Genomic DNA, 141,656 nt, shown 5'->3' with positions numbered 1-141,656 from the left:
TGCCAGGCCCACCTAATGATGCGCCCTTGGCAACTAAGGAAACTGAGGCGCAGAAAGAAATGAGTTCCAAACACAGTGGTGCAGTCTATCCGGATCTGTGCTGTCTGACATGGCAACAACAAGACACGAGTAGCTATTGAGCACCCAGAATCCAGTTATTCCAAAATGACCTGTGCTGTCCTTAGAAAATATGTGCTGGGTTTCACAAGTTTGGTATTTTTTTTTAAAAGTAAAATATTTCATTGATAATTTCCTATTTGATTATATGTTGGAATTATAATATTTTGGATATATTATGTTAAACATAATTTTAAAGTTTAAATATATTATTAAGATGAATTTCGCTGCTTTTTACTTCTTTTTTTTTGGAGACAGGCTGGAGTTCAGTGGCACAATCTCAGCTCACTGTGCAGCCTCTGCCTCCCAGGCTCTAGCCATCCTCCTACCTCAGCCCCCTGCGTAGCTGGGACTACAAGCACACACCTGTATGCTTGGCTAATTTTTTAATTTTTTGTAGAGACAAGGTCTCACTATATTGCCCAGACTGGTCTCGAACCCTTGGGCTCAAGTGATGCTCCCACCTTGGCCTTCCAAAATGCTGAGATTATAGGCATAAGCCACCATGCTTGATCTCTTTTTACTTTTTTAAATGTGACTACTAAAAAATTTTAAGTTTTATATGTGTCTAACTCCATTTTATAGAAGGGGAAACAGGACACAGAGAAGGATCGGCTTCGTGGGTGCAATCCATACAGTCATGCAGGGCCCCAGGCTCAGAAGGGCTCCACAATTGGTTGAAGGCTCTACTGTTGTCACCTTGAAATTTTTAGTAACTTTTCAACAAAGGGCTGCACAGTTGCATTTTGCACTGGTGCAGTGCACAGAGGGAGGCAAACTGACCACGCTGACTAGGCGAGAGCGGGGTAGAGTCAGGTCTACATGCAGCAGCCAAGACGCTAAGCCTCGGTTCCATCACTGCAGTCTTGGTTTTGCCACTGAGAGCAGTCACAGGTGGAGCTGTCGGGCACCAGAGCCCCTGCCCCCACCCCCTTCAGCACATTCTTGGTACCTGGATGACCATGGTCCTCTTTCTGGAAAGCCTGAAATGGGCTGTCCTTCAGAATGCACGTGAACATTTCCTGGCCTTTCTATTTGACTTTCCCAAACTGGGCACAGCTCCTCCTCTGTTCCAGAAGGCTCCATCCAGCCTTCCAGTGGATTCCTGACTCATTCCTGGGGCAAAGAAAAGTAAAGAGGCCTAATTGGGAGCAGTTTATGATAGGTGGGTATATTATTAAGGTACTTAAGAGGTTATTAACACCTTTTATGAACCTCATTGTTTAAAAGCCTGCCATGCTTAATCATTTTAGCACCATTAAATCAGTATTAACAACAACTCCACAGCCTGAGCTCCGAAATGTCACCATTTGATAACACTCATAAAAGGCAATGTCTTGGAAAATCTGGGCAGAATAGGTGAGCTCTCAGCTCCCATGCAAATATGTGTCCTGAGCTTGGGAGGCCTCAAATTAAAAGAGGGTGCCCGTCCTACCCCAGGGCTCAGAATCTGTCACCACCCAACCTCTCACCTATTATCTAGAGCAGTTCTTGCCCTGTGACCTCTCTGGCAAATCACAATGAGCCCGAACTTGGAAGAACGCCCCTAAGAGATAGGAGAGGGGTGTTGAGAGGGCTTTGGATCCGAATTATGCTAAGCAAGTCACGTTTGATCTTTTTCTTGCTTATCAAACAATAAAGACAAAAACAAATATGCGTTTGCCTTTCTCCCTCATAATCTGGAATCAAAGAGGTCTGGGTTCAAATCCCAGCTTTGCTACTCAAAAGCTGTGTGACCTTGGGCAAGTGGCTTCGCCTCTCTATGCCTTCATTTTCTCCCTTGTGAAAAGGGCATCAGTCCTGTAAAATTGAGAGAATCTGTGCCTTCAGCATAGTGTCTGGAATCTAGTTCACGCTCAATAAGGTATATTACCTATTAAATTCCAGAGGTAGCATGATTAGCAGATTGGGGTGTATCCTTTCAGACGTTTGTTCACCTACAAGATACATCTGTGTGCATGTTTCTATGATTTTGTTGCCTTCCATTGTTGTTTACAAAACTGAAGCCACCCTATTGGCATTCCTGTCCCTCCCCTCTCCCCTTCTGGTCTTTTCCCACATAGCAGTCAGTCAAGGGGAACCTTCCACCTTGGTGTTTATTGATGCTGTCCAAGAGTCAGCAAAACTTTTCTGAAAAGGGTCAAAAGTAAATATTTTCGGCTTTGTGGGCCATATGGTCTCTATCGCAGCTATTCATCGCTGTCATTGTAGCTTGAAAGCAGACCTAGACAATGTGTAAACAAATGGGTGTGACTGGGTGTCAATAAAACTTTATGTATGAACACAGGCTGTGGGCCGGACTTGGCTTGAGGACCGTCATTAGTCAGCCCTGCTCTAGCCCCGCCCTCACGGATAGCTCCTGGGTATCCACTGTGACTTGTGTTGTCAACTACTCAGTCCCCACTAAGTGGGCATTTAGGTTTTTTCCAAAGTTTGACTTTTCAAACAATGGTTGTCAATCTCTGATATGGTTTGGCTGTGTCCCCACCCAAATCTCATCTTGAATTTTAGCTCTTACAATTCCCATGTGTTGTGGGAGGAACCTGATAGGAGGTAATTGAATCATGGGGGCAGGTCTTTCCCATGCTATTCTCGTGATAGTGACTAAGTCTCATGAGATCTGATGGTTTTATAAAGGGGAGTTTCCCTGCACAATCTCTCTTCTCTTGTCTGCCACCATGTGAGACCTGCCTTTCACCTTCCACCATGATTGTGAGGCCTCCCCAGCCACGTGGAACTGGGAGTCCATTTAACCTTTCTTTTGTAAATTTCCCAGTCTCAGGTATGTCTTATCAGCAGTGTGAAAACGGACTAATACTATCTCTTACTCAGATCTCTGGGCATTTGTGCCAGGGAGACACATTTCTCCCACGAGGCTTGCTAGGTAATGGAGGAGGTGCCCCTGAGAGTTTTCTAGTCGGGTTTTAAATGCACAAATCATAAGCTTCTGCAAAGCAGCGGCTGGGAGGGACATCAAGGGATCAATTGCTGCTGCTTTGTCGTTTTTGGGACAAAGGCAGAAGCCATTCTAGAAACATGGCTTCTCGCCTAGGCTATTGCCAGAGATGGTGGGGAGTGAGGAAATAGGAACCATGTTTCATGAGTGGAACCTCAGCCTTGGGCTGACAGACACAGGCCTCCTCCTGGAGCTCTCGCTCACATAACTCTTAACAGGCTCTGGCAATCCTACGAGGTAGGGACTGGCATCGTGTGCATTGTTAGATAAAGGACAGAGGTTGTTAGATAAAGGGACAGAGAGGTGACATCAGAACACACTAGGTCATGGCTGTTGGGTCATATCTCCATGGGATTTATTTTACTTTATGTTTTAAGTGGTTACCAAAATTTAAACATAAGGACATTTCACACAAAAATCAGCATTTCAGCTTCTCTTGAATATTCAGAAAGCCAGTGAGCATGACTCACATGCCTCATGAAGGGCCCAGGCTCAGGCGTCTGACCACCTGCATCAAAAGCACTGCTCTGCGCTTACCAGCCCCATGGACTTGGCAAACCACTTATCTCTCTGTGCCTCAGTTTCCTCTGCAATCAAGTGGGTTGCCAAGAGAACAACTTTCCTCCTTCCTCCAGTGGCCCCAGAACGGGTCTCCTTCCAGTTTCTCAAACTCACCAAGGTCTCGCCCACCCCAGGGCCCTTGCACATGCCAGAATGTTCCCCACACCCAGCTCCTCTCCAGAGGTAACTCCTCATTTTGTCTTCCTCATCTTAGCTCAGTGGTCAGGTTCTCAGGGAGGATCATGCAGACCTGCCAATCTCTCCTGTTACTCTCTTGTCCATATCCTTCCCAGTGGCACCAGAGTCTGCAGTTACCACACACGTTTGCTGTTTATTGCCTATCTCATCCCCCACCTCCCCTTTCTCTCACAGAATGCTCACTCAGCCACTCAACATCTCATCCTTCTGTGAGGAGGCAGAGCCGGGATTTGAATCCCGTCTCTCTGACCCCAGCGATTCTTTCTTCTCCATCATTGCCCCCCAGCATTGTGGTAGGGATGAAGGCTCTAGAGCTTCACCGCCAGGCTTGGATCCCAGATCCACCTCCTCCAAGCCATGACACTGACCTCTCTGTGTTTCATCTTCTTCATCTGTAAATGAGATGACAGTGCCTAACTCAGGAGCTTATGTAAGGATGAGGTGAGTTAGCAAAGGGTTCCGAACAGTGCCTTGTGCAGGAAAAACACACAATTAGCCAGCATTACGTTATCCGTATTCTCCGCTTGCCAGCAGGTACCAAGGTCCCCACCCCAAGGCACCTTCCCAACTGGCCCTCTGTCTTCACCCAGGAGCCGGCTGGCGCCCGTCCTGAGCCCTAGTCACTTTCCATCTCATTGGCTCCTTCCAGCAGCTCCAGGAACGACATCCAATTGTTATTCCCATTTTAGAGAGGAAGAGACTGAGGCACCAGGAGGTTAAGGAACGTGCCCCAGATAAAAACAGTTGTAAAAACAGAGGGGCAGGGCCCAGACTCACCCCCAAGCCCTTGGCTCCAGAACCCACACTTAGAATCATTATGAAGACAGCCACCTGTGCGCAACCTTTGACGCAGTGATTCCACACTCGGGAACTGATCCCAAGGCGAGGATCAGGCAAGTACCCAGCGGGTAAGGTACAGTGGAGCATTGTCCTCAGTAGCATTGTTTACACAGTCATGAAAATCCAGAAACAGCCTAAATGTCCATCCACAGGGGATTGCTCAAATAACGTGGGCTGTATTCAAACTCAAATGCTCTGCTACCATGAAAGATGATAAATCTATATTCATTAGCATGGAAAGCTGTGATAGTTAAGTGGAAAAAAAGCAATCTACTAAACAGCATTCGTAGTGTGATTCTATTTTTGCTTCAATATAAATTTAAATATATATATATATACATATACATATACATATACATATATATATACACCCATGTGTGCAAATATGCATAGAAATGAGACTGGAAGAAAATGCATCAAAACGTTAAAAGTAGTGTTTCTGGGCAGTAAGATTCTGGATCCTTTCCACTTTCTTTCTCCTTATACTTTTCTGTTTTCTCTATTTTTTGCCATGAGCATGTATTGCTTTTATAATTGGGGGCGGGTGGAGATGTAAAAAACAATTTAGCTATTTTCATTTTGAGAAATGTGCAACTTGCTTTCTGTACTTCAAGATAAATCATGGGCGCCTCTCTAGATCCACAGATAGAAACCAAACCCTTTTTTATTGCTGCTGCACAATATTCTGGAGCTTGGAGGTATTGCTATTTATTCGACCATCTCCCTAGTAATGGAGCATCAAGTTGACCAAGGTTAGGTCAGAAAGGTTTCGGGGATGGTTCCCCCATTTATTGAGACAAGGGGGTGCTTTAGAGGTGAGTGGGGAGTGAGCAGGGAAAGAGAAGATGGGTGGGCAGTAAACCTGGCCCAGTAGGAAGCTACTTATTCAGCGGCAGTCCTCACCCCAGGAATCTGGTGGGTTTTTTTGTTGTTCTTGTTTGAGATGGAGTCTCGCTCGGTCGCCCAGGCTGGAGTGCAGTGGCGCAATCTCGGCTCAGCGCAACCTCCACCTCCGAGGTTCAAGTGATTCTCCTGCCTCAGCCTCCCATGTAGCTGGGGCTACAGGCGCATGCCACCACGCCTGGCTAATTTTTTATATTTTTAGTAGAGACAGGGTTCCACCATATTGGCCAGGCTGGTCTTGAGCTCCTGACCTCGTGATCTGCCGGCCTTGGCCTCCCAAAGTGCTGGGATTACAGGCGTGAGCCACTGCGCCCAGTCGGAATCTGTGTTTTAACAAGCCCTCCAGCTGATTCCAAGGCACACTCAGGCTTAAGAACCACTGACTTCAATAACTGCTTGACGACTGTCTGTCCCTTCCATTACAACAGTTCTTTTACCCAGCTGCACATTCAGATCACTTGGTGTATTAGTTATACCCAAGACTTAGCAGCTTAAACCAATGAGCATTTGTTATCTCACAGCATCTGTGGGTCAGGAAATCAAGAGTGGCTCAGTTTGATGGAGCTGGCTCAGAGTCTCCCCTGACATTGCAGTCAAGATGGCAGCCAGGGCTGTGGCCATTGAAGACTTGACCACATGGAGGATCTGCTTCCAAGAGGACTCACTGTGTGGCTGTTGGCTGAAGGCCTCAGCTCCTCACTGGATGTTGGCAGCAGGCCTTAGGTCCTGCCATGGGCACGTTCCCAGCCTTCATTCCTTGCCTCTCCGTAGGCTACTTGAGCGCTCTTGCAAGATGACATCTGGTTCCCCCAGAGCAAGTGATCCAAGAGAGAGCAAGATAGAAGCCCCCGTGCCTTTTAGGACTTAAGTCTCAGAAGAAACACACCGTCACTTCCAGCATATTCTACTCTTCAGAAGTGAGCATGAAGTCCAGCTCACACTCCAAGGGCTGGCAGTGGGGGGAGTCAGCTTTACCCCTTAGAGGGAGGAGTATCAAAGAACCTATGGATTTATTTCAAGACCATCACTGCTGGGGTAGCCTAATAAATATCAACACCTCCAATTCCACTGTAACTCCCATGGACCAGTAGCATCAGGGAGTTGCTCAGAGATGCAGAACCTCAGGCCCCACCCTAGACCTGCTGAATCTTCATGTGATTTTGAGCAAGATGCTCCCGCTGGTTCAGAAGCTTGCCAAAGTTGGAAAATGGCTACTCCAGACCAATGAAGGGCATCTATGAGGCAGGGCCTGGACCTTAGAACATCTCAGAGTTCCACAGTCCAATTCCACAGATCAGCCACGCCAGACTTAGCCCTCAACACCCAGTGTTTACTGCTGTGTCCTTGTGCCGAGGGAGGGCCTGGCACACAGGAAGCACTTGGCATGAAGTCATTTTGACTGCCCACCTTCACTGACACCAAAAATAAAACCAACTTCGAAATGTGTTTATTTCTGTTGTTAAGAAAAATCACCCAGCACATCATCCACCAGTGTTTCCACTTTGCATTGGCTTTGCCTGCTGCTGGGGTCTAATGACAGCTGTGAAACTCACTAAAGGCTGACCGTGGGCAGTTCCTGGGCACTGCCTGGGGCAGAGCTTGTGGGGCTCTTGTGTCTACTGAGTGCTCCCTGTCCCTGAGCTGAGCATTCTTCCTGAATTGTCACAATCAACAAACCATCTTAGGAGATGGGCACTGTTACTCTCCAGCTTCCAGATGGGACAACAGAGATGCAGAGAGGCAAAACCTGCCCAAGTGAGGCAGAGAAGTCTGGCTCAGAAGCCCAAACTCTTAAGGGGGCCTTGAAGGATAACATCTGGTGTCCACTCAGAAAAGGAAATTATATCCCTGGCATGAGTAACTGCGTGGGCAAAAGTGAAGTGGTGGGAAACAAAACTGTGTAGGACAGACTTTGAGGTGTCCCTAGGATCCCTAGCTCCCGGTGGCCATACTCATATAATCCCCACCCCTGGATTGTGGGTGGGATTTGTGGCTTGCTGCAAACCTCCACAACACGGCAAAACTGATGGGTGTCACTCCAATGATGACGTCATGTCATGAGACACCCCCCCCCCCCCCAACCATCCACCAGCACTCACTCTGGAATCTTACTCTCTTTATTAGCTTTGAAAAAGTAAACTACCATGAGTCCTCCAGCCATAAAGGAATAAATTCCGGCAACAGCCTGCAAGAGCTTAGAAGCTGATTCCTTTCCAATCCCACACCTTGATTTCAGATAAGACCACAGCCCTAGTCAATACCTTGATTTCAGCCTGGGGAGGGCCTGAAGCAGAGAGCTCAGCCACGCTGTGCCCAGATTCCTGGCCCACAGAGGCTGCAGAATAATCCACGTGTTGTATTATGCTGCTGAGTTTATGGTAATCTGTTACAGGGCAGTAGATAACTAATACAAACTCATTAGTTTGTTCATCCAACTCAGCTCCACCTGATAGAAATGCACCAGATTTAGCAAATAAAAATACAGGATGCCCAGTTAAGTTTGTTTGTTCGTTAAACAGTGAATCATCAATCAACAGTATAAGTATGTCCCATGCAATATTTGGCACATATTTATGCTAATAAATTATTCATTGTTTATTAGAAATTCAAATTTAACTTGGTGTCTTGTATTTTATCTGGCCACCCTATGTTAGACCTTATGGAAAAAATGTTCTCTGAGGTCAGAAGCCTGAGCATATCCCAACTTTCTGCTGAAAAGATCTTGGGCAGCAAACCCAGGGGGCTCCCTGGAAACAACTTTCCAGGGTCAAGTTGGTAAAGACAAAGCCAATTTCCAAGTACTTCTTTTGCAACCCCTAAGGTTCAGCACCATATCCCTGTCTCTAAATCGAAGCTTTCCTACATCTCAAGTCTCCTGGGCCAGAACGTACCCCAAATCCTCCAGGACTCCCAGCAGAGAACAGTGGAGGGCTGGACCCACTTCTCCTTGATGCTGTCCCATCTAACAGGAATAAGCCCACTCCTTTGGAAGAGCTTAGTCGAGGGCCTATGATTCTGCAGTTCTTGGCACCCCATTATAAAGGTAAGTAAGATACAGTCTTATCCCTTAAGGGGATTATGGCCCAGTAGGGGACAAGGAGGCAGAAGATAGGCAAAAAGGAAGGAAAAGAAGGAAGGAAGAAAGCATGGAGGGAGGAAAGGAAGGAAGAAGGGAGGGAAGAAGAAAAGGGATTAGACAGAAATGATGCCATCTGCTCAGCACCAATGTTAAGGTGAAGTACGAGGGCTTGTGGGAGGAGCACACACACCTAGCCTGGAAGATGGGCAGAAGCTTCCTGGAAGAAGCGATGGGCAAACTGAGGCCTGCAGGATGAGAAGGACTTAGCTAGGTTAGTTATGAGGCAATATTCCATGCAGCAGGGTAGCACTCATAAAAGCTGAGAGAAAGGGAGAAACAAGAGACAAAGGGACATTCCAGATGTCGTTCAGACATCTGTGCCAGACACCTGTTAAGTGCTGCCCACATGGGTCAGTGTGGCCAGAGGGCTGAGAGCAAGGGCGTTTAGGCAGGATCCGAAATCACCCGGATGCCAGGGCTCAGAGCCCACAGCCTGTGTGAAATTTGCTGGACAGGGCTTTGTTCCAAGAGCAGCAGGAAAACATTTTCTTGCATGCTTTGGTGCAGGTGAGACGTGACCTGTGGTTCTGAACAGTTTAAGAAGTAGAATGAATGGGAACAAACAACTAAAAATATTCCCTGGGAGGAGGGGAGAGGGGATCAGCGCAGGCGCTCAGGTTTCTGCCGTGAGCAAGTAATACCACAGAGGGAGCTGCTGTGGGGAGGAAGACACTGCGTTCAAGGTGACCATAGGACTTTCAAACAAATGTGGCCGGGGGGGAGTTGGAACTGTGGGTCCGGGACTCAAGGGTGGGTTTGGGCTGGAGAAGAGTTTGGAGGAGTCATCAACCCACAGACATGCCAAGGCTACTGGACCTCTTGCCTACCATCATCCCTTTCCCTTCCAGTAAGAGCACCTGGATTTTCTTCTCACCCCACCCCCATCAGCATGCTCAGTCCCTGTGGTCCAGGTGGGTTTGACGGTTTATCTTGCTTCGGGGGCGGAGTGTGACCTAAGCTTGGCTCCATCCCCACAGCCACAGTGATTCGTTCAGGGATGAGCATGTGACACAAGCCAGGCCAGTGAGCACCAGCCATGGTATTTTTGCTGTAATTATTACAAAGAAAGAGGCTTCGTGTGTGTGTCCCTAAGGAGAGGGTGTAGTGGGTGTGTGTGTGTGTCCCTAAGGAGAGGGTGTAGTGGGTGTGTGTGTGTGTCAATAAGATGGGCTTATTTGTTTACTGCAGGAGGACAGAGCCTTACATGGTCTTGGCTAACACAGCTCTCCCACCTCCTCCCCACGGTGTTCTCAGAACCTGACCTGCGGTTCCGAACAGTTTAAGAAGTAGAAATGAATGAGAATGGACAACCAAAAATATTCCCTGGGAGGAGGGGAGAGGGGATCAGTGCTGGTACCCGGGTTCACTGTAGAATATGCCACAAATCCAATGTCCTGAGATTAGAAGGAGCTGTCTAGAACAGCCCAGGCTGTATATATCCTCATTCCTCATAGATCAGGGTGTCCCTCGATGCTGGAACTCAGCAATCACAGTGTCACCCAGGGTGTGAAACCTGAGGCAGGGTGCTTTCAGGGTCCCTAGGCTGTAGTCCAAGGTGGAGCATGCACAGATGAAACGCCTTCCGCCTTCAGCAGCTTTCCTGAGCCGTGAGCAGCTGGCTTGCTAGGTCCTAGGTTTCTGCCTGTTCTTGCTGCCTATCTGTGAGTGATGTCTGCTCTGCCTGACTTCTTGTGTGAGTGTTCTGTCTCACCAGGCTCAACCTCGTGGTAAAGAACCTTTGAATTTATTTTCTGCTGCTCAAGAATACCAGCTCTTCGAAGAAAAGGACTTTGGTTGTTTCATTCCATGCTCTATCGCCAGCTTCCAAAACACTGCTCAGCACACAGTAGGTGCTCACCATTTGTTGGATAAATAAATAAACAATGAGATCAGGCTGTGAAGTCAGGGCAATCTAGGCTGGGATTCTGCCCCCCACCCTCCTTCCAGCCACGTGACCTTGGATGACCAAGTGATACGGTTTAGCTGTGTCCCCACCCAAATCTCATCTAGAATTGTAGCTCTCATAATTCCCACATGTTGTGGGAAGGACACGGCAGGAGATAATTGGATCATGTGGACGGTTTCCCCCATACTGTTCTCGTGGTAGTGAACAAGTCTTACGAGATCCGATGGTTTTATAAGGGGAAACCCCTTTTGCTTGCTCATTTTCTCTCTTGACACTGCCATATAAGGAGTGCCTTTCGCCTTCCACGATGATTGTGAGGCCTCCCCAGCCACGTGGCCCTGTGAGTCCATTAAACCTCTTTTTCTTTATAAATTACCCAGTCTGGGGAATGTCTTTATCGGCAGTGTGAAAATTGACTCATCCACCAAGTTAATGGCACTTCGACTTCGTGTTTGCATCTGACTATGGGGCAATACGGAGACCCACCCACAGGCTATTCAGGTAACACAAGAGCCTGAGAAGGAGGGGAGGAGATCTGGTGTTCGGTTGAGTGGGAGGGGGTTGGGGGATGTGGAAGGGAGTTGAGTGGGCTGGGGAGGGGGCCCCCAGCCCAGAGCAGGCCTCCTTGTCTGATGAAAAGCTACTTTCCTGCAGGACTGCCAGGGAGGAGAAGCACACTGGGCTTTAGATGGGACCTTGAAAAGTCCATTTTAGGAGTGTCAGGTGGCTCCTTAAGAGGCCCGGGCTCCCCATGGGGCAGACCCAGGGGGACTTCCCTCAGAGGAGCTTTCATTATGCGTAAGTCAAGCACAGACCCTGTTCTGGAGTGCACACATCCCAAAGGGCATGACTGTCTGGGCTCGAAGGGATGAGGTTGCCTTTGCTGTGAACAGAAGAACAGCTACAAGGAGACAAAGCCCTGCCCACAAGGTGGCCCAAGACCCTCGAGCCCTCTGGAGCCCACCTGCCTGGGCATGAATCCTGGTTTTGCCACTTAAACACTGTGTGACCTCAAACAAGTCACTTCACCTGTTTATGCTGTGGTTTCTTCACCTGCAAATTGATGCCTGTTACTAGCACTCACAGCAGAGGGTTGCTGTTAGAGTTGACCCAGGAAGCATGAGTAGAGTGCTAGGCACTGCGGGAGGCCCTAGGCAGGCAACAAATGTGGACCTTCCATGAGTCATGCAACGCCTAGGAGCCAGAGCCACAGCGGGGAACCAAACAGCCAAGGCCCCTGCTCCAGGGACCGACGGGGGTTAGGGAGGAGTAGGATGGGGATGCAGAAATGTTCGAACAGGTAAGTGAACAAGGTCATGCTGGATAATGCAGTGGCAGACAAGTGACAATGCACTGGCAGACAAGTGGAAAACATGAACAGAGGGAGAGCAGGTGTGCAAAAGCCAGGGCCATCTGCCAAAGCTGAAGGGGAAGAAGGCTTGTTCCTTGAGATGGGGCAGCAGGGAGGCCAGTGTATCCAGAGAAGGATGAGAGGGCGGTGGGCAGAGAGGCAGTGGCTCCCCCACGTCCACGTCCTAATCTGCAGAACCTGTGAATATGCAACTTTACAAGGCAAAGGGACCAGGCAGATGTAATGAAGTGAAGGACCTGGAGGTAGGAAATTATCCTGGACTAGACAGGGCCCCAGCGCAAGCACAGGGGTCCTTATAAGACAGCTGAAGGAGAACAACAGTGAGAGAGGAGATTGGAGGGTGGAAGCCCCAGAGGAAGGGGCCTGCAGCAGAGGAATGCAGGTGACCTCTAGAGCCTGAAAAAGGGCAAGGACACAGATTATCCCCTAGAGCCCCTCAAAGTGATGGGTCCTGCTGCCTGTTGTAGACATCTGAGCTCCTGAACTTAGAAAAATGTGTGCTGCTTTAAACCATGAAGTTCACGGCAATCTGTCACAGCAGCCAGAAGAAACTCATGCGGGCAGTCAGGGGTGGGACGAGGCAGGGCCTCATGGGCTTCAGGCCCATGAGAAGACAGGGCAACAACATAACCTAAATTGCCATTTTGAACGCTCACTCTGGCTTCCATGTGGAGAGTGGATTGGGGAGGGGTAAACAGGGACCTGTTCAAAGGCTGCTGAAGTCACCCAGGTGCAAATGGCAGCTTCTGGGGCTAGGATAGTGGTGGACAGCTGGAGAGTGAATGGTCTTACAAGGAATTTAAGAGGAAGAATATCTAGTAAAGCTGACCCTATGCACACCCTAGGACCCAGCACCTCCACTCCTGGGCACAGCCCAACAGAAATGAAAACACAGGCACAAAAGCTATGGCAGCAATGTCCGCAGGCGCATTATCTGAAATGGCCAACTACTGGAAACAGCCCAAGTGTCCCGCAACAGGGGACTGGAGAAACAAACTGTGGTGTATTCACACGGTGGAATATTACTCAGCTGTAAAAAGGAACACACTACCGGTGTACATAACACCGAGAATGAATCTCACAGTCCTAACGTAGAGTGGAGGAAGCCAGGCACAAAAGAATAATGTATTGTGTGATCCATTCAGATGAAGTTCAAGAACCCTCAGTGTGATCTGTGTGTCAGAACACAGAGGGGAATGGAAGGCAGGGACAGGGAGGGGCTCAGGGGGGATTCTGGGGTCTGGCCATGTCTTGTTTCTTAATCTGGGTGCTATAGTTACACGGATGAGGGTGTGCACTTCATGAAAATTCACTCATCTGGTCACATATCATTTTTTTCAGTACATATAATTTAATACATTCGTATCATTAGTCAAGGTTAAATCAGTCTGCTTACAATATCCATCACCTTAAATATTTGTCTTTTTTTATGCTAGAAACATTCAAATTATTCTCTTCTAGCTGTTTTGAAATATACAGTAGAGTATTGTGAACTCCAGTCCCCTTCTGACCCATCAAACACTAGATCTTATTTTTCTATCAAACTATCATGAATGTTTTATGCACTTTGCTGTATGCATGTTATACTTCAATGCATAATTGCATTGTAAAAAAGAGGTAGATTTATCAACAAGTGAATGGATAAACAAACCGGGGTATATCCATGCCACAGACTACTACTCAGAAATAAAAATCTATGAACTGCTGATACACACAACAACGTGCACACATCTCAAAATAATTATGTGAAGGAAAGAAGCCAGACCCAAAAAAGTACATACTGTATGATTCCATTTATATATAAAACTCGAGGAAATACAAAGTCATTTATAGTGACTGAGAAGATCAGTGGTTGCTTGGGGGAGAAGGGGCGGGAGAGAGAGCTCACCGGGAGTGACAGAGATATTCAGCATGTGGATGGTGTTGAGGGTTCACAGTGCATACATAGATCAAAAGTTACCAAATGGTACAGTTGATTGTATGCCAAAGATGCCTCAATAGAGCTATTTTTAAAACAGAAGTAGAGCTCCAGGATTTGCCAATGGATGAGACGTGGGGGGTGCGGGGAAGGAGGGAGGTGTCAGAGGGACCCAGGAGCCTGGGAGCTTGTGGAAGGCAGGGCCTGGATCTGTTTTAGCACCACTGTTCCCAGTTCTTAGCACAGAACTAGGCACAAGGAATTCTGTGCAGTAGATGCTAGTTTCCTGATACGGTTTGGCTCTGTGTCCCCACCCAAATCCCATGTTGAATTGTGAGCCAGTGTTGGAGTGAGTGTTGGAGGCGGGACCTGGTGGGAGATGACTGGATCATGGGGATGCCTTTCCCCTTTGCTGTTCTCGTGATAGTGAGTTCTCACAAGATCTGGGTGTTTGAAAGTGTGTGGCACTGCCCCCTTCACACCCGTGCTCTCTCTCCTGCTGCCATGTGGAAAAGGTGCCTGCTTCCCCTTTGCCCTTCCACTGTGATTGTAAGTTTCCTGAGGCCTCCCCAACTATGCATCCTGTACAGCCTGCAGAACTGTAAGCCAATTAAATCTCTTTTCTTCATAAATTAGCCAGTCTCAGGTAGTTCTTTATAGCAATGCAAGAACGGACTAATACACTCCCTGTGAGAAAGGGTTTCTTTCTAAACACGTACTTAGATTGTAGGGTCTGTCCTCTGCTGCCCATTCTTAGGGTGCCTCTGTGTTTCCCTGGTCAAGTCACCCACGGGAGATCCAGGACAAAGAGCAGAAGAAAGTAGGGAGAAGAACAGGGAGGCTGAAAGAGGCCCAGGTGCATCACTGAGGCCCCCACAGCATGTCCTGACCTTCACTGAGCATGTCACACGCTTCCCCTCCTGTCTCGGCTGTGTTAGAGCCTGGACATGCTGACAGGGTCAGAACTAATATCATACCCATTGTACAGGTGAGGAAACTGAGGCATTGTGGTGAAGAACCCAGGCTCTAGCGCAGTGGTTCCCAACTGGGAACAATGTTGCCCCCTAGTTAGGATTGGCAGATTTATCAAATAAAATACAGGACACCCAGTTAAACTTGAATTTCAATAAACAATGAATTTTTTTTTAGTATAAGTATGTCCCAAATATTGCATAGGACATTCTTATGCTATATTTATATGTATGTTTGGGACATACTTATACTAAAAAATAATTCCCTGTTTATCTGAAATTCAGATTTAACTGGGTGTCCTGTATTTTATCAGGCAACTCAAACCCCAGCAGACATGTGGTGATACCTGGAGACATTTTTGATTGTCGCAACAGGGGGTGAGGGGTAAGGTATGGGGGATGGGGGAGACGGCTACTAGGACCTGGGAGGTAGAGGCCAGAGACACTGCTGCAGGTCTGATTTCGGACAGCCCCACAGGACAGTGTTCCCTGGCTCCAAATGCCAATAGTGCCAACATTGAGAAACCATGACCCAGAGCTAGACCTCAGGGCTTGACATTTGGGATGTGCCACTGAAGGGTGAGAAGGAGGCAGGAGGGGGAGGCCTGGGTAGATCCTGCCTCACCCGCAAGCCCCGGGAGGCTCACCAATGAGAGGAACAGCGAGCGCATGCACACAGGAACAGGCACATGGTCCAATGCCCTGCACGCGTGTGCCTGACGCTTGCATTTGTCAGGAAAGTGTGTAAAATGATACACAGGCATCTAAAAATAATTAAATAAATAACTAGAGAGGCCCAAATTAGCCATCTGATGGTTTTAGCATGGAGATTTGGTACAGCTTGCTCCAAGCATCCTGGTTTCCTAGGATACGTTGGCCACGCATTAGCTGTCTCAGGCCAAAAATAAAAGATTTGTGAGAAAGAAGCCACAGGACGGTGCCGCCACCACTGCTGCGGTGCTCCTCACTTAAGAAACCAGACGCCCCAGCCTCCCAGGAGAGAGACGGCTTAGCTCTCTCTTCCTCCCATTGGCAGGAGCGCACAGGGACTCAGAGAGTGGCCTCTGGAGCCCGACGGGTCTGACTTCAAACCCTGGCCTGGCAGTAACTAGGCAGCTGTGGGAATGTGATTTACCCTCCTCAAGCCTCAGAAAAGTTCTTCAGCAAAAGGAAAGACACTCCCCCCATTATAGAGTGGCACAGAGTTGTTGGGCGCAGAGGGAGCATTCAATACCTGGGAGCTGCTTCTAACACCACCAACATAGATGTGCATGACAGCCAGTGCTCAGCACATGGTACCAGGTGCCACGAAACATGTAGAGATGCTGCTGGCCCATAGAGGAGACACAGCCCTGCATCTACACCCTCCTGAGCCCACCTGCCGGGAGCAGAGGGAGACAGAGAACCTGAGACGGGCCATGCTCAGTTACCTGCCCACTCCCCCATGTTTGTTCCTGCCTGGCCCCACAAGCCTGAGAGTCTGCAAGTTTGGGCTCAGGGATCTCTGGAAGGAGCCTGGCGCTGCTCTCCCCATGGTGCTCTGATGCCCTGTTCATGCTTGGAAGGTACTAACAACCAAAAAGAGGAGTCCTAATTAACAGCCAGCACTTAGGGAGTGTTCTCAGCCCGGGCTGCCAGTTAGAATCTTCCTTCCCAGCTGCACTCTTGACCAGTTAAGTCAGAATCTCTGAGGCTGAAGCCTGTGCATCAGGAGTTTTAAAGCTCTCAGGTGATTCCGACACATTGCCAAAGTTGAGACCAATTGGTCTAGATCAGGGGTTGGCAAACCTTTACCTTTTTTCTCGAGACAGGGACTTGCTCTGTTGCCCAGGCTGAAATGCCGTCATATAACCATAGCTCATTGTGGCCTCAAACTCCTGAACTTAAGCAGTCCTCCCACCTCAGCCTCCCAAGTAGTTGGGACTACGGGTGTGTACCACCACACCTGGCTAATTTATTTTATTTTATTTTTTTGTAAAGATGGACTCTGGCTTTGTTGCCCAGGCTGGTCTTGAACTTCTGGCTTCAAGCAATCCTCCCATCTTGGCTTGCCAAAGCATTGAGATGACAGGTGTGAGCCACTGTGCCCAGCCACAAACTTTTTCTTAAAGGGCTAGAGAGTGAATATCTTAGGCTGGGTGGGCTGAAAGGTCTCTGTCACAACTAGTCACCTTTACGCTTGTAGCTCAAATGCCACTATAGACCATATGTGAACAAATGAGTCTGTTTGCACTCCCCAAAATAATTTATTTATGAGCACAGAACTTTGAATTGCATACAGTTTTCATGTGCCACAGAATATTATTCTTTTGCCTTTTTCCAACCATTTAAAAATGTAAAGGCCACTCGTAGCTGGCAGGTAGTACAAAGACAGGCACCAGGCTGGATGTGGCTCACAGGCTGTACTTTGCCACCCTTGAGAACCATATTCAATTTTTGACTCAAGTTATGTTAATTAAGCATCTGCTATGCACCAGGCACAGTGCATAGTGGTGTGTATCCTGGGGATACAGCCGGAAGCATATCAAAATCTCTTGACTTACAAAGCATGTGCGTGCACTGTTGGGACTGTATTATTTCACCTCTCAACACCAGCAATTCTGTTATTTGCCTTTCCCGGAAGTGCCTGGCAGCTGCCAACCGAAGACTGAACCCAGAGGAGAAGTTGGATTCTAGAAATTGCTGTCTGAAGTTCCCCTCACCTTCCAGGATGGTCCTGTCTCTCCCCACTGACTGTTTGCCCAACCCTGTGTGCAGGTGCTGGGGAGGGACTCACAGGGACTGGGGGTTTGCCTCCTTCCTACAAGGGACAGGAAGCAGAGCCGAGTGGCTGCCTGGTGCCTTGCACTGCTCCAAGGGCTTTACTCCATGACAGCATTTGTATGTTTCCACCCATTTTACAGAGGAGCCAACTGAGCCCAGAGAGGTGAAGTGATTTGCCCAAGGACCTCTGCTAAGTGGTCCTGGCTTTCAGGAAACCAGACCTACTGACGCAGCTGAGATGATCAAGTTTCAAGAGTGAAGCTGTGGTCAGACGCAGGGATCCTCCAAGCAACTTCCCCCAACCCCTGGCCTTGGCTGGACTTGCCTCTTCCACCTTTGCAAGCCACTGGATCACTTCCCCCAGCCTGGAGGTATTTTCCCCGGTGCCAATCCCAGTGTTCCCTTATATTCCTACTTACTTTCAGCATTGGGACATTCCACCGACAAACTGTGAGTGTACATCAACATTTTCTTTAGTTTTTGTTGTTGTTACCAGAAATCAAAGTCCTCTGCTTCTTCATTTATCACTGTAGTCTTCCACCCCACAAGCATTTTTTCCCCCACAAACGTGCTTGCCTCTCCCTCTTAATTTCTCTTCTCTGGGTTGATTTATGACATTTCTAAGCCTGCCCTCAGGCATGGGGGACCCTGGGGTTGCATTAGGGCAAAACCTGCATTTACCGTGTGCTGGGAAATGAGATCGGAATCCTCACTTCTTCCTGGATTCTCAGTAATGTGCCAGGGCAGGTTCTTGTAATACCTTGCTTTCCTGATAAGGCTAAGAAAGGCGAAACCCCCTACCTTTAGTTTATGGAGCTGATCAGGTGGCAGAGCTGTGCGATCACCCACCTGGGCTCACGTTCCAGGTACCTGGATGCTGTGACCTTGAGAAGTGGCTCCCACATGTCCAGAATTCACCAACTGGCATGACTTTTCAGAAGGGGATGGCAAGAGACCACCATAGGTTAGTAATAATAACATTTTAAAGTTACTTTCTGCAATCAAAATCATTTCATGGGAGAATCTTTAACATCAACATAACAGAAATAACACTTCTTTTTGCAAAAAGTTCACAACATCTTCCGCTTGGCCTAATTTCACAGCTGCCTGATGGAAACGTCATCCCAGACCAGAAGTGGTCCTCAGCACTGAGCGGGGCAGTCACCAGGCAGACTGGCTCCTTTGAATCTCAGTGCTCTCCTCTGCAAAACGCGATAAAATTAACGGCCGCCTAGAGTTGTTCAGTGATTGAGTCAACAAATATGCAAGTAACACTTCCCAAGCACCCATGACGTGCTGGCTGTGGGAAGTTGCTGGGAGCGTGGAATGAAGTACATGAAGCTCTTTATCCAGGGCCCGGCTCCGGGCCAGGCTCATAAGCAGCTGCTCCCACGGCCAGGCTATCAGTGTCCCTGGGGTTGTTACTGTGGGCATTGTTGGTGTTGCTCCAGTCAATTCTCCTCCCACCCCAGGTGGGTCTTCCGGGAAACTCCCAAATCTGGGTTCTTCCATTAATGGAGAGGAGCTTCAGTTTCAAACTCCAACAGCCTGAATTAGAATCCTGACTTCACCAAGTGAGCAACTGACAGCTGGCTGAGGTGGCTCATGCCTGTAATCCCAGCACTTTGGGAGGCTGAGGCGGGTGGATCACTTGAGGTCAGGAATTTGAGACCAGCCTGGCCAACATGGCAAAACTCTGTCTCTACTAAAAATACAAAAATTAGCCAGATGTGGTGGTGCACGCCTATAGTCCCAGCTACTGGGGAGGCTGAGGCACAAGAATCACTTGAACCTGGGAGGTGGAGGCTGCAGTGAGCAGAGCTCATGCCACTGCACTCCAGCCTGGGCAACAGAGCCAGACACTGTCTCAAAAAAAATAAGAAAAAAGAAAAAAAAAGGGAGCAAGTGATCCTCTCTGGGCATCCACTTCCACGTCTGTAAAAAGGGACAGTACTGAGACCTACCTCATAGGGTTCTCATGAGAACTGTGTGAAGTAATTTAGGTGAATGCCTGAGCAGTGCTCAGCGTGTAGGAGGAATGCAAGATGAACTCAGTATTTAGTATTATTTTGAGACAGGGTCTCACTTTGTCGCCCAGGCTGGAGTGTGGTAGTATAAACACGGCTCACTGCAGCCTCCACCTCCTGGGCTCAAGCAATCCTCCTGTCTCAGCCTCCCAAGTAGCTGGGACTACAGGCACATGCCAACATGCCCAGCTAATTTTTGTATTTCGTGTAGAGATGGCGTTTCACCATGTTGCCCAGGCTGGTTTCAAACTCCTGGGCTCAAGCAATCTGCCCACCTCGGTCTCCGAAAGTGCTAGGATTACAGGCAGGAACCACTGCGCCTGGACTGAATTCCATATTATTGTGTTGTTGCTGCTGCTGAGATATGCCAGCCCATCAGACTGCAGATCCCATTCTCTTTCCATTCTCTGTGTCTCCATGGATGCTGTCTGCCCTTCTCTCTCTCTCCTTCCGAAGTCCACTTGACCAAATGACTTCAAGACCCGCAGAACAGAGTAACAGCTTGTCCTTGGCCATGAGCACAGGGATGCCAGCTGGCCACATGGGCCGACTCAGTGCTGTTTCTCCACTGGCCAACTGAGACCTTCCCCGAAAGGAACCAGACCCTCCAGGAAGCAAAGGCAGCCCTGTCCACCTGCCCTTATGGTACCAAAAAAAGCCCTTATATATAAAACCAAGAAAGCACTTTGGCTGTTGGCTGCATCCTAAATGCTGAAACCTGGCTTCTGACGGCTGAGGCTGTTCCCTGCCGGAGAGGCACATACAGACCCCCTGACCTTGGACAGCTGTGTCCCGTCTCCCCACACTAGCTGCCTGGTCACTTTGAACTCTGGGATGCCACTAAAAGGGGCCAAAGCAAATGGCACTATGAACCAACGGCGTAATGACCCACCCTGGCCAGAGACCACTGCCCCGTGGGATGCGTCTCCTTGGAGGCCAGCTTCCCTCCTCTTTGTGGGGAGGTCTGCAGTCATCTGACAGTCAGTGTCTCCATGGAGCTTTCTCTGTGCTAGGCTGGAAGCTGGGGTTACACGTCAAACAAACCAGACAGATCCCTATTGTCAAAGGGTTTACAGTTTAGTGAGACAAAGACAATGAGACGGCTGCACACGCTCAACCCAGGTTCTTACTGGTGACCCAAGGGAAAGAAATAGGGTAGTGGGGTAGGACATAACGAGATGAGGGGAAGGCTTCCAGGAGGAGGTGACATTCAGGCTGAGCCCTGAATGACGAGACCATGCCAGGCAGGGGAACAGCAAAGGCAAAGGCCCTGGCGTGAGAAGCAGTGGCCAGGTGCAAGACTGCTGCTAGGGGCACCAAGCAAGAGAACAGGAGGAAATGAGGCTGGCCAGGGGGCAGGGCCGGTCAGCTAGCCTGAGTGCCCTGGGCCAGGGGTGTGGACTCAGTGGGGAGGCCTCCAAGGGCTGCAGCTGTCTCTGGAGGGCCAATACTTGGCCTGGTTCCCCTGGAGGCACGATGTTGAAAGGAGGCCTTGTCTGTCTCCCAGACTTGGCATGAGCCAACGCTGATCTGCTTCTCAGTGGGAGAAAGGTGATCTTGTCCAGTGGTCACAGGTTTGGAATTTTAAATTGCTTTGCTGGGCTTTGGGTGAGGAGAAAGGGATAAGATTTACAATTCAGTCCAGAGTGGGCATTTTTTGTTTCTATCTGTTTTCTTGACAACTTTTGCTGTCAGAAGGATAAGCAAAGTGTCAGGGGGACCTCAGCATCAGTTCCTGCACCAGAACACATGCTCCCTTAAGTCAGCGATTGTGTCTGCTTTGGTCACAACCAAATCATCAGGGACTGAACACTGAATGAATGAATGAATGAATGAATGAGTAAATGAGGTAAATGAGTGAGTGAATGAATAGTAGAATTCTGGGGGGCGCTGTGGCCATACTGGCATTGTTTGAAGAAAACTAACATAGTATTTCCTAGATTGCTGAAGCAATCAACGTGCGTTGATTCAACAACTTTTCCGAGACAGGGAGCCCCAAGTGCTCGTTTCCACTGTAATGTGTGTCCCCATTTCAGAAACCAAAGAGGGTGACTCCTGCAAAAAGGGATGGTGCTGGGCCAGGCTCGCTGGCTCACGCCTGTAGTCCCAGCACTTTGGGAGGCCGAGGAGGGTGGATCATGAGGTCAGGAGATCGAGACAATCCTGGCTAACATGGTGAAACCCCGTCTCTACTAAAAATACAAAAAATTAGCCGGGCGCAGTGGTGGGCGCCTGTAGTCCCAGCTACTCGGGAGGCTGAGGCAGGAGAATGGCATGAACCTGGGAGGCGGAGGTTGCAGTGAGCCAAAATCGCGCCACTGCACTCCAGCCTGGGTGACAGAGCAAGACTGTCTCAAAAACAAAACAAAACAAAACAAAACAAAACAAAAGGGATGGTGCTGGGTTGCACACCCCCAAATTTCATATCCACGTGGGACCTCAGATGTGACCATATTTGGAAAAAGAGTCTTTTCGAATGTCGTGAGTTCACAAGGGTCATACTGGATTTGAGTGCACCCTAAATCCAGCGACTGGTGTCCCTGTGAGAAGCCCAAGTGAAGACACAGAGAGTCACACACGGAGAGGAAGACCGTGCACAGACAGAGGCAGAGATCTGCCTGCCGATCTCTCTGACACATCCACATGCCACACATCGCCAGAGGAGCCAGCAGCCACCAGGCCAGGAGAGAAACACTGGAGATTCTCCCTGGAGCCCCTAGAGGGGCCGACCCCACTGGCATCGTGATTCTGGACTTCTGGCCTCTTGGACTGCAACAGAAGGAGCTGCTGTCGTTTTAAGTCCCCCCAAAGGCAGGGACTGGGTATTTTTGGCCCACCTTTGCATCTCCCTCACAATTGCCCAAGTCAACGTGGCCCAAATGTGCCACTGAGGGCAGAGAGTGTTGAAATGGGCACCATGCACCCTAGACATCGGAAAGACCAATCTCCAAACCTTCTGCATGAGTTTCCTGGGCTGCTGTGACAAATTCCCAGAAACTGGTGGCTTCAAGCAGCATTGATCCTCCCACAGTTCTAGAGGACAAAAGTTCAAAATCAGTTATTGCAAGACCAAAATTAAAGTGTCAGCAGGGCCAGGCTCCCTCCAGAGGCCCCACCGGGGTCCTACCTGCCTCTGCCAGCTCCTGATGGCTGCCCGTGTGCCCGTGTCCCTTGGCTCACGGCTGCATCACTCCAGTCTCTGCCTCCTCTGGGTCACTGCCTCTAGTCTCTGCCTCCTCCCAGGTTTCTTTCTCCCCCTGCCTGGTCTCTGCTTCCAGTCTCTGCCTCCCTCCTACCCCAGTCTCTACCTCTCCCTCTCCATCCTTGTCTCTGTCTCTGCCTTCCTCTGCCTGCTCTCTGCCTCTACCCCGTCTCTGCTTGTCTTCCCACGGCCTTCTCCTCTGTGTGTGTTGAATCTCTCCGCACATGTTGAATCTCCCTCTGCCTCCCTCTCATTTTACAGATAAGGAAACTGAGGCTTGGAGGTCGTAGCTTATCTGTAAAATGGTGTGATAACACCAACCTCCAAGAGTTGCTGAGGAGTTGACATGGAGCCGCTCCAGCTCCAAAGCCCCCAGCATAGCGCCTCCCTGTAGTGAGTGCGCCACAGGGGCTGGGGTTGTTATTGTTGTGTTTCTGAGATGCATTTTTTTCATATTTTAATCTTTCAGGCAGGAGGCTGCAACCTACAATCACTGTGTAAATTTAACATGGCCAAACATCTGTTCTGCTCCCTCCTCTCCTCCCAAAAGTTGTTTTTAAATAGAGCATGTGACGCTGTGAAGAGCAGATACTTTCCTGTTCCACGCTTTTGTTGGGAGAAGACATGAGTGAAAGACGCGATGACTGGGAGGGGCTTGTCTAAGAGGAAGCCCCGGCTTTCTCTGCAGTGGGGTCTGTCCTCTTCTGGGTGCTCATCAGTCACTCAGATGAAGTCACAGAACCCATGCTTGTCAGATTTGCAAGTATCTCCAAGGGTAAGGGGCACCCAGGGGCTGAGGGTGAAGGCCACAGGCTAAGAAGTTCTGCCGGTGGTCAGTGAGGAGCAGCAAATTCGGGTCTTGGCACTCAGCCTCCTTAGGTCAGCTGCAAAATCCAAGGGTGATGCTGATCAGAATGGCTACATTAATAAGAGCAGCAAACCGAGTGCTGGGGAGGATGTGGAATACCAGGAAGTCTCCGTCCACTGCGGGTGGCAATGAATGGGCGTCGGTACGACCATCTTGGAAGACTGATCAGGAATATCTACTAAAGCTAAACACAAGCCCACCCTCTGCCAGCATTACCACTCCTGGCAAAGGACCCCAGAGAAAGGAGAACAAGTGTGCAGGGAGCAAGCCAAGAGACAACGGTAAGAATGTCCACAGCGGCCCCACCTGCAAGAGCCAATAGCTGGGAACAACCCATGCCCATGACAAGAGAAGGGACAAACCACGGTGTCTGCACACAAAGGAGAACTGCAGAGCCATGAAAAAGAACAAAGCAGCAAGGGTGAACCTAGCATGCCTAACCGTGAGTGAAGAAGTCAGACCCAAAAGAATACATACCGCAGGATTCCGTTTACAGAATGTCAAGCCCGGGTGCCTTGATTCAGGCCTATAATCCCAGCATTTGGAAGGACATGGTGGGAGCTTGAACCCAGGAGTTCAAGACCAGCCTGGGCAACATAGCAAGACCTCGTCTCTACAAAAAATTAAAAAATTAGTTGGGCGTGGTGGCACGCACCTGTAGTCCCAGCTACTTGAGAGGCTGGGGTGGGAGGATCACTTGAGCCCAGGGGAGATGGAGGCTAAAGTAAGCCATGATCACACCACTGTACTCTAGCCTGGGTGACAAAGTGAGACCCTGTCTCTAAAAATACAAAAATAGAAATAAAACAATAGAAAGTCAAGAATGAACTAAAGAAATCTACCATCAAAGAAGTCAGAATCGTGGTTATCTCTTCAGCAGGGACGCAAGTGGGCAGTAACTAGAAACGAGGTGGGCAGTAACTAGACATGAGGTGGGCAGTAACTGGAAACAAGGTGGGCAGTAACTGGAAACTTTCTGGAGTGACGGGAATGCTCTCGATCTTGATCTGGGAGGTGGTGACCCAGGTATATTCAACGTGAAAAGTCATCAAACAATCGACTTTGGATTTGTGTGCTTTGCTCTCAATATATGTGCTGTCAACAACAACAAAAAAGCGCTACTCTGCCCAAGCATTCAACCTACATCAACGCACTTACCCCTCACCATAACCGGATGAAGAGGGAGCTGTTATCCCCATTTCGCAGAGGAGAAATCCTGAAATCTCCACGGCTCCCTGGAGGGTGGCAGGCTGGGTCCTGTGAGCCAGATTCCCACCGTGAGCTGTAGAGATAGAGGCTACACCTACAGGTGGCCTTCCCTGGGTCCAGCTAGAACCTGGCCTTGCCCTGCTCAGCTCCGGAAAGACCCCGTCTTGTGGTACTGGAGGATGCTGCCAGACCATGGGCCCCCAGTGAGAACAGGGCCAGCTTCAAGGGATACAATGTGAAGCCACATGGGGCTCTGCCCTCAAAAGGGGCTCTGAGTTCTGCTGTCACCATCCTGAAGTTCTTGCTAATTTTTGAACATGGAGCCTGGCATTTTTAGTTTGCACTGGGCTCCGCAAATGATGTAGGAGAGCTTGAATAGAACACTGTGATGTTTAGCATGGTCCTTAGGTACTGAAGGGCCGTTCTATGGAAAGAGAAGCACGTTTATGCTATTAGGAAAATGAATTATGGAAGTCATAAAGCAGGCAGACCTCAGCCTGATGTGTATGGAAGGACTTCCTGCCAGTGACAATGGCTCTAAATGAGCTGCCTCCAAAGGAAGAGTGTCACTCTGTGCCAAGCGTTCAGCCTGCATCAACTCACTTACCCTTCACCATAACCGGATGAAGAGGGAGCTATTATCCCCATTTCGCAGAGGAGAAAAACTGAGACTCCACAGATTGTATTAGCTTGCCCTGCGTCACTCATCCGGTTAGCAGTGATGCTGGGACTTGAAACCAAATCTGACTTACTCGGAGTTGGCATCCACCACCAGAGTCCTCAGAGATTCAAGCTGCAGGCTGCACATCCGGGGCCCGTGGAGAGGCTTGTAGCCTCAGAGCCGCAGGGCTTCAGAGCTCAAGGTGGTGATTCCAGGATTTCAAACACAGACAGAAGGCAAAGCAAAGAAAACCAGGGCAATCACTGTGTGCCAACCACAGAGGGCCCCCCTGAGGGCTGCTAGCATGGGGAGACCAGGGAACAAAACTGCTCAGGGCATTCAGGAGCTGGTGGGAGACATGAGTAAAGCTGACATGTGTGACGCTAGGGAGGCGTGGGGACCGAGGCAATTCATGTTTAAAAAGTGTTTGAATATCATTGCAGGCAAAACCAAAACCCCTCCTGCAGGCTGCACGCAGGTCACCATTAGTGGTAGCTGGTTTAGACTGACAGCCCCATGAGGGCAGGGAGGGTGTCCAGCACTGCCCAGCACTGCCCCGCACCGCCCCCCACCAGCTCAGCACAGGGCCTGGCAAGCAGGTAGCCTGTTTACGGGACATGTGGCCCCAATGGCTGTCTGTCTCACTGCCCCCCTTCCCGCCCAGTGCCACCCCATAAGGCTGGGCCATGCCATAGGGGGCAGGACCCCAGCTCACCTGGCTCTGCCTCACCCACCTGATTCCTATCCCCTCCTCTCCCACTTCCCACTAACACAGGCCTAACTTAGAACGTTCTTGGAAAAAAAAGGCTGAGTACTAGACAAGTACTGGGATAGCGCAGGGGTTAAGAACAAGGGTCCCAGGAGTAGACAGACCTGGATTTGAATCAAGCCCCACCACCTCCTAGCCACGCGACCTTAGAAAAGTTACCTCGCCTCTCTCTGCCTTGGTTTCCACATCAGCAAAATAGGAATAATAATGGTGCCTAATTTGTGGGGTTTTTTTTGTGAATATTGTTATATAAGACTTGTAATTTTGTTAATATTAAATTGCACGTAATACATGTGAAATGCCCAGAACACCACTTTACACATAATAGGCATTTCATCAGTGCTGTCTGTTCTTCTTTGCTGCTGCTGCTGTTGGAGACAGAATCTCGTTCTGTTGCCCAGGCTGGAGTGCAGTGGCACAATCACAGCTCACTGCAGCCTCAAACTCCTGGGCTCAAGCCATCCTCCTGCCTCAGCCTCCCAATTAACTGGGAATACTGGCATGCACCAAGACACCTGGCTAATATATTTCTGTCTTTCTTTCTTTTTCTTTTATTTTTTTCTTTTTTTTAAGAGATGAGGTCCCACTACCGTTGCCCAGGGGTCTCAAACTCCTGGGCTTAAGCAATAATCCTGCCTCAGACTCCCAAAGTGCTAAGATTACAGGTGTGAGCCACCGCAGCTGGCCTGCTATTGTTCTTTACTGCATGAACAATTGCCATTTATCAAACACCTCCTATGTGTTAAGCTCTGTGCTGAGAACTAGTCTTTGCAATAATTATTCAAAAAGTACCTATTGGAATATAAACTGGGGCAGACCTTCCTCAAGGCACATGGGTACCTCCCCGTAGAGTTCACACCCTCTTAGAGGAGATACAATAAAAGCCAGGATGGGGCAGAGCAGTGGGGAAGAAAGGGAGGTAATGTTGAGCCACCTGCCCATGGTTACAGAGGCAGCAGGCCTGGGACTCCCAACACTTCCCTCCTGCCTTATACCTGATCTAAGAAGGCCCTGCCGGGCACACAGTAGATGCTCAGCAAATGTCTGCTGAAGGGCTGGAGCCTCACAAAACCCTACTGATGCAAACAGGCTCAGCGAGGCTGAGTGACTTGTCCAAGATCCTAAGAGGTGGTGGAAGAATCGCCTTTCACAGAAAAGAACAAGCGCTTCGGAGCCGCAGCTGCAGCCCTGGCGGACCCAAAGCCTTTAAACACCGAGGCCCCGCGCCCCGCCCCGCAGCCACCACGTGGATTTAAAACCCAAGCAGCCGCCGGGCTCCGGCCCCTCTCCCACCATTGGCCGAGGCCGCCAGCACTTGTATCCAATAGATGTGCTTCTCCAGGAATCCAAACTTGGGATTGGCCCGTTCGCTGTGTCATTTCGGGCTGCCCATGACGTCAGCCTGTCTGGCACCCCCCCCTCCCCCCCCCCGCCCCCCGCCTCTTCGATGTCTTGACTGCTGTTAAAGGAGCCGCAGGAGGTAGGACTTGAGAGTTGCTTCAGAGGCACTATCAAGTAAAAATTTTAAAAAATTTTTCTAAATGAATGCTCATCGTAGAAAATATAGCAAACAATATGAGAATACATTGCATTTAATCCATTACACAAAGCTGACCACTGTTAATATTTTGGCAAATATCATTTCAATCCTTTTTCTAATAATATTTTTGTACAAAGTTGAGATCGGTTCTGCAGCCTATTTTTAAATTTAGTTTATATGGGACTTTATATTATCAGATAATTTTTGAAAACATGGTTTTGAACAGTTTTATGATCACTGGCTTTTATTTACGCATCTTCTATTTGTTTTTAATTTCATTGCACTTTTGCTTTTACAAATGAAGATAGGATCAACGTTCTTCTCCTTAGAACTCTGTTCACTTCTCTGATTATTTCCTTAAGATACGTGGTAGAAATTGACTTACCAGTTGCAGATACACATACTTTAAGGGACTAGTCTACATTGCAAATTGTTTTGCGTTCATTCATTCAGCAGATATTTATTGGGCGTGACCACATGCCAGTCACTGCTAGGGGCTGTGGACACGGAGAATAAGACAGATGTAGCCTGTGCTGCCTTCAAAGATGCAATGCCAGTTTCATTGCCTTTGAAGCCAGCTCTTGGACACCGATTCCCAAGCCCCAAACTGACGACAGATTCACCCGGCCTGAGGGCTCCCTGTGCAGATGGGACAGGACCCTGTCTCCAACCCTGGCACGGAGATGTAGGTGAAGGGCACAGAGTGTTTTCCCGGGGACTGTTGGGCACCATCGTGCCCTGTTCCTCTGGGTTCCCACAGTGCCTGCCTGGCGTTCTGGATGCCTTGCAGACATCTCAGCATTTGTCCCTAGACCAGACACTGGGGACACACAGGACACAGTCTGGCTGGGGAGAGACACTGAACGAAGCCACTCACAAATTCACATACACAAAATTATAATTTGGGATAAGTTCTCCAAAGGGAAGAAGAGAGATTTAGTAGGGTCTGTTTGTATTTTGTCCGGGACGGGGAGCCTCTGGAATGCACAGCGCACAGTGTTAATCAGTCTCCCCTCCTATCCGTGGGGGTATGTTCTGAGACTCCCAGTGGATGCCTGAAACCTCAGATAGCACCGAACCCTATATACTCTATTTTTTCATACACATGGATACTACAATAAGGTTTAATTTATAAATTAGGCCTAGTAACAGATTGACAACAACAGTTAACAATAAAATAGAACAATTATAACAATATAGTGTAATAAAAATTGTGTGGATGTGGTCCCTCCCTCTCTCACACACTCTCAAAATATCTTACTGTACTGTACCCAGTATTTTTGGACCTCGGCTGACCATGGGTAACTGAAACCCTGGAAAGGGAAGCCATGCATGGGGTGGGTGGAGAGGGGGACTACTGTAGTTAACTTTTTCAAGAACTTGCTCCAAGCCAGGCCCTGTGCTGAGTGCCCTGCATGAGTTCCCCATGTAATCTTCCAGTGGCCCTATGAATGGATACCTGTCAGAGCTCCACTTTTAAGATGAAGAAACTAAGGCCCGGAGTGGTTCATTCACTTTCTCCAGCAACGTCACACAGAAGTGGTAACATATACTTGCCTGACCCCACGGTTTTCAGCATGTAGAATTCAGGTTTTGGGGAAATGGGCAGATGAGTGGGTAAGCCCATCAGAGGGGATACCGTGGAGGCAGAGCTGGCCTGCACTAGTCACCGTGCAGCCCCACGGCTTGTTGCAGCGCCTGGCACAAGGTGTGGAATTGTCTCTGTGCCAGGTGAGGTGCCCGGCATTAGCACTGCACCGAGCCTGGCAGACACGGTCATGTCCGAGTCCTCTGTGATCAGCATGGCTGTTGCTGTCACACCCAGACCACTCTACCTGCTTCCCCTCAAACCCAGCAGCAGAACACCAAGGGCCAGCCTCCCCTAAACTGCTCTGGTGTCATTGAGAAGCACAGTTTTATATTATTAATTACTCCTAACAACAGTACAATGTGTCATTCTTGACAACAGAGATGCAGAACACTTTTGGTTGAGTATTTCTGGTCCATGAAATCAGCTTGAATGACTAATAGTTCTTTCTGAAAGTGTTTCAGACATGAGTTAAACATCTGGAATCTTCCATTCCCCTCTCAAGCTCAACCTGTGGTAGAAAAGTCTGTATATTAAGCTATTTAAGGTAACCAAAGACCCTGCGGGGCCCGGGCCGCTGTCAGGCACTGGATGGATCCCAGCTCAGCTCTGCCTTTCACTGGCACCTTGAATCTTCTTCAAGTTATGGCCCTCTCTGGGCCTCAGTTTACCTATCTTTCAGAAGACAAAATTGGCTCTAATGTTCCTGTCTGTCCTCTCCTTCTGCCCACCCTTGTCTCCCTGCCTGGCTTCCAAAGCCCTCTCTTCTCGGGAAGAATCCAGTTCCCTGCTAGAATTGAAAAATTGGACAGAAGAGAATGGGATGGCACCCCGGGGTGGAGGTGGGGGTGTCGTCTGCAGCCAATTTAGCCGAGCATCTTTGGATTGCTGTTGGAGAACTCAACCATCTGACATTTGTCCAGCAGTGAAGCTCCTGTATATTTGTACAGCATCGAAGGTCCTGTATCAGCGCCTAAACACACACAACGCAACCAAGAAAATGCGCACACACATGCGCAGATGCACGCACAACACACACGTACCCTCATAGCACAAATACTCACATGGGTACCCCACACATATGTACAATACAACATGCACCCTCAAACCCTCAACACAGACGACACATACCACACACACAGGCACACCCCACAGCATGAATATGCACATGTACGTCCCGCATATACATGCAACACACACCCACAAGCTCACAGTGGAGACCACACATGCACAACACGTCTTTCTGGCTGAGACTTCTGGTTCTGGTCGATACCATGCAAACACTCCTTGCTCTTCTCGGTAGGTGCTAGCCCAGGTGACTGGCTTCTGGATACTCAGCTGCAAGAGGATACTTGGAGGTGGAGAGGGTGAGTGAGCAGGAAGACTTGTTAGCCAGTCATGAAGGCGGCCAAAAATGGGATTTGGATGTGTTTGTGGGTAGATTTCCCTCCTGCATTTAGTCCACAGAGGTTTGCCAAGCACCCACTGCAGGCCAGACTCCAATCAAGGCACTGGATGCCAGACTGGCCTGCCCCCTGGAGCAGTGGAGGGGATGGTGAACTCACAGACACCGAGTCCAGGGGCAGCTGGGCCCTGTGCTGAGGCCGCCCCACACTGCCTCTCCCTCACTGTGAAATCCCGCTCCTCCCTGTTCAGTGGTGGAGGGGATGCAGGTTCAGTAAGCTGAAGCAGCTGCCAAGGCTGCCCACGCCAGACCCAGAGCAGGTGCTGCAGTGGCCTCTCTCACCAACCCAGCCGCTCCAGCCTCACTCCGCTGCAGAGTCAGCTGCCCCTCATGGTCGGAGATGAGGTTTTATGAACAAACACCACCAGCGGCGAGGCAAATGGTGGATCACTGGGAGCCTCCGTGGAGCCAAGGGGGACAGCGCCAACCGAGTCCAGTGGGACGGCCAGGGGGACAGCGCCAACCGAGTCCAGTGGGACGGCCAGGGGGACAGCGCCAACCGAGTCCAGTGGGACGGCCAGGGGGACAGCGCCAACCGAGTCCAGTGGGACGGCCAGGGGGACAGCGCCAACCGAGTCCAGTGGGACGGCCAGGGAGGACCCAGTGAGAGGCAGTGAGGAGGGAGACGGGGTGCAGAAGGCATCATTTGCTGAGGCCAGCCCATGGGCTTTGGGGCCCAAGTACCTGATTCACATCCCAGCTCCACCTCATCCTTGGGTCCCTGAGCCTCAGTGTCCCCATCTGTCAAATGGGAATAATATTAGCTTGGACCTCAGAGGGTTGTCGTGGGGATCCAGTGAGCTCATTTCTGGCTCACCGTAGGATCCCAATGCATATTTGTGGAATGACTAAGTGGAAGAATGTGAAGTGGTTAGAAGAGGGCCCGGCACGGCACATGGGCAGTGCCCAATAAACATTGGCTCTTACTAGTGTTTAAAAGTAAAACAAGACAAAAAAAATGAAATCCAAAGTTGCTAACTTGTGAAAGTTGACAGCCCCAATTAACCCCAACCTGAGGAAGAAAATGACCCTGCTGGACGGCGTTTCCAAGGTGCTAAGTTGGGAGGGGAGGTCACTGAGCTGCTTAAGGTTTCCCAAGACTAATTCTGCAGAGGCAGCTCCGTCCAGGCAGGCCAGGGGGTGGCAGGCAGACAGGGGCATGGCTGGCCCTGAGGAGGGCCTCTGCCTTGTCCCCTCGACCGGCTCCCCAAGCAGGACCTTTGTTGGCTCAGCCAGGCACTTTCCACAGTAGCCAGCCACCCTCGGCCAGTGGGCACAGTCAGAACACTGCCAGCCACCCTTGGCTGTGGCCAAAACCCACACTGACTTCCACGGGGTCCCAACTGGCTGCCAGTGTGGACCTGGCATCTGAGCAGGACTGGTTACAGGTTTGCAGGCCCCCGTGTTCAGAAATTGCTAACTATTAGGAATTTCAAGATGTCAACAGTAGAGAATTAAACTAAATAAAAAACTAAAATAAAATAATACAGTAAACCCCCGACCCTTCAGAGCATGGGGCCCTGGCGAGTGCAGGGGGGTCACACTCCCACGAAGCTGGCTCTGCACACAAGTCTGGCATAGCACAGATGCACGGCGCCGCTGGGAGCAAAGCCCCTTAACCTGCTGAAACAAGATGTTTCCTCTGGAAAATCCCCCCTGCTGAGGATTCAACCCATGGGCAGGGCGGATGGTGGCACACGCTGTCTGGAGTCCCAGAAAGGCCTGTCTCTGCAGTCACCTGTTTCACAATCCATTTGCTTCACACACCCATTTCACAACCCCATGGCCACAGCCAGGCTGGGAAGCGTGTCCCAAACTCCAAACCTGCTGGGACCATGAGAGTCTCCCAGTTCCTGATGCCCCCACTGGCCTGGCACCCCCTCTCCACTGTCCTCTACATGCCCAGCCCACATCTCCCCAGAGAGGAGGCCCAACCCTTTGGGCTCAAGTCGCCTCCAAACCCTCTCCCTTTATATTCTTCCCAGGTCTCGTCTCTCTCTGAAATTATCACCTGGACTCATCTTTTTACACATGTGATGTCAGCCTCACCTGTGAGCCTCAGTATGGCTGGGGCTGCACCTGTGGGTGGTTGGTAACTACAGGTGGAATGAGATGCCACCTCCTTAGGGAGGGCTTCCTTGATCTCACCCTAACTCTGGCCTTTGGCCTGTCATTCATCACCATGTCTGAAATGACCTCCTGACCTCATTGAGCTATGAGTTTGCACGTGTGTGTGTGTCTTTAGTCCCTTTGTCCCCCACAATGTCACACGAGGTCAGGGAGTTTGTTTTCTTCCCAGCCCTGTGCCCAGTACCCAGCACAGAGCTTCACACTGAATAGGAGCAGAATGTTTGTTGAATGAGTGAACAAAACCTTTTTTTTTTTTTTGCCTCTGACTTGTGGCCTTCTTCCCAGGGACTCGGGCCTGCCCAATCGTAGTGCCCCCTCCCCACTCCCACTCCCAGCAGTGAGCCCTTCCTCCTCAGCTCATTAACACCTTGGCTCTGCCCACTTCTCCTGGGTAGAATCGGGGAGTTGTGAACCTTCTCTGCCTGTGCCTGACAGTGGGCTCTGCCCTTCATGCCCAAATTGCCAGCATCACAGTCCCTGGCACATCTAGGGTTATCAGATTTCGCAAAGAAAAATACAAGCTATCCAGTTAAATTGAGATATACTTATACTAAACATTATTCATAGTTTATCTGAAATTCAAACTGAACCGGGTGTCCTGCATTTAATTCTCGCAGTCCTGGGCACACACGAAGCCTCCTATGAGTGCTGGCAGTCCAGCCTATGCTCCTTCCAAAGCAATTCTCCTTTCCTACTGCCCCGTCAGGGGCCCTGTCTGTGCTGGAATCATCATTCTCTTCATCTGCAAAATGGAAAATAAAATGATAGTGGTTCCTCCCTCCCAGGGTTGCCAAGATGATTAAATAACATAACAACTAAGATGTATCCGGTCCCCTCTCCTCTACTTGCAAGGCATCGATCCCTTCATTCCTCGCTATCACACCACGTGAAGGTGCCATGAAGCCACCCCATTTTGCAGAAGAGGAAACTGAGGTTGGAGAGGTGAAAGCACTCAGCCGAGGTCACACAGCTATGTCCCACTCATCTTTGGGTGACCCTCAGGTTCGGACCCTGAGGTCTGAACACTGCATTAAGCTCTCCAGACAGAATCAACTTTGGAACTAGCACCAGAGACCACTAAGTCAATCCCAGGTGACACCATCAGCACTCAATAAACGGTAGCCACTGCCGGTGTCGCAGACGGATGAATGGGAGGTCAAGCGTTGTGGGTAGGTTTGGTTTCTTTAAGCCACTGAATTAACTGGTTATCTTTGCCTGCTGGCAGTGCAGCCTCCATTGTGTAAACGCCATCTCACTTCCAAGACAATCAAGGTGTGACTTCTCCCAGCCAGACTAGCCAGGTCTCCCGAGACTTCCCGGAGGGCAGGGGCTGCGTCTGGCGTGGCTGAATTCTCCGGCTCAGGGTTGCGGCTCAGCCAGAGTTTGTTGATTGAATGAATGAAGAAATGGCTGAAAGCAGGGGTGGTAATGATGACCTCCTTCACCCTAGGAAGTGAATGGGACCCAGGTCATCTCCAGGCCCACTCAGTATTTGCAGTGGTACCCCAAGGGACGCTTGGGGACCCCTCAGCTTTTCTCTTAAGTTGCAGGGGCCAAACTGCAGCAATATCTTCCCTGATAAAAGACACGCTGGTGGTATTGCCCCTTCTTCAAGGCGGGGGCTGAGGGCGCCCAGTTCACAGCAGGGTGCCATCTGGGGTAGACCCTGGGTATTGCCCCACTCCTGCGCCGGGGCCTGGGTCCTGACCTAGTGCTGGCTGTGGCTCCAAGAGTGAGCTTCTCCTCCCAAACAGAAGACGGTCAGTGCCTCTGAACCTCCCCCTGGGCTGGGCACGCTTGGACTCCTCCAAAGAGCCTGGACCAGCCTGAGCCACATCCCTGGGCTTGACTTCTCCAGAACAAGCCTCCTGGTCTTTCTGGGGGAGCTCTGGCAGCACCACGGTGCCTATGCAGGGAGAGCGGGAACCCACGACCTGCACCGGCTTTCCCTGAGTTCTTCAGGATGAATTCGCTCTGGTCTAGGTAAGTTCTCCCCGGAGGCCACCTTCACTTCCCAAATTCCAGCTTTTCCTTCTCTATCCAAACTGTTACAAACACAGTAACAATAATTTTTAAAAGCTTTTTTTTTTTTCTCTGAACACACACTAAGTCCCTGCTAATTACTGAAACTCCAGGCGTTACAAGAATATGTGGGTATTTAAAGAATCAGGACTATGTGGGAGAGGGGGAGGCAGCTACCCCAGGGTCCTGGGTTGGAACACAGGCTCCACCACTGTGTGAATTTCAACAAGCGACTTCCTTGACAAGCTTCCCGCTCTGTAAAATGGGGAGAGTAATATTCGGCCACACTGAGTCGGTGTCAGGTTGAGTTAATATTTGGAGAGTTTCTGGCACAGGTAGGTGCTCCTTAAGTGCCTGTTAAATAAGTGAAGCTTTGAGAAAGTGTCTAAAAGGCGACACACTAAATTCTTAAGAGGCTGGAGGTGGGCCAGGGAGGGGAGGTCTCTTATGTAATATTTTAATATCTTTTTAAACCAGAAGGATGTGTTCTTGTAGCACTCCTGTAATTAAAACTTAATGAAATAAAAGTACAACCCTCCCGCTCATACCCCTTTTGAACTCCGGAGCCGCGCCCCCCAGCCGGTGGCCCCTCGGGCAGCAGACAATGGGTGTGGATTCGCCCCAGGTCCCGCCGGCTGGGGCGGCGACAATATACCAGTCCCCGACAGCTATTTACATGACAAGGGCTTCCGGGCGTGTCTACGCGAGTTCCCGTCTTTCCTGGTCGTCCTCCCTGGGTTCGGGTGAAAGCGCTTGGGGGTTCAGTGGGCCATGATCCCCGAGCTGCTGGAGAACTGAAGGCGGACAGTCTCCTGCGAAATCAGGCAATGGGTGATCTATCTTGGGGGCTTCCTCCCCCTTTCTCCAATTTCTCTTCCCTGAGCCCCCAGGGACCTTGTGCTCCTCACAAGATAGGCTAGCCCCAAGAGCCTGGGTCAAGGACCCCCGGGACGGGGGCGAGGGGAGGGCGCACCAGCAACCCGCCCGGGTGCGGCTGGCACCGAGTTCGGCTCCCCCGCCCCGGGCGTGCGCCGGGCAGGCGGTCCAAGCTGACCGCCGTTGGGGAGACGGCACAGCGCCCCTCCTCCGTTGCGCGGGTGCCGGGTCTACGTGGGCCGCCTAGCTCTGGCCCTTTAAGAGCCCGCCCCGTTTCCAGTCACCCCGCCCCCCGGCTCGGGGAGGGGGTGCGGGGGAACCTCGGCGGGGATTGGCGCAGCGCGCGCCCCCTCCCCGGCCCCCGCGCGGTGGGAACCGGCAGCCCCGTCTAGCGCTGACGTCAGACCGTCTGCCTGCCTCCGACCGCGGTCTCGGAGCGAAACCCGATCTCCTTGGACTTGAATGAGGAGGAGGCGGCGGCGGCGGCGGCGGCGGCGGAGGCGCTCGGCTGGGGAAAGCTAGCGGCAGAGGCTCAGCCCCGGCGGCAGCGCGCGCCCCGCTGCCAGCCCATTTTCCGGACGCCACCCGCGGGCACTGCCGACGCCCCCGGGGCTGCCGAGGGGCGGCCGGGGGGGCGCAGAGGAGCGCGGTCCCGCGCACTGAGCCCCGCGGCGCCCCGGGAACTTGGCGGCGACCCGAGCCCGGCGAGCCGGGGCGCGCCTCCCCCGCCGCGCGCCTCCTGCATGCGGGGCCCCAGCTCCGGGCGCCGGCCGGAGCCCCCCCCGGCCGCCCCCGCGCCCCCCGCGCCCCGCGCCGCGCCGCCGCGCCGTCCATGCACCGCTTGATGGGGGTCAACAGCACCGCCGCCGCCGCCGCCGGGCAGCCCAATGTCTCCTGCACGTGCAACTGCAAACGCTCTTTGTTCCAGAGCATGGAGATCAGTGAGTGACCCCACGCCCCCCTCCCCGGAGACTCCGTCGGGCTCGGACCCTATGTCGGGGCACAGCTGCGGGCGGTGGTCCGGGCCCTGCGCGCCCCCTCGGACCGAACGCCTTGCGCCCGGCAGCGCCCGCCGCGCCCCGGGCGCGCCCTCCCGGCTCGCGGCAGCTGGCGGCCGGCCCGGCTTTGTCCCGCGGCGCTGCGATCCTGGCACGGCCCCCGCTGTCCGCGCCCCGCCCGCCCGGACTCGGACCCGGGGCTCAGCGGCGGCGCACGGCGCGGGAGGGCTGGGGCGGGCGGATCCGTGAAGTTTCCATTTTATTTCCCTAAGGGCAGTCGCGATGGAGCAATTAGGCCGGCTCTTTATCAACTTTGGGCGGGGGTGGAGGGGCGTGTGAGACACTGTCTGGTCTGCGAGGTGTCTGGGGCTCCGGGCGTGTGTCTGGAGTGTTCGCGGCGCTGTGTCTCGGGCTCTGAGTGGATGTCCGTGCGTCTGTGGAGTGTGCGTGGCTGCGTGGCTCTGTCTGGGTCTTCGGCGTCTCTCGGGGTGTCTGGGGGTCTGAGTCGCGGTCTTGCCCAAGAGTGCGTGTCACCGAGTCTTCCTGCCTCTCTCTCTCTGTTTTTCCCGTGTCCGCGCCGGGGTGCCTTTCTTGAGCGTGTGAGTCTTTCTGCGGGTCTGGTCTGGTTGGGCCGGATCTGGGGACCGTGTGTGTCCAGGTGTCTGAATCCAGGGCTCAGCGCTGGCGCGTCTGGCCCAGCGTGGATCTTGAATGTGTGTGTGTCATTGTGCCAGTGTCTGTGTCCCCGACGCACCTATAAATAGCCTCTGTCTGGACAGCTTGGTTCAGTCTGGCTGAGACCATGGTTACAAAGGAGTCAAAGTTTGGGGCTGTTTGTGTTTGGGACTGCCTGGCCCTAAAAGGGGTCAGTGGACCAACGGTGGGGAGTGGGGTTTTGAACCTTGTGGCTAACGCAGCCGCCTGGGCACCCAAAAGTTCAGATAAGTAAGTCTCTACCTCCTGCACGCACAGCCCACCTAGGTGGACATTTGGTTGAGTGGAGAATTGAACCACTACCTGCCGGGTTCTGGCTTCTAGCTTCTAGCCTACACCTTGTCCCCCAGCCCACCTTTTCGGGGACCTTTTGCTTCCCTGAGCTTTAGTTTCCCCATCCCCACCCTGAAGAAGCACGCCAGGGGAAGGGGCACACAGCCCTTCCCTGCCGGGGCCAGGCTGCCCCTACCTGGGGCCCGGAGCTGAGAAGCAGCCGCTGTGGAATGAAGGCAGTGTCTGGGCGGCACATAAGCAAGTGTCCGCAGGCGGCTGCCAGTTTGTGGCCCCTGAGCCTATACAGTGAGCTTCAAGTGGTAAAAATAACCAGGCTGGCCGGGCTTTGGTGGTGGGTCCTTCCATTCATCCACCTCTCCACACTCCCTCCCAACCTGGAATGGAAAGCTCTCCCCCTACCCCACCCTAGCTGGCCTGTGCCAGACCAGCGAGGTGCCAGGAGGACCTGCCCAGAGCCAGCGTTTGCGGAACCGACTTGCCTTCCCAGAGGCCCTTTGTGAACTCAGGAGGCTAATGAAATGCACGAGGATGTTATTAAAATACGTTCGCACACGTTTGGAGAGTCTTGCCTTAGATGGATTGCTGCTTCAGTGCCCTCGTTGCCTCACTTTTTGCCTTTCGCTCTGTAAAGCTGCCTTGAGGACCTCCTGCTCGAGGGGCACACATCCTTGTGTCACCCTTATTCCAAGGGCTGGGCACAGTGCATCATTTTGCTCTTGTCTCTCTTTATGGTTCAGGACTTAAAGAAAAAAAAAAAAAAGCATTGTTCTTATTTCTGTCCTTTCTTAAGCTCATCAGTCCATAATGTTTTTGACCTGACATCAAGGCCTGTTGTTAAATGCCTTGTCACCGCCCTCTGCACTTTGCCCCACCGCCCCCAGCAGCCTTTGAGTGATTGGGACCCTTGGGGTTAATACCTGGAACCCTAGCCTGTTCCAGCTGGCCCCTGGGTGCCCCAGTTAGTCCTGTGTTCTGTGTATACACAGCCCCCTACTTATTGGAAGAAAGCTGCAGGGCACGGAGGGAACCAACCAGTCTTTAAAATGCAGGTATACTGTAACAGTTTGTTTTCATCAGATTTCCCCGAGAGACTAGGGTGAGGAAGTGGTAAGGCCTGGTGTCTCCTGGAGTTTCTTTACACCAAAAGATAGGAAGGAAGGAGGGAAGGAAAAAAGAAAGGAAAGAAGCTATTACTTGGTTTTTCTTTTAACTAGTAGTGGCTGCTGTTTTTCATCTAGTACATGCTGGGAGTTGTTTGCAACTAGAACTTGATGGATGGTTTGGAGTTGGGCTTTGAGGCAGTGTCCACGTGGCTCCTATCCTGTAAGATACCTTCTTTTGGCAGAAGGAAATTGACCTTGCTAGGTCCTTAAGCCACGATGGGCCTCACTGTCTTCATCTGAAGAATGAGACCGTGGTGGATGAAATCTAGAATTCTATAGTCTTTCGAGATAAGGTCTTTCCCCTGCTGAGCCTGGCTGGAGGTCTCCAGGCTAGACCGGGCTTCCCACCCACTGCCGGTTCCCCTGTGTGGTCTTCAGCTACCCCAAATTTCAGACCTGAGAGGAGCCTACGCAAGCTCGGGGTTCACATCCCTGGCTTATAGATGAGGAAAGTCCACCGTGGAACGTTTTGCCCAAGGTCCAAAACCCACACCAGCCCCAGGCCACGGTGGTTTCTCTTGGACTGCACACCCACGCCTCTTGAATTTGGAACTTGGGCCCCAAAGCAGGTCCTCCTTGAAATTGGGGGCTGGGGGAAATTGTCAGAGCCCCTTTGTACCCCAGGAGCGGTGTCTGCTCTCAGGATGCTGAATGGAGTGGGCTTGACTGTAACAGGACACTCCTGGGGCCTCATTTTTTCTGAGAGTCGAGGGATGAGGCTGCTGTCTGATGGGAATTCAGTGTTCCCAAAACATACCCATGGGAAAACCCTTTCTTTTAAAAAGCCAAGGGTCCTGGGATTAAAAGCAGGCAGCACGAGTGACAGCCTCGCAGATGACAGCCTGGAGCTTGACGCGGCTACTTTTGAGGAAAGGACTCCTGGCACCTGGTTTTCCTGGCAACCTCATCTACCTCATTTCAGTTCTGCTGCGTCTCAGAGATTACCCCCGGTCTTTCTCCTCTGGCTATTGCCTCAAACTTCTGGGGCCCAGATGGATGCTAAGTTAGCTCTCGGGAAAGACCGAACCTGGGGCCATCCGGCGTCTGCTCACGCGGGAGGCGTTTCCTGAGGGTCCTGGGAGGTGCCCCTGCCTTGGGCCCATCTCTGGTGGTATCTACGGTGGCAGCTGTCTTTTTAACATCACCCACTGGCCAGAGTCACCGAGCCTCTGATTCTTCTTCTCCAACCTGTTCCAAACAAATATGAGAAAATATCAGAAACTCACAGGACACCCAGGTTTCCCTGGGCTTGCCTGGCACATGCTATTTGACACTTGCTTGAATCAAGTGAGGGTGTAGAGACAGTGCCTTGGCACTGTGACATTCTGAGCGCGGTAATTCTTTGTTGGGAGGCAGGAAAGGCCGTCTTGTGCTCTGTAAGGTGTTAGTAGCACCCCTGGCCTACACCCACTAGATACCAGCACCCCTCTCCCAGGTTTGACAGCCAGAAATGTCTTCAGACATGGTCCAATGCCCCTTACTGAGACCACTGTTTAGTCAGTTAGTGGTTTCTCCTAAGGGGCTTGAGGGCCAGAGGGCAGCATCTGCGTTGCCAGGAGACCCTTAATTCCCGCCAGACATCCGTCCCTGTGAAGGCCTGTGGCCACTCTGCAGCCACTCATCCACTCAGCTTTTACTGAGTGCCTGTTGTGTGCCATGACGGAAAGATAGGGGCTTGCTCTTGAGATGAAGTTTTCCCGTTTTCATCTTGGATTTACGTTTCTAAGGAGAGACCCTGGCGTTAGTGAAAGCTGATGTTTTGGATTGGGGTTAAAATATAGATGTCTAACACCAGCTGTTCTCCCCTGTGGGCCTGCTAAACCCTGAGACTTTTCACCCAGAGGTTTTCTGACTGTCTGGGTTTTAGGTTGTGGTGCAATAAGGGAGTTATTAAGGGAGCTGAGTTCTGTGACCCGAATCTTAGGTCAGACAGTTGGCCGCAGCTTCCCAGGAGGTCTGGGTTAAGCCAGCTACACTGCCCAGTGTGACCCAGGGTCGAGGTGAGTTTAGCGTTTGTCAAAGCACAAAATAACTAATTGTTCCTGTACAAACACACACGCGCCTGTGAGTGGGTGCTTGCATGCGCACACGTGCAGACACACACACGTGCGCACACACATTCATACATAGGCACACACAGCTTCTACCCCATCTGTCTTTCCTGCCCTCTTCTCTTTGGGTTGGGAATGGTTAAAACTTCTGGGCATGTAAGAAGAAAAGGAGGAAGAGTGCACGTTCTCCCCTGTAAGAGGTGCGAAGGTACGCACTCTCTCCGTAAAAGAAGGAAGGTGGACCCATGTGTGCTGCTGCCCAGGAGAAGGGAGGCCGTTGGGAGGTCTGTGGAGGTTGGAAGTGTCTACAGCAGAGTTGTAGACAGGAGCCCCAAGGCAGCCTCCATGCTGCGAGATGCACCCGCCACCAAATTGCCCCAGAGCCACGGGGTCAGGTGTGCCCACAGGCCTGCCCCCACCATCTCCACTCCCATCTTGGACCAGGGCCAGGGGGTTTAAATGTTTATAGTCCGGTCAATAGTTTAAAAGCCAGAAAATGTTTGGAGGAGGGTGCTGGTGGCAGGGTCCAAACCTGAGGATCGGTGTGGCCTTCTCTCTTCAGGTGTTAGCATCCAGAGACCAAGTTTGCAGGCACCCTGGTGTCTGGGATCCTGCCCAAAGAGAAGGAACTCTTACACGGTGAATTTCGGAGGCTGTGCTGCTGCCAGCCTCGGGTTCTGTACGGTGCACATGCTGAGAGAAGGAGATTGAAGCCTAGGGCCCATTTTTTGCTTTTTACAAAGTGTTGCGTAACACACGCATGGTCGGGGCACGTGCGGGAGCTGTGCGGGAGGCGGACCTGCTCTTCATGCACCCTCTGGAGTGACAAGGATGGTACCATGCTGTGCCCGGGGCTCCCGAAGCTGGGGGAGCGTGGTTCAGGGAAGCAAACTCAGTTGTCTTTGGGGTGGGCTCCACGGAACCAGGGGCAAGAGTCCAGTTTAAAGGCACTGTGGCCGCTGCTCAGCCCACCATTGCCACATGGGCCCTGAGTGGCCAGATCTTTCCATTCCAGGGCAGCCGAATGGTTAAATGTTGACATAAAACTCCTGGGTTTTAAGTGCTGGCAGTTCCTTTTGTCTCCCCTGTCACCAAGAAGCCCCACAGAACCTGCTGGCAGACCCCATCTGTTCCATCAAGTGACCCGCCCTGCTGTGGGTGGGTTAGGCGTGAGACCGAGGGCCAGAGGGATGGAGGCGTCAAAACTTGCTGGCTGCGTCCCCTTTGTGTCCCCCTTCACTGTCACCTGATGGTTCTGTAAAGTGGGGTGATAATAGCCGCTGTGCTGAGGGTGCCGAGAGATTCTGGCTGTGTGTGGCCTGGTGTCTGGAGCAGCTGTGTGTTCGTAGAGGTGAGCGATGATGGTGGGGAGGATTGGACTTGATGGTCCATTCTGCCTGGTTCCCTAGCGGTCACTCTCTAACAGAGTGCCTAGTGATGAGAAGGCCTTCACCAGAAAAAGGTTGCCCATCCTCGGACTGGCTGGGAAGGTTGGAATCCACAGGCCCATCTGGGGCCCATGGCTTTGAATATGGAGGTAATTGATTATCTGTGTCATACTCCTTGTCCTTGCCAGGCCCACCGCAGACCTGGCTGGCAACGACCCCAGCATGCCCGTTGCTGGCCCAGGAGGCCCCAGACGGTCTCTTTGGGTCTGCCAGCAGGGTTCCCTTAATCCACTGCCAGGCTTGGTGGACAGAGGCTGGAAGAGGGGGTACAAGGCAAGGCATAAAACTGGGGCCGTGAGGTCAACACCGCCCTGACGTCCAGATGCCCCACTGGCTCCAATTCCTAAGACAGCCTAACCTGGGAGCAGAAAGCCCAGAAGCTTCTGATGGTTTGGGGCTCCCCTTTTTGAGAATCAATTGAAATTTTTAACAGGTGAGCGTATGTGGGGGCAAACCATTAAAAGAAAGGCCCTGATGTCCCCCACCCCCATCAACAGGTGCAGCAGGGTGAGGGCCGGGGAGGGGCCGGTCTTCAGTTTCACTTCTGCTCCACGCACTCCTTCCTGCCTTCTCCCCAGGGTGGGCTGCACCCCTCTGTGAAGCTGTGACAGTGCCGAGTACTGACAGTCAACCTCATTTTCCCGTTGGGTGACACTACAAAGCCAAACCTTGACACCTCAGGGGTCTCGTCAGGGTCTTGTCAGGCAGGCACTGGCAGAACTGTTTGTCACCAAACCGGGAAAAATCCCAGAATGACTTACCAGCCAGGGCAGGAGCTTCAGCACCCTGGGGTGGGCCTGGAAGAGCTTGGGGCGTCCCCAGACTATCCGAGAGCCACAGAATGGCTTCTCTTTTCTGTTCCTGGGTTACTGATGGATTTTTTTTTGCTTCTGCTCTTTCTCCTAGTTGAATGTGAAGAGATTATTATGTGCCAGGTATTAGTGACGCATTTTTCTCAGTGTTCAAAACAACCCTGAGAGAGCTATTGCACCAATTTGCAGATACAAAAATGGGATCAGAGTGTGTAAGATACTTTCTCGAGGTCACACAGCCAGGAACTGATGCTCCATTGGGATTCAAACGCAAGCTCCCTGACCTTGCAGTCCACACTCCCAGGCTTTCTTTTCCACCACACCGACCTCCTGAGCCCTAGGGCTTTCTTTGCAAGATTGGCCATTGCAGTGGTATTTTAGACTCCCAAGACTGCAAGCCCATATTGGACCATTTGTTAGGGAAGAACACATACGAATTGGCCACCTCTCAGAGCAATTGGGTCCATTCTACTCTGGCAAGACACGGCTGACATTCATTGGAAATGTCTCCCCAAAACACACGTGCCTTGTCAGGCTGCATGAGGAGCTGGTATCTCTGTCTCCAGCTCTCTGTGCATCTCTGACATACCAACACCAACAGATGTCGTGGCAGGGGTTTGGGGAGTAGCTGGGGAATGTTCCCAGGGAATCAAATGTAGACTTGATAGGGGACATCACTAGACACAGCCTCCGCAGGGGCTCAGCGTTCAGCACCATTTGCCATGCACCTCTGACCTCCTGTGCTGTTCCCAGGGCCGCAGAACGTCAGGGAACGACACAGACAAATTCCTGCCCTCTGCGAGCTGCCGCTCTTGTAGGCAGACAGGTGAAAAAACACGAGTCATTTCAGAAGGGAAGCTGAGAGGCCATACTCAGACACACCTTCAGGGGCTCGCCTAGGGAGACCCCCAGCCTGGTGTCCTGTTTGGGGCCCAGGAGCACCCTGGCCTTCCTCGTGTCACATCTGTCATGGCAGTAATCGAATCTTTGTGTCATTAGCTGTGCCATGTCTGCTTTCCCTCCAGGCACCAAGCACCGAGGGGTTGTTGTTGGTTGTGTCCCCAAACCTGGTAGGAGTCTCATGTGCGTTGGATGAAGGGAGGAAGTGGGCAGGTGAACTTTCAAGAGATTCCGAATTCTTGTGGTCAAGATACAGGTTTTGAAGACCTTCATTCTGGGGGTGAGCGTGGTATCCTCCCGAGTCTCCAGTTGACCCTCTGTGAAGTGGAAGGAAGAATGACATCTGTTCTATGGGGTTGTCAAGACCGTTACCTGAAAAGCACCTCTGGCACAAAATGTGATTTTGAATGCTCCAAAGTTTCCACTATTTGGGACACTATTTGTGCCCGAGTTTCATACCTGCCTTCTCTTCTAGAGCTAAGGGGCAGGTACAGAAGTCAATGCAGACCCACCTCCCCTGCACCCGCTCCAGTTGCCCTGGGTGGTCAGGGTTTCACAGTGATGGCTTTAGTCCTAGAAAGGCCATCAAATGGCAAAAATGCATTGCCAGGGCTTGCTGCAGGCCCCCAGAAGGAGAATTCCTAGGGTGATTCTTCTTGGCACACACTTGCTGCAGACTGGGAGTGTTTGGGGGTTATTGTCCTCACGGAGGAAGGTGGAATTTGCTCAGAGGTGATGTTGAGATGCCACATGTTGAACTGAGCTAAGCAGCTATTGTGACTCAACTTTGGTGGTATCAGGTGGTGATCAGCTATTCCTAATGCTCCAGCACATTCTAATATGTACCTGTTGTTAATGGGAATGGGGATAGGAAGAAAGGTGGCTTGGAATCAGTGCCTGCCATAAACTAATAAGGATGTCAGAAAGATTCGAAGTATAGTCTGATTTTCTTCTTCTTCTTCTTCTTTTTTTTTTTGATGTCTTCTTTTTTCTTTTCTTTTCTTTTTTTCTGAAATGGGGTCTTGCTCTGTCACCCAGGCTGGAGTGCAGTGGTGCGATCTCAGCTCACTGCAACCTCTACCTCCCGGGTTCAAGTGGTTCTCCTGCCTCAGTCTCCCAAGTAACTGGGACTACAGGCATGAGTCATCACACCTGGCCAATTTTTTGTATTTTTAGTAGAGACAGGGTTTTGCCATGTTGGCCAGGCTGGTCTCAAACTCCTGACCTCGGGTGATCTGCCCGCCTCGGCCTCCCAAAGTGCTGAGATTACAGGTGTGAGCCACCATGCCCGGCCCCTTTTTTTGATGTCTTTTAACTAAAATCATTTGTTATTGTTTCAGTGGGCTTGGGAAATGGCTCTACTGGCAGAAAAGAGAATTTTAATTATTGGTAACAAGTTGAAAATTCCCAGAGGCTCCGGGATCTGGATGGTGGATAAAGGTTGATTGTGACCTCCATGAACCAACTCTTCACCATCAGCAAGAAACACCTCCCCATCCTCCTTAGCAGTGGTGCTAGCCTCCCCTCGGGCTGGACGGCCACAGCTAGAACCACCTAGCAGTCACGCAGGTTCGAGATGTCACTTTGCCTTTTAAGTCTTAAGAAGCTGTCCTATATCATTTGCCCCCACTATAGGCTTTTGGGGTTTCAGGGGAGGTGGCTGTACCTAGTGCTTATTTGTGTTGATACAAGTTGCACGATCTTGGCACCAAATAGATCAATAAACATTTTGACAGTTGGTGGAAGTGGAGTTATTGTGTGCCTCAGTTTCCCTGTTCCCTTGAACATGTTCTGTAAAGCATGGGCCTGTGGAGGGGTCTGTCAGTAGCAGCTGTCAGCCTCTATTGTCATTGACAGGTTGTCATGGATTCCCAGTATGCAGGTCGCATCAGCATCAGGAGTGGAAGAGTCTCTGCTGGTCCTTAAGGTCTCCAGGAGGGGCCAGTTCCATCACTGGCTTTGGTAGCATGAAAGTGACAAATCTAGCCATGAATTTGCCTGAGTGTCAGTGGTTAAGAATATAAAAAGGTGTGTTTTTATATTTAGAGCCACATATCTTCAAGTGTATACAATATACATTTGTATTTTATGTATGATATATGTAAAACATGGACTGTCGAAACATGTGAGTTCCAACCGCTGAGGCCGGGAGGCTTCTCTGAGGTCCCTTGTTGGAGTCCACCATGGGCATCCCACCTCCCACAGGTGTGTCACTGGGTGAGCTCAGGTGAGCCTGACCTTCTCCCAGCTTTGCCCTGGGTTCCCCCAGGCAGGTGAAATCAGATTTTCCAAGCTGTGTCCTCAGCAGCAAGAGAGTGGGAAGCTGAATCAGTTTTTCAGAAATTTTGAGCAATGCAAACTGCTCTTTCCCCCAGGAGGTTTTCAGCACCAGTGGTCTCAGTTGCCTAGTTACCCCTCTGCTCATCTAGACCAAATCCCGAGAGACTGCCGTGCACCCCACATGCCTTGCTTGGCCTGTGGGGCAGTCCTGGCACCTTGTAGTTGCGCAGGGAGAGAGACTGTGGAGGGGTCCTGGGGCTCTTTAACATAGCTCAGCCCCTTTCTAGATGTGGAGTCTTTGGTCAGCTCCTTACTCTCCCTGATCTTGGTTGCCTCATTTATAAACTAGGATTTATGATTACTGCACGGAGGTGATTAAATAAATTGTCTTTTAAGCACCTGTCACAGGGCTAATTCCTAATAGATGCTCAATAAATGGCCACGAGGGTGTTGGTGCCGATGGTAAGTAGGGATTGGCGGTAAGCGGGACGGCTGACCGAGAGTGTGAGCTGGGCGGAGCTCAGGTTGGCTCCCTCTTGCATCAAGCTGCCCACTAGGCTTGCACATCCTTGATGTGGGCAACACCCACAGACTGCACAAGCTGTCCCATAATCTTGTTGTCAGATGCCCAGACAACAAGATTCGGTTCGAGCCCTGTGGGGTGATTCATCCCAGAGACCATACTTCCTTTAGGGAGGCTCAGAATTTGCATTGGGCCACAGCAAACACCCTTCTTCATTCCCCTGAGTTATACAGCAGGTAACAGAGCTTCGATCTGAAACACCTCGTGGATGTCAGTTGAGAGATGGCGTGAGAGTTTGGTTGTGGTCAGTGATGTGCTTCAGACTCCCAGAGAAGGGAGAATCTCGATGTCCTCTTATGGCTGCTACATTTAAGGAATAAAAGATAAAAGTTAATACAGAGACTTGCCAAGTCTGTGCGTGTGTGTATCTATATGTACATGCTGACTTCTTAGGATTTCTGCAAGGTCCGGAACAGCTTTCCAGAAGAAGGTGGAAAGTGAAGCCGGGGAGCTTTGCATAGGTCTGGGAACCCTGCGGGAACTTGGTGCCCGCCCCGCCAGTTCCGTAGATTCCCCTCACCGGGCTGAGCTGATGTCTGTAGCTGGCCAGGGCTCTAACTGCCTTCCTAAAAACAATTTAGTCGGTAATAATTCTATAAACCTCTGAATCAACTTTGCGCAAACACCCTGAGTAATTTCTTTGTTCTTTTCTTTCTACTTTGTAATTGGTGTCTGTAAAAGCCAAAGGTTTGGTCTTGCGGAAGGTGTGATTCATTTATTGGTGTCTGTGCCTCCTCGTTATTGAGTCATTCCAGATGCCATCGTGGTGAGCCAGGGCTGATTCATATGGGGCTGAGCTTAGAAGCCAATAGGGTCACGGCCATAGGAGGAAACTGGTTTTCTAATCTATTTATGATATGGGAGAAAGAGGCAGGTGTATTGAGATGATGGAGAGGGTGTCAATTACATGGGTGAATATAACCAATGAAATAACACCACCAGCCTTTAAACACCACTCCATTTGCTGCTGTTGATCTTTAGGATAGATCGCAGCTCAATGCACTCCTATCTCGGGTGTATCTCTCCCTGTGTTTATGGATCTTGATCTCTGAGCAGGCTGACACGGGAGGGATGCCCCCGCCCCAGACCTGGAGGGACGTTTCAAGTCATAAGCCACAGATGCAGAGAATGTTGCCTCTTTAAAAAATGTATCAGCTGGACCTACCATGAAACAAATGTTTAAATGTTTAGGCTCACGTGTAAGGGAGCCTCTGCCCCATTCCCCACTCATTTCTCTAACAATCACAATTATTAGATGTTTGCGGTTGTTAGTTCTTTGCATTATTCTCCAAACTGTGTGAACTTACACATGGTGCCACTTATTTTGCCTAATTTTATTAGCTGCTTTGGCCCTAAATTGTCACTGTGCTCCCGTCTAGAGGGTAATCAGAGTTGCTTGCCACGTGGCCCAGAGGTGTAATTATGAGTCCAAATTCCAACTGTCCGTATAAATCTAGGCTCTGCCTGCAAGGGGAATATTTCTTCCTGCAGTACTTTCCTCTGGTTGGCTCCCCATCTGCATAGCTGCACTGCATCCTCCACTCTGCGTCGGGGAACAAGGGTCTGTCTCAGGTAGTTTTGAATCTCCAGCTCCTAGCTTAGGGCCAAGTGCAAAGCATGTCATTGGTGTCTGTCTAGCTGCTGGTTGGAAGGCTATGAGAAAGTTCACTGGAGGAGAAATTTGCCAGTAACCCTGTAGAATCCAGCCAGTATTTATTGGGCTGCCTAGTAGTATAGATGAGGGATGTTGAGTGCACGGCATTGGATCCAGCATCCCCACTTGCTGCCCATAACAGACATTGCACCCTCCATCCTTGCTGGGCTCAGATCCTCACCGAGGTGGTTCTCCCAATGTCTGCTCCCAGTCGGGGTTCAGAGAGGGCTTGAGTGACGACACCTGTTGGCCATCGGGTTGTGGATGATCCTTATGGGGAAAACTGGAAGTTGTGCAGGCAAATGGCTGACTGAAAGACTAGTGGGGCTGCAGAAATCCTTGTGCATGCAGCCACCAGGACCAACTCCCATCTGCTCCTCCTTGTCCCAAGGCAGTTCCTTCCTTGAGTTCTAAGGACGTTCCCCATCTGTGGACGGCTCAGCCCCACACTTCAGCTACCATGCAGCAGGACCTCCCACACTTCAGTGAAGCAGCATCCAAGGGTGACTCCAAGAGCAAGGCTCCCCGAAGAGCATGACTGCCCAGATTAAGCATTACTCCTTGGTTCCTTGACAATATGTCATTTTTCTTTTTTAAAAATCAGGGGTGTAAACGGAAATGTGCACAGAGGCCTCCATTTTCTCTTGCCAGCCTCTCTCCACAAAAGTCTTGAGCTCTGCTCTGAGCACTTTGCAGCATTCCCTTTCACTCTAGTGAGAATGAGCTCTGGATCCTTTTCCCAGAATAGACTCAGCGGAGTTGAGGGTGGGGTTCAGGAACAAAGACAAGAAAGGGGAGAATCTGGGAGGCAGACAGTATTTAGGGAATGAACCTAACACCCAACAGCTTTGTCTCCTTGATTGTTTTTCTGGGTTCTTGCCTGTGACATCGTGGCTTTTTGAACCCTAGCGATTCCTACTGACAGTGGCAGGTGCTCACTGAGCACTTGGCACACCCTGTCTCATTAATCCTCATGGCAACCCCATCGCGTGGAGGAGGCGGAGCTAAGTACCTGCCAGGGATTGCCCAGCACAGCGCAGAGCAGGATTTGAACTTGGGCTGCAGTGTCTTGGCCTGGGGTGGGAGGGAGACTCACAGAGAAGCAGGACTATTGGCCAGCCCATGCTCGAAGGGGAGAATTCTAGACACAAGGTTTTCCTGGCATTCCTGGAGCCCCAGGGGCGCCCAGGCTCATACCTCATTCTTCCTGAAGCCTGTGCCTCGTTCGTCTAGGCAGGGACGAGCCCACCTTCCCCTGAGCCTCAGAACCGCCTGTCACTTGGTTTAAGGGATGGGCTGATTGGGGGTCTCTGCTCCTTCCTCCTCTCCTCCCATCCTCCACACACTTCCCTCCTTGGAAGGGTGCCAGCAGCGATCCCTGGGGCTCAGAGCAGGAGGGAGCAGAAATTGTCAGTAACAGGTTGCAGCTGAAGGGAGAAAGTGGTCCCTGTGACCAGTGGGGTGCTTGGGCAGGATCTGAGCTCCCCAGGAGGGGTGAGGAGAGAGTCCAGAGAACATCTGGACTGGAGGGACCCTCTCTAGCCTTCTTCAAAATGCAGTGGTTCTCAGTCCTGGCCACACATTAACACCACCTGAGGGGCTGTGGCGGCACCCCAGACCCACTACCTCTGGGATGAGGCCGGGCCATCTGGGTTTCCTAAAACTCCCCAGGTAATTCCAGGGTGTGGCAGAGTTAAGCCTGCTAAGCTGCCCTCAGCCCCAAGCTTGCAGATGGGTAAGTTGAGGTCTGGTGAGGGGGAGGAGGAAACTCAGGCCACTTTTCAGCCACAAAATCCTTCTGGTGCTAATCAGAGGAGTACTGCTACACCAGGCACAGGGGCTCACGCCTGTAATTCTAGTACTTTGGGAGACGGGTTTTCACCATGTTGGCCAGGCTGGTCTCGAACTTCTGACCTCAAGTGATCTTCCCGCTTCAGCCTCCCAAAGATTACAGGTGTGAGCCACTGCACCCAGCCAGGCCTGCAGTTTTAAGCAGAGCAGACGGATTGTGAAAGGGCCAAGCTGGGCTGGGGGTCCGATTCTCTAGCGGTGAAATGCCAGGTGCCTCAGTGGGGAAAACATTTTGTAACCTGAATCTGGGCCCATAACGGGTACCAGAGACCTGGGCGTCTGTCCCAGCCCCAGCCCCAGCCAGGGGGCCCAGGGTGGTGGCAGAGCCTTGGAGACTGGACAGACTCCAGCAGCTCTGGGGCTGGGTTGGCCCATCAGCAGCTGATGCCAGCCCTGCTGGGCTCCAGCCCAGAGCCACCGCCTGCCCTCCTCACCTGGCCTGCATTCCTTTGCAGGGAACGAGGATGTGGGTGACCCCAGACAGGTATGAATCATGTCTTGGGGAGGTGGTTACTCAGAGGCGCCGAACGCCAAGGCTGCCTTCCTCCCAGACAGCGTGGACCTTAGTGTGGAGCTTCGTGTCCTGGGCTTGGGGCATGGCTGCTGAGGTGGGTGTTTGAAGGGCCTCATTGGAGTGAGATGGGCTGACAGGCAGTGGTCCCTCTCCCCTTGACTCTAGCATGCTCTGAAGAAGAAGAAGAAAAGAGCAGTGTGGCTGTGGCACCGGGATGCCAGGTCACAGTCACGGCAGCCTCACTTACCAGCTTTGTGGCTCTCAGGCCTGTTTTTCATCTAGAGATAGAAGTGCTGGGAAGCAGTCCTGACTTCCTCCTGTTGTGAGGGCAACGTGGACCCCCCTCCCCTTATTTCCTGAGTGCCTACCGTGTGCCAGGCACAGTGCCACATGCAATCCTGCGAGAGCTACTAGATCTGTTTTACAGATAAGGAGACTGAGGCTCAGAGGGCAGAAGTCAATTGCCCAAGAGTGCATGACTCGTAATTGGCTCCGCTGGATGTCCAGCCTATTGCACCCACCTGTGTCCTAGCCACCCTCCCATGTCAGTTCCAAGAAATCTATAAACCCAAAGCAAACGGTAGCACATGAGAAAATTGGAGATGGCACGTGGATGGGCATTTAAAATTTAGTAGTTCCGTACTCACGTGAATGTATGTTAGGAAAAATATAACAAGCACATTGTCGATTTCATGAGTATTATTGCTTAATATCGGGTTAAGTAATAAGTAAACCAATTGAATATTTTATTTCAGTTGAAAAGAAAAATACTGAAGAATTTTAATTCCTTTAATGGGGTACTTGAGTATGGCAAAAATCGGGAAGGCTGAGAGTGTCATTTGGGAGCTGTCTCCCAAACCCCTCGTGGGTCTTTAATCAGCAGTAGTTACAGATCCGCAGCTCCTCCTGCAGGATGGAAGCACTTTGCTCTTTGTCCTTTTGAGGTCACCCAGCTATTTGAAGGTCAGGGTCAACTTGATTCTAATGAGATCAAGGTCACAGGGTCATGTTGCCCTCAGGAAAGTGGGAGATGGAGTTCTGTGGTCCAGGCTGTGGCCCTGCTGCAGGGCTGGGAGGTGGAGAGGTGTGGACAGAGAAGGACCTCCAGTCCTCACCTGCAAAGGAAGCTCAGAGATGCTCCCAGCTGGTGATGGGGCTCCAGCCTGAATCTCAGCCTGCTGCTGATGATGGAGAAGCCAGCACTTCACTGAGTACTTCTTTGGTGCCCCGTCACCACCCAACACCTCCTCACAAGGCTTGCAGAAGAGCCTGCTGAGACTCAGAGTGTCTGTATCCTGCCCCAGGTCGCAGCTGTGTGGCATCCTGATTTCTGTGTATTTTAACCAAGATCTCGATGTTCTCTTTTTGTAATGGAAAAAAAAATCTCCTTAATTTAATTGTCCTATGATGTCTGAAATGGGTGGATATTCTGCAGAATAGGTCTGTGATTTATTATTTAGCCTCCTCATGTACATTTTTAGCTCTGGGGAGAGGGAAAGACAATTGGAAGCAAGTGAAGAAAAGGGCTCAGGTGTGTCCCAGCCCCAGGCCTTGCAGTTACACCTGCCATCTGCTGGCCCCCACCGTCTGCTGGCCCCCACCTTCAACTTTTACCGCTAGGAAAAGTCCCGGGGCTGGGAGGTGTTGGGGAGTTTCTGCCGCCTGTCTGGCTTGCGGTTTGGCAGACCTTCTGGACGCAGGTCTCGGATCCTGGGCTTGGGTCTCATCCTACAAGAACTAGGGGGAAAGGTCGAGGAGGCAGCTCCTGAGCCCACTGGCTCTGACTTGTGTGGGGCAGGGAGGGCACCTGGCACTCTGGGCCTGGTCTCTCTGCTCATCTGTGGGCCTGCCTCCTACCTGACTACCTGTCTAGGAATTTTTATTGCAGCCCGCAGAGGTACTGCAGGTCGGCTGGAATGTGAGATCCTGGCCCTGGGAGGCGTGGGGTAGGCGGGCTTCAGACACAGCTCCTGGCTGCTGGGCAGGAACGCCGAGCGAGGTGGCCACCCCCGGCCTGCTCACAACATAAGCGTGAACATCGTGGTTTTGCCACTTCGGGACTTGTCTGGGTTTTGCCATGTTTCCTTATGCCCTGATTCTGCCAGGTTAATTCTGATTAGGTTTCGGTTTGACCACTGCCTGGGACACCTTGACCCACAGCAGGGATTGAGATATAAACAGTTGATGATGATGAGTTGTGAAATATGGAAAATAGTCCTATTACCAGCAGCACTTAGGCAGCCCCCCTGCTCCCTGAGACATTGCTGAGTGCTGTCCTGTAGAACAGAACCCTCCCACTTAGCCTGGCCTGGATCTCTGCCTTTTCTCTCCACAATGAAGAGTATCCAGGCAAGAGGAGGTGGATGGAGGTTCCTCAGGCTCCAGGTGACCATGGCTTCCAGAAGCCGCCCTGCCTGTGGCACCCGGCTGGCATGGGGTGGGACAGCCACTTGGCCTCCTCTGCATCTGGCAGCCTCAGCCCTCGAGGAATTGAATCCTCCTGGGGCCAAAAGTGGCTGTGCTCGTGACCCGCCAGCTGCAGGCCAGGTACAGACCTGGGCCCTTGGAAGGAGCAGTGGCCTGGTAGGGAGGGGTTTCAGGGGGACCGGGCTCAGGAGTACTGGGCACCCTGGTCATGAGGTGGGAGCTTCGCTCCCCTGTCTGGGCCGCCCTGTGAGTTCCTGCCACCAGCCCTGACAGCCCATTGCTCACCTGCCCCCATGACTCTTCCCACACCTGGTGGGCTGTGCCTTGGCGCTTGCAGCTGCCCAAGTCCAGGGAGGCCACACACCGTCCACAGGGAGTGAGTGGTCAGCGCATAAGAGTGTCCTCGGGGTTGCATCTCCTCTATGAGCATCTGTAAAATGGGGATTGTAATAAGCACCCACTACACATGGGGCATGGTAAGAATTAAATGAGACAGTTTGTGGCAAGGGCTCAGCTCAGTCCTGGGTGCTTTGTAAATGCTCGAGAAACGCAGCCTGTTCTGTTAGTAAGACGTAGCCAGTATTGGGGGAGTGGTGGCTCCGTAAGCCCTGGGACCTACCCGTGAAAAGGGAGAAGAGGGTGGTGGGATGTGAAAAGTTGGGAGGCTCATCGGGGTAGGAGATGTGAGAATGAGGCCTGCAGTGTGAGTAGGAGTTCTGCCCAGGGGGAGGTTTCAGGAAGCAGCCCCTCCCAGGCACACCCAGGGTTCTGTTCCCCATCTCTGCAGATGGAGGTAGTTGTTCAAGACCACACAGCGGGGGTGGCTTTGGAACGAGGGCTGCGGGCACCAGCGAGGTGGGTCTGAGCTCCTCTGTGAGCATGAAATGGACACAGTCTGGAATGGGAGATGGTGCACCCAGCCTTAGCTCGCAGCTTCTTCCTCTGAGAGGGGTGAGAGTGAGCGTGAGGGTCCTGCCTCCCCTGTCCTATTCCCACCTTTGCTGTGACCTGTGTAACCCTCAACAGCAGAGTAATGATTTTCTTCGGGGGAAAACGTTCTCCCTACCCCATCCCTGAGGAAGCAGGAAAGGAGTTTTGGGGAGTAGGAGCTGGCATCAGCTCAGGGGAGAGGAGCGGTGCCAGTGGTGCCTGTCCCTGGGGCTGCTGTAGCCTGGACACCTTCGCCCTCCTAGACCGGCCCAGAGACTGTGATTCGACTCTTAGTCAGTCTGGGGCCTTGACTGGTCCTCGTTCTGTTCCTCCTCCTTCAGAGCCTGCACAAGAACCCCTAGCACAGCCCCCTTTGCTGGAGGGACTTGGAAGAGTTGGGGAGAAGGTGGCTCCCCTCATGCCATGTTAATAGGAGGGGACACCGGAAGGCTGGGTGGCATTTGCCATTTTGCACAATTAGGAACCTCACTAATGGGTAATTTTACTCAATATTTCACACCATTCATGAACTCATCTGACACATTTATTGAGCACCTACTGTGTGGTGGGCCTAGTGTTTTGGACGCACACAGCTGTGAAAAAGACAGGCCAGCTCTAGCGTGGCAGACAGGAAATCGGCCAGAAAACCAATGACTGTAGAATAGCTTTTCAGAAGTCCCGTAGGAAAAGACTGAGGGGCCGGTAGGGACAAGGAGGAGGCACCAGGACCAGCTTTCTCTAACCCCACTTCTCTGGTAGTCTTGTAAGCGGGATCCCCAGGCCTCGGGGTGTAGAGGCATCAGCATTTATCAAGTGCAGTAGTTTTTCCCTCGGATGTGAGCTGAAATGGGGCGAGTGCAGGAACCTGCATGCTCACACATTTTCTCCCAGGAGGTGCAAGTTCCAGAACCCCCGGCCCCTGGATCCTCACCAACTGGTGGGTGAGCAGTAGACGGCCAGGTTCCACCCCAGACTTCCGGCAGGTGGGGGTGGGCCGGGCGTGTCACTTACAAAACTCAGAAGAAGCCAGATCTTCATCCCCACTGAGTGTTTCCCAGGACAGAGCCCAAGCAGGAGAAGCGCAGGCTGGGGTGTGCGCCTGCTCTCCAGGCCCCTGCCACCTGTTTGCGCATGACCCTCTACACCCGACATAGCAATGGAGACCCCGCCTCCTGCTACAGTTAATTAATCCTTCTTTTTTGCTTCACAATAAAAATAGCATGGCTCTTCTGATTGTAAAAAGTGATATACACTCCTTATTTAACGAAAAATTCAAAGAATTTGATAAATGACAGGCGAAAAGTCAAAATGCCTGCAATTCCAGCACATGGAGGTAAGTTTCTTCTCTGGGGGATATTCTCAGGAGCATTTGCATGTGTAGCGCTGATGCAGGGCGGGTGGCAGTTGTGGGGGTGGGTGCAGGCACTGGGCCTGGCCCCACTGGGTGGTCTGTGCCCCAAGCCACTGCCCAGCGTCTCTTCCCTAGGAGGTGAGGTCAGAGGTTCGCATGGGAACCTCTCTGGACTCCCTGGCAGCCCAGCTGGCAAAGGCAGGGAGGGTTCCACATGGAGGCCCCCGGGCTGAAAGCCAGGCAGGTGGGAGGGTTAGATCTGGCTGGCTGTGCCTTCACCTAAGAGCCTCGTCCTTCTTATCCATTAAATGGGGTGACACTGACAGTTCCTACCTCGCGGAGCTGAGGTGAGGAGTGCATCGGGTGTTGGGAGAAGCTCAGCAAACGCCCCGCACACAGTAAGTGCCCCATGGACCTCAGCTGCTGCCGGGCGATGCAGCCACTGGCCCCTGGGACCCACGTCAGCCCGAGCAGCGCCGCGTCTGCGTCCCTCCAATATATAGAGCTGCTGAATCAGACTTTGATTCACAATCAAAGGTTTCTGTGGTCAAACACGTCTGAAAGGCCACAGCCTCTCGTTTTACAACAGGTCCCTGAGACCCAGAGAGGATGAGTAGGAGGCAGGAGCATCTACCCATGGTCTTGGGAGGCAGATGCAGGGCAGCCCCTGGGTCCCCTTGTCCCCCGAACCGGGAATGTACTCGAAGCTTCTAAGCTGATCATCCTGAGAAACAGCTATTTATGTGGGCACAGTTGTGAGGACTCTCCTTGAACTAGTTCCTTTAGCAATGGGCAGAGAGGATTCCCTGAGTTTCATTTGGAGACTGTCCCATCTTGGCACTGACCTAGGTCCGATTCCCGGTGCTGGGTCCGATGCTGGACTCCCCAGGAGGAACGGGGCGGCGTCTGGTGCCACAGAGGTGGACCAGGCCAGAGTCACCCCTCACCTCGCCCCACTCCCCAGCCGACCTTTCTGCCTGGGAAGGCCAGGCCTCTGTCCTGGTCACACAATACCCCCTTCTCACGTTCAGACTGGCGGTCTAGACACTCATGCTCCCTTTGTTCCGAAGGGTCAGGGGTTGGGGGAGGGCCCCAGAAAGTGGGATTTGGGCCGAGACAGAAGAGAGGGGGTGGGTAGTGGGTGAGAGAAAACTGGCTTCAAAGGAGGCGGCCAGTTCTCCCTCCGCCTGCCCAGCGAGTGACCAAACCTACCAACAAAACGTGCACCAATTTCTAATGATAGAGGCAGCTCCCAAACAGAAACGCGTTTTGAAACCCAATCAAGCTGACGCCCACTCGGGCCCATGCGCCCAGAGCTGTTTAGCTGACACCGTCTAAATAAAACCCCACAGCCTGTGCCAATAAGTCTGGGGCGGGCTGCCAGCGGGGATCGAAGGCCCGGAGGCAGCGCTCAGCCAGGTCTGAGCCAAAGAAACCCCTGGGGAAAGACGCAGCATTCCCACCCCCACCCACTCAGGGCGTGCTCACCAGGCCTGGGTGCCCCGTAAAGGGGAGGGCAGGCCAGAACATCCCCGAAGCTACCTTGTCCTCATGGCCGTTAGTGACAAGAAGCTCCAAGTACTGACCCAGGAGACAGGCAGAATCTGCAGTTTGGTTCCCTGGCTCTAGGCTTAGTGTTTGCCTATCCAAGGCCTGTACCTCTTTTAGCCTCAGTCGCCTCATCTGTCAAATGGGAATGTGAGCATTTGCCGTGATTCCTTAGGGAGAATGAATGTGAAACTCTGCCTGGCACATAGTTCCCTGCCTGGCAGAGTGAGGTCGACCACTGGGTGCTGAGGATGATGATGTGTTCGTCATTCAGCCCTTGCTGCCGGCCGTTCTTTATAGCTTCCTGATACTCTAACTCTGGGGTTCTCAACTGCCCCCTAGGGACATTGGCAGTGTCTGGAGACTTTTTGGTTGTCACAACCTGGGGCATGGAGGAAGTGCCTACCCCGTAGGCATCTAGTAGGTAGAGGCCAGGGATGCAACTCAACAGCCTGCCATGCCCAGAACAGAACAGCCCACCCCACTCCACCCCACAAAGAAGTGTCTCCTTCCTAAGGTCAGGCAGGTAGAGGTTGAGGAACCCTGATTTAACTCAATCCAGGCCCCAGACACCCCCCTCTCCAACTTGCTCCCTGCATAATTACTCACATGAGGCTAAATAGAAAGTGGTTGCACTGACCTGAGGAGGAAAACGGAGAAATCTTGGAATGGGGAGGAACACCCAGGTGCCTGCTCCCCTGGGGAATTCAAAGCTGGTGGAGGCTGAGCTGAGGCCGTCCTGAGGTGTAGAGGCTGAGCAGAGGCCATCCTGAGGTAGAGGCTGAACTGAGGCCGTCCTGAGGTGGAGGCTGAGCTGAGGCCGTCCTGAGGTAGAGGCTGAGCTGAGGCCGTCCCGAGGTGAGGGCTGAGCTGAGGCGGTCCCGAGGTGGAGGCTGAGCTGAGGCCGTCCTGAAGTGGAGGCTGAGCTGAGGCCGTCCCGAGGTGAGGGCAGAGCTGAGGCCGACCTGAGGTGGAGGCTGAGCTGAGGCCGTCCCGAGATGGAGGCTGAGCTGAGGCCGTCCCGAGATGGAGGCTGAGCTGAGGCTGTCCCTAGATGGAGGCTGAGCTGAGGCCGTCCCGAGGTGAGGGCTGAGCTGAGGCTGTCCCTAGATGGAGGCTGAGCTGAGGCTGTCCCGAAGTGAGGGCAGAGGTAGCAGAGAGGCCTGAACCACCTGGCCTGAGCTTGTGGTGCTCACAGTGAGAGGGGAAGAGGGAAAGACACCGAACCCAGGGTGGGTGCAATGTCAGGGCCCGATCTAGATGCAGGGTCAGACTTCCTTCCCTTGACAGGGAATCCATAGACTAGAGAGAGCTCACGGCTCAGGAGCCCTGCTGGAGGCCCTTGTGGGCTGGAAATGAGTTTGGGCAAGCTTGGGTCAGCTTGGAGTTGAGAAGGGCAGGCTGAGCAGGGCCCTGTAGCACAGGTGCAGAGGCCGGACATTGCTGTGGATATTTCTGGTGACTCCTGGAGCCCAGCTGTGTCAGTTGCTCCCCAAATGCCCCGATCTTGTCCTGCTGGATTTCTCATCTTTCCTCTGAATATTTTATCCTTTCTTTTCAGGTCAACCACCCCATGACTATGTTTGGGGAAGAGTTGGCCAAAAAAGTTGTATTTGCCTGATGTGATAGAGCCTTCCTGGTGCAGTGGGAAGAGGAAGCCCCTGGAGGCAGGGCTGGGCTCTTTGAGAAGGAATGTGGCAATTGATTAGTAATGTCTGCCGTGATTGCCAGACCAGGGAGTGGCTGTAGGTATGTGTAGGGGAAGTCACACGTGCAAAAAGCACCTGGGTTCTTTCCTGACCTGGTTGGGTTGCTCTGGGCAAGTCATGTCCCCTCTGGCCTTGGGGTCCCTCTGTTAAATGGCTGAGTCAGTGGCTTCTGGGTCACTTCACTGATGTGCTATTTTGCGGAGCCTTGGACCAGCCCCAGGTGCAAAAAGCACCTGGGTTCTTTCCTGACCTGGTTGGGTTGCTCTAGGCAAGTCATGTCCCCTCTGGCCTTGGGGTCCCTCTGTTAAATGGCTGAGTCTGTGGCTTCTGGGTCACTTCACTGATGTGCTATTTTGCGGAGCCTTGGACCAGCCCCAGGCACAGGAGATCACCTGGAGAAGAAGGAAGTCGCTCAGTTGAACCCCTTAACGGAAAAAGAACATTGCTCCACGTCTTGAACTCATTCCTCCGCGTTGGCAGATCCCTTCTAGAACCTACACATCCATGTCTGGGGCAGAACCAGAGGCTGTGCCCACAGACGGCAGAGCTCGTGGGCTGCTTGCTGCAAGAGGAGCGAAGATTAGGAACAGTCGTTTAAAAGCAATTATTAAAAATGAGAGTGCGGAAACCAAAAACAGAAATGGGGGAAAACTCTGCAGTCCTCTGACATAGCCCATCACCCTTTTGGGGGACTGCTGTAAGGGCCAGCTAGAGAGGTCCTCTGGGTGTATCTCCCTGGTGCACTGTCCTCCCCACGGGCTTAGTGTAGACAGCTGTTTTTGGTGGGGATCTTCAGCCTGACCGTGGTTTTGTTTGTGGGGTGTTCGCCGCGGGTCCAGCACTAAGCTCCACTCTTTGGTGTGCACTGTCATCTCCTCCTCATTGCATGGGATTGAGGCAGGTACTTCTGGTCACCCCACCTCACAGGTGAGGGCCTCGAGGCCCAGAGAGGGGGAAGGGGCCTGCCCAGGGCCTCGCTGTTGAAAGAGGCCAGTGGATGCCGTGTTAGTGGCTGGTTAGTGGGTTAAATGCACCAGGGCATTTAATCCTCACAACAGCTCTTTAGGACAGGTGGTTGAGACCCCATTTCACAGCTGGGTAAACTGAGGCTCAGGGAGGTGACTTCCCTTGGACCACACAGCCTGAAGGTGGTGGAGATGGGCTTTGTCTGGTTCCAGCGTCTGGGCTTTACAACATTTGAGAGAGAAGAAGGAAGGAAGGAAGGGCAGGGAGGAGAGACAGAGGAAGGAGAGCAGACCAGTCTCATATAGAAGCTGCCAGGAGCAGGGCAGGCATCGGGAGGAAGTGACCGTTTGGCCGGCACCCCATCAGAGAAAGGTTGGTGGAGTGAATGAGCCCTCACCGGGCATCTGGCAGGCAGCAGGTCTTTCTCTAGATTGGAAGCTGACGGTCCCAGGGGAAGAAACTAGTTCCCCCATTTAGGAGAGCCACCCCTGTCCGGCTGCCCCGGAGTGTAACCTGGAGGAGAGGTCAGCACACAGCCTGTGTTGAGGCTCTGGGAGCTCCTAGATGCCGTTCTTCCTCCCTTGGAACCCACCCTTGGAACCTTGGCTGCATGGAGGCCCACTCCCCAGTTTAGAGGGTGTTTGGATGTCACCCTGAGTGTGTCCCCGGGCCACACCCTTGCAGCCAGCTCACCTCCAACCCTGTCTTTCTTTCCTGGGAAGGGAGGGTGACTCATTTTACAGCGACCCTTTGTATAATAAGGGCTAAAATGCAAAGTTGGAGGTGAGACCACATTCCTCTCCTCTTGGTTCTGGTCCACCCGGAGCAGGTGGAAACAAGTTCTCCCCCATGCATTTTCATGTAACCTTTTTTTTGCCACACACCCCCCTTTAAGTGAACAGTGCTACAACAAAATTGCTGCTACTAGGTGTTAGAGACATCTTAGCAGGCGCCTTCCTAGAACAAGAAGAGCCAGAATTATTTGCCGGGCGGCCACGTACAGTCCTATTTTAAGAGCGACCTGGAGGGCAGCCCAATCACAGATGATGGTTTCTAGTTCTCTGGAGCAGCCAGCCCCCTCCCCCCAGCCAGTCCACCAGCAGACCCCAAACCAGACCGATAACTTAGCATTTTCATTTAAGTCCATCTGACAAATCGTTTTAGGCCGAGAAAGCAATACTGCATCTTTAAATGGCTACTTTGTCAGCGCGTCTCTGCGCGCTGTAAAAAGTCCTTTGTTATCTGTGTCTAGACAGCACGCCAGCGGAATATTTGGTCTGCGTGAGGGGAGAGAGATCTGACAAGGTTGAATTCATTTACCGGCTTATTTAAAGCGGGATTTCAAAACACTTGCTCATAAACTGTTTTCGGCCCAGACTCCCCAGCCTCCTCCTAGCCCACACTGGCTTTTCTTGCTTTTATAATTTTTCACCTGCTCGGGCAGTTAGCTGGAGGTTGCAGCCGGGTGGGTACCCTGGCGAGGAGAGTGACTGCGGCTTGCAGCTTTTTTCTTTTTTTAATTGTCCTCTTTATGACTGTCTAGACGTTCTGCAGATGCACGTTCTCGGGGGAAATGGCTTTTCCCTCTGGTTACAGTACTTGGGAGGGTTGCAGACGGCACCCCCTCCAACCATTTGACCACCCCAACCCCCTTTCTAAAACCCCTCAGCCGTTCTTCCTCTCCTTAAATTAAGGCACTTTGCCTCCTGGCAGCATCTTTGTGTTTATAACACATTTGCTTGACTGTGCTAATTTTGTACCATCATCAAAAAAGGAAAAGTGACATTCCAGGTTTTCTTCTCTCTGAGGGGTGGGCAGAGACCCCCCCTCCCAGCTCCTCCCCACAACTTCCCCCATTTCTTCTTACAGCTCCTCCTTTTGTGGCAGTGTTTTGTTTTGTGGCATGCCTACATGCCTAGACAAATAAAACACCAGAGGTTGGCTTCTTAAGGATGAAAATATCAGGCCTACTTGAATGCGTCCGAGGTTTTAGTTCTGCCAAATAGATGCATTAATTAACCTCATTGCCATAGCGACTAGGTCATTGTTACCGAAGTGAAAAAGGGGCAAGCTGTGGGGGTGGAGGGTCTCCTGGGCCCCCCAGTCACCCATCACCCGCCCCACAGGAACCAGTGCAGAGGCCAAATAGGCATTGTCCTGCCAGCAACCAGAAAGTGGGCCCACTTTGGCTCCCTCAGACTCTGCAGTGGGTGGTGGGGGCGGTTCTCAGAGCCCCCCTCCTTCTTAGGCAGCAACACAGCCCAGTGGACTTGGGAAATTCAGTTGACTTCCAGGCCCGCTACATGTTCAGGCCAGGAGGGAAGCAGGCTTCCGAGTCCCCTTCTGGAGCGAGGGCTGCAGGGTGGAGAGAAGTCACCCTGCCCCTCTCCTAGCTAGACCCCTAACTCCCCCACCCCCACCCCTGAAAACTATTGTCATTACCAGTGACCTGCTGCAAAGCTATAAATTTCCACCCGCCTCCCCTCCCCAGTCATCAATCTGCCCTCCGGTTTTTACTTGGTAGGGGCACAAAAGGTGGGGAGGGGGAGTCAGGCGTGGGCAGCTGACCAGATGTCTCCTGGGATCCCTAAACTGCATCTCATTTCTTCCAGATGAAGCGAGTCTAACCTATCAGCCTACTTGACTGCGGTGTTGCGGGGCGGAGGGTGGGGCGCGGTGGGACATTTCGTCTGTAGGAGATAGAGAAGGACGTCCCATAACACTCCGGGTTTCTTAGCTAGATCTTTTTATTTCTACCCCCAAAACAGACAGCCCACAGGCAGGAGTGGTCTGTTGAGCAGCTACTCCCATCGTGCCCCGCATGGGTTTATGATGGGCTTTGGGCAGGTGGCTGGACAATGTGCTTCGGAGGCCGAGAACTCCGAGAACTCTGAGAGCTGCTGGGCTCTAGTCCTTCCCTCTTGGTGGCAGCCTGGAAGCCTGTAAATTTCCCCGCGGATTGGGGAAGTGGGGTGACTGAGCTTGTAATATTTCAAGTTATACAGCCATTCGGGGGTTCTTTCTGCTCTCTCATAATTACAGCATCTTTAAGAAGAAATATCAACATGAAGTATTTTCAGGGGAAGAGACTTTTAAAAGAAACACACACACACACACACACACACACACACACACACACACACACACACACACACACACACACACACACACACACACACACACACACCAGAATACCACCAAGTTAGTATAGTAATGCAAGTTCGTAATGCATGCAGGGCTGCTCGCTCCAGGAAGCTCCCAAGCAGGAATGTTCCTGAAGGATGGGCTATTAAATATTGGATCCTCAGGCTGGCAGATGCGTCTGCGCTGTAATTGGGTCTGTCCTGGAGTAATTAAAGGAAAATGATTATATTAACCCAGTCACCAGGCCAGCATGGCATAGAGAACTGAATGGCAGCAGTATTGATGTTTCCCTCCAAAAACTGGCCTTTCTCAGCCCATCAAAAATGCACCCTTGGCTTGAGTTTAGGGAGCTTTTCTTTCTTTGCACTTTTTATAATTGATCGCGTGTCTCCTGGCCTTCTTTTTCTTTTTAAAAAGCAGTGGGGGATATCCGTGCCCTCCAACGTGAGCAGCCTCTACCTGCTCAGGGAGATCTGAGCTTAAGGATGAGCGTGGCGTAAATGCCCCAGGAGATTGCGGCGTGAGAGATGACATTGAAAAAGGTCTGGCTTTTAGAGCTCAAACCTGGGAGGCCTGGACTCTTTTTTTTTCTTCTTCTTCTTCTCCTTTTCTGAAGAGTTGGAGAAGCCGGAGTTTCAAGACCGTCTTGGTGTGCTGCCTTATTTAGGAGGCGAGCTGCTGCTCATTTGTCAGGCAAAACAGATGTGGTGGGGAGACAACATCTATTTTCATAATTCGAAACAAATCTGGCGAGCCGCCTTCCTTTTCAGCGGGGCCTGCTCATGCAGAAAGCCCAGCTCCCAGGCAGCATCTAGCAGAAATATTTATAGCTCATCCATTGAACTTTCCTTCCTCCAGGAGGAGTTGGTTTCTGCTGGCGATGGGGACACAGACTTGATAGGGAGTGGGTGCTGTTTCAGGGATTTTTTTTTTAAATCAAAAACTGGAGGAGTGTGGGTCACAGCCAGCGACGCAGCTGTGCCTCTCCATCTCGTGTCCTTTCGTCTTCCAGGTGTGGGGCGGTGGCCACGGGAGCCTGCTCTATAGCATTCAGCAGCCTCTTTACTGGGAGGGCAGTTAAAGGCTGACTTTGAAACTCCTCCAGGCTGGCGCCTAGGACCCCGACACTCCAGGGAGACCCAGGACCTGGGCCCCTAGTTACCAGTGACTTTGTGCTTAGGTGTGCAAGGGCAGCGGGCTGTCATGTCCCCATTTTATGGATGAAACCACCGAGGCTCAGAGCACAGCTTGCCCAAGGTCACACAGGGAACTGCTGGTGGAGCTGGTCCCCTCCTCTGAGCACCATTCACACTCAGCTCAAGCCTTCATTCCCACTGGGAGCCTTTGCTACGCCGTCACCTCCCATCAAAGGTAGCTGTGTCTGTCTGTGTGTAATAGTGACCTAAGGAAGGAGGAAGACCCGGTATTTGGGCGAATCACCCATCGCCTATTCATTTATCCAGTAGGTGAGCTCCTTCCCTGTGCCACTGGAGATGGGAGGACCTGGTGAATGGAACAGGCCTGAGCCTGCCCTCAGGGAGCTACTCGTCTGGTGCAGACGGGAAACAGAGTCAGATACTAAATGGAGGAGGAGATGTGACAGCATCACATGACTGTGCCTGGGGGCCGCTTTATTGGTCTGAGAGGGTCTCTCAGCAGGGCTGACCTTGTGCTGAGAATTGAGGGATGAGAAGGAGTCAGTGGTGGGAAGACCTTGGGGGGAGTACCTCAGGCAGAGAGGAGAAGCTGGGAGGGTGGGGTCTGCTAAGCTAGGTGTGGTGGCCATGTCCAGTTCCCAGCTGCCTGTGTCACCTTGAGGGGGGACTGCCCAGATTTCAGTTCCTTCTTCTGTAAAATGAGGGGGTGACAAGTACACAAGTTCTGATTCTGGGAAAACCACAGAGAATCGAGTTTTGTAAGGTGCTGCCAGTAGGGGAAGTGGTGGAGGGTATATGGAGAGCTCTATTATTGCTTACAAAATTGAATGTGAAACGACAATGGTTGCTAAATTAAAAAGTTGGTTATTTTAAGCAGTGAAAGGTCTGGGAGGGCCGTTCCCTTCTCGATGCTGGGACCACCCTTGTAAGAGGCAGCGCCGCACCATCCTCACGGTCGTCTCAGGCAGGGGACACCCTAAAGAGGTCTCTCGCTGTCACCCACAGATGTAGAAGTGGGACTGGCTTCGGGGCAACCCCTGGTTGCCTCGCAAAGGGCTCCCTCCCTGGCAGGAAGGAGGCCCATGCAGGGTGAGGGTGCCCTCAGGAACTCAGGCAGGCGGCAGGTTTGGAGGGACGGGGGTTCCCAGTGGTAGTGATGGAGGGGTGTTTCTCATTCCCTACCGCCATGATTCCACGCAAGTGGATGGAGCGTGCTGGAGATGTCAGGAAGGAACATGGGTGCCTGCCTCACACCTGCCCCACTAGCACTCAGGCAGGCCTCACGAATCACAATGGGCCCCGTCCCTGGTAGCACCCAGGGTTGATGAATGGGGACTCCCAGGCCCTGGGGCGCCTGGAAATCCCATCGCCTGAACAACCAGCAATAGAGATCACTGTTGGGAGCTTCCAGCCAGTCAGAGCAGAGCTCTGCAATTCGGAGGCCACCCAGGGCCATTCCAGGTCTTTATAAAGACTGAATGAAGGCCCTTGGTTTCTTAGAGGCCCTTTAGCTTAGGGTTTCGTATGCGTTCGGGTAAAAAGACGCTTAGTGACTGCCGTTCATGCAAAAGGTGGAGCCTAGAAGTTGTCCGAGACTCCAATTTTCCTGCAGATTGACATTCTCAGAACTCCTTCCCTCCCTTCCTCACTGACCCGGCCCCGACCGGTGGGATGATTTGCATTCTCCTGCTTCCAGAGAAGGACCTGTGAAGCAGTGCTTACGTCCTCACGCAGACTGCTCTCTGCCACTTTCCCTCACCCATGTATTCGTTTCACAAGCATTTACGAAGCGCGTCCTGTGTGTCTAGCGTGGTGGTTGGTGCCAGCGTGTGTTGATCGGTGATCAAGGTAGTTGCGACTCCAACCTTCAGAAATGTACAATCCAAGTGTGAAATGAACAAGTGCCCTTTCCTAAGCGTTTGCTTTCAAAGCAGATTTTTTTTTGACTAAGTTGTTGTTATTCTTTAAACCGGTTGTGTGTGATTTAAGTCCCTGCTGCTGTCTTCACATTGAGGCCTAATTAGGAATCAGCTGTTGCCTAGCTAATGTTTATTGAGCAAGCACTAGGCACCCGGCACTGTGCCTTAGATATTCACTATCATCTGATTTAATCCAGAGTTTCTCGACCTTGGTGCTGACGTTTGGGCTCAATAATTCTTTTCCGTGGGGGACTTTCCTGTGTGTGGCAGGGTGGATGTTTAGCTACTTCCCCTCACCCACTGGATGCCAGTAACACCCCCTCCCAGTTGTAGCCACCACAAATGTTTCCAGACATGGCCAGATGTCCCCTGAGGCAAAATCATCTCCGGTATAAGAACCACACCTTAGCCCTAGCAGCTGCCCTTGAGGTCCCAGTCCCTTCATCTGCGGAATGCGGGTGATGACGGGACTCCTCAAAGCGGCTCCTTGGGAGCTTTGAATGATATAACGCACTTAAAGCTCTTAGCACAACCCGGCTAAAGCTGGAGTGGCTGCAGCTCTCCCCGCTGGTGTGTCTGAGTGTCTGACGGGCAGAAGTCGTTTTTACCATCCACTCATCCCCCCACGGTTCCCTGGGGCTTGCAGTGCAAGCCAGACTCCCTGCCACAAGCTAGGCTCACCTTGCAGAGATGGCCAAGGTCACAGCCATTGTGACCCTCACTCCTACCAGGGATGCCTGCGTGGACAGCCTGTTCCCAAGGAACTGGAAGGCGCAGGCTCTGGCTCTAGCCGGCTTTGCACAGTTGCTCTGTGTCTCTGGGCAACTCGCTCCCCGTCTCTGGCCCCATCCTTTTCTCATCTGACCCATTTTAGGGGCTTCTAAGCCACTCTCCTTCCCTGGAAACTCAGTATCTAAGAGGGTGAGTTTTTTCCCAAGGTTTTCCCCTGGGTCGTTCACAATTCTGATCACTTAGGGATCTCTGAGCCACTCACAGTGCCGGGTGACCACCCCCTTCCACCGTAACAAATTCACCTATGTGGCTCCGGCAGTTGCTTTTACATCCTGGGCTTCATAATTGAACAAGTGGTTCCTCCACTAAGGAAGCGAGCGCCTGGTTGGAATCTGTTCATCTGTAGTGGGCGCTTCTAAGTCCATTCCCTGCGGGTCCCGGAACCCACCACTGAACGATGTCGATTTCAGCCTGTTGAACACAGCTCCCGCGTTGTCTGAAAGGAGTTTCCCCAGCAGTTCTGATGTGTGCCATGTTTGGAGAGTCACACTGGAAAATGATACCTGAATCGTTTCAAGTTCACGTTCTCTATGCTGCCTTTGCCCCAACACACACACGGCCACCTGCAGGAAGTCTCAGTGCAGCTTTGCCAAGCCCCAAAGCAGCTAGCTCCTCATTGCATCTTCATGCTATGCCCCAGGAGGTAGGGTTTCTTGCCCTTGAATGAGACGAAAGTTCCTACCTCAGGGCATTTGCACTTGCCATTGTTCGGCCAGGAGTGTTTTTCCCCAGCTCTCCTCCTATTTAAGGTCTCTGCTGAAAAGCCACCTCTTCCGAAAGGCTGTCCCTAACCAGATCATTTAAGGAGGTCCCCCCTCCTAGATGCTCATTATCACAAACCTGCTCTAGTTCTGTTCCATGTTCTGGAGAAGACAGAGGAGGACTCTTCTTCAAAGACACTCGTGTTGTTCAGAGATCCCTGCAGTTCCTGGCCCTTCTGTACCTGAAGTGCTCACTGGCAGAGAAGTTTGCAGTTCTTCCTGAGCAATACATTGATACTTTACAGTGGTACTTTCTCTTGGGGATATAGTGGTAGTTTGGGACATCCTTTTGGAAGTATTTGATTGTATTGGGGAGGCAGTGACACTTTACGTCGGGGAATCCCAAGCTGCCCTCCCTCCCCTGGCTCTTGTCACCTTTAAGACAGAGGTTGGAGATTCCGTGCTTATTACTTGGGGCAGACAATAGGAGCCAATGCTTCCAGGTTACTTAAAATCTCCTTTCCTCGTTTCTAAATTTTAAATGACGTGTTTAGAATTTAATCTTCAAACCTGGGAGCCAGACCTGCAAGTGGAGAGATGACAGCCGAGAGATGGTTTCGTGTGGCTGCAGCAGCCAGATGGCAGATGCTGTGAGCGGGAGGCGAGGGAGGCTGCGAGAGAGGGAAGCGGCTTCTGTTTCGGCTCTTACCCTCCCTTTGCAGGAAACTAACCCCCTCCCCCAGTGCCAGGCCTGGGCCAGGCCCTAAGGACCGCTTAAGGCTGCTGGCCTCAGCCTCTGCCAGGGCGATTCTAGTGATGCCAAGGGACAGGGCACTCCCAGACCGTTCACTTGTTTTCAGAAAACTTTTTATTTTGAGACAATTGTTTGTTAGCATGCGGTTGCAAAAAATAATACAGAGAGGTTCTATGTAGATATCCTCCAGCTTCCCCCAATGGTACTGTCTTACATAACTGTAGTACAGTGCCAAAGCCAGCAGTTGACATTTGTCACAAACCATCAACCTTACATTTCCCCAGTTTTACACGCACTCATTCAAGTGTGTGTCTGTGTGTGTGTTTCGTTCACTGCAATTTTATTGTATGCGTAGATTTGTGTAACCACCAGTCAAGACACAACAGTCCCATCACAAGAACATCTCATTCTACCCTGTATCCACCCCCTTACCCATGAAACCACTAATCTCTTCTCCATTTCTGTAATATTGTCGTTTTAAGCGTGTTATAGAAATGGAGTCATACACTATGTAGCCTTTTGAGACTGGCTTTTTTCACTTAACGTAATTCTCTGAAGACATCTCCACGTTGCCGTAGGTTCATTCCTTCTTGTTGCTGCATAGTGTTCCAAGGTATGAATGCACCATGGTTAGTTTAACCATTCACCTCTTGAGGGACATCTGGATTGCTTCCAGTTTTTTTTTGTTTTGTTTTTTTGTTTTTTTTTTGCTATGAAAAGTAAAGCTGCTGTGAACACTCATGCACAGGTTTTTGTGTGAACATTAAGTCTTCATTTCTCTGGGATAAATTTGCCCAGGAGTGCAATTGCTGGGTCGGATGGGAGTTGCAGGTTTAGTTTTTGAAAGACCCTTCAGTTTCCATTCACATCCATGCCCTCCTCTGGTCTCTGGCTTTGGTGGAAAGATGTGAGTGCTGGGGAATGGACATTGTGCATAGATTCCTTTGTCTTTCACGTGTTAATCGAGGGCCACTTAGTATGTCAGGTATGGTGTTGGCCCTCATGGATACAGCACCAGGATAAATAAGGGTCATCGAGGCGCTTTCTTGCTGATGAGGTGCACTTCACAATGAACAAGCAAGCACTTAGAAAGAAGATGGTTTCTCATAGCAGTCAACACGTACTCAGTGCTTCCTACACACCAGGTGCTTTCTGGGTTCTTTACGATCCTCAAACAACCCTATGAGACGGGGCCATAGTTCACTCCATGGTACAGACAAGGAAGCAGAGACCTCACATAGCTGCTCCCATAGCCAGAATAATCCATGCTCCTGACCATACCCTGCACTGCCCCTCGTGACCAAGACAGGCCACCAGGCGATGCAGAGTAGGAGAAGAGGTGAGAGCGCATGTGGGATGACAGACCCAGGGCAAGTCTTCCCACAGACAAAACTGCATGTGCAAAGGCCTTGGGGTGGGAGCAGGCAAAAGGCCAGGCTGGCTGGGGCATGGTGAGCGAGGAAGGAGATGGGAAGTGCAGTGGTGAGGTGAGGTGGGCCTCGCAGGGTTTTAACCTGAGCATAGTGTGGGAAGTCAGAGACTTGATTTTTTTTAAAGATTGCTCTGGCTGCAGGGTGCAGAATAGGCTGGGGGTGTGTTTGCAAAAGAGGAAGTAGGGAGACAAGGAGGCCACGTGGACAAACCTTCTGCTCTTGAGGGATGAGCGCCAAAGTTCTCTCTCCTCCTCCTTGGACCACAGGGTCCCTGTGTGGGTGCTTAGCAGTGCAGGGAGGCCTCTCCTCGTGGCGGGGTCCAGCTCCGAGTGGCTCTCCCGCAGCTCTGCCCCTTGAGGGCAGGAGAGCTGATCCCCAGCCAGTCAGCCCCTTGAGCCTCTGCAGCTGGACCATGAGCTCCCATCTAGGTCTGTCTTCTGATGGATGTTTCTGGTTTCTTGAGTTTTCTCACCATTTCTCTTTCTTCCTCTTTCCGTACCAGTTGTGATTCTATAAATTGAATTTACCTGCTCAGTATCAGCCACTCCAGATCGTTAATAAACGTGCGCCTGACGTCCTTGACGCATTCACCATGCTTGCCCGGTCAGCATGCATGCTTTGCCGTGTCATGATGATCACCATTTATTATGCACTTGCTGTGTACCAGCTAGCATTCAGAGAGCTGGTACTTATGTCCCTGTTGAGTTCACCCTTAAGCAGTCCTGTGAGGCCGGTACTGTTGTTGATTTGTGCCTTACTGTGAAGAAGCTGAGGCAAGGGGCCAGGTCACCACACATACAGCAGGTGGCTGCATCTGGATTCGAATCCAGAGCCAGGCTGCCTGCCTTCCACAGCTTTGCTGTGTCCCCATCTCGACACTCAGAGAAAAGACACCTCCGGAAGCTTCCCCTGCTCCCTTCGCAGAACAGTTGGTCAGAGCCTCGTCTTCCCAGAATTTGGGATTTTCTGCTTCTGGAAGATGCTGCTTCGAAAGGAAGTGATAGCAAGGGCTGGAATAGCCTCGCCCGTGGGGCGGGGACAGGGAGAGGCGGCTGATGTCTGGGAGGCTTAGAACTTCCTTCTTGGAATCTGTTTTTCATGTTGCCTGAAAAAGAAAGAGGAAGAGACTCATACAGATGGAGACACAGGGAAAGACTCAACGGATTTAGACCCCAGACAGTCACACACCGGAGACAGGCAGACAGACAGATGCCCCAGAGGAAAGGACACACCCCCAAACAATCAAAGGTGGGAGGCAGACATGCAGACACCCTTGGACACATGTTTGCTGCCCTGGAGCCCCCTCTCTAGCGAGGTCGCCCTTCCTACCTGATCTCCTTCCCTCCTCGGGCTGCCGCTGGGCCCAGCAATCCATTCAGGGGCCGACTGTCAGTGTGGCCAGCAGCATTTCCTAGACCCTCCTCCCCCAAACCAGAAAACACTCGCAGCAAGGAATGCCCCGCCTGTGGGCCAGGGGTCTTCCTGGGCCTCTGAGCCCCACATGAAGGTGATGAGCCAAGCGCCAGGCCAGGGTCAGCAAGTTGGCATGGTCGGGGGACACGTGGGTCATGATGGCAGTGACCTTCCAGCTCAGTCGGGCTCCTGACGGACTCAGGCCTTTGCCTTTTGCTGCTTCCAAGAGGTCGGAGGAGGTGAAGGCATGGCTCCTGGTGGAGGGGTCGGGGCTGCTGGAGGCTGCTTTTCGGGGTGGGTACTTTGTTTTGAGTTTGTTGTCCACTCTTGTGACTGGTGAGAACAGCTATCACAGCACCGGGCTCCGTGTCCCAGGCACAGGGAAAGTCTGGCCCTGCCACCTGAACTTCTGTGACTTTTCTGGGCGGGGCGGGTGGGGGGTGGGCACCCCTCCTGAGGTGCCCTCTCTGAGCCTCAGATTCCTTATCCCAAAGATGGGATGATAATAAGACAAGCGTACTTTCTGGGAAGCTGCTGAGAAAATTAAATGAGATGACAGAAACCCCTTCATACAGGGCATGAAACACAGCAGGAGCTCACTGTACCTACTACACGTTCACTGTGGTCAGAACGGCTTTAGAAGATTCCAAGCTATTCCTCGTATGTCCGCATTAGTCTGTCCAGATATAAGTCCGGCCTGATTTCTGGGGTACAGGATCAAATTGCTCTGCTCCAGAGAGGACAGATCACAGTAGGATTTGCGTGCCCTCGCTCCTGGGGCCTGGCCTCAATCATCGTGAATTCTCAGTGCTTGTGCAGGGCCTGGCATATAGCAGGGGCATGATAAATATATGCGCTGCCGCAGTGAGGGAATAGGAAGGGAAAGGGCCTGAGGATAGATTTAGATGACAGAAGAAAATGTCTTTCGTGGAAAATAAAATCAGACACCCCCCTGGGCGTCCCTGCATGGAGACAGAGGGCAGGTTGCTGATATTCTGTCCCAAAGTGGTGCATCTGGGATTCTGCAAGTCCATCATCCAGGGCAGGGGTCCTGCCTCCTCACCTTGCAGCTCATTTCCCTCCATTCAGCCCCCTTTGTTTGTCTAAACAAGGTGTATTATTCTACTCAGGCCGCTGTAATAAAATAACCCCGGACTGTGTGGCTTAGATAGTAGACATTTGTTTTCCTGCAGTTCTGGAGGTTGGGAAGTCCAAGATCAAGGGACCAGCAAGTTTGGGTTCTGGTGAGAACTGCTTTGTGGCTTGTAGATGGCCACCTCCTGGCTGCGTCCTCACATGGCCGTTCCTTGGTGCCAGCACATGGAGGTGGGGGGGAGAGAACGAGCTCTATGCTGTCTCTTCTTATCAGGTCACTAATCCTGTTGGATCAGGGCCCCACCCTTATGACCTCTTTTAACCTTAATTACTTCCCTAGAGGCTCCATCTTCAAATGCAGCCACACCAGGGGTCAGGGCTTCAACATATGTTGGAGGGGCACAGAGGTCTATAACACAAGGTCCTTTGCTTTCTGCTCCAAACAGAGGGTTTGGGAAGGGAGGTGGGAATGGCCACCTCTATAATGTTACTATTAGCAACAACCCGATAGTGGCTACCACTTGTCAGGCTTTGGGAGAGGGATTTACTATGGAACTCCCATGTTGGTTGCATGAGTGAGGCCTCATTTGCTCATGGGGTCTGAAGGTGGGAAAACAAGCCCAGAGAGGGGAGGGTAGCACTCAGGTGGCAGGTAGCAGGATCTGGACTGGGGTGCAGGTGTGTGCCACATCCAGGTTCACACCGTGAGCCTCTGTACTGCTCTGGAGGTATTAGCTTGGCTGATCATGTGTTGACTGGCTGTGGGTCTCTTTGCTGCCTGTGGACCAGCTGCCAGGGACACTGGTAAAGGAACACTCGTGATGGACACTCTCTTCCTTGTAGCTGGGAGTCCCACGTGGAGGTGGCCTGCGCTTGACACCACAGTAGTTATTGCTACTATGCAGGATGTGGCAGTTCTCAGGCAACCAGCCCTGGGCTTTGAGGGTTAAAGAGGAGTCTACCAGTTAGAGACTGGACTGGAGGGTTCCTGCATGCCGGGCTCATGCCGGCTTTGAGGAGGCTGCAGGACCAGGCGATTGCATCTGACAGAGTGGCCAGACCAACGATGGCAGCAAGACATAGACCGAGGAAAGGCTAAGTCATGACTTAGACATTTTCTTAGAAGTCATAGCAGATGTCTTGGGTGGTATTTACAAAATTAACCACCACATGGGAGAGTTTAAAACTGCCAGAGACAGCCAGAGAAGGAAGTGGCTGCAAGGGCTGGGCCATTGGAAATGGGGTAGACGCAGGCCACCGAGAATGGGCAGCAGGAGGAGGGCAGGCACCCCAGGCAGGTGGGCCAGCCCGGGCAAAGGTGTGGCCCCAAGAAGGCAGGCCTTCTGCTCCCAGGGCGGCCGAGAGGCACGGACCACAGTCAGGGGCAATTGGTGATGAAGTCGGGGTGGGGCCCAGGAGAACCGGCATGTTGGGCCCAGCAAGCAGCTCTCTTACTGGCAGCTGATACTTACTGCTCACCTAAGTACGCACCAGGTGCCGTTCATTGTGCTTAATGGCTCTTCACTCCACTGCATCCACACAGCAACCATGCGTGGGTGCTAGTGGTATTCCGCCTTTCCAGATGTGGAAACCGAGGCACAGAGAGTGAACAAATCACTTCCTGATGTCCTGTGTTTGGCTATGGGGAGAGCTGGGGGTTGGATCCAGGCACGACAGCGCCAGGGTTCCTTTTAACCACTAAGCTACTCCGCTGAGTGTTTACTGAATTGGATTCAACTCCTGGGAGCCCAATGGTGCAAGGGGCCTGCCCAGACCCTCACTGCTTCCTCCAGCCTCTCTGACGCCTGACCTTGCCCATCCGCCCACCTCCCTGCCTCTGCCCCAGGGGAGACCAAGAATAGCTGGGCCCCTCTTGCTCCCGAAAGGCAGAGCCACCCCGGGTTAGCGCCGAGACCCCTCCAGACGGTGCCCGTCGCCGGCTGACCCTCAGAGGCTCTCCAGCACGCGGCGGGCATCAATGAGGCCCCGGGGATTGAATGAGGCACTATTGAGAAGCGGCTAAATACCAGCCGCATTGTGCTTCCTGATCCAGGGCTTCGCTTTTTGTCCAAGAGGCTTGGAAACGGAGCCCCGGTTCACTTCCCCTCCCCCGGGCGCCGCCCGCCATCCTGGCTCATGTCAGGAAACACCAGGCTCTTGAAAATCAGTAATTGAGAGAAACATCTGCTGGTTACCAAGGAGCACGAGGTGCTTGCCGAGTGGCGAGGGCATACATGCGTCACTGTTGGCCGGTTGGAAACACACATGTGAGTGCATGCAGGCACACACATGCGCGTGTGAGTCTTTCTGGTATGTTATTAAGATTTAAAAAATTAAAAGTGTTATGCGTCTTATAAAAATGCAAACAATTTACGAATACAAAAAAGTAAAAGGGATAGCCCCCTCATCTAGAAGAAGTCACATGAACAATTTAATTTTTTATCCTCATTTTTGCTATAAAAATGGATCCATATTTTATTTACCATTCCAGTTTCATTATTTCTGCCCCACAATAATTGCCAGCATCCATCCATTATCAGACTGAATTGGATTCAATTCCTGGGAGCCAGACAGTGGACCAGCAGTTCTTAGCCAGTGGTGACTTGTCCCACAGGGGGCCTTTGGCAATCCCTGGAGACATTTTTGAGTGTCGCAATGGGGAGGTGATGGTGCTTCTAGCCTCTAGTGGGTAGAGCCCAGGTTGCTGTTGAACACCCTGCTGCATAGAGCGGCCCCACAATAGAGATGATCTAGCTCCAAGCTCAGTTTCCCCTGCTCAGAGCTCAGCGTAGATTTATGTCATCTGTTTTAATGGCCTCATTATCCCATAATGTGATGTACCAAGGTGTGTTTGGTGGCATTTAGATGGTCTCTGGTTGATCATTTAAAAAACACTCCATGCAATATATATATATGAACGAGGATATATATGTGTGTGTATATATATATTCATTTTGTGTATATCTATATATATGTTTTGGGCCCTTCTGTGAATTTTTCCATTGGATATGATTCTGGAAGTTGAACTTGCAGGGTTGAAAGGACAAAGTGCATGTGTAATGTTGACAGGCACTGCTCAATATCCTCCAGGAAGGCTGTGGCTATCAACACCACCACGGACTCACTCACCCACGCCCACCCGTTCCCCATTTGTCGTCCACTCTCCTCAATTAACAAACACATTTGGTTTATTTTAAATAACTTTCGGATGTTATGCATCTCCGACATGTCCACTGACTGCTCGCTCACTGTGAGTTCACTCCGTTCTGCCAATAACTCAAACGGTGATTGATATTTTGCTGACAGTGGATGTTTAAAGGTGTTCGATGTCAGTGACAATAGAAACAAAAATCCCATTAGTTCTTTCCATTTGGATAATAGCAAGAAGGATAAAAGGCACAGCTTTGTCTTTTCTTATTGGAGGAGTATTCTAAAATCATCAGGTTCTAAAATGATTCTAGAGACCGTTTACTTTCCTGTTCCCTGAATGCACTTTCAGACCCAGGGCTCACCCATGGCCGCAGCTGCATCCTCCTCCAGGTCCACCTCCTGCGTGATGACTCGGGACCCTGGTTGGGGGTTGAGGGGACGGTGGGCAAGAACGTGTTTCTCTGTGTTGCTCAGGAACTCCCGAAGCTTCAGAAATGAATGGGGTTCTGCACAGTTCTCTCTGGGTGGTATAACAAGGCAGCCCACCCCTAATCTGAGTGGCCCTTTGCAGACTAGAACAGGGTAGCAGTGAAAAGAGAAGCACACAGAGGCCAGGTATGTGCCTTTCATTGATCTCTGAAATCTCTTGGGTCTGTGCTGGCTGGGGACGGAATACAACGCTGAGTCAGGCACACCCAGCCTGAGAGGCTCAGTCCATAGGGCAGGGGGCCGAGTGGGAGTTAGTGTGGGAGCCTGGAAGGGGAAGACCAAGGCCAACAGGGCATTGCAGCTGTGCATGCGACCTGAGGGTGGAGGCTTGTCAGGCGTGTCAGCCTTCATCCTGGCACCTAGGAGGGAGGGAGGTTGGAAGGAGGGAGGAAAGATTGTGGTGAGTGGACCAGGTGAAGAAAAGGTGGAAATGGTCTCTAGACAGTGGGCGTGAGTGCAGATCCTGGGGCTTCAGGCAGGGTGGTGAGACAGCACCCTCAGAACCATCATCTGCCAGCCCATTTGCTGTGCCGCACCATGGAGGCCCAGAGAAGACACCTTCCTCCTTGGAGCGGCCCAGTGAAGGAGAGAGAGTGGACCAGTGGGTGTCACAGGGCAGCCTGCATGCCTGGCTCCATGTACTGCCCCCCTCACCCCACCCCTACCCTACCTCCAGGCCAGGAGAGGGAAGGCCCAGGAAGCTGAGATGTCTGTCTGGTGCCTGGATGCCACCTTGGGGCCCTCAGCCAGGGCACATGGAGGGGCGGTCAGGTGCCCCTCCCTGCCCCGTCCATTCCCAGTGCAGTATCTGTGCTCCTAGGGTCAGGCAGAGACTGTTGGGCCTTCCCACCCTAATTCCGAGCCCTTCCCGCAGCAGCCCTTGTCAGCCCAGGTGACAGCACCTCCGCAGAGACCACCTGGGAAGCCTCATTATGGGAGCAGCTGTCTGTTTTGGATATTGACAGATGCTTCTCAAATCTTTTTTTTTTCCCTCTTTTACTATAAATATAATTATATGTGCCCCAAAATGCTGACATTGCAGAAGTGTATTACACGGAAGGGGATGTCCCGTGCTGTCTGTGGTCCCTCCTCGAGGGACCCACAGCTGGCAGTTTCACGCGTGCCCTGCTGGTCCCTGGTCTGTGCAGACATGGACAGTCATTCATAAATATAGATGTGTATCAGAAGATTTCACCTGTATTTTTAAAAATATATTTGTTGTTCTTTTCTAACCTAGTTTGGGCTCATCCTGTGAGGACACAGACTGACCGGTGGCTGTGCTTCCCGGGGTGGTGTCATCCCTGCCAGGGACATTTCAGTGGTTCCCAGTTGATTGTGACCTTTTGTGCAAACCTGCAGGGGGCCTTCTTGCACACTCATCTGTGTACATCAGAATAAATGTGCTGCAGCTGGGTGCGGTGGCTTACGCCTGTAATCCCAGCACTTTTGGAGGCCGAGGTGGGTGGATCCCTTGAGGTCAGGAGTTCGAGACCAGCCTGTTCAACATGGTGAAACCTCGTCTGTACCAAAAATACAAAAATTAGCTGGGCGTGCTGGCGGGTGCCTGTAGTCCCAGCTACTTGGGAGACTGAGGCACAAGAATTGCTTGACCAAGAGGTCGAGGTTGCAGTGAGTCAAGATTGCGCCACTGCACTCCAGCCTAGGTGACAGAGTGAGACTCTGTCTCAAAAATAAATAAATAAATAAATAAATAAATAAATAAATGTGCTTTTTTATTCAGTGTAGTCATTGCGTGCCTGCCTTGGAGAAGGCACCATTCTAGGTGCTGAGGACACCATGGAGAATGAGTTCACTCTGTGCCACTGATATTCCAGAGGGGAGAGGTAGAGAGTGCAGTGTTGGGTGGGTCATATACAGCTTCCAGATCAGGGCTGCAGAGATCAGTAAAGCAGGCACAGGGATGGGGGTCCTGGAGGCTGGAGGGCAGAGGGCTGTTTTAGTCCGAGGCAGGGACCTGGGGGCCGGGATCAAGGCAATGAAGGGAGCAAGCCATGCAGATATTGAGGAAAAATCATTCTAGGCAGGAGGAACGGCACGTGCCAGGGTCCTGAGGTGGGTCATGCATGGTGCTTTTATAGAACAGAAAACAAGTGGCTGGAACAGAGCACATGGGGGAGGAGCCCAGGGGAACTGGAAATGGGTGATCAGCACCCAGCTGTCGATATGCTGGAGCAAAGGTTCACACCCGAAAATGTCCAGAGTTTGCTGTTTCACTCTGCAGAGGTGCTCCAGCCTACACTGCACGTAAGTGATGGTGCTGGACCGGGGCCTGCTTAAGGGAACCTTCTCCACCCACTGTGAGTTTGGATGCCTGCAGCTCATGTCTTGTGGGGAGAGGGGACAGGCGTAGGAGGAGCCTATCCCAGAGCTTGGAGTTCTTGACTCAAGAGGTTCCATCCGGGAAGTTAACTGGGGTAGTTCTTGCTACAACCTTGTGTACAGGGGACTTAGTTATCTCTCCATTTTCTTCTCAGATGAGGGTACCGGGAGATTTACTTAAGGTCACAGCAAATGGCAATGCAAGGACTTGAGCCCAGGACCACTGGGTGCAAGCTGCATGCTGTTAACCTAAGATTCTACCAAGAACTGCAGGGCAGGGAGCCAGCGAAGGCCCTGATGTGGGCCCCAGTCCCCACCCTTGCTGACCACGTGACTTGTCCCCTCTCAACATCCCTCCCCGACATGGGACAGTGTCCCAGGTTCACCTGTCCAGGTGCCAGGTGCTCAGCCATGTGCTTGCCACAAAGCAAGCACTCTGAAAGCAGTGCAGTCTGGTTTTAAAAATGAGAAAACCGGCCTAGATTTGCCGCCCGCCCCCCAAACCTCAAGAGAAAGACAGAGCAAATTTTTTTACCCATAAAAGGTCTTACCCTAAGAAATAGACGTGCCGTCGGGGGTGTTTGAAATGGCACCAGGAGGGATCAGAAAGTTATTCCTTTGACGGCTGGTTTGATTGTTCTTAAAATTCGGGGGGCTGGGGTCGGAGGGCAGGGAGCTGGGTTCCTATTCAAATGTAGTGGGGGTGGGTAGGGGAGGGGGCAGTAAATGAAGTGGCTGGAACCCCAGGGCCGCAGGGGCTCTGCAGAATGACAATGAGGCCCCGCCAGGCGGGTCTCATCCAGGCAGGCCTAACAAGATTAGATTTTCATAAATTTCAGACAGCGCCAATTCCTAATTCCTCGGTGTGCGGCCAGGAGGCCAGACAGGGCCCCATGCACTGGCTGCTTGTTAACCAGGAAGGACGCCAGCTGCCCCTCCCCTGGGACAGACTGTGGGGGTGGCAGTGGAGGGGGGTTGTCTGATCTGGAAACCTCCATGGGGCCGGCAGGAGCCAGGTAGACTCTGCTCCCAGCTCCCCAGCTGAAGAGAGAGAAATGAGCCCCAGCACCCCATTGTTGTCCATGTTATTTCTGAGAAACTCAGTCGCCGCCGCACCTCCCCCTCTCAGTGCCCCCGTGGGCTGGGTGGGTTCTTCTTGCACATTAACAAATTTTCCAGCGACCCTCGCCCCATTTACAGACACGAAACGTCCGAACAGGGATCCAAACCCTAAGGCCCCTGCTCTGCCCTCAGTTCAGGTCCAGGCTCTGCCCCCAAGAACAGAGGTCCAGAAACTTGGATGGGAAAGAATTGTGTCTTTGCCTTACCTGAGCTCTAACTGAAAGGTGGGGTCCTCTTGGATCCCAAATGCAGGCACCTGACCATCGTCTCCTTGACTGCACCGAAGACACAGCTGGAGGTGGGAGCCACCAGCTTCACTCCACTGGCCCGTGTCCCTTACAGGCCTTCCAGCTCTGGACCCTGTGGGTGTCCACTGCAAGGTCATTTAATGCGATTATATTTCTGTATCGCACACGTGCCATCGTGTGTATCATTCCCGTGTCACAAATCTGCTTCGGAGTTTGGAAACTATTTCCAGGTTCGTCCCCTCCCCTGTCATTGGGCCGATGCTGCCCCTCGGGGCTTGTCATGAAAAACTCAGAGACAGGGTGAAGTCTTTTGTGGTGAGGGGCTTGGCACACAGGAAGTGGCAGAGGAGAGGGCAGCTGTCAGCGTCTGTGTTATGCCATGGCAGGTGCCCAGAACTCCTGGCACCCGCTTCCTTCCTCACCGTCTGGATTTTGCTCTGCGCTGGCTCGGAGGTGGGTACCACAGGCCATAAATACCAGCTTCATGGACTGCGTTGGGGGCGACACGCCAGGCACTTGTCACTGACCCCAAGATCAGTCACATTCAACACAAGCCCTTGGCCCAATCTCCCGCTGTTTCTGACATTCTGGGATAATCACACTCAGGACTGCTGGGGGTCAGGCAAACGGTCAGGCTTTGGGGTCAGAGGAACTCAGTTCTGAGCCCTGGACTGTGTGGTCTTTGGCGGTCGCCTCACCTCTCCCAGCCTCAGTCTCTTCATCTGCAAAGTGGGGGTCCTATGAGTACTGACCTCACAGAATGACGGTGAGAATTCAATCAGACGATGTGCATAAAGGGTTCGGCCCTCCTGCGTGGCATCTAGGGAGTGGCCTGCTCATGGTTCCTCTCTTGCCAGTGTAGGACGAACAGGACAGGGCAGAGCTGTGCCCGCACCTCCCAGAGGGACTGTGACTGTCTCTGGAGGAGACCACAAAAAGGAGGATGGGGCCTCTCCAACGAGGCGCACGAACCTGTTAATGTGAAATTATTCACAAGGAAAGAGGACACTAAATTAAATTAGAGTGACCTTATTTTGCGTTTGGAAGATGGGCTTGGTCACCCCTGAGAGCCTGCTGCATTCATCACCCTCCCCAAGGGAAAAATTACGAAGAAAAATGGCAGGAACCCCCCGGCCCTCCAAGTGACGAGCACAGGCTTGATGCCCAGAATGAAATGAGAGCGAGGAGATGTTTCTCCTTCCCAGCGGCTTGTGTTCCCACGGCGGGCCCTTGGGGGAGAGAAAGGTGCCTCCCCGCAAGGACTCAGAGTCAAGTTCAAAACATGATGTGTGTATGAAACGGCACCAATATAAACATGGGATCCAGTGCATGTTAGCCCCTGGGGGGCCTTGGGTCCAGCCACCATCCTGGGTGACCTTTGGGACTGACTTGAGCTCAAATCTCCCACCTTGGGGACAGAAGCCAGTCAGGGAACACCTGGCTAAGCAGGCTTGTACTCTGCAGCCCAGCAAACCTCAGCATTTCTAGGGAGCATCATGGCAACAAGGGATGCTTTTTGTCCCCAGAGGAGTGTCAGTAATTGTGACAATGGTGACAGTTGAGTGTGCTGTGTTCTGTCCCGTTCTGAGCTCTCGCATCCATTATTTCACCCCGCCCCTGGTTGGTTCTTTTTTTTTTTTTACAGATAGGTAACTTCTTCTCAAAGAGGTAGATGCACACAGCATCACACAGACAGTGGATGCACGAGGACTGGACGAGAACATCAGAACCACATCCTCAGATTCCCGGGGCAGGGGGTGGGCGGACTAATGCAGTGGGCAAGCCAGGAAAATTTAGCAGGAGAATGAAACCCTTCTCCCTTTTGAGTTCCTATATGGCAGCTCTGGGTTCAAGTCTCAACCCTGCTCCTAGTTGCATCATCTAGGGCTACCTCTCCCTAAGCCTCAGTTTCTTCATCTGCAAAATGGGCATCGTGATGTTACCTAAACTGGGGAGGCTCAGCTCAGTGGCCCCGGGTCATGTGTTAGAATCATGACAATACTTACAGTGACTACAGTGAGTTTGGGTGTGCCCTCTCCTGTTCTGTCCCCTGTGGTTTATGACTGCTTGGCAATGAGTCCTGTGGTCACAACAGAGTTGTGCCTAGGTCAGGGACAGTGGTAGGACCCACCCCTGCAGGTGTCATACTGGGCATTTGATCTGGGATGTCTTTGTCCATGCCTTGGTAAAGGGGCAGTCTGTCAGATTAGGGAAACTGAGGCAGGATTGGTGTGGCTCCATATCTGCCAGTAGTCACTAAGTGACCTGGGGCCCAACTCTTGGCCAGAAGTCCTGAAGCCGCCCGCCCTGCACATGCCTTGGGTGTGGCCTGCTTGGCCCTTTTAAAACTCTTAAATGAGGTTCCAGCCTTAAAGGACCACAGCTTCACAGCCAGCTCCAGGGTCCTCTGGAGAGAGGGAGGGATGTGGCCGCGCTGGGCCTCCTCTCCTTCCACCTCGTGTTGGCAGTCCTGCTGGGGTTCCTTCCCTTGCCCGCGAGGCATCTGATCCTGAGAGTCCAGCTCTCAAGCTTCGACTGGGAATGGGCCCCACCAGCCTCCCTGTGCTCCTTGGAACAAATACAGGCACGCAAGAGGATTCTGTGAGCTGCCGCAGGTGGAGAGCCATGTTTATATTGGTGCTGCTTCATACACACATCATGTTTTGAACTTGACTCCGAGGCCCTTGCGGGGAGGCACCTTTCTCTCCCCCAAGGGGTCTTTGCTGGTGGATTCACGGTGCCTGCCCAGAGGGATGTGTGGGACTTAGTGTGGGGAGAGAGCCCATGCTTGATGAACTTGGCCTGAGTGGGCCCTGACGTGCGCCGTAGAGGCCCGCATGCTGAGTCTCAGGCATCCCCGGGGCGGTGTGGGGTGGGGACTGACAGTGTCAGGGCGTGGCTGCCCCAGGCCAGATGAGTCCCGGGACCAGGCCTGTGGAGAGGGTGGCTGCCCACAGCCCTGCTCCTGTGATGCCAGGTGGGAACACGGCTGGGGCCAGGGATGGTCGGTGCGCATGCCCTTGGGTCTCTGGTTTGTGACTGACCTCGCCAGCAGGCACTGCATGATCCACTCCCCAGAGAATGCGTTCCTGTCCTCTAAAGCTGAGCGTCTCCTGGAAGCAGCACCATGGGTGTGAAAGTGTGTGGAAGGTGCCCCCTCACCCCATGCCCAAGGGTGGTCTTCGTTGGACCTGTTTGTGGGCCCTGATCCTGCTGTGCCTGACCAGCCTTCCTCCCACACAGCATCCACGTCGGTGGGGCTTGACTGGAGCTGGATGGAGATTTCGGGGCCTCCTTGGCCAGAATACTCAGCCCAGGGTGTTGCCTGCCTGATGGGTGGGGGTGACCCGGCTGCTGGCTGGGGCACCTCTCTTGCCCCCCTCAACACCTCCAGGTCTGGGCATGTCCAGGGGCATCCAGGAGGGTCTGGCTTCCGGCCTCTGCTCACCTACACCCTCTGCCTGTGTCCCCCTCTGCCCCTCCCTCCGTGCCCTGCACCAAAAGCCTTAGTGCCCACCTTACAGGGAGCCCTCCAGGGTCTTCCGTTAGATGCTCCCTCTGCGATTCCAGAGCAGGTCATGTCTGTTTGAGGGTGGATGGGTTTGGGCCACCCTCGTTCTGGTGGAACCAGGATGGAAGTGAGCATCCCGTGTCTGGGTCCACCTCCAGGGAGCACTACACGCTGAGCACATGTGCCCCGAACATCCTGCTGCCCACTGTCCCCCCACTGACACAGGGAGACTGCAATGGACTCAGAGAGGGCCCCCAAGAGCCAGGCTGGGACCCGGGCCCTCTGAGGGAGCCACTGTGCTTCCCTGCCACCACCCTGCTCCTCTCCAGGGTGCTCCTGAGCCGTAGTCTCGGCAACCCTTGCAAATCTCCCTCTCCCTAATCCTGGACCCAGGCCCTTGGCTCACCAAGTCTAGCCAGCAGTCAGTTGTAGTTTCTCTTTTCTGGAGAGTTTTTCCCTCTCCTCCCCCATGTGAATTTTCCTGGGCCTGTGACCCAATGGGGGTTGGTGGCCCAGGAACCAGCGTGACGCTTTTATGCCCTCCTGAGCCCGGTGCTCATTTCTGGGAGCGTTTTTCTCACTCTGTGGACACAGACATCCAAAAGTCAGATCCTCCTGCCCCTGGGGCTGAGGCTGGCGGGGCCAGGAGGGCCGTGAGGGTTTGTCCACACCCATTCAGTCTGCAGGGGCCTCCTCCATTGCCACTGCATCCCACCAGCCCTGCAGCCCCAGCCACTGTCTCGCTGCTGTCTGGGTCCTGCGGGCTGCCAGGGCCCGGGACAGGGACAAAGACAGCCACACACCTCCCTGCCTCCAGGGCTGGTGTGGGCTGGGCCCCTGGAGACAGCTGGGGAGGGGGGGACTGGGGTGAAGAGTGCACAGGGTTGGGGGGGCAGGGAATTGCAGGCCCCGGGGGTGGGGGGGCGTGGGTGTTACACAAAGCCAGCCCTGTGTGTACCCTGAATGCGGCTTTATCCCGAGTGCTGACAGACGGACCTGGGCCCTACAGAAACAGGCCAGGCTGCCCCGGCCCTGGACCTGCCTGTCTGGGGAGACAGGAGGTGCGGCCACAGCGACCTGGGTCTGAAGCCTGATCTCTCCTGGCCAGGAACATGCGGGTGTCCCACAGGCGGCCCAGGGCTTGGGGCCTGAGTTCCCAGCAGGCAGAGCCCCAGCCTTCTCGGGGCTTGGGAAAGCCCCACCAAAGCCCTTGGTTAGTTCATCCTCTTCCTCCTGGCCCCACCAGGGTGAGATGGGGATGCATCTCGCCCAGGAACCCCAGCCCAGGCCTAGGCTCAGATTGAATTTCCTGGTGCAGAGGCCGGCCGCCTAGTGGGAGGACCCGCCAGCTCTAGGGTCTTGGACTTCTTGAGGCAATCACTTTCCCTCTGAGCCTGTGTCTCCTCACCCATGAAACGGGGATAATAATAAAAACGCCTGTTCTTAGGTGTGCTCAGCCCACAGAACGACCGACTGGATCGGATCATTCTTTGTCATGGGGGACAGTCCTGTCGTGGATCATTCTTTGTCATGGGGGACAGTCCTGTCAGCGCAGGGTGGTTACCACAGCCCCTGGCCTCCACCCACTCCATGACAGGAGCACCCCCCAGTTGTGACAACCAAAAGTGGCTCCAGACATCGCCACGTGTTCCCTGGGTGCAGACGCGGCCCCAGCTGAGAAACACTGGCTCAATAGCAGTATAGACAGTGGCGCACTGAGCGGTTGCACAGATGCATGAAGTTCCTGAGACGGGGAAGTTCTGGAAAACCTGGTGGAGAAGAAGGGGTGGCAGTGGACACAGATGTGGGAGTGCTTCTGTATGGAGAGGCGTCTGCCGCTTCACAGACAGTGACATTCCACCTAGGATGGGCTGCTTTCCTGCCTTGGGGAGAGCGAGGCTGGTGGCAGGAGATGGCTGGCCCCCCCAGGTTTGGATTGTGCTTGCCTGGGCCGTCTGATGGCCCGAGCGCCTGGCATCGGCTCTGCACGGCCTGTTTTTTCTCCAGTTCCCACCTGACACCTGCCCACCCTGATCCCCCTCCCCTGGCTTTGGTTCCTCGGTCCTGGGAGGAGGAGGAACCGAGTCAGTGGCACTGGGCTTGAACCGGGGCCCCCAGGGAGCCTGGCTAATTGCTTGTTAGTGCCAGGGAGCCCTGGGGAGTCCTCCTTGCCCCCATGCCAGCCGGGGTCTGGGGAGTCACATTCCTGCACACCTTGGGCAGGGTGTCCTGGGCAGGGCGAAGCTGGAGGAGCTTTGGCCCCGGATGCTGCCGGCTGGTGCCCACTCTGCCGTGTCACCTCCAAGGGATCCGGCGTCTTGCCCATTGCTGGGGGCTCTGCTGGCACCGTGCTCGGCCAGCTGCTGAGGCCGTTTCAGCACAGACCCGCTTGAGTCAGCAGAAACTGCCCGGCTCAGGCAGGATCAAAATAACCTTCTTCCTATTCCAGCACTTGAGGGTTTTTCCGCCTTCTAGGGGAAAAACAAATCAAAAACCAAAAAAAAAAAAAAAAAAAAAACCACACACAAAAAACCCAACCTTAGAAAATGCGAATGGCAACATCCGCAGCCATCTGGAATGTGGGTTTTCTGAGGCCTTTTCACCAAGAGGAGGGTCCTGACACCCCCTCCTGTTGAGCGTGGCATGTGTTTGTGAGTCCTGGGATAGATGTGTGTGTGTGGGTATGTGTGGTGCTCTGTGTCTGTGTGTGTTTGTGTCTGTTGGGAAGTGTGTGTTGGGATGTTGACTTGGGTGTGGGACTGTTGAAGGGTGTGTGTTGGGGTGTTGATATGTGTGTAGGAGTGTTGGGTCGTGTGTTGGTGTTGACGTGTGTAGGAGTGTTGGAGTATGTAGTGTTGTTGACGTGTGTGTAGGAGTGTTGGGGTGTTGTGTGTGTAGGAGTGTTAGGGGTACGTGTTGGGGTGTTATTTGTGTAGGAGTGTTGGGTGTGTGTTGGTGTTGACGCGTACTTAGGAGTGTTGTGTGTGTAGGAGTGTTGGGGCATTTGTGTTGGTGTTGTATGTGTAGGGGTGTTGGGGTGTGTGTGTTGGGGTGTTGACGTATGTGTAGGAGTGTTAGGTGTGCATAGGTTTGTGTACACATATTCACATGTAGCTCCTCTTTGTTTAATTCCACAAAGCTCCACCCCCAAACTCGGTGCCAACTTCCTCTCTCCACACTCAGGGGTCCCCTTCTCCGCCCAACTGCTCCCTCCCTGGGCCCCCAAGACAGCTGAAGGGTCTGTGACCATCTGCCTGAGCCTTTGCCCAGCGACAGGAGCCAGTGCACAGGGCTCCCTTTCTGCCGGTCAGATCACGCTGTGCATCTGCAGAACGGCTCCAGGAGGCTCTGAGAGCAGAGAGCAGGGCCTTCCTCCTGCCTGTCCCGTTACCTCCTTCCGGTCAGTCCCTACAGAGGGGGTGTCTGGGTCCCAGGACACCTTTGAGATGCTCTCCCAGCCAGCAGTACCCGCTCCTCCCCCATGAGAGCAGCTTCCCTGCACGTACCCCAGCCCCAGGCATCGCCTGTGATCTTGCCAGGAGAGTGGTGGGGGCTTTCCTGAGTCTGGGTTGCACTCTCGTCCCCCTAGGTGGGTGAAAAAGCTCAAAAGGGCTGAGCCCTGAGCACAGTGGCCTGCAGGTGTCCAGGGTCTCACGTGTCCCTCTTTGTCTCCACAGCGGAGCTGGAGTTTGTTCAGATCATCATCATCGTGGTGGTGATGATGGTGATGGTGGTGGTGATCACGTGCCTGCTGAGCCACTACAAGCTGTCTGCACGGTCCTTCATCAGCCGGCACAGCCAGGGGCGGAGGAGAGAAGATGCCCTGTCCTCAGTAAGTGCCCCGCCATCCTGTCTGTGGCCTGAGGGTGCGGCAGTGGGACACCCCTTGTAAAAACTCGGACGGGATCCAATGGCAGCGTTTGCAGGAAACAGATTCAGGGCAGGAAGACGGGCTGAGGAGCCCACCTGATAGCAGCTTCCTCCTCTGAAATGGGAGGAAAGCACCCGCCAGGCGGGCGTCAGAGTTGCTGGAGGAAGGTGGGGAATGAAGAGCTGGGCTGGGAAGAGGCTTCGTGATCCACTCACGCACTCAGCTGACTCTCGAGCAGCCTCGGGTCGCAGTCTCTGTGCAGGCCCTGGGGAGAGGGCAGCACACAGGTCCTTGCTGTCATGGAGCTGACGTTCCAGGAGGGAGATGAGGAGATGCCCGGTGGTATAGCGCCATGCAGGAGATGCGACCACTAGGGCCTAGGGGAGCCTCTTCGAGGAACCCTTGGCTGGGGAGGCAGGGCTGGGCTCACAAGCAGCGCAAGCTGACCCCCGTCTTGACCCACATCTCTCGGGGCTGAGTGGAGACAGAGCTAGAGGGATGAGGCTAAAAGCAGGGAGGCACCTGGGGCAGGCAGCACAGGAGCGCATTCTGGGTCCACACAGAGGCCTGATGCAACAGGATGGTGGAGACGAGGGGCCAGCATTTGGCTCTTACTCACCGGGGTAGTGGTGGGAAAGGTGCCTGCAGTCTTGCAGCCCTGACCCAGACGGAAGGGAGGTGGTGGCCCTGCCCTCGTGCCCGTGCTATGCTGACATCTGGTCATGTGGTCACAATGCCATGGAAAGCCATATAGGCAACAGGACACCAGGTCCCGGGGCCTGAGTTTAATCCCATCTCCACCAGTACCAGCTACGTGCCCTCAGACCTGTCCCTGATCCCCAAAATGGGGCTTCAGATCCTCCATGTGTAAAATGGGCTGACAGTCGCGTCCACCTCCCCGGAGATTCAGGGCTTTAGCACAGAGCACGGGTCTGGCCATTACTGGCTGTAAAAGCACTTCCATCCATCCATCCATCCACCCGACAGATCTCTACCCAGCACACACACGGGGTATGCAAAATTCCCCCTGCATTTGGGAAGTGGCTGTGAGCCAGTCCTAGGGGGTGCTGCTGGTGAGTTGGATGGGCGCAGACAGGAGCAGGTCCACGGATGAAGGAAGCCAAGGGCCGTGGCCGGGAAGTTGGGGCGAGCTGCTCTTGAGGCCGAGCTGTGCAGGACCAGGTGAAGTGGGCGCGGGAGTGTGAGGAGAACAGAGCCCTGCAGGAGGGACCCTGCTCTCCATTACAGTCCTGGGTATTGATCTCTCAGAGTTGTGAGCATTGGTGGGTATTCTGGAAACCACAAGAATTTCCCCTTTGAGTCTCCACAAAGTCAGGGGCAAACAGGGCAGATCCGGGTCGGTGGGAACTTGCCCGCCTCTGATGGTGAACTCCTGGCTCCACGTCGGCCGCCTGAAGCCCTGCCGTTCGGTATCCTTCAGCATGTGGACCAAAGGGCGGCGCAGAGTTAATTTCTTAATGGCTTCCATCTCTGCACCCAGGATGTGTAACTCAACAACGTGGGGCAGGAAGCGGCTGTTTAAAGAGCAGGCTGGGAACTGCAGAGAGGAGGTGGCACGTGGCCAGCCCCGGGGCTGCGGCGCGTCTCTGAGCCGGGGCTCACTAGGTGTGGGGAGGACTCACAGAACAGGCAGCACTGGGTGTGGCCTCCCCACTTCTGGGGACACCTGGGGTTGGTGGTGGTGCCCAGAGTCCCTGGGCTGAGCCAAGTCAGCTGAGAAGCCTGTTGGCCATGGTCCCTAGCCAGCAGGCCTGTCCCTGGCAGGTCTGGACACCTCTGCTTGCGTCAGGCCCCAGCCTCAGTGCGTCACCAGGTTGCCAGGGCAAGGAGCATCAGCCCTGGGACCTCTGATGCGAATACCGGGCTCCCCAGACCTGGGGCCCACTGTGCGTCCCAGCACGCTGTCCAGAGGGCGTGCTGTAGACCTGCTGCTCTCAAGCCCCGACGTGTTTATTTGCTGTTGCTACCACTCCAGCAACAAGCACTGGTTACGTCTGCCCAGGGATGCCGTCAGGGACTTCAGGGGTTCACCCCACTTTCCAGAGGAGAAATGGGGGATGAGAGAGGTGGAACATTTGCCGGAGGCCACACTGCTTGTCACTGCCGGTGTGAAGAGCCCACAGCCTATTCCATCCTCCCTCAAATGTTGGGGAGAGTGAAGGTGCCTGGACATTCCAGAAGGCACCAGCCTTGGAGGGGCACACACTCCAGGCTGGGCTCACCTTGCCCCTCAGAGCCTCAGTGTGTGCATCTCCACAGTGGGTTGAAGCTAGGCCTGTGTGGCCCGTGGTCATGGGGAGGATGCAGTTAGTGGAGAGTGTACTGTACCCAGAGGCCGACTGCAGGGGCTTCACTGTTGTGGAGCGGGAGACGGCACCTGGGATCCTGCTGCCAGGAAGGGGTTGGATTCCGTCACACCTGCGGCCAATAGAAAGTCTCCTCCCACTGTCTACCCAGCCGCCTGCACAGCCGCCCGGGATGCCTGGCTGGGTAAACGTGGAGCCTCACTAGGCCTAAAGCAGAATGTGGCAGCTCCCCTGGGGACCCCCTGCCAGACAGGAGTCCCTGGGCCCCACGGCCTTCCATAGAGATCCACATACAGCTCCTATCTGTCCCAGGCCCAGTCTACATCCCCCCAGCCCACCCATGCTCTGCCCCTGGCATGGCCATCTGACCATGGCCCTTTTTCAGGGTGACCCTGGGGGTCCCCTCTTGCCTGTATGGAGACAAGAGCTCGTGCCTCACCCACCTGCCTCACCATCTCAGGTAAGACCCTGAGCTCTGAGGTCTGGTCCCGGCCGTGTCCCCTCCTTGTTGTGTGACACTGGGCAAGGATCTGCCCTCTGAGGGTGGGGCTCCAGTGCAGGCAAGCCCCTCAGCCAGGGATGGCACTTCCACCCTGGCGCTGCTCCGAGGGTATTTGAGACATGTTGCAGAACGTCACTACAGTGACCTCTCAGCCACCAAGCGGCACAGACCTCAGGTTTACCCAGAAAGGCAATCCCAGTCTTTGTGCCCAAGGCCTGCTTAGACTAGGAACTCAGGCCTTGGATGGGGTGACCCTTTGTCCTCTTTATCCCCAAATCAGTCCTCAGTGTGGGTCTCCTGCTCCTGAGAGAACCCAGCCCACCAAGGGCCCATTTCCCAGGGGCAGGGACAAGACTGTGGCCAGGCCAATGCGTGACAATCTGCCAGCAGCGGGAGCCAAAGACCTAGCGTCCACTCCCATGGCCTCAGGAGATACCGAATTCCCCCAGGCCCCTTGTGCTGGGCCGTGTCCTGGCCAGAATCATCTTTTATTCTTTAGAAACATCTCTGAGTCCTCGCAGTTTGATAGAAGGCCATCCCATCCCCTGGGATGGGAAGATTGTGCCTGGGGACTCCAGGGGAAGAATGGGGAGCTGCATTCTGGCCTCGTGATGTTAAGATTCTGGAGGGGTCTGGGAGGAGCTGCCTGAGCATCAGCTCACTGCGGCTGCCTGGTTTTGTCAATGAGGTCTTCTCCGAGTGTGAATGAAGTGTTTTCGAGTGCGTTTTGCCCATAGCTGCGCTTGGCTGTAGCCGCGGGGTTCAGTGGTATGACAGAGACCCGCCGGCCCGCAAAGCAGAAAATATTTTACTCTCTGGCTCTTTATGGAAACAGTTTTCAGACCCTTGGTCTAGAAGCATCTAAATGGGGAAGGCGCAGGTGGACTGGGTGCACCCACTTCAAAGAAGAGGAGTCCACCCTGAGCCCTGGGAGCCTGGGAGTGGTTGAAGGCTGCTGGGAGCAGGGGGCTGGTCAGCAGTGGCTGTAGGATTGGAACTTGTCGTTGTCCTCCACCTGGGGGTGACAGCCAGACATAGCCAGAGGCTGGGGAAGGTTCCAGACAATTCTGAAGCTGGGCCCCCCTCCCCCCACTTCTCAGGTCACTTTGGGACCTAATTCCACAAAGATGACTTGCACGGGTCACCCAGCAACTTCCACACTTGAGTAGTAACCTGAGCACTCCCTGATTGCATAGCACACCGGCGCCTGGCACTGGGGAAACAGTAGCAGCTCCTGCAGGGCGAGTGAGACCCATGAATAGGCCACCAGGGGCAGACAGACAAAGGCTGTGGTGCAGGAGGGGACTGGAGGAGATGGGAGGAAGTGCCTGACCCGCCTGGGGGGCTAACGGAGAGCTCCAGGATTAGCACGCCTTGGCAGAGGCTTGAGGGGCAGGTCAAAGTTCTTCAGGAAAGGGAGGAAGGAGGGGCCATTGGTCCAGGCCCAGGATGGGCTCAGATCCAAAGGCAAGACGTGAGAGTCTGTGTTCACTGGGCACGCTGCAGAACACACTGTATGGTGCATTGCAGGCGCTGTCATCAGCCCGCTATACAGATAGGAAAACTCGTTAAAGGAAACAGCTATACTACGGCCGTAGACATCTACAGGGGCATGGGTCTCGGTAAGGGGTTGGAACTTTCTCTCCTGGAGGCAGCGGGGGGCCCAGAGGGTTTAAGCAGAGGAGTGGCAGGGTGTGGGGTGTGGGGTGTGAGGGAGATGTTCCCACTTCTGTGAGGAGGAAGGGCGCTGGGGAAGGGCAAGAGTGGAGGAGACCCTGGGAGACCCCTCAAGGACCTCAAAGACCAGCGGCACTCGCAGCCTCTGGGAGATTATGAGACACGCAGCCTCGCCAGCCCTCCTGCTACAGAATCTGCATTTTTGCAGGCTGCAGATGGACTGTCTGCACGTGGAGGCCCTGGTTCCATAGGACTTTGCTGTCCACTAGGTACAGATGCTGGGGAGAGAGGTGGATAGAACTGTCTAATAGAGGGAGAAGTGAGAGGGGATCAAGGGTGGGTGGAACAAGGGTGGTGGGGAGAGGAGCTATCAGGAATGATCCCGTGGATCTGGCTTTGCAGCTTTGAAGAATGTCAGAGCCATTCGCTAAATCAGGAGACAAGGCAGGATAAGACCTCCTTAAGGGGTAGGAGCGGTCCTGATGGGACAGTTTTGAGTGCCACAGAGCCTCCTAGTGGCCATATGGGAAATTACCGCCCTCTGGCCGTTCCTACCCAGGCTGCAGGTGAGCGGTATCCTACCTGGGAACCCTCAAAAAACCTCCCCCAAGGGAACTTTTGAGGTGATGGACATACTCATTATCTTGATTGTGGTGAGAGGTTCTTGGTATAAATATATGCCCGAACTTACCAAACTGTATGCTTTGAATATGTCCATTTATTTGCATATCAGTTATATTTCAGTGAAGCTATAAAAGTAACAGACATCCCTTTCCCCAGGCCCAGGGCTCACCGTCATGGCATTTGGGGAAACTCAGAGGAACTGGTCCTGGCATGGGGTCTCATTTTCCTGGGAGGAGGTCCAGGCCCCTGCTGTAATCTCAGAGCAGATGGCATAAGCTTCATGAAGTGGCAGCTGTGCCCCTGCACCCAGACCAGAGCTTGGCGCTGCAGTGGAACCACACACCTCCTTTGCCAGAGATTGAATCACTCTTTTATGGCAGAGCAGCCGCCTTGGGCACTTTCCTCAACTCTCCTGTTTTTCACCTGTGAACTGGGCTCACTAGATCGAGGGAGAGAAAGACTGTAAAGAAATAAATGCATAGAAGCAATGATTAAGATAGGACAGGAGCTGGAAAGGGAATCAACAGATGACAAGGTTCATGGGAGAGGCCCTTTAGATGCTGGTCTCCAAGGGTCTGCAGGGGACGCTGGAACTGAAAGTGGACAGGAGCCGGCCTTGCAGCCTGGCCTGCCGTGCAAAGGACCTGGGGCTCGGGCTGAGCTTGTTGAGGCCCCATGGGGCCGGTCAGCGTGGCTGGTGGAAGTGTAGAGGTGACACCCAGCACATTCACATGCTACCTGAGTGCCACATGGGCTCCGGGTGGTTTTTACGTTCAGATTCAGCAAGTGCTTGAGCAACTCAATGAGGCAAGTACTGTAATCTCAAGAACTATAATTCAGGTACAGAAACTGCAGCATTGAAATTAAGTAACTTGCCGCAGGTCACACAGCCAGCAGGGGGCCCAGGCCCAGGGGAGTGGGGCCAGGGGTGAGGGGCTGAAGCCATGCTCAGCCTGGTGAGAAGCCACTAAGGCTCACGGGAAGCTACAGCCAGCTTTGAGAAGGGGGCCCCACGAGTGGGTGTATGTTTTGGAAAGTGTCAGGCTGGATTTTCAGGGTACAGGAGTGGGCACCTCAGGGATCAGTGAGGAGGTTATTGTGGTCACGTCCTGGAAAAGCGTCCAGGGCCAGGGGCTGGGGAAGCTGGTGCAGCCGCAGAGAGGTGGGTGGGTTCAAGAGCTGATTCCAGGGTAAAGGCCTAAGAGTAGAATCTGGGTTGAGCCTTTGCTGTCCCTCCTGCCCAGCCCACTGACCCTGCTTGTACGTTTCCTCCTATGCAGGAAGGATGCCTGTGGCCCTCGGAGAGCACAGTGTCAGGCAACGGAATCCCAGAGGTGAGACCTCCCTCGGCCTCCCCTCCAACACCCCCACCCCACCCTGGGCTGCTCCCGCTGCGGCTGGAAGAGTGTGAGCTGCTAAAGGCTCATCCCTCCGCCCTCCTCTGCAGTGCCCTTGCTGCTGGGATCCTCCTTGCCGGAGATCATCTGCTCCCTGCCCCTGAGGGAGCAGCCCAGCTCTCTGCTCTCTGCACATGGGAGCACGGACGCTGCCACCGTTTCGAGGAGGGCGATGCAGCTCTGCAGTGCTGCCCCCAAGCCAGGGCCCCCGCGGGATCAGGCTCTGGGCTCCTGCCTCCGCCAGCCCTGCCGCCCTCTCCCTTTCCCCAGAGAGCCGAGTCCCATGCAGCAGAACTCCAGTCTCAGGATCGCATCTGGACGACCCACCTCAGACAGCCGCCCTCCCTCACTCCCGCTCTGCTTCCTCCAGCCGCAGGTCTACGCCCCGCCTCGGCCCACCGACCGCCTGGCCGTGCCGCCCTTCGCCCAGCGGGACCGCTTCCACCGCTTCCAGCCCACCTATCCGTACCTGCAGCACGAGATCGACCTGCCCCCCACCATCTCGCTGTCGGACGGGGAGGAGCCCCCACCCTATCAGGGCCCCTGCACCCTCCAGCTTCGGGACCCCGAGCAGCAACTGGAACTGAACCGGGAGTCGGTGCGCGCACCCCCAAACAGAACCATCTTCGACAGTGACCTGATGGATAGTGCCAGGCTGGGCGGCCCCTGCCCCCCCAGCAGTAACTCGGGCATCAGCGCCACGTGCTACGGCAGCGGCGGGCGCATGGAGGGGCCGCCGCCCACCTACAGCGAAGTCATCGGCCACTACCCGGGGTCCTCCTTCCAGCACCAGCAGAGCAATGGGCCGCCCTCCTTGCTGGAGGGGACCCGGCTCCACCACACACACATCGCGCCCCTAGAGAGTGCAGCCATCTGGAGCAAAGAGAAGGATAAACAGAAAGGACACCCTCTCTAGGGTCCCCAGCGGGGCCGGGCTGGGGCTGCGTAGGTGAAAAGGCAGAACACTCCGCGCTTCTTAGAAGAGGAGTGAGAGGAAGGCGGGGGGTGCAGCAACGCATCGTGTGGCCCTCCCCTCCCACCTCCCTATGTATAAATATTTACATGTGATGTCTGGTCTGAATGCACAAGCTAAGAGAGCTTGCAAAAAAGAGAAAAAAGAAAAAAAAAAACACGTTTCTTTGTTGAGCTGTGTGTCTTGAAGGCAAAAGAGAAAAAAAATTTCTACAGTAGTCTTTCTTGTTTCTAGTTGAGCTGCGTGCGTGAATGCTTATTTTCTTTTGTTTATGATAATTTCACTTAACTTTAAAGACATATTTGCACAAAACCTTTGTTTAAAGATCTGCAATATTATATATATAAATATATATAAGATAAGAGAAACTGTATGTGCGAGGGCAGGAGTATTTTTGTATTAGAAGAGGCCTATTAAAAAAAAAGTTGTTTTCTGAACTAGAAGAGGAAAAAATGGCAATTTTTGAGTGCCAAGTCAGAAAGTGTGTATTACCTTGTAAAGAAAAAAATTACAAAGCAGGGGTTTAGAGTTATTTATATAAATGTTGAGATTTTGCACTATTTTTTAATATAAATATGTCAGTGCTTGCTTGATGGAAACTTCTCTTGTGTCTGTTGAAACTTTAAGGGAGAAATGTCGGAATTTCAGAGTCGCCTGACGGCAGAGGGTGAGCCCCCGTGGAGTCTGCAGAGAGGCCTTGGCTGGGAGCGGCGGGCTTTCCTGAGGGGCCACTGTCCCTGCAGAGTGGATGCTTCTGCCTAGTGACAGGTTATCACCACGTTGTACATTCCCTACCGAAGGAGACACATTTTTCCCCCCTGACCCAGAACAGCCTTTAAATCACAAGCAAAATAGGAAAGTTAACCACGGAGGCACCGAGTTCCAGATAGTGGTTTTGCCTTTCCCAAAAATGAAAATAAACTGTTACTGAAGGAATTAGTTTTTCCTCTTCTTTTTTCCAACTGTGAAGGTCCCCGTGGGGTGGAGCATGGTGCCCCTCACAAGCCGCAGTGGCTGGTGCCCGGGCTACCAGGGACACGCCAGAGGGCTCGATGACTTGTCTCTGCAGGGCCCTTTGGTGGTTGTTCAGCTGGCTAAAGGTTCACCGGTGAAGGCAGGTGCAGTAACTGCTGCACTGGACCCTCGGAAGGCCCAGGTATTCGCAATCTGACCTCCTCCTGTCTGTTTCCCTTCACGGATCAATTCTTACTTGAAAGGCCAATAAACAGACAACCCAACATGAAAAGGTGACAAGCCTGGGTTTCTCCCAGGATAGGTGAAAGGGTTAAAATGAGTAAAGCAGTTGAGTAAACACCAACCCGAGCTTCGGGCGCAGAATTCTTCACCTTCTCTGTTCCCCTTTCCATCTCCTTTCCCCGCGGAAACAACACTTCACTTCTGGTGTGTCTGTTGATCTGTGTTTTCATTTACATCTCTGTTAGACTCCGCTCTTGTTCTCCAGGTTTTCACCAGATAGATTTGGGGTTGGCGGGACCTGCTGGTGACGTGCAGGTGAAGGACAGGAAGGGGCACGTGAGCGGAAATAGAGGTGACCAGAGGAGAGCATGAAGGGTGGGGCTTTGGGACCCACCGGGGCCAGTGGCTGGAGCTCGACGTGTTTCCTCCCCATGGGGGTGGGAGGGCCCCCAGCTGGAAGAGCAGACTCCCAGCTGCTACCCCCTCCCTTCCCATGGGAGTGGCTTCCCATTTTGGGCAGAATGCTGACTATTAGACTAACATAAAAGAAAGATATGAAAGGCAATAACTATTGTTTGTGAGCAACTTTTTTTTATAACTTCCAAAACAAAAACCTGAGCACGGTTTTGAAGTTCTAGCCACTCGAGTTCCATGCATGTGAAACGTGTGCTTTAAGAAGGTGGCAGCTGACAGACGTGGGCTCTGTGTGCCGCCAGCCTAGTAGAAAGTTCTCGTTCATTGGCAACAGCAGAACCTGCCTCTCCATGAAGTCGTCAGCCTAGAATTTGTTTCTCTCCTGAAGAGGATTCTTTGAAAAGGTCCTGCAGAGAAATCAATACAGGTTATCCTGAAAGGTACAAGGACGCACTTGTAAAGATGATTGAAACGTATCTTTCCTTTATGTGACGCGTCTCTAGTGCCTTACTGAAGAAGCAGTGACACTCCTGTCGCTCGGTGAGGACGTTCCCGGACAGTGCCTCACTCACCTGGGACTGGTATCCCCTCCCAGGGTCCACCAAGGGCTCCTGCTTTTCAGACACCCCATCATCCTCGCGCGTCCTCACCCTCTCTCCACCAGGGAGGTGCCTAGCTTGGTGAGGTTACTCCTCCTGCTCCTCCAACCTTTTTTGCCAAGGTTTGTGCACGACTCCCATCTAGGCTGAAAACCTAGAAGTGGACCTTGTGTGTATGCATGGTGTCAGCCCAAAGCCAGGCTGAGACAGTCCTCATATCCTCTTGAGCCAAACTGTTTGGGTCCCGTTGCTTCATGGTATGGTCTGGATTTGTGGGAATGGCTTTGCGTGAGAAAAGAGAGGAGAGTGGTTGCTGCCCTCAGCCGGCTTGAGGACAGAGCCTGTCCCTCTCATGACAACCCAGTGTTGAAGCCCAGTGTCCTCGGCTTCATGCCCAGTGGATGGCAGAAGTTCATGGGGTAGTGGCCTCTCAAAGGCTGGGTGCATCCCAAGACAGCCAGCAGGTTGTCTCTGGAAACGACCAGAGTTAAGCTCTAGGCTTCTCTGCTGAGGGTGCACCCTTTCCTCTAGATGGTAGTTGTCACGTTATCTTTGAAAACTCTTGGACTGCCCCTGAGAAGGCCCTCTTTTCCAGTAGGAAGTTAGATGGGGGTTCTCAGAAGTGGCTGGTTGGAGGGGGACAAGCTTCGTTTCAGGGGTCTGCCGTTTCATCCCGGTTCAGAGAAGGCCGAGCGCGGCTTTCTCTAGCCTTGTCACTGTCCCCCTGCCTGTCAATCACCACCTTTCCTCCAGAGGAGGAAAATTATCTCCCCTGCAAAGCCCGGTTCTACGCAGACAGATTTCTCGAATTGTGCTAAGAACCATCCGTGTTCTCAAAAAGCCCAGTGTTTTGCAAAGAATGAAAAGGGACCCCATATGTAGCTAAAATCAGGGCTTGGAGAGAGCTGGGTTCATTCCCTGTCCTCATTGGTAGTCCCTATGAATTGTACGTTTCAGAGAAATTTTTTTTCCTATGTGCAACACGAAGCTTCCAGAACCATAAAATATCCCGTCGATAAGGAAAGAAAATGTTGTTGTTTTTGTTTTTCTGGAAACTGCTTGAAATCTTGCTGTACTATAGAGCTCAGAAGGACACAGCCCGTCCTCCCCTGCCTGCCTGATTCCACGACTGTTGTGCTGATTCCAATGCTTTCACGTTGGTTCCTGGCGTGGGAACTGCTCTCCTTTGCAGCCCCATTTCCCAAGCTCTGTTCAAGTTAAACGCGCACCCACGTCCCCGCTGCGTAAGACTCTGTATTTGGATACCAATCCACAGGCCTGAAGAAACTGCTTGTTGTGTATCAGTAATCATTAGTGGCAATGATGACATTCTGAAAAGCTGCAATACTTATACAATAAATTTTACAATTCTTTGGAACGAGGCTTTTTCACTTCTTTGGCCAAATGTAGCTCTTCTCACTTCCCACCCCTTTCTACAACAACCCCGGGTGCATTTAATGGAGGTGAAGTGATCCCTCGGAGCTGCTGGGTAACCTTGAACAATTCGTTCAACCTTTCTGTTTTATTAGTTCAGGCAGCATTCAGGGAGCCCCATGAAAACACTAGCTCAGGCAGTTTCTGGTAAAGGGGGTGGTCGTTGTTGAACAATTTTGCAAAACACTGCATACTTTTCCTCCCTCGGGAAATCATTACTCACCATAGCATGACGAAAGCTCTGATAAGGTCTGCAAGAAAAAAAAAACTGTCTTAGGTAGGGTTCTTCCAGAAGTAACCCTGAGAAGTAGCCTTGTGTGCAAGGGATTAAGGACGTTTTAAGGATGTGCTCCCAGGGGGCTTCCGCTAAGGGAGTCAGGGAAGAGGATCAAGGAAGGGGAGAACCTGAGCAAGGGAGACACTTGTGGACAGAGTTCCAGCCTCAACTTGATCCCAAGGGGACCTGTGGGGGTTCTGGACCCTGGAAAGGTAGAGTCCCAGACCCCTCTGGCTCCTGGTGCACAAAATGGAGGAGTGAGTCTCAGAAGCTGCAGAACTGTCCTCCCAGAAACCAGCCACTAGCAATGCTCATGGAGACAGGGGGAGGGCTGTACAGACTCCCTAAAGGGTTCCAGCGGGACCTGGGGGCACCTGCAGTACCGACTACAGAAACTGTCTCATTTATTTTTCTACACTTGGCCCTTGAACAAGGGGTTCAAGGCACTGAACCCCCTTGCTGTCAAAAATCCATGCATTACTTGTAAAAAAAAAATTGTTTTAGAGACGGGGATCTCACCTTGTCACCTAGGCTGGAGTGTAGTAGTATGATCATAGCTCACTGCAGCCTTGACCTCCCTCGAGGCTCACAAGGCCCTGCAGAGCCTTCCCATTCTCTCTGGCATCTCCCAGATGTTCCAGCAACGTGCACCGTTTTCTTCCCACACACACCCCGTTTTCTCCCTGCGGCTGTGCTCAGTGCTGCCCCTTCTGCCTGGGATCCCCTTCTCTCAAACCCCACATTGCCCTGACATCATTCAGACCCAGACCCAGTTCAGACAGCACCTTCTCCAGGAAGCCTTCCAGGATGCCCCCAGCTTCTCTGTGCCGGCTCTACCGAGGCAGTCACTGCACTGCCTGTGGCGTTCATGGCTCCTCCCCAAGGTCACTGCACTGCCTGAGGTCAGGGCCAGACTCATGTCCATTGTCCATGGGGGATAAACACGTGCTCCCAGGAGGGACCAGGCCTGCACTCCACAACTGCTTCCATTCTCACAACACCCCATTCTTCAGACATGGAAACCAAGGCAGACAAGTCAGCTGGCCTTCTTGTCACCGGCTTGGAAGAGTTGGGATGCTCTATCCCACCCAAGCTGTCTCCTCACCCAATTTCCTCAAAATCTTCCCATGGACAGACAGTCAGACATGGGCAGACAGATGTGCACCTTCCAGCTGCCTGTCCACCCCTGGCCTCCCCCACTCACACCAGTGCAGCCAGTAGGAAACGGGAGGAGTGGGCACAGGAGCTGGCACACTTGTATCTGTCTGGGGGATTCTGGCTGCAAGTAACAAAAAATAAGCAAGCAGGGATTTCAGTGACCAGGAAATGCATTATTTCTATAGCAAGATGCTCTAAGGAGTGTCAGGGCCCTGCTGGGTTCCTGGGCTGTTTGCATTGTCTCTCTAGACCAGGGGTCACCAAACATTGGCCCATACACCAAATCTCCAGCTGCCTGTTTTTGTAAATTAAGTTTTATTAAAAATCAGCCACGCCAGTTTAATTACAGGTCACCTATGGCTGCTTCTGTGCTGCAATGGTAGAGTTGAGTAGTTGCCACACAGGCCATATGACATACAAAGCCTAAAATATTTACAATCTGACCCTTTGCCAAAGTTTTCTGATCTCTGCTGTACTCGTTTGTTTTCGCACTGCTGATAAAGACATACCAGAGACTGGGCAATTTACAAAAGAAAGAGGTTTATTGGACTTACAGTTCCAGGTGGCTGGGGAGGCCTCACAATCATGGCAGAAGGTGAAAGGCATATCTCACATGGCAGCCGACAAAAGAAGAGAGCTTGTGCAGGAAAACTTCCATTTTTAAAACCATCAGATCTTGTAAGACTTATTCACTATCACAAGAACAGCATGGGAAAGACCCACCCCCATGATTCAATTTCCTCCCACCAGATTCTTCCCATGACATGTAGTAATTGTAGGAGATACAATTCAAGATGAGATTTGGGTGGGTACACAGCCAAACCATACCATTCTGCCCCGACCCCTCCCAAATCTCATATCCTTTTTTACATTTCAACACAAATCATGCCTTCCCAACAGTCCCCCAAATTCTTAACTCATTTCAGCATTAACTCAAAAGTCCACAGTCCAAAGTCTCATCAAAGACAAGGCAATTCCCTTCTGCCTATGAGCCTATAACATCAAAAGCAAGTTAGTTACTTCCTAGATACAATGGGGGTACAGGCATTGGATAAATACAGCTGTTCCAAATGGGAGAAATTGATCTAAACAAAGGGGCTACAGGCCTCATGCAAGTACAAAATCCAGCGGAGCAGTCAAATCCTAAAGCTCCAAAATGATCTCCTTTGACTCCATGTCTCACATCCAGGTCACGCTGATGCAAGAGGTCGGCTCCCACAGCCTTGGGCAGCTCCACCCCTGTGGCTTTGCAGGGTACAGCCTCCTTCCCAGCTGCTTTCATGGGCAGGCTGGTGTTGAGTGGCTTTTCTAGGTGCACAATGCAAGCTGTCAGTGGATTGACCATTCTCAGTTCTGGAGGATGGTGGCCCTCTTCTCACAGCTCCACTAGGCAGTACCCTAATAGGGACTCTGTGTGAGGGCTCTGACCTCACATTTCCCTTCTGCACTGCCCTAGCAGAGGCTCTCCATAAGTGCCCCACCCCTGCAGCAAACTTCTGCCTGGACATCCAAGTATTTCCATAGATCCTCTGAAATCTCAATTCTTGACTTCTGTGCACCCACAGGCTCAACACCCTGTGGAAGCTGCCAAAGCTTGGGACTTCCACCCTCTGAAGCAACAGCCCAACCTGTACCTTGTCCCCTTTTAGTCACGGCTGGAGCAGCTGGGATGCAGGGCACCAAGTCCCTAGACTGCACCCAACAGAGGGACCCTGGGGCTGGCCCACTAAACTGTTTTTTTCTCCTAAGCCTCTGGGCCTATAATGAGAAGGGCTGCCATCACCATTGCCTTGGTGATTAACATTCAGCTCCTCATTACTTATGCAAATTCTGTGACAAGCTTGAATTTGTCCTCAGAAAATGGGATTTTCTTTTATATCGCATTGTCAGGCTGCAAATTTTCCAAACTTTTATGCTTTGTTTCCCTTTTAAAACTGAATGCCTTTAACAGCACCCAAGTCACCTCTTGACTGCTTTGCTGCTTAGAAATTTCTTCTGCCAGATACCCTAAATCATCTCTCTCAAGTTCAAAGTTCCACAAATCTCTAGGGCAGGGGCAAAATGCTGCCAGTCTCTTTGCTAAAACATAACAAGAGTCACCTTTTCTTCACCTCCCAGCAAGTTCCTTATCTCCATCTGTGACCACCTCAGTCTGGACTTTATTGTCCATATCGCTATCAGCATTTTGGACAAAGCCATTCAACAAGTCTCTAGGACATTCCAAACTCTAGGTGTTCATGCTATTATGGGTTCCATTGTTTCTAGGCCCTTTCAGCTGACTTAGTAAGGAAATATATGTGTGTATAGTAGTCCATGTATAGACATATATTTATAAATATTTGTATATGTAACCATCTGTATTTAAATTAAACTAAACATGAATTCATACTGCTATCTCCAATCCTAATCTGTCACCACATGAATTAGTCTAGCCTTCTCCCCTTACTTATCTGCAATCTCTCACCCCAGCAGTGAGAAACATGGGTCCCATCACTCATCATCCATTTATTTAGTTATCCAATTCCTGTGTACTTAGGTAGCAGTATCAGAATTGTTAACTGGTATCCTCATAGGAAATAATTTTATCAACTAGCATCCAGTTTTTATGTACAGTTCCTTTTGTCTTTAGTCTTACAGACTCCACTCATTTCCAAAGTTACTTGGGTTAGCACCCTTTCCCTTTCAGTGAGGTTGTTTCCTACATTTGTAATGCAGTTAGATTGTTCGGTCACATTCTGCATTTCACCCTGAGATTCCCTCAACCTCCTAATCTTTAAAAAAATTACATACATTAAGGTTCATTCTTTGTTCTGCAAAGTTCTATGGATTTTGACAAGTGCGGTGTCATAAATCTACCATTACAGTATCACTGATGTAGGGCAGGCAAACCCCAAAGTGGGGCTTAGCCTGCAAGGGTTATTGGCTTCACCCAGGAAAGAATCCAAAGGTGAGTCAGTGGTAGGGTAGATGAAAACAGCTTTGTTGAAGCAGCATTGTTAGAGTTCTAAAAGTGTTACAGCCCCGTGACTGGTCCTGCAGAGCAAGGCCACCCTGTAGGCAGTGTGCTGACAGTAGCAGTTCAGGGCAGTTCTGCAGTCGTACTTGTCCTACTTTTAGTTACATGTAGACTAAGGGGTGGTTTACACAGAAATCTCTAGGAAAAGGGTGGTAACTTTTGGGTTGTTAGGTCATTGTCATGGAAAGGGGCAGTAAATCCCAGGTGTTGCCATGGTGATGGTAAACTGACATGGCACACTGGTGGTGTGTCTCATGGAAAGCTGCTTCAACCCCATCCTTGTTTTAGCTAGTCCTCAGGTTGGCCTAGTGTCTGAGCCCCACTTCTGGAGTCAAGTCCTGCGTCCTACCTCATCGTTATGGAATAGTTTCACTGGCCTAAACATCTCCCATTTTTCGCCTAATGAATCTCTTCTCCCCTTTACCATCCCCCTAATCCCCTGGCAACCATTTATCTTTGTACTATCACTATAATTTTGCCTTTTACAGAATGTCATGTAATTGAAGCATACAATATGTAACATTTTCAGACTAGCTTCTTTCACTTAGCAGTATTCATTTATGATTCATCCATGTCTTTTTGTGCCTTGATAGCTCATTTGCTTTCATTGCTGATAGTATTCTATTGTATCAATATACCATGTTCTGTTTATCCATTCCCCTATTGAAGGACATTTTTGTTGTTTCATAATCACTAGTTTGCAATTCCAGACAGAGTTGCTAAAATGTTCATATGCAGGTTTTTTTGTGGTCATAAGTTTCAGATCCTCTGGGTAAATACCTAGTACCACAATTGCTAGATTACATAGTAAGACTATGTTTAGCCTTGTCAGAAGCTACCAAACTATCTTCCAAAGTAGCTGTACCATTTTGCATTCTCACCAGCAAGAATGAGAATGCCTGTTGCTCCATATTTTGGCCAGCATTGGTATTGTCAGGTTTTCTTTTTATTTTAGTTATTTTAATAGATGTGTGATGGTAACTTATTGTTGTTTTAATTTGAAATTCCCTAGTGGCAAATGATTTTGAGCATCTTTTCATATGCTTATTTGCTATCTGTATATCTTCTGTGTTGAGGTATCTGTTCAGATCTTTGGCCCATTTTTAAATGGGGTTGTTTGTTTCCTTATTGTTGAGTTTCACAAGTTCTTTGTATATTTTTGATACAAGTCCTTTATCTGATATAAGTTTTGCAAATATTTTCTCCCAATCTGTGACTTGTCTTTTTATTCTCTTAACATTGTCTTTCACAGATCAGGATTTTTTTATTCTAATAAAGTCCAATTTATCAATAACTATCAATTTTTTCTTTCATGGATCATGCTTTTAGGGTTATATCTGATAGCTCACCACCAAGCCAAAGGTCCCCTAGATTTTCTACCCATGTTTCTTTCTCAAGGTTTTATGGTTTTGTGTTTTAGGTCCAGGATCCATTTCCATTTTGAGTGAATTTTTGGGAAAGCCTAAGCATTGTGTCTAGGTTGATGTTTTTGCACATGATATCCAAGTGTTCCAATTGTTAAAATTGTTAAAAAGACCAATTGTTAAAAAGGACTTTCCTCTCTACATTGAATTTCCTTTGCTGCTTCATCAAAGATCAGTTGACTATATTTGTGTAGTCTCTTTCTGGACCTTTATTCTGTTCCACTAATCAATTTGTCCACTTTTTTGCCAATACCATGCTATCTTGATGGATACAGCTTTATAGTAAGTCTTCAGATAAGTTAGTGTGAGCCCTCCAACTTTTTTCTTTTCTTCATTATTGTCTTGGCTATTTTAGATATTTTGCCTTTCAATATAAAATTTTGAATCAGTTTGTCAATATCTACAAAATAGTTTGCTGGGATTTTTATTGGGATTCTATTGACTCTATGAATCAGGTTGGGAAAAATTGACTCATTAATAATATTGAATCTTCCAGTTCATGAGCACAGACTATCCATTTATTTAGATCTGTTATTTCTTTTATTAGGATTTTGTAGTTTTAGACATATAGATCTTATATATTGCTAGATTTATACCTAAGTATTTCATTTTTGATTGGTGCTGTTTTGAGTGATATTAATTTTTAACTTCAAATTTTAATTGTTCATTACTGGTATATAGGAAAGTAATTAACTTTTGTATTAACCTGATACCCTAAGACATTGTTATTATTACTTATTAGTTGCAGGTACTTTTTGTTGTTGTTGTTGTTGTTGATTCTTTAGGATTTTCTATGTAGACAATAATGTCATCTATGAACAAAAACAGTTTTATTTATTTCTTCTGTATCTGTACACATTTTATTTCCTTTTATTTTCTTATTGTCCTATGTAGTTACCTAGGCCTTTCAGTACAATGTTGAATGATACTGAACAGAGCTAGTGAGAAGTTTATCCTCGCCTTCTTCCTAATTTTAGCAGGGAAGTTATCCAGCTTCTCACCATTAAGTATACTGTTAACGGTAAGTTCTTTGTATAGCTGCTCTTTATTAAGCTGAAGCAGTTCTCCTCTTGTCTCAGTTGACTTGGGCTGCTATGACATTAATGCCATAGACTAGGTGGCTTAAAAACAACACAACTGTATTTCTTACTGTTCTGGAGGCTGGAAAGCCCAAGATCAAAGCCATGGTAGATTCAGTGTCTGGGGAGGGCTTCCTGGTGCATAGACAGCTGTCATTTTGCTGAGAACTCATATGGTGGAAGGAATGAGAGATCTCTCTGAAATCTTTTTTTATAAGGGCACTAATTCCAATCATGAAAGCTCTTTCCTCCTGCTCCCATCTTATGCCACCACCTTAAGAGTTAAGATTTCTACATATACGTTTGGGGATACACAGTCTGTCTATTGCATCTTTATTCCTACTACCTTTTATCAAGAATGGATAATGGATTTTGTCAAATACTTTTTCTGTATCGCTGATATGATCATATGATTTTTCCTCTTTAGCCTGTTAGCGTGGATGATGTTGGGTTTTCTGAGTGTTAAACCAGTCTTGCATACCAGTGGGTCATGGTGTATAATTCTTTTTATACATGGTTGGATTCAATTTGCCATTATTTAGTTAAGGATTTTTGCCCTATGTTCAAAAAAGATATTGTTTCATAGTTTTTATTTCTTGTGAAGTTTTTATAAATTTTTGTTAATAGGGTAATTCTAGCCTCATAGAATGATTTACATAATGTTTCCTCTGTTTCTATTTTCTGGAAGAGATTGTAGAAAATTTGTATCATTTCTTCCTTAAATGTTTGGCAAAATTCACCAAAGAAAACCATCTGAGCCTGATGCTTTATTGGAAGGTTATTAATTATAAATTAGTTTATTTGTTGACATAGGTATTCAGATTATTTATTCTTTTGTGAGTTTTTTGCAGTTTCTATCTTTCAAGGAATTGGTCTGTTTCACCTAAGTCACCAAATTTGTAGGTTTATAATTTGTTTTTTGTTTTTTTTTTAATTTCTTTGTTTGTTTGTCTGAGACAGAGTCTTGCTCTGTTGCCCAGGCTGGAGTAGAGTGGCACAATCTCAGCTCACTGCACCCTCCAATTCCCGGGTTCAAGCGAGTCTTGGGCCTCAGCCTCCCTCTTAGCTGGGACTACAGGCATGCACCACCATAGCCAGCTAATTTTTGTATTTTTAGTAAAGATGGGGTTTCATTGTGTTGGCCAGGCTGGTTTCAAACTCCTGGCTTCAAGTGATCCACCTTCTCAGCCTCTCAAAGTGCTGAGATTGCAGGTGTGAGCCACCACGCCCAACAATTTTTGATATTTTTTATTATCCTTTCAATGTCCATGGAATCAGTAATGATGACTCCTCTTTTATTTCAGATACTGGTAGTTTATGTCTTCTCTCTTTTTTCTTGATTAGCCTAGCTAGAGGTTTATTAACTTTATTGATTTTTTTAATGAACCAGCATCTGGTTTTGTTGATTTTTTAAAAATTGTTTTACGATTTTTATTTTCACATCTATTTGCTTTAGGCTTAAATTTTTCTCCTTTTTCTAGTTTCTTCAGGTGTTGACTTCGGTTGTTCATTTGAGATCTTTCTTCTTTGCTGATCTTTACATTTTAGTGCTAAAAGTTTTCTCTAAGTGCTGCTTTAGCTGCAGCTTATAAGTTTTGGTATGTTTCATGCTTTATTTACCTCAAAGTATATTCTAATTTTCCTTGTCATTTCTTCTTTGACTCATTGGTTATTTAGGAATGTGTTATTTGAGAGCCAATCATAATCCCAAAGACACAGTCCCGAATGTTGAAATCTTAAAAGATAAAAGTCACCGAAGTCTGAAATCCCAAAATTTACAATCCCAAAAGATCAAAATTTCAAAAATATAATTCTGAAAAAAAATTTATTTAAAAGACATTTTAAAGAAGAAATTTTAAAGAGGAAATTATTTGAGAAACATAAAAACATAACAGAACACTTCAGAGGCCACTTTACACAATAAAATAGGCAATAATAACACATATTTTTGCAAGCAGGTATACTAAAGACAGCCACATGGGTATAACAGTTATAAGCAGACAAACTGCGTAAAGAAATAGGTCAAAAAGGGAACGTATAAACGTGTATCACTATGGTTGGTAATTGTACGCAACCAGCTTTCTAACTGTGGTTGTCTGCAATACTGTGACAAACCATCTAAGTCTGATGAGATTGTTAAAAACCCGCAATTGATTACCACTGCATATAGTTTCCCAAAGAGCCAAGATCTCAAGAAATGTTATCTTTCACAAATGCAGACGTACAAAAAGGACATCTCTTCGTTTATTGAGACAGTTTCAACATTTTTCCATACATGCACAATGCTTACACACAAAGTCAACATTGCGATAGTGCACTTTCATGGAGTCAAATTTGTAAAAAATGCGTAAAATGAATTACAGCTCCCTAAAAGTCTCTATACAATTTATATTTTCAGTATTGGAAATGATTCAAACATGAAATACATAGCATAATGAATTGTAAAAATGGATGCTGACAATTTAAAATAATGAAAAAAAAAACTTGAAAAAAGAAAGTGCTGGGCACAGTGACTCATGCCTGTAATCCCAGCACTTTAAGAAGTGGAGGTGGGAGGAGTGCTTGAGCCCAGGAGATCAAGACCAGCCTGGGCAACATAGGGAGACTCCATCTCTACAAAAAAAAATTAAAAAATTAACCAGGCATAGTGGTGTGTGGCTGTATTCCCAGCTGCTCTGGAGGCTGAGGTAGGAGAATTGCTTGAGCCAGAGAGATCAAGGCTGCAGTGGAGTCACACCACTGCACTCCAGCCTGGGTGGCAGAGTGAGACCCTATCTCAAAAAAAAGGAGAAAAACCTAAAAACCTAAAAAAATTGATGTAAGTAAAAGGTATCTCAGGTATAGATTATGAGTAATTCCATAGGAATAGTCCATAAGAGCTGGCTGGCTTTCATGGTCATTAACTATGTTTTGAAGTCTTACATCATGATGAATAGCTGCTTTTTTCCTTTTAGCACATGACTGTCCTCAAAAAGATGTTCACATCCACTTTCTGTATGGTGCCACTTTTTTTGAAATTCTGTGACTTAATAGACACTGACATAAGCATTCCTGATTATATTTTCCTATCTTCTGTGCCATACTTCTGTGTTGTTTTGGGCATGCAAAAACCCATTTCACATGCACTTACATACAAACCCCAGATTTGGCAGAAAACATACTGGCAATCAAACAGCAACACCCAAAATAATGCTTTACTAGGATTCTAGTAAATCTACTATTTCTCAATCTAGTCAAATCAACACCTAAAATTAAGTCTAAAATTTCACCCCTGGTCAATTTGGCTCCATATACACATCTCCATAAGCCATACTTAATTTTTAAATAAAGACAATAACAAGGTAATAGTTCTGCCTGACATGATGCAACCATCCTGTGATTGTGATTTTCGGGATTTGAGACTTTAGAGATTTAGACTTTAGAGATTTTTATCTTTGAGGATTTCAACATTTGGGATTATGGCATTCAGGATTGTGTCTTTTGGAATTATGATCCAAATCAATGTTGTTTACATCCAGACATTGATAACTATTGATATAGTTTAAATCCGTTGTGGTCTGAGAACATACTATATATGATTCCTATATTATTTTAAATGTGTTAAAATGTGTTTTATGGCCCAGAATTTGGTCTATTTTGGTGAAAGTTTTATGTAAGCTTGAGAAGAATGTTGTAATTTGCTGTCAGACGGAGTATTCTATAAATGTCAATTACATCATGTTGATTGACACTGCTGTTCAGATCAATTTTATTCCTACCGATTTTCTGCCTTCTTGATCTATCAATTACTAAAGAGAGGTGTTGAAGAGTCCAACTGTAGGAGTAGGTTTTTCTACTTCTTATTGCATTTCTATCAGTTTTTGTCCTGAATATTTTTATGTTCTGTGTGGGGTTCATACATGTTTAGGATTGTTGTGTCTCCTTGGAAAACTACCCCTTTTATTATTATGTAACGTCCCTCTTTATTCCTGATAACTTTCCTTGTTTTGAAGTCTGCCTTTGTGAAGTTAACATAGCTACTCCAACTTTCTTTTGATTTGTGTTAGTATAGTATATCTCTGTCTATTCTTTTACTCTTAACCTGTTCAAGTTTTTTATTTAAAGTGGGTTTCTGTAGACAATATATAAAAGGATATTGTTTTTAAAAAATCTATTCTGGCACTCTGTCTTTTAACTGGTATATTTAGCTCATTCACATTTAAAGTGATTATTGATGTATTTCGACTAATATCTGCCATGTTTGTAGCTGTTTCTCTTTGTTGTACTTATTCCTTATTTCATTTTTTGTCTTCCTGTTTTTCTGATGTCTGATGTCTTTGGCTTTAGTGGAGCATTATATGATTCCATTTTTCTCCCCTCTCTTAACAAATCAATATTTCATTTTTAAAAATTTAGTGGTTGCTCTAGAGTTTTCAATATACATTTACAATTATTCTTAGTCCAGTTTCTAAAAATGGACTGCTTCATGTAGAGTGCATGTATTTTGTAACAGAGTGTCTTTATAGCAGTCTGCTCAGACTGCCATAACAAAATGCCATAGACTCGCTGGCTTAAGCAACAGAAATTTATTTTCTCACAGTTCTGGAAGTTAGGAAGTTTAAGATCAAAATGCCAGCTGATTGGGTTCCTGGTGAGGGCTTTCTCTTTGGGTTGCAGATGCTTACCTTCTTGCTGTGGCTTCACATGGACTTTTCTCAGTGCATGTGTGTGGGGAGGTAGGGAGTGACAGAGGGACGAAGAAAGACAGAGAGAGCAGAGAGGGAGGGAGAAAGAGAGAAATCTTCCTCTTGTTATAAGGCCACTAATCCCATTATGAGAGTCCCACCCTCGTGACCTAGTCTAACTCTTAATTACCTCCCAAAAGTCTCATCTTTAAATATTATCACATTATGAATTAGAAGTTCAGCATAAGAATTTTAGGGGAACATAAACATTCGGTCCACAGCACAGAGTTCCAATTCCTCCCTCCTGTTCTTTACAACATTTCTGTAAAGTTATTATCAATGAACTCATTGTTTCTATTGTTATTTTGAACAATTATTTATTAAATCGTCAAAATAAGAAGCATAAAATTTAATTTTATCTCCACTTGTACTTTATTGAGTGCCATTCCATTTTTTTATGTAAATCTGAGTTTCTGACCTGCATCATTTTTCTTCTCCCTGAAGAACTTAATATTTCTTGCAAAGCAGGTCTATTGGCAATAATTTCTCCAGTTTTTGTTTATATGGGAATGTCTTTATTTCTCTTAATTTTGAAGGATATTTTAACTGAACATACAATTCTAAGTTGGTAGTTGTTTTCTTTTGACACTTTAACTATTTTAGTCCACTAATTTTTTTTGTTTTTTTGTTTTTGTTTTTGCTTGAATGGTTTCTGAAAAGAAGTCTGATGTAATTATTTTTCTTGTTCCTATATAGGTAAGATGGGGCTTTTTTCCCTTCTGGCTTCTTTCATTGTTTTCTCTTTATCTTTGTTTTTTGTCACTTTGAATATATCTAGGTAGATGTTTTGGTGATTATCCTGCTTGATGTTCTGTGAACTCCCAAGATCAAATAGTTGGTGTCTGTCATTAATTTTGGAGAATTCCCAGCCATTATTGCTTCAAGTATCTCCTCTGGTATGTTTTCTCTTTCATCTCCTTCTGGTATTCCAGTTACCCATATATTAAATGTTTCGAAATTGTCCCACAGTTATTGGATTTTCTATTCTGTTTTCTTCCATTCTTTTTGCTCTTTGCTTTTCCAATTGGGAAGTTTCTCTTGATGTATTTTCAAGCTCTTCCTTTCCTTTGCTGGATTCATTCTATTGATGAGCCCATCAAAGACATTCATTATTTCAGTTAATGGTGTTTTTTATTTCCAGTATTTCCTTTTGCATCTTTCTTAGAATTTTTATTCTCTGCTTACATTGCCTAACTACTTTTTTTCCCATTAGAACCCTTACCATATTAATCATAGTTATTTTAATTTTCTGCCTGATAATTCCAAAATCTGTGTCATTGCTAAATCTGGTTCTGATACTTGTTTTGTCTCTTCAGATTATGTTTTTTCTTGCATTTCAGCATGTGTGGTAATTTTTTATTGAAAACCAGACATCAAGTATTGGGTAGTAAGAATTGAGGTATAGAGGCCTTAAGTGTGAGGTTTTATGTTATTCTGTCCAGGAGTTGGGCTGTATTTAATGTTTTCTGTAGCTGTAGTGCCAGAGACTTCAAATTCCTCTAGTGTCCTTGTTTTCATTATCCCTGTTCACTTAGGGCTCTCCTAAGTATTCCTCCTCAAAGACAGCCTGTGTCTTCCTGCTCTTCCGGGTGAAATCTCCTATTTTCCTGAAGCCCTATTGGTGTGGTGCTATAGCATGGGGAAGATAAGTATTTTATAATCTTATGATTGAATCTGAGTTACTTAGTGTGCTGCTGTTCCTGGGCCGTGACCTTCACAAGTGTTGCTTAGCTTTTTCTCTCCTTGCTTAGGTAAGGCAGGAAGGCTGAGCACTCCGGTGGAGTCTTTTTCCCTGGAGAGCAGGACATTTTTGTGGAGGACACTCTGGGTGAATTGCAATGGCTACTCTTTCCCTTCCATTGCCAGCCCAGCTGGGGATCCTTCTCACTTCTTTACTCTAAAAACCTGGAGGGATTCCTAGAGGTAAAACCCATGAAAATGTGGGGGCCCCCTAAGACTGCAGCTGCCAGGATTAACTTTCTGCCAGCACACATTCATCCTCTGACAATTCACCAAAATTACCAGTTAAGTGTTTCTACCAATTTATTCCAAAAGCTTCTTCCCCAGGTAAACAGATATCAGCAGGGAGTCACTGGATTCAGTCATCTCTGCATATTTTAGGGTGGCTGTTTGCCCTCTGACCTCAGTTTTCTGAGGAGTCAAAGAAAAGTTATTGATTTTCAGTGTGTTCAGATTTTCTTGTTGTAAGGGTTAAGAGTGATGACTTCTAAGTTGTTAGCATGTCAGAGCTGAAAATGGAAGTTCTCCTGCAACACTTTCTTTCTTCTTCCTTTCTTTCTTTTTTGAGACAGGATCTGCAGGTGTAGTGGTAATCCACTGTGGTTTTTGAACAACCTCATCAAAGACTTCAGTTGTTTGTCACAGTATTTCAGATGACCACAGTTATGAAGCTGGGTGCACACAATTACCGGGTTGCCCATGCTGGAGCGCAGTGGTGCAATCATAGCTCACTGCAGCCTCAACTCCTGGGCACAAGCAATCTTCCCACCTCCACCTCCCAAGTAGCTGGGACTACAGGCACGCACCACTACACCTGCCTATTTTTTAGTTTTTATTTTTTAGTAAAGACAGGGTCTCATTATGTTGCCCAGGATAGTCCTGAACTCCTGACCTCAAGTGATCCTCCTGCCTTGGCCTCCTAATGTGCTGGGATTACAAGCATGAGCCAGCATGCCTGGCCATCTTTCTTTCTTTTATTTTTAATTAAAAAAATTGAGACACAATTCACATTCCATAACATTTACCTTTGTGAAATGTACAATTCAGAGTTCTTTTAGCATATTCACAAAATTGTGCAACCATTATCATTATCTAATTCCAGAACACTTTCATTGCTCCAAAGTGAAATCCTATTCCCGTTAAAAGTTGTTCCCTCATTTCCCTCTTTTGCCATCCCCTAGAAACCCCTAATCAATTTTCCATCTCTGTAGATTTGCCTGTCTGGACAGTTCATCTAAGTGGCATCATATGATATGTGGTCTTTTGTGTTTGGCTTCACTCACTCAGCATATTTTCAAGGTTCATCCATGTTGTAGCATGAATCAGTGCTTCATCCCTTTTTGTTGTTATTGAATAATATTCCATTGTATAGATGTACCATATTTTGTTTATCCACCAGTTGATTGACATTTGGGTAGTTTCTACTTTTTGGCTGCTACAAATCATACCACTATGAATATTCTTGTGCAAGTTTTTGTGTGGACATATGTTTTCATTCCTCTTGGATATAGACCTGGGAGTGGAATTAATTGCTGGGTCATACAGTAGTTTTATGTTTAACTCTTGGAGGAAGAAACAAACTGTTTTCTTCAGTGGCTGCACCATTTTATATCCCACTGGCAATTTATAAAGGTTGCAATTTCTCCAATTCCTCACCAACATTTGTTATTTTCCTTTTCCTTTCTTAATGGCCACCTTAGTGGGTACAGAGTGGTGTCTCACTGAGGTTTTGATTTGTATTTCCCTAACGATGAATGATGCTCTGAATCCTTTTGTGTGCTTATTTATCATTTGTACATCTTCTTTGGAGAAATGCCTTTTCAATGCTTTGCCCATGTTTTACTTGGGTAATTTGTCTTCTCAGTGTTAAGTTGTAATACTTATTTATATACTCTAGATAGTGTATCTCTATCTGATATATGGTTTGCAAAATTTTTCTCCCATTCCTTATGTTGTTTTTCATCTTTTTGATAATGTTCTTTAAAAGTATAAAAGTTTTTCATTTTCATGAAGTCCAATTTAGCTATTTTTTTCCTTTGGTTCCTTTTAAAATTTCAGTGTCATGTTAAAGAAATAATTGCCATATATGGTCTATCTTGAAGAATTTTTCACTTGCCCTGGAGAAGGATGTGTATTTCTTGTTGCTAGATTGGGTTTCCTAAACATGCCTGTTATTAAAGGAAACCAAAAATATTTCACCCCAAAATATATCTATCTGACATATTTCTAGATGGCTATTCAGAGGTCCTGTGAACCTAAGGCTAGCCCTGCAAAGATGTCTTTCGTAGGGGAGATCTGCATCTGCAGAGGAAATACAGTGAAGTAAACAACAGATGTGAACAGGCTCTGTCTAAGCCCATCTTGTCCATATCTAAAAAAAAATTAACTGAGAATTTGACACCTTTAAAGTTCTGACAGAGAAACATTCCTACTGGCTACCATCTATTCTTTCTGAGGTGAAGTTTCATCTGCAAAACAAGACTGTCTTTGCTCCATGCCTTTCCTCCCCTTCTCTCCTCATAACCTGCATTGCCACTATAACGTGTGTTCCATGCGCCAAACTATTCTTTCTGTAAGCTCACGATGCTATAAAAGCATCAGCCATCTGGACATTTCTTTGAGTTTTCATATTTTGTACGACTCCTGTGCACACAGTGCACCTAACACATTTGTATTCCTTTTTTCCAGTTAATCTGTCTACTCTCAGTTTGTTTTATAGTGTCAATTTTCCAAAACTTCAGGGGAAAAATTTCACTTCCCTGCCTCATCTAGACTCTATTTCTTGTTCCACATAAGGGGATGCGGCTCTACACTCCCCATGGTGCCAGTGCAGAATCCGGAACCCCACCCTGGCCTCCAGCTCACTGCCTCACTGCTCCTCTGGCCTCTTCATTGTTATGTCCAACTCTTCAACACCAATGACATCTGGATTCTGCCCTGCCACATAATGAAATCATCTGTGCTTTATCCGTGAGATGTTCCTAAATCTGAAACTCAGTAAATGGCGTTTACATTGTGACCATGCTGATATTGTTCATTGCATTGCAAAGTCCCATGCAATGTAAATAATTGATTTTTGCTATTATTTTTATTACACAGTGCTATGGACTGAGTTGTGTCCTCTCCAAATTGGTAAGTAGATGCCCTAGCGCCAGTGGGATGGTAGCTGGAGATAAGGCCTTTGGAAGGTGATTAGGTTTAGATATGATTATAAGGATGTGGCCATCATGTGCCCTGAGATCAGTGCCCTGAGAAAAGACACCAGAGAGCTTAGTTGGTCTCTCTCTCTCTCTTTCTCTCTCTCAATGACACAATGAGAAGGCAGCCATTTGCAAGCCAGGAAGAGAGCTCTCACCGGAACCTGACCATGGTGACTCCCTGCTCCTGAATTTCTAGCCTTCAGAACTGTGAGAAAAGAAACTTCTATTGCTGAAACCACTCGGGCCATGGTATTTTGTTATGACAGCCCAAGCTGACTAAGAAACACAGGTAATCCATTTTTATTATAGAAAGAAAGAAAATCTAGAATACACATCACCTATGTATCTCGGAGACATACTCCATACTCTCAGTATTTTTCTGGGTTATGGATAATCACAGACATTTTAAAATGGAATCATACAATTTATAAACTTTTTTTCCCCAATATACTGTGAATACTTTTCCATATCAATAAATACAATTCTAGATCCCATTTTTCATAGCTTCAGAGCATTTCACAGTACAGACTTCCTAATTCATTGAACTGATCCCTTTTGTTTGGATATCTAGGCTGTTTGTGCCTCCTTCGCCTTCGTAAACAATCCTGTGATGAACATCTCATGTGTACATCTTTGAACAATGTAATATTATCTCTAGGATAAAAGAAAGGAACTCTGATTGTTAGCACTGCTACACACACAGCGAATGGCCCATCACTGAGGATGAACAAGCAGAAACCACATGGCAAGGTTGGGACACAGGCATTCTCTGGACTGACTACACTCTCTCAAAAATGCTTTTCATCCCTAGACCTTCACCCAGTGATCTTGAACCAGTTGATTCAACATTTTGGTTTTCTGTTAAAACAAAATTAAAATAAGTTTATGTATCAGTTAAATCTTTCTATAGTAAGTGACCTACACCTAAATGAGACCTTTTAGCAGAAAAGGACATTGTTGGCTCATATAATTGAAAAGCCACAGTCTAGAGCTGGGCTAGATTATACGCTACCGGATCTAGACATGCTCACGGTGGCGTTAGGGAGGAGTTCGTCTCCACCATCAAACTGCTGTTGTCGCTACTGATTACTGTTCAAATTCTTCCCTCCTGGCACTGTCTTTTCTCTAGGCTCATTTCCTTACACTTCTAAATCCACCCCGAAGAAATTAGTCCCCAGACCTTCCCGCAAAAGTCTCAGAATTGAAGCTCATTGGCTTGGATTAGGTCACATGTCCATCTCTGGACCAGTCACTGCAGCCACAAAAATGGAATGCTCTAATTGGCCAGGCTTGAGTCCCATCCCCTGCCCTGAACCTAGGAGGCAGAGTCAGCTCCACGTGGATTGAGAAGGGGAGAGGAGGTTTTCAAAGGAAAATTGAGGTGATTTTACCAGAAAAAGGGGTTGGGTGCTGGGCAGCTAGCAAGAACAGATTTCACAGCACTGGACAAGTAAATGGATTAATCATGAAAAACAGGAAGACTTTTCTAGCTATGGCAACACTCTTGCATTGTGTAGACAGTGCAGTTTCCTGTGCATGAAGCTGGGGAAGGCAGCCGTGTCTGAATCAGTCCGTCCATTTCCAACGACTTCAAGTTGGTTTTAAGTTGATATTTGTTGAAATTAGTTCAGCGTGTGTGTCTGGCTTCCTGTCTCAGTCGCAGGCCTAGACGGAATGTTCAGTGTGAGGAAGAATGTGTGAGCCAGCGAGGAGGCAGAACACACAGCAAACCCGTGCCAAGTCAGCAATGCATTTTCTTTAGCACTTTGTACAGTTGTTCTGAAGTAAAAGAACTGTTTCTAAAAATAAAACAAAATATTATAAAAGCTTCACAATCAAACAATTTGAAACAAACCATCCATTTAAATGTGCAAATGAATTTTAAAAAGAAACATACATCTGTGTGTGTGCCTGTTTGTGTGTGTTCGCCCACTTCCTCTAACTTCCCCTTCTCACCCTCACCCCCCACTTCCCTTCCTGCCCCTCCCGTCCCCCTCACCATCTTGCCTAATAATTCTGTGAGCAGAGGGCTGAAATCATGACGTTCAACTTATTAAAAGGCTTTTATTGAGTTCAAACTTATTAAATTTGTCTTTAAAAGCTTCTAACTTGATTGAGTGAGTGAGTTTAAAAATGAATTTTTAAAATTCACAGAGTTAGAGTCCTGCCTGCCCTTCATAGGAGTCGGCAAAGGCAGAGGAAGCTGCAAAGCCTGAGGTCAGGGACTCCAGCTCTGCGGCATACAATCTGAATTCAAATCCTCTCCACTGCCCCTTTCCAGCTATTCAACCCCAGCATACTACTTAACCACTCCAGGCCTCAGCAGCCATAAGGAATAACTTACGCAGAAATCTGTCACAGGTGTAGTTGGTATCCCACCCACATCCACTTGGCCCTTTGCATTTCTGTCCACATGGGTCCAGCTTCCAGCTGAAGGCATCTGTGCCTTGCCTGGAGTTTCTTCTGGCCCCCATGCAGCAGGCCAAGAGTGCCAGGGAATTCACACCCCCCGCCAGGGGCAACCTCACTGAGTGATGATGGGAGTGGGTGGATCAATACCCCAGTTCCCTCGCCCCATGGGTAGATCACCCTGAGGCACGTGCTCTCCCAGCATTGTCCAGCAGGATTGAGCTCCAGCTGCCCGCAGAAGTCATCAGCAGATGGCACATCCTTGACTGCTCTCCATCCTTCCTGGGCTCACCTCCGCACCCACCTCCCAGAATTTCCTGAGACCACCTCTCAAATAACCAACTTGCACTCAAAGCTCTCCTTCAGAGTGTGCTTCTGGGAGTGCTCAGCCTCAGACAAACTAGAAAGCAGTGGTCAGTAAAGTGAGAAAGTCAGAAAACCTTGGAGGAGAAGGGCTCAGGGAGGAGAAAGCACAGAGAGGCTATGTGTGTGTCTGGAGCTGCATATATGAGATCAGTGTGCACATATAGTCACCTTGTTCTATTTTTAAAAATTTTAATGATTTTTTAACCCAATATATCAAATATTGTTTCAACATGTAGTCAATATTTTAAAAATCATAATGAGGAAAAAATCTTAAATATTAGACTCTCTTCTTCTAGCTGGTCAGCTTTCTATGCCCCTGAGTACTTGGCATAGTGTCCTGTTCCCTTGGGCACATTCAGTCAAAGAAACCTTAGGAAACAATGACATTGCAACTTATTTTTTCTGACAGACCTCAAAAGCCATGCTAGATAGCAGAGTTGACTGGCATAGAAAGCACATCTTCTTATCTTTGCAGAATTATAACAACAGATTTGTTCCTAGCAATATTAGAATTGCTAAGAGCTTGGCTTCTAGGGTCTCATAGCAATCCCATCTTTAATGCTCACTAGCTCTATGATCTTGGCCAGTCAACTAGGTAATTTCTCCATGTCTCAGTTTCCTTGTCTGTGAAATGCAGATTTAATCTTAATTACCTACCATATAGCATTGCTATAAGAAGTCAATGAAATAGTGTAAGGCACTGGAAATTGAGTACACAGTAAGCTCCAAATAAATGTAGGTTGCTGTTGGGTTACCAAGTCTTTTAGGGGCCGTCTTTGGGTCAAATTTCAAAGGAGGATACCCATTTTAAATGAAAAGAAGTTACACATTAACATGTAAACGCATCTCCCCTTGCCCTGTCTTGTGTCCCACACTCAGCAAAACCCAACGCCACCATCACATTCACACCCTGTCCACTATTCTGGGAGGCCAGGGACCTGTCCCTTGGATGTGTGTCCTTCCATTTCTCCATCTTGCCTTTTAGGTGTGAAAGTCTTAGAACATCAGACCGACAGACATTTCAAGAGCCTCTGAAAATGTCTGTGCCCAAAAATATGGAAAAAAAAAAACCCCACTGCAAAATTAACATCAATAAATGTTTAATTAAACATCTAGAAAACTAACATTATGGCAAGTTCATTAATTGTTCCATTTAGTTCTCATAAAAATTTCGTGACACTGCATTATATTTGAAAAGAATTTATAGGTGGTGAAATTTTCCTCATTTTGCTAGAATTCCCAAGAATAATACTTGGTAAATTGTGGCCAATTGTAATTAAGTGAATTTTTTGAAGGCAAATAATTTTGGAAGCAAAATGATTTTTAAGATCTTTTGATTATAATAAAAGTTAAATATGAAGTGGCTGCCTTCCCTCGCCCCTTCCCCACTTCCTGTCACCTGTTCTCCCAGCAACCAGGGCCACCTTTCCAAATCTTCCACTTGCCTTCGATGAAAATCTTCCCCTGGCCCTTCCCTTGCCTCCTGGGTAAAAATCTCAGTTTTCTACCAAGACTGTCCATGCCCTGGCCATGCCCACTTCCCTGACCTCATATGTACTTGAGAGCAGGTGCTGTTGCCCCCTGCTCAGGTTGCCTTTACCAGTCAGTGCTGGGGCCCTAGGACTTGGTCTGAGCCACCCTGTTCATCCTAGGACCAGGCACTGTGGCCTCTTCTGCAGCCAGAGTGGGAAATGGAGGCAGGAATCAGCAAACGGAACTGCTATTGTTAGAATGTCCCCTGCAAAACTCATGTGGAAATTTAATTGCCATTGTGATGATATTAAAAGGTAAGACCTTTAAGAAGTGATTAGGTCAGGAGAGCTCTGCCCTCACGAATGGACAAATGCTATTTTTTGCCAGTGTAGTTTGGTTATCTTGGGAGTTCAGCTCCTTTCCTCTCTGTCTCATAGGCTTGTATGCCCTTCTGCCTTCTGTCTTCTGCCTTCTGCCATTAGATAATACATCATGAAGTCCCTTGCCAGAGGCTGGTGTCATGCTCTTGGACTTCCCAGCCTCCAGAACCATGAGCCAAATAAAATCCTATTGTTTATAAATTACCTAGGCTGTGATGTTCTGTTATAGCAGCAGAAAACAGACAAAGACAGAGACATTTCTCCCATGCCCTGCAGGGCCCAGCTTGTGGCCCGATAAAAGGAAGGCATGAGAAAGTATTTGGCAAATGATCAGATGAGTGAATAAGATTGCTTTATTACCAGAGAGAGGGACAGCTGAGCATTACATGGTGATAACACGACTAGCTCCTGTTTATTGAGCACATACTGTGTGCCCAGTGCTCTACTAGGACCTACAGGTACACGATCACATTTAACCTGTGCAACAACCCCACAAGGTAAGTACTTCTATGACCCCCTTTACAAAGACATAAACTGAGGCTCAGACAGAGCAATAACTTGCTCAAGGCACAGAGTTAAAAAGGTGGGTGCCAGGACCAGAACCCCAGGTCTCTTCAACTCCAATGGACACAGAAAAACAATGGAGGCCCCATCAACAGCTCTGCCTTGAAGAGCAGAGAACAGGGCCAGGGCAGACTCCTCTAGGGACTGCAATGAAAGCCTGCTTTCCTGGACACATCAGTTTTACTCAGTCTTCATTCCACCCCAGGAGGATGACTTTGTGACCTTGGGCAATATCCATTCCCCTCTTCAGCCACCCCTGGTTCTCTGACCCTTGTCCCTGACCAAAGACATGTTATTATTCACATTCAGTACCTTTCCACCTCCTCCCCCTGCATGAATTCACAGAGGAAATCTGAAAATAAAATCCGGGCTGCCTGGTAGAAAGGAGACTTGGATTTTGTCAACACAATGTGCAGTAAAAATATCTCTCTTTTAAAAGAAAGAGAGAAAAATTTAAAGACTCAAGATCAGTAACATGTAATTATCATCTAGTTTGGGCGGAGAGCTCTAATAGTTTCCAGAAAAACACAAGCCATGAACAGGGAGTGCGCCTTCCAAGGCAAAAGGAGATGTGGACTCCAGCAGGCAGCGGTGCCATCTTGGAAGTCTTGCGGCCTTTGAGGCCCTTTCCAGGCAGAGTAAGGAGGCACAGCAACTGCTGAATAAATAAACCCTGTGAATGGACACACCTGAAGGCACAGGGGAGGTATCTTTTCTCCTTCCTTGGGGACACCATGGAACCTTGAAATGGCAGAGATAGCTAGGTCTCTGCCAATATCTACTGTCCCCCATTTTAAAGTCATAGAACCCCAATTTTAGCTGAGCACATGGTGACCCACAATACAGACCATCTTTCCAGGCCTCCCTTACAGATAAGAGCCAGAAGACTGACCAATGGGGTATTAGTGGAATGTGTGTGCAACTTCTAAGATGCGTGCTTAAAGGGAGCTATCTGCCCTTGTTCCCTTTCCTACTTCCTGCTGGAAGGAATGCAGATGTAATGGCTGGAGCTTGAGCAGCCATTCTAAAATGTAAGGCAAACTTGAGAATGAAGGCCACAAATGGCAGACCAACAATGTAGAAGGACCCCGGGTCACCACACTAAACCTGGAATGCCTACAACTCTTTCCAGAAAAAGACATAACTCTATTGTTTTAGCCACTGGTATTTAGGCTTAAAGATAATCCTTAGGTTCAAACTCAACTGAAACAGCTCTTAAATAGAGAAGAGAAATAAAGACAATCTAAGTATTTAAAAGTAAGACTCCCACTCAGTGGGTGACAAGCACATAGCAGGTTCCTGGCTTCATCTCCAGATGTACCATGGAATATAAAGAAAGATGGAACTCACCCGCGTGAAATGTTTTCTTTTTTCTCTTTGTCTATTGCTCCCTTTTGTTTGTTTGGTGTCTAAAGAGATACTGTGGAGATGCATCACATTTTCTAACTTATGCAAATGTTGTGAGCACATACTAAGTGTCAAAAATGCTTTTTCTTAGTATCTCTGCTTTATAGTTAAAGAAACCATGGCTCAGAGAGGTAGTGCCACACAGCTGGGAAGGAGAACCTGCCCTGGAGAGCAGACAAGACAGAATCCTTGTCCAGGGAACTTCCCGAGGCGCTTGGTCTCTGCTGGCACGGTGGTCCCTGCTATAGACTCCTAAAAATGGCTCAGGCCCAGAGGGGCTCCATGTGCCTTCAGGATGTGGCCACGGGGACAGAAAGGGGTCATCCAAGCACAGTCTGGATGGAGACCAGCCGTGAGGGGCACCAGCCTCCTCCCTGCAGCAGAAGCCATCTTGCTAGAAGGAAGGCTGGCACCCAAGACCAAGCTAACATCCCTCAACCTGACCTGCAAGCCCACCAGCAACCTGGGGTCAAAGCCTGAGCTGCAGAGGCCAGGGAAGGAAGGAGAGAAGCTAGCATGGGCCCTGGAGACAGGGGGAGAGACGGTTTCCCCACAGGGGAGTGGTGGGCTGTGTCAAGACCAACACCGGGAGGCCAGCCCGGAGGAGCACAAAGAACTGCCTGGAGGCTTCACAGAGAAACAGCTGGAATCTGACTCCTTCCAGGAACGATGAGTGAAGAAACCATGACGAGTGACTGAAGAGACAGGAAGGATAAAAGATGATGCAGGACAAGGCAGTGGCAGGGGTGGGCATGTCTTGGAGCCGTGAGCCGTCAAGTCTGGAGTCCAACCATGGGTTGGGGTGGGAGCTCCTCCCTGCAGATCAGAGGGAACTTGAAGCCAAGGGGGGCTCAAGCCCAGGTTGGTGAGCGGCATCACCTGGTGGCCAGTTCAGGCGTGGCACCCCAGACACCCAAGGGACTCAGCCTTGCCGGGCTCAGCCGGAGCCCCTCCCGGAGGGCACCTTCATCATCTTCCTCAGCACCCCACCTACCCCCCATTTAAAGAGCACTACTGTTATTTCATAGGGTGATACCCGCAGTTTTCGCTTTTACATTAAAGGAGAATAAAAGCATCCTGCAGTTTGCTGTTATTGACTTGCCCCAGACTTACTGGTCCTCCACCTGGAAGCAGGAAAAGTCACCCAGGAGTGTAAAAAATCTCGCCCTCGGGCCCCAGCCCCAGAGGTTGGAGTTGATTAGTCTGGGCTGGCCTGGGCGTTGAGACTTTTTTTTTCTTCAAACCCTTAACATGCAGGCAGGGCCGAGGACCTGGGCTCCAGGTGCTCGCTCTGCAAAGACAGATAGCTTCAGGATAAACCTCCAGACCCCCTTTCCATTTGTATTTGCTGCTAAGCTGCTCCTAATGCATAAATGGGGTCTGCAAGGAACACAGACTTCTCTAGCCCTCCCAGCCCTCTGCGGATGAGACACAGACCCCAAGTCCAGGGACTTTCAGGGCTGAGCTCTCAACCCCCTTGGCTGCCAAAAGCTGGAGGGCCTTGTACACAGCATTCACCTCTGTGGGCCTCAGCAACTCCTTCTGTGATCTGGAAGAGAACAGTGGCTCTGAGTTTTTCTGAGGTCACTGGCCCTTTTGAGAATGATGTGAGCAATGGGTCCTCTCCCAGAAGCATTCCTGTGAGGTGACCACGGTGCCCGTGACTACAGATGGCTCTGGGGCTCTAGCCCGACAGCTGGGCTGGATTAGCCCCTTAAGTCCTCACCTCAACCCCATGAGCTAGGTCCTTTGATTAAGTCCTTTTACACATGGGGAAACTGAGGCACAGAGGGGTTAAATAATTTGTCTGAGGTCACACAGCCGGTAAATGGCGGAGCCAGGTTTGGACCCAAGCATGCTGACCTCAGGCTTGCATTCCGAACCACTCGGCTGCCGGTTCTCAGATGCTGACCCCAGGCATCTGACTCTGGAATTAATAAGCAAGTTTTATGATGAGGCGGGGAACACCATGCCATCTGTGCACTAAGGGTGATTCACCAATGACTTCTGGGTGTTACAGATCAGGAAACACAATCGGGGAATGGACAGGACAAGCTCTGTCATGGACTCTGTGTGGCCTTGGACAAGTGATCTTGCCTTTCTAGCCTCAGTTTCCCCCCTGAGAAGAAGACAGAACTGGCCCCTACCCTGTAGATGGGTTGGAGGAGTACTTGGGATTGGAAAACGCATAGTAGGTGTTCATTAAAGAGGTTCACATGGATACACACAAGAAAAATCTCAGGGCATTCACCCACCTAAATGTTCTGCCCCTAGTGTGGGCAAGGGAAATAAACTGCGAAGAAGACAAGAAAAGCCACTGAGAGCTGGGGACGGTGCCTCTGTAGCACCTGTGAGTCCCCAAGGAGGAAGTACCACAAGAACCAGGGGGGCCGGGCGTGGGGGCTCGTGCCTGGAATCCCAGCACTGTGGGAGGCCAAGGCAGGCAGATCGCTTGAGCCCAGGAGTTTGAGACCAGCCTGGGCAACATGATGAAACCCCATCTCTACATAAAATACAAAAATTAGCTAGGCATGGTGGTCTAGGCCTGTGGTCCCAGCTACTAGGGAGGCTGAGAGGTGGGAGGATCGCTGGAGTCCAGGAGGTCAAGGCTGCCGTGAGCCATGATCACGCCACTTCACTCCAGCCTGGATGACAGAAACCCTGTCTCAAAAACAAACAAAAACACAGAAACCAGGTAACCAGCCCCAGCTCCTGACATCATCAGAGTGATGCCACACCCTGACATCCCCCCTCCAGGTGGTGCATGCTCTTTTTTTTATTTTTATTTTTTTCAGTTCTCTGATGCTGATTCAGAAAATAAAAATGTAGAGGTCCAGGTGGGCTGTGCCTGGAACGGGGAAGGTGAGGGAAGTCCTCTGTCTCAAAGGCCTCTTCGGAGGACGCTCTGGTCTTGCCAAGTTTACAGCTCCTCCCTGTCAACATCAAGTCAGGTCCCCAACTCTGTCTTGCTCATCCACCCGGCTTCCACTTTTTTTTCTTTCAAAAGACAAACAGAGAAGTTTCATTTTCTTTTTCTCCTGAAACCTAATCTGGCCGGCCTGGCTAGGCATCTATTTCCGGGCTGTAAGCAGCTGACACATGCCCGGTGGAAGCTGTCATCTCTCTCCTTGTGGGTTCAGAGCTGCAAGAAGCACCAGGCTCGGCCACTTCAGAAGCCCCAGCCTCGACCTAGCCCACCCTCTCAAGGCCACAGTGCAGAAGCCTGCACCACCTGCCAAGTCTCTCCGGCTCCTTGCAGCTGCTGTCAGCATGGCCCAGGCTCCTGCTGACCCGGACAGAGAAGGTACAGTACTTCTTCCTTCCAAGGACCAGCAGTAGCTCCTGGGGTGAGATTTCCACTTCTCTTTCTTCCTGCTTTGCTGGGTCTAGATCATGATGACAACGGCAGTATCCTAAAGAATAGTAGACCAGCTGGGCGTGGTGGCTCACACCTGTAATCCCAGCACTTTGGGAGGCAAGGTATGTGGACTGTTTGAACTCAGGAGTTTGACACTAGCCTGGCCAACATGGCGAAACCCCATCTCTACTAAAAATACAAAAATTAACCGGGCATGGTGGTGCATGCCTGTGATCCCAGCTACTCGGGATGCTGAGGCTGGAGAATCACTTGAACCCGGGAGGCAGAAGTTGTAGTGAGCTGAGATGGCGTCGTTGCACTCCAGCCTGGGTGACAGAGTGAGATCCCATCTCAGAAAAAAAAAAAAAAATAGAAAGGGACAGCATAGCCATCCTCCTTCGACAGCTGACTATGCCGCAGGCACCTCAAAACATGCTTTCCAAGCGTTTCCTGATGGCCTGCAGGGACAAGTGCCATATCATTTCCATTCTATAGATAACTGAGGCCCTGAGAGGTGAAATGACACTCTCGGGGTAGCACAGCTGGCGAGTGCTGGTGCTAGCGTCTGAACACCCATGTCACAGTCATATCGAGAACAAAGTGGTTTGCTTTGATGAGATACATGTGCACCTTTGTTCCCCCTTGTTGCATTCTTTCCTCAACTAATATTTCATTCATTTTATTCCTGGAAGAGCTGCAATGAAAGCCAATAGTGTATCGAGTAATTGCTGTTCTCTAGGGTCTCCACTAAGCGCTGTGGACTGTAGATGAAGTGTGGTTTTGCGGTTTGGGGGATGCGTTTGTTTTGTTTTTAATCCTCACCACAATCTTTGAAGTAGTTATTATTGTCTCCATTTCACTGAAGGGGAACCTGAAGCCGGGCGGGGGAGGTCACATAGCTAGTAGTTGGCAGGGCTAGGAGCTCAAACCCAGGAAATCAGCCATCAGAATTTTAAAAAAACAACCCAGAGTGTGCCCCCGGAGGGCTAATGTCAGGGCGTGGCCCAGGAGCCGGGCTGGCCACCGAGTTCCTGTGGTGCTTCCCCTTTGGGGACTCACGGGTGCTGACAGAGGTTCCGGACTCAGCCTTTGCTGGCTTTTCTTGTCTTCCTCCCCAGTTGATTTTCCTTTTGTGACCAAATTGTTGCCTACACCTGCTCCATTTTACAATTTCCCATTTTCAGACACAGTAGCCTGGGACTCAGCGGTCGAGGCCAGCCCAGGGCCCGTGCTCGTCCTGCATCCACACCTCTGACCCCCATCTGCTCTGGGGTCCGTGGAGCCGAGGTAGTGGCTCCCTAAGGTCAGCCTTCCAGAATCAAAACTCTGCGGCCGGACACAGTGGCTCAGGCCTGCAATCCCAGCACTTTGGGAGGCCGAGTTGTGGGGATCACCCAAGGCCAGGAGTTTGACACCAGCCTGGCCAACAAGGGAAACCCTGTCTACTAAAAATACAAAAATCAGCCAGGTGTAGTGGCACGCACCTGTAATTCCAGCTACTTGAGAGGCTGAGGCAGGAGAATTGCTTGAATCCGGGAGGTGGAGGTCGCGGTGAGCCGAGATCACACCACTGCAACCGCAGACTAGGCAACAAGAACGAAATTCTGTCTCAAAAACAAAAAACAAAAAACTCTGCGAGACAAGGCAAAGCCAGGTGTGAAGTCAGGTGCATGGAGGTGCTGCTGGCTGCTGGTGGGGGAGTTTGGTGGGGGCAGGAGTGGGAATTCCCAGGTCTTCTAATTGCTCTTCACCTGCACATGGCAAGCCTGTCAGCGTTGTAACCATCAGGGCGAGGCACAAACTGATTCTTCCCTCCCCTACAAGTGCTGTGACCAAGGAACCCTGGGCAAACCTGGAGAATCCTCTGAACAGGAAAGAAAGCCCAGATGACAAAGGACTGAGTCACTGTCCTGGAAGGGGAACTCAGGTCTTTCCAAGAAGGACTCTCCCATGCACTGCCCTCGGGTTCCTTGAAGCAGAAGCTTCCTGGTGACAGGTGGGGCCCCCGCCCACAGTGGCTCTCCCAGGCTGCTGGCTGCCAGGTGCTGCCCGTACCCTGTGTCTGCCCCAGCCTCATCTCCGGGCAGAGCAGCTGGCTTTGATCTTTTAATTATTGTGTGAGCTAATGGTTTTGATTTTTAAGAGCTGCCTCAGGAGGAGCAGGGGCCATTTGGAGAATTCCTCCTCGAACCTCTTGGGGTCCTGCTTAGTCCTCATTAAACTCAGGCCAGGAAACAGCAGCACATGCCAACTGGCCAAGGAGAAGCTACTTGGGCCCTGCCCAGGGTCTATTGGGTAAACGTCTGTCCCTAGAGACAGACACTCACTCATTCAGTCCTTTTTTTTTTTTTTCCCAGAGATGGGGTCTTGCCCAGGCTGGAGTGCAGTGGTGCATTCATAGCTCACTGCAGCTGCAACCTCCTAGATTCAAGCGATCCTCCCACTTTTAGCCTCTTGAGCATCTGGGACTACAGGCACGTGCCGTCGTACCTACCTGATTTTTTTCTTTTTTTGTAGAGATGGGGGTCTCACTATGTTGCCCAGGCTGGTCTAGAACTCCTGGCCTCTAGGGGTCCTCCCATCTCAGCCTCCTGATGTGCTAGGATTATAAGTGTGAGCCACCACTCCTGGCCCCATTCATTCATTCATTCATTCACTCAGTCACTCACACATTCAACGGCCATTTCCTGAGCACCTACTGTGTGCCCAGCACTGTGCTAGATGCTGAAGGTACAACAGTGAGCCATGCAAGCACAGCAGGGGACACTAGGGGATGTTCTGCAGGGGACCCACACACAAGCAGCATCCCAGCCACTCTGGGGCACAGGGACAGGCTTTCCCTAGGAAGTGGCATCTGAGGAGGCCTGGAGGTTGAGTAGACATCATACAGGTTGGGGCGTGAGGGAAGGGTGTTCCTGGCAGCAGGAACAGTGTGCACAAAGGGGCTGGGGTGAGTGGGGCTGAAGGGAGCACAGACAGGCCAGCACTTGGAGGGAAGTTGGGGGCAGGCGCAGGCCAAGCTGGGTGGTTGGCAGAGCCAGATCTGGAGGGTACCTGACTGGAGCTGGCGGGCCAACGGGGAGCCTGTCACTGCACCTAGGAGATGGTGAAGAGGAAGGGGGTGGTGCTGGCAGAAAAGAGAGGAGTGGGGGGATTCCAGAGAATCCAGGAATGGCATTTCCAGGGCTCCACGACTGGGCACTGGGGGAAAGGTCTGCTTCTGATGTCTGGTCGGTCTCTGGCTTGGATGGATGGTGGCGCCATGGATGGATGGTGAGCTGAGAGGAGGGGACTCCCAGGGAGGATGGCGATGGGCATCAGGTACACCCAGGCAGGCGTCCCAGGCAGGACTTGTCTTTGCGCTCCCAGGTCCTCTGCGACCTGGCTCCGTCTGGCTCCGTCCTTCTGCCCTCTACTCCCCTCCGCCCTGAGGACACCTGAGAGCTGAGGAACCCCACTACCCTCTGGAACCCACACCCGGGGAGGGCACAGGAGAGGTGGCACCTCCTCTGGCTGCCAGGCTGCCCAGCCAAGGCTGTTTCTGATCAGCCTGCATGCCTCTCTCTGGGCAGGGGCAGCTGCCCTGCTGCTCTTAGGGGGCATCTAGTGGGGTCCTTGCCCTTTTCTCTGCCCTGGACCCCTCTCAAAAAGGGGCCTACGTGCCTCCTGGAGCCTCCAGCCTGGGCTCAACTGTGGGGACCCGGGAGACTCAGTTCCTCTCTCTGTCCCCCGCTCGCTCTCCCAGGCCACCTTGAACAGAGGATCCTGCAGGTGCTGACAGAGGCTGGCTCCCCGGTGAAACTTGCCCAGCTGGTGAAGGAATGCCAAGCGCCCAAGAGGGAGCTCAACCAAGTCCTCTACCGAATGAAAAAGGAGCTGAAAGTCTCCCTCACAGCCCCCGCCACCTGGCGCTTGGGCGGGACTGATCCTGAAGGCGAGGGTCCTGCAGAGCTGGCCTTGTCCAGCCCTGGTAACTGCCACCCTGGGGAGGCGGGTCTGACCCTTGCAGGGAGCATCCTGGCAATGGACAAGCACAGATTTGAGCCTGGGTTCGAATCTGAGCTCTGCCACATGGGAGCTCACAGGTTTCCTCTCTGTGCCTTGGTTTCTTTTTCTGGTTGATGGAGCTCACAGCAGGGCTGCTTGGTAGGGGTTGCTGAGAGGAGGCCCTGTGTCAGGCTCAGCCCAGCCCTGCACACAGGAAGTACTCGGCAGAACACTAACAAAAATAATAGAAAATCATCATGATGGAGGCAGCAACGACGCAATGGTCCTAATCACAGAACACATGCAGTCCCACCCGCCCCCCTTTTCTAGCTTTACAGCCCACAGCCAGAAAGAGCTGCCATTTATCATGCACTTAAGATTAGCCGGGCACTGTTTGGGGGTTCACCCAGCCCTCACACAACCCCAGGAGGCAAAGGAGGCTGAGCCCCGGAGAAGTTAATCAGCAGGAAGCCGCAGCTGCCAGGGCGCAGGCAGGATTTGAAGTCAAGTGTGTTTAACTCTGGAGTCTGAGTTTGCAACTACCGGCCTTGCCACTTATCCCTAGGGAGCTGCCCACCTTTGTGGGGTGGAGGCCTGGTGCTATCTTCTGTCCCCCACCCCTCTGACCCATCTTTCTTTCTCCAGCCGAGAGGCCCCAGCAATATGCAGCTAGAATTCCAGAGACCCCTGGCCCTCAGTTCAGCCAACAACGGGGTAAGTTGTTGCATGTCCTTTCAGCTCTCAGGACACAGGATCCCACTCCCCAGGAACCCCAGGCCCTCCTTGAGGGTACAAGATCTCACCAGTGTTCAGGGGCCCTGTCCCACCCACCAGGCGGCTCCCATACAGTGTTCAGAGCCAAGACCCAGCCCTCACAGCGGGAGAATCTGAATGGCTGAGCAGTGATTTCTCCAGTCAGACAATAGCTGACCCTCACCATGCACCTGCCACGTGCCAGGCCCAACGCAGAGCACTCTGTGCACATCCCCCACCCTCAGGGCACCTCTGCAGTGCGTCATTATGACCCCGTTATCATGACACCCATTTTACAGATGAGAAAACCAGGCCTCGAGGGGCCGGGTCCAGGGCCACACAGCTAGGAAGCGGTGGGGCAGATGCAAACCCTAGGACTCCTCCCTAACCACCTGGCCATCCTGCCTCCCAGAGGAAGACATCTACAGGTTTCTCAAAGACAATGGTCCCCAGAGGGCCCTGGTCATCGCCCAGGCACTGGGAATGAGGACAGCAAAAGATGTGAACCGAGACTTGTACAGGATGAAGAGCAGGCACCTTCTGGATGTGGATGAGCAGTCCAAAGCATGGACGATTTACCGCCCAGGTAGGCCCCCGGCTGCCTGTATCTGGGCTGCAGAGGGAAACCATGACACTAGCGCTTGGTCTTTGCTGGGTGCTCTGCTAAGCAGCTCACCAGAAACTGCTAGAAGCTTCTGGAGGTCCTACTGACAATTCACTGCAAGGGCTTCCAGGAGGAAGGGATGTGCTGGCAGCATTAACCAGGGACAGCTTTTTGGAGGTGTGGCCCAAGGGCTGCAGTTGCAGAAGGCCAGCGAATGGGATGGAGGCGGCCCATTCCCAATGTTCTCAGCTCTAGGGTGCAGGGATCAGTCTGAATTTGGGATTAGTTTTCTTTGAGCACTTTGCCCAAGTTGGGGTTTAAAAGTTGGCAGAAGAGAAGGCAAGACTAGGCTTGGACCCCTACCGGGTGGAGCCCCAGGATCAGCCCAGGGTCAGCTTCCCCGTGAGATCTAACACACACAGGGCCAAGATCCAATTGGTGCATGGCACTCTCAGGGGTCCTTGAAAATGTTTTAATTTTAATTTTATTTAAAATCAGAAGAAATGAATACTACAATAATAATGAATATCTAAAAATGGGCCAGGCATGGTCGCTCACCCCTGTAATCCTAGCACTTTGGGAGGCCGAGGCGGGCAGATCACCTGAGGTCAGGAGTGACCAGTCTGGCCAACATGGCGAAACCCCGTCTCTACTAAAAATACAAAAATTAGCCAGGCGTGGTGGCGGGCGCCTGTAATCCCAGCTACTCGGGAGGCTGAGGTAAGAGAATAGCTTGAACCTAGGAGGCAGAGGTTGCACCGAGCTGAGATCGCGCCATTGCACTCCAGCCTGGGCAACAAAAGCAAAACTCTGTCCTAAAAAAAATAAATAAATAAAATTAAATTAAAAAATCCAGCCTGGGTTATCCTTGCTATACAACGTAATTTAAATATTTGTGTATGGGGGAAGGGCCCACAAAGGCACAGGAGCCGAGACCCCAGAGGATGGTGATAGGCCCTGCACAGTCTGGGCAGGTGCCTGCCTCAACCCCTGCAGGGCTGACTCTGCTACTCATGATGGGTGCCCGAAGGGGTCTCAGCATCCTAGGGCTGCTGTGAGGAAGGAATAATGCATGACAGCCACCAGATTTTAAACACTAGTGACAAATTCAAATATTGAAAATGTCATGGGAGCCGAACACAACCGATCTGGCCCGATGGGCTGCTGTCTCTTGGCCACTACTCAAGGGAGAAGGGCAATGGTGCAGGTGCTCGGGGGTCCGGGCTGTGGCTGCCCCCCAGTGAGAGCAGTGTGGGGCCTCTGTGGTCCTCCCAGCCAGCAATCATGGCGGCCCGGCCATGGGGCAGCAAAGGACACAGGTAGGGTGACTCACAGTGGCTATTTTCAAGTGAGGCTCCCTCTAAGGTACCTGTGGTGTCTGTTAAACACCCAGCTCTGGCCTCCCACTTGGCCCTACTGACTCGGAAGGCCCAGGGTATTGTAACAAGCTCCCCAGGAGAATTTGGTGCTGCCGACTGGTATTGGGAACCCCTGACCCATAGAGAGGGGCAAAGGGATAGAGTTGAATATTATTTTGCAGAAGATTCTGGAAGAAGAGCAAAGTCGGCCTTAATTATGTACCAGCACAATCCAATCAACATGATCTGCCAGAATGGACCGAACAGCCAGATTTCCATTGCAAACTCTGAAGCCATCCAGATTGGACATGGGAACATCATTACAAGTCAGATAGTCTCCAGGGAGGACGGTGAGTCACCCAAGAGAGCCAGGGGAGGGGACCTCAGTGGGGGACCACCTGATCCACTGGGTGGGGGCAAAGGGTAGGGATGGGGAGCGAGGGGATTCAGCCCTCCAAGGGGAAAGGGTTGCTTCCAGACCCCCACAGTCCACCTTTATGGCCGTCCTGAGAATGAGGACACCTGGATCAAAGCTCTCCTGATTTCCCTGTACTCTGATACTTTCTACCTCATTTTAAAATTTAATTTAATTTTTATTTTTCTAATACAATTTTAAAATTAAGATGGGGTATCTCTGTGTTGCGCCTGACCTTATGCCTCATTTTCAATGGGGTCTGGTGTTTTTCGTGAGAAACAACTCAATTGCCTCTCCCTCCACGGAATGCTACACAGGAGGTTATTGTAGTACAGTATTTGTTCTGAGACACGCTACTTTCCCCCACATTTTAACAGGCTAGAAACTGGGGTGCATCTCACCACCTGTGGCATCCTAATTTGGATGAAATGCGGCATTGCACTTTGAGCACTTACCCTGTGCAGGGCACTGTGGCAAGAGGGGACACAGCCACCTGTCAGCCCAGCCTTGTCACCTGTGAGTGACAGCATCAGCCCCAAAGTCGGGACACTCCCTGTAACCTTGGGAGAACCTTTCCCCACTGTCAGCCTCAGTTTCCCCAGTTGTGAAATGAGGAACTTTGTTCTAGAATCTAGATCATGGTTTCCCTAGCTTTAATCCTCTGAGCCCCACCTTCCCGATTCTGGCCATACCCATGCCTGATTATTTAATTAATGTTGTTGAGTAGTGCACCTTTTTAAAAAGTTATTTTAAAACAATTTATAGTATTATTTTAAGTGAAACCATGAAAATCACCATAAAAACAAATGTTGTCCCTGGCAGTTAAAACTGCGGGAGGCTCTGAGCCTTTGGTGTTAGCACCAAAGGAGACTTTGTCTTCATGAGGTCGGAAGCTCGGGAGTGACTGGGAATCAGAACGAGGAGCTCATTGTTTGGGTTTGTGAGTGTCCCTGCAACACCCAGGACCACCGGTCCTGAGAACTCAGGGAGCCCCAAAATGAGCTATTCCGCCAGGTCCTCTTGCTCTCTAAGCCAGAGCCTGAAGTCTTTGGCCCCCAGTTCGATGGTGTCCAGGAAGAATTCAGAGGACAGGCCTGTGTGTGGTGGGGAGGGAAAGGAAGAAGCCTGCAGTCATCTCCGGTGAGGCTGTGCCACTGTCCCCTACCAGGTTCCACCGGTCCCCGCCACCTCCCTTCAATGGCACCAGGTGATTCCTCAACTCGGGGGACCCTAGTTGATCCCTGGGGGCCCCAGGACATCCATATGGAGCGGTCCATACTCAGACGGGTGCAGCTGGGACACAGCAACGAGATGAGGCTTCACGGCGTCCCGTCCGAGGGCCCTGCCCACAGTCCCCCTGGCAGCCCCCCAGGTAACTGGGATCTAGAGGCCAGACCCAACCCTGTCACCCCGTGGGTCCTCACTGGAAGGAACTGGAGCCAGAATCTTTGTGGGGAGAGAAGCATGATGGGAAATTCCTTTCCTTCCACCAGGCAGCTGAACCAGAGTAGAGCAGGTGGGGCTTTTAAAGCTAGCACTCTAGGCTGGGCATGGGAGCTCACACCTGTAATCTTAGCATTTTGGGAAGCCAAAGCAGGTGGATCACCTGAGGTCAGGAGTTCGAGACCAGCCTGACCAATATGGTGAAACCCTCTCTCTACCAAAAATACCAAAAAAAAAAAAAAAAATTAACCAGGCATGGTGGCGTGCTCCTGTAGTCCTAGCCACTCGAAGGCTGAGGTAGGAGAATTGCTTGAACCTGGGAGGCGGAGGTTGCAGTAAATGGAGATCGCACCACTGCACTCCAGTCTGGGAGACAGAGTGAGACTCCATCTCAATAAATAAATGAATAAAATAAAGCTAGCACTCTGGATCTCCATCCCCTACGACCCACTGCAGGAAACCTCAGTTTCCTCATTTGTAAAATGAGCAGAGAAGCAGAGGCTGGACCAGCTGGAGCAGGGTGATGGTTTGAGACTGGAATGGTGTTTAGGGAGGATGGAAGACAGGTGCCGTACTATGTGCTGTGGCCGCAGTGACCAGAGGGCCCCTGGCAGAGGCCTCCCCCGCACTGGGAATGCATAGATGGGCTGGGGGAGAAGAACCAGCAGAGAAGCTAGAGAGGAAGAAGGAAAGCAGAGGCCCCGGGAAAGGAGTCTCCAGAGAGGGGCCAGGCTGGTGAGGCCAGGGAAGCATCTGTGGGGTTCAGCGAGAGGGGTCGTTGTAACCTTGAGGGGGTGGTTTCTGGGAGCCAGGGAGCAGAAGGTGTCTCGGGAGTGGAGGAGGCGGGACTCAGTGTGGATGATTCTTCAGAAGTTTGGGTGGGAAAGGGCAGAGCCAGATGGCAGGAGCTGGGGCCAGGCTGGGAGCCCCCATAAGATTTCAACCAAAAGTGGGGGCCAGTGTTCCAGCGCAGTGGGAAGCAGGCAGCAGACGAGAGAGGAGCTGAATCCCAGAGGAAGACACTGACGTCCAGATCAGCTGGGCGGGATCAGTGGGGCAGACCTACTGCGGGATCAGTGGGGCAGAAAGACGCTTCCCAGACAGCACAACAGCACGAGCAGAGGTGTGGTGGGCGGAGGTGTGGCAGGCAGGCACAGGCGGTGCTCCTGAGATGGTGTGGGCCCCTGGTGGGAGGTCTGGGGAGGAGGGTGAACCAGGCTGGGGGTCAGGGTTCCCGGCCACTGTCCAGATGCTCCTGGCTCCAGGCCTCTCTCCCTTTGACCCACAGTCTCTGCCACTGCTGCCGGCCCAGAAGCTTCGTTTGAAGCAAGAATGCCCAGTCCAGGAGCTCACCCCGAGGGGGAAGCTGCCCAGAGAATCCACATGAAATCGTGCTTTCTCGAGGACGCCACCATCGGCAACAGCAACAAAATGTCTATCAGCCCAGGGGTGGCTGGCCCAGGAGGAGTCGCAGGGTCTGGAGAGGGGGATCCAGGGGAGGACGCAGGTGAGCTAGGGGGCAGAGTGGACCCCTGTGTGTTCTCTCTCTCTCCCCACCTTCCACTCATTCATTCATTCATTCTCATCGATCATTCGCTAATGTCTGGTTTCCCGGAGCCTGGAGGCAGTGCCCACCCATAGCGAGGAGCAGCAGCTCTAGAGTCAGAGCGTGGAGGCTCCGTCCCCCTAGTGGAGGGACCCACCCAAGTCATTTCACCCAGGAGCCTCTGTCTCCTTAGCTTTAAAGTGGGATGGCAAGAATAGCCTGAAGCAACTCCTACAGTGGTTGCAAGACTGGGGTAAAATCTGAAGGCGGAGCTCAGCCCTACACCAACCCTGCCAGCATTCAGGAGATAGGAGTGTTATTGTCTCATCATTGTTGTGGTGATTGTTTTGGGCCCGAGAGAGGTGCTGGGTTGCCATGCAAATAAGGTTCTGCATCAGGGCACAGGCTGACCTGCTGCAGTGGAGACGCCACACATGGTGGCCCCGCCTGCTTGAAGCCCAAGTCTCATGTCCGGGCGAGGGTAGCAGACCAGGGTTTCTTTTACCTCAGTGCTGAGTCGTCCCTTGGGCTCCGTCCTCATCTGTGGGGTTGAACTTAGCACCAGCAAGCATAGGAGTGAGAGAGGGTACAGAGAGCCGCTGTTGTCTTTGACCAAGCCCACCCACTGCATCTGTGCTGTTCTGAGGGCCTGCACTTCGCCAGGGGGGTCTGGGAAGTGCCGCCTGTGTCAAGGCAGTCTAAGCCCAGCAGAGACTCAGGGGAGGGGGCTCCACTGCCAACAGGAAGAGGGGAGAGGGGAAACCAGTGCGGTTCACCGTCCCAGCCACCGTTTGGTCCCTGGAAGCTGCACAGGCTGGTTGCAGAGCCTGACGATCCCAACTCTGCAGAAGGGAGCTCGGGGCCTCGGGTGGGGGCAGCTGGAGAGTTGGGCAGGTCCACGCAAGGTGGGGAGGGCCAGGGCAGGTGTACCTGGTGTGTGGAACAGTGTGGACAATGGCCTGGAGGTGAGGACATGACGGTGTGGGAACCCACAGGGGTTTGAGGGTGACCTGAGCGTGGAGAGCAGAGCCAGGGCCTGGCTCCAGGCTGCAGTCGACGCTAAGGCAATGGGAAGCCATGGGGGGGCTTTGAGCAGGAGAGGGGCAGGATGGGATCTTTGCCTCCCATGTGAAGAAAGAATTAGAAGGCGGATTTCCGCTCCTACCCTTTTGGGATCTGGAATAAGGGATCACACCCAGTCCCACCAGTGGGTAGAAAACATGGATTCACGGAATCTGGAGGATTGGCCGGCATCCACCCTCCAGTGCCTGAAGGCCCAGGGGATGCATGTCCTGGAAGTCCAGAGGGTCTCCTCACTCCAAGGGCCATGTCCTTGCTGTCCCAGCATACTGAGGAGACCCTGGCCCCACGTGTCTTCAAACTCTCCCTCCAGGACCCCTGGGAGCCCCATGCACTTGTGACACCTGCAGAACAGGGACCAGGAGCGCATTCCTCAGGACTCAGGCCATGAGCATCTGGGAGTACGGACTTCCTTCCAGCAGCAAAGGGAGTCTCTGAAACCTCCAAGGCCACTGGGGACCCCTGGGAGGGCATGTGCCACCAGATGGGGATCCGGCTTAGGACCCCACAGCACAGGCCATCTGCAGAGCCCTGTGGGTCTCAAGCCAGACCATTGAAGACTCCTCTTTCCGGAAAGAACACAGCACTGTGTTTTTAAAAAATAGCCACATATCTGGGCGCGGTGGCTCACGCCTGTAATCCTAGCACTTTGGGAGGCCGAGGCCGGTGGATCACGAGGTCAGGAGATCGAGCCCATCCTGGCTAACATGGTGAAACCCCGTCTCTACTAAAAAATACAAAAAATTAGCCAGGCGTGGTGGTGAGCACCTGTAGTCCCAGCTACTCGGGAGGCTGAGGCAGGAGAATGGCGTGAACCTGGGAGGTGGAGCTTGCCGTGAGCCGAGATCATGCCACTGCACTCCAGCCTGGGTGACAGAGTGAGACTCTGTCTCAAAAAAAAAAAAATGGCCACACTCCCAGATTTGTCCTGCAACATCCTAACATTCTTCCCTGAGGTCCCAGCAGAGGAGCTGATGACATCTTTGCCCCTTGCCCTGACCCACCCACCTCTCTTTGTCCCCAAGAGACATCAACAGGCATAGCTCAGAGATATTAGGAGTGAGTTCCAGACCACCCCAATAAAGCAAGTCATGCAAATTTTTGATTTCCCAGTGCATATACATGTTATATTCACACGATGCTCTAGTCTATTAGGTGTGCACTCAATCACATTATATCTAAAAAACAATGTACATACCTTAATTTTAAAATACTTTATTGCTAAAAATGCTAACCATCACCTGTCTTCTGCCAGTCATCATCTCTATGCTGGTGGAGGTCTTGCCTTGATGTTGATGGCTGCTGACTGATCAGGGTGGTGGTTGCTGAAGGTGGAGGCAGCTGTGGCAATTTCTTAAAATAAGGCAACAATGAAGTTCACTGCAGCAATGGACTCTTCCTTTCATGAAAGCTTTCTCTGTAGCATGCAATGCTGTTTGATGGCATTTTACTCATACTAGAACTTCTTTCAAAATTGGAACCAAGACTCCCCAACCCTGCTGCTGCTTTACCAACTAGGTTTATAAAACAGTCTAAATCCTTTGTTGTCATTTCAACAATGTTCGCAGTATCTACACCAGGAATAGATGCCATCTCAAGAAACCACTTTCTTTGCTCATCCGTAAGAAGCAACTCATCTGTTCAAGCTTTCTCATGAGATTGTAGCAACTCAGTCCCGTCTTCATACTCCACTTCTAATTTGAGTTTTCCTGCTATTTCCACCACATCTGCAGTTGCTGCTTTCACTGAAGTATTGAACCCCTCAAAGTCATTCATGAAAGTTGGAATCAACTTCTTCCAGACTCCTGTGAATGTTGATAGTTTGACCTCCTCCCATGAATCACAAATGTTCTTAATGGCATGTAGATTGGTGATCTTTTCCAGAAGATTTTCAACTTACTTTGCCCAGATCCATCTGAGGAATCACTCTGCATTGCACTTATGCCCTTATAAAATGTATTTATTGAAGAATAAGAAGTGAATGTTGAAGTTACTCCTTAATCCATGGGCTGCAGAATGGATGCTGTGCTAGCAGACATGAAAACAATGAAAACAATGTTAACTCTTTTTTACATCTCCATCGGAGCCCTTGGATGAACAGGTGCACTGTCAATGAGCAGTAAAAACAAAAAAAATTTTTTTTTGGCCCTCAACCCAGGATCCTGAACACCCAGCTCCTGTGGTATGGACAATGAGCAGTAAAATGTTCAAAGGAATATTTTTTTTTCTAAGCAGTAAGTCTCAAGGCTAGGCTTAAAATATTCAGTAAACCATGCTATAAACAGGTGCTGTCATCTAGCTTTGTTGCTTCATTCATAGAACACAGGAAGAGTCGATTTAGCATCGTTCTTAAGGGCTCTAGAATTTCCAAAATGGTAATTGAGGAGAGGCTTCAGCTGAAAGTCACCAGTTACATTAGTCTCCAACAAGAGAGCCTGTCCCCTTTGAAGCTTTGAAGCCAGGCGTTGACATCTCCTTTCGAGTTATGAAAGTTCTAGATGACATCTTTTTTCAATAGAAGGCTGTTTCATCTACATTGAGAACCTGCTCTGTTGTGTAGTCACGCTCATCAATGATCTTAGCTAGAGCTTCCAGGTAACCTGCTGCAGCTTCTCCATCAGCACTTGCTGCTTCACCTTGCACTTGCATGTTATGGGGATGGCTTCTTTCCTTAAACCTCATGAACCAACCTCTGCTCACTTCCAACTTTTCTTCTGCAGCTTCCTCACCTCTCTCAGCCTTTAGAATTGAATAGAGCAAGGGCCTTGCCCTAGACGAGGCTTAGGCTTAAGAGATTGTTGTGGCTGGCTCGATCCTCTAACCAGACCACTAAAACTTTCTCCACACTAGCCACTAGTCTGGTTCACTTTCTCATCACTCATGTGTTTGCTGAAGTAGCACTTTTAATATCCTTCAAGACCTTTTCCTTTGCCTTCACAATTTGGCTAACTTTTGACCTAACTTTCAACTTGTCTTAGCTTTGGACGTGCCTCCCTCACCAAGCTTAATCATTTCTCACTTTTGATTTAAAGTGAGAGACGTGCAACTCTTCCTTCCACTTTAGCACATAGAGGCCATTTGGGGTTTTTTTTTTTTTTTTTTTTTGAGATGGAGTTTTGCTCTTGTTGTCTAGGCTGGAGTGCAATGGCACAATCTTGGCTCGCTGCAACCTCCACCTCCCAGGTTCAAGGGATTCTTTTGCCTCAGCCTCCTGGGTAGCTGTGATTACAGACCTGCACCACCACGCCTGACTAACTTTGTTTTTAGTAGAGATGGGGTTTCTCCATGTAGGTCAGGCTGGTCTTGAACTCCCAACTTCAGGTGATCCGCCCGCCTCAGCCTCCCAAAGTGTTGGGATTCCAGGCGTGACCCATGGCGCCCGGCCCATTGTAGGGTTATGAATTTTCCTAATTTCAATATTGTTGTGTCTCAAGGAATAGAGAGGCCTGAGGAGAGGGAGAGAGAGGAGGAGACGGCTGATCAGTGACAGGTTAGAACACACAGATTTATTAATTAACTTCATCATCTTATACAGGTGATATTTGTGGCACCCCAAAGCAAAGCAATTATAATAGCAACATCAAAGATCGCTGGTCACAGATCACCATAACACATATAATCAAAATGAAAAAGTGTGAAATATTGTGAGGATTACCAAAATGCGACACAGAGACAGGAAGTGGGCATACGCTGCTGGAAAAATTGGCACTGATAGACTCGCTTCACACAGGGTGCCACAAAACTTCAACTTGTGAAAAATAAATGCAATATCTATGAAGTGTAATAAACCAAAGTACAATAAGGTAAAGTGAGATAAAATGAGGTCTGCCTGTCACTTCCTCCTCGAGTGGCGGGCGGGACATTATCCTGAGATGTGTAAGGCCTGGAATGGGTTTTGTTTTGTTTTGTTTTGTTTTGTTTTGTTTGAGGAAATTGCTAATCGGAGACTGTCAGTGCCAGAGCATGTAGAGCCGTCTTTTGGGGTCCCTGGGAGGACTGGGAGAGCCCTGGGATGGGGGCTTTCTGGTGTTATTTCTGCTCCTCCATCTCACTGCTGTGAAACTAGGACACGACTGGCTACATGATCTGGGGGCCCAGTGCAAAGTGAAAAGGTGGGGCTCCCTGTTCAACACTTAGTACAAATCTAAAGACAGTAACAACAAAGGCTCAAGCTGAGCTCGAAATCTTTCCAAGAGCGGGTCCCTGTGGAAATGCCCAGGCCACATGCCCATGAAGCTGATTCCCCATCTTCTCTTCCCTAGGTCCTCGTCCTGCAGACACACAATCCAGAAGTCACTTTCCTCGAGACATTGGTCCGTCCATCACTCCCAGCCACTCGAAGCTCACCCCCAACCTGGAAACTATGACTCTTGGAAGCAGGAGTCACAAAGCTGCAGAAGGCAGCCACTATGTGGATGAAGCCTCACACGAGGGGAGCTGGTGGGGAGGTGGGATTTAGTGCACAGCCTCAGGTGGGGCTTGGACACAGGCTGGGGGTGGGCGCATGCTAGGGAAACTAGCCTGCTGCTCTCTGCATTCCTTAGCGTCTTGTTTGACCTGCTTGCTTCCAGACATAACTTGCATGAGTCAGTTTTGGGGGAATGGACCTGGCATGGGGATGGGTTCAGGCCAGGTCTTTTGATGGCCAGGAGTAGATGACAGGGAGTTGCCTTGGGGAACCTTTGGTGTGCCGAGAGGAGGTGGGTAGACGGGAGTGGGGCTCGGTCCCCCGGGCCCAGGGGACTCTCCACTCTTTCCTGGGCTCGGGGCGCCTCCCTGGAGTTACCTTCCATCATGGCTACCTGCTGTGGTTTGAATGTTTGAGTCCCAACAAAATTCATATCAAAACAATCCCAACTGGGTGCAGGGGCTCACGCCTGTAATCCCAGCACTTTGGGAGGCCGAGGCAGGCGGATCACGAGGTCAGGAAATCCAGACCGTCCTGGCTAACATGGTGAAACCCCGTCTCTACTAAAAAAAAAAATACAAAAAATTAGCCGGGCGTTGTGGCGGGCGCCTGTAGTCCCAGCTACTCCGGAGGCTGAGGCAGGAGAATGGCGTGAACCCGGGAGGTGGAGCTTCCAGTGAGCCGAGATCGCGCCACTGCACTCCAGCCTGGGCGACAGAGCGAGACTCCGTCTCAAAATAAATAAATAAATAAATAAAAAATAAACAAACCATAATCCCCAGTGCGGTGGTATGAAGAGGTGGGGCCTTTTGGAGGGGATGGAGTCAGGAGGGCGAGTGGGATTAGCGCTCTCATGAAAGGGCTTGAGGGAGTCTGTTAGTCCTGCTTGCCTGCCATGTGAGGATGCAGTAACAAAATGCCATCCTTAAAGCCGAGACCAATTCCTCATCAGACACTGACTCTGCTGGCACCTTAATCTTGGCCTTCCCAGACCCCGAAACTGTAAGCAA

The 141,656-nt window shown here is 50.7% G+C and overlaps 2 protein-coding genes and 1 long non-coding RNA gene across 6 annotated transcripts; 2 read left to right on the top strand and 1 right to left on the bottom strand.

The window, feature by feature from the left end:
• Positions 1 to 33,627: 33,627 nt before the first annotated feature.
• On the bottom strand, positions 33,628 to 35,942 carry LOC129052164 (uncharacterized). Its single transcript, XR_008517038.1, has 2 exons — positions 35,802 to 35,942; positions 33,628 to 33,845 (listed from the first exon to the last, which is right to left on the bottom strand). It is a non-coding gene; the product is annotated as an uncharacterized LOC129052164 (long non-coding RNA).
• On the top strand, positions 35,810 to 98,421 carry PMEPA1 (prostate transmembrane protein, androgen induced 1). 3 transcript variants are annotated; one of them, XM_002830462.5, is made up of 4 exons: positions 35,810 to 35,956; positions 87,140 to 87,294; positions 93,744 to 93,797; positions 94,231 to 98,421. In XM_002830462.5, exons 1-4 carry the CDS (start codon positions 35,953 to 35,955, stop codon positions 94,774 to 94,776), a joined length of 759 nt encoding a protein of 252 aa, XP_002830508.1. In that variant the 5' UTR covers positions 35,810 to 35,952; the 3' UTR covers positions 94,777 to 98,421. The 3 variants fall into 3 exon arrangements, with proteins under 3 accessions (XP_002830508.1, XP_024094460.1, XP_063576636.1); XM_024238692.3 differs by lacking the exon at positions 35,810 to 35,956 and adding an exon at positions 36,403 to 36,942; XM_063720566.1 differs by lacking the exon at positions 35,810 to 35,956 and having other exon boundaries at positions 94,131 to 98,421.
• A 26,270-nt stretch (positions 98,422 to 124,691) lies between these two features.
• ZBP1 (Z-DNA binding protein 1) lies at positions 124,692 to 141,421 on the top strand. Of its 2 annotated transcripts, XM_002830461.4 has the most exons (8): positions 124,692 to 124,998; positions 128,798 to 129,022; positions 129,685 to 129,753; positions 130,205 to 130,378; positions 131,937 to 132,104; positions 133,338 to 133,541; positions 134,901 to 135,119; positions 140,501 to 141,421. In XM_002830461.4, the coding sequence occupies exons 1-8, from the start codon at positions 124,794 to 124,796 to the stop codon at positions 140,695 to 140,697; spliced, it is 1,461 nt and encodes a 486-aa protein (XP_002830507.3). In that variant the 5' UTR covers positions 124,692 to 124,793; the 3' UTR covers positions 140,698 to 141,421. The 2 variants fall into 2 exon arrangements, with proteins under 2 accessions (XP_002830507.3, XP_063576731.1); XM_063720661.1 differs by lacking the exon at positions 128,798 to 129,022.
• Positions 141,422 to 141,656: the final 235 nt, after the last annotated feature.

Source organism: Pongo abelii, chromosome 21 (genome assembly GCF_028885655.2).
Source record: "Pongo abelii isolate AG06213 chromosome 21, NHGRI_mPonAbe1-v2.0_pri, whole genome shotgun sequence".
Lineage (NCBI taxonomy): Eukaryota > Metazoa > Chordata > Mammalia > Primates > Hominidae > Pongo > Pongo abelii.
The sequence above is the reverse complement of the archived record's forward strand: the minus strand, read 5'-3'. Positions and strand labels throughout refer to the sequence as shown.

Bases quoted from the DNA above. Each gene is read 5' to 3' on its own strand.
- ZBP1 (XM_002830461.4), top strand. From the start codon at position 124,794: ATGCCCGGTGGAAGCTGTCATCTCTCTCCTTGTGGGTTCAGAGCTGCA. The intron at 129,754-130,204 runs GTAAGTTGTTGC...CCTGCCTCCCAG, and splicing joins TCAGTTCAGCCAACAACGGG to AGGAAGACATCTACAGGTTT. The intron at 133,542-134,900 runs GTAACTGGGATC...TTTGACCCACAG, and splicing joins TCCCCCTGGCAGCCCCCCAG to TCTCTGCCACTGCTGCCGGC.
- PMEPA1 (XM_024238692.3), top strand. From the start codon at position 36,834: ATGCACCGCTTGATGGGGGTCAACAGCACCGCCGCCGCCGCCGCCGGG. The intron at 36,943-87,139 runs GTGAGTGACCCC...TTGTCTCCACAG, and splicing joins GTTCCAGAGCATGGAGATCA to CGGAGCTGGAGTTTGTTCAG. The intron at 93,798-94,230 runs GTGAGACCTCCC...TGCTTCCTCCAG, and splicing joins CAGGCAACGGAATCCCAGAG to CCGCAGGTCTACGCCCCGCC.